This window comes from Parasteatoda tepidariorum, chromosome 5 (assembly GCF_982258835.1).
Source record: "Parasteatoda tepidariorum strain Cologne lab strain chromosome 5, Ptep-v5.0, whole genome shotgun sequence".
Lineage (NCBI taxonomy): Eukaryota > Metazoa > Arthropoda > Arachnida > Araneae > Theridiidae > Parasteatoda > Parasteatoda tepidariorum.
The window spans coordinates 96,826,846-96,971,024 of NC_141759.1; the positions used below are offsets into that span (position 1 = coordinate 96,826,846).

General features: G+C 31.0%; 1 protein-coding gene and 1 long non-coding RNA gene across 3 annotated transcripts; one reads left to right on the forward strand and one right to left on the reverse strand.

The window, feature by feature from the left end:
* Window positions 1–29,605: 29,605 nt before the first annotated feature.
* Window positions 29,606–120,364, reverse strand: LOC107440822 (uncharacterized). 2 transcript variants are annotated; one of them, XM_071185161.2, is made up of 3 exons: window positions 119,148–120,290; window positions 39,216–39,508; window positions 29,606–32,125 (listed from the first exon to the last, which is right to left on the reverse strand). In XM_071185161.2, exons 1-3 carry the CDS (start codon window positions 120,119–120,121, stop codon window positions 32,070–32,072), a joined length of 1,323 nt encoding a protein of 440 aa, XP_071041262.2. In that variant the 5' UTR covers window positions 120,122–120,290; the 3' UTR covers window positions 29,606–32,069. The 2 variants fall into 2 exon arrangements, with proteins under 2 accessions (XP_071041262.2, XP_087020708.1); XM_087164582.1 differs by lacking the exons at window positions 29,606–32,125; window positions 39,216–39,508 and adding an exon at window positions 104,585–105,270 and having other exon boundaries at window positions 119,148–120,364.
* A 19,632-nt stretch (window positions 120,365–139,996) lies between these two features.
* On the forward strand, window positions 139,997–142,624 carry LOC139426406 (uncharacterized). Its single transcript, XR_011637677.2, has 2 exons — window positions 139,997–140,206; window positions 142,344–142,624. It is a non-coding gene; the product is annotated as an uncharacterized LOC139426406 (long non-coding RNA).
* The last annotated feature ends 1,555 nt before the right edge of the window (window positions 142,625–144,179 follow it).

Here is a 144,179-nt window from a genome sequence, read left to right on the forward strand (position 1 = left end):
TTATTTAAGCGCTAACGTTTCCTCTTATTTTTTAAATATTTTTTTTCTAATATGTAACTGATACGTTATTTGTTCTTTCCTTTCTCACCTTTTTTTAATCTTTATTTTTAATGTTTTTTTTTCTTCCTTTTTACTAATAACCACCTTGTTGCCTGCAATGCTGTTGTCTGGGGATGACACTAGAATGTGCAATGGGCGTAGGAGGACGATGATGTCCCACCTCGTCGGAGGTAGGGAGGCCCAGTAACACTTTCTAAGTATCAGGCCGTACAAAACTCTCTTTTGTTATTATTTAAGCGCTAACGTTTCCTCTTATTTTTTAAATATTTTTTTTCTAATATGTAACTGATACATTATTTGTTCTTTCCTTTCTCACCTTTTTTTAATCTTTATTTTTAATGTTTTTTTTTCTTCCTTTTTACTAATAACCACCTTGTTGCCTGCAATGCTGTTGTCTGGGGATGACACTAGAATGTGCAATGGGCGTAGGAGGACGATGATGTCCCACCTCGTTGGAGGTAGGGAGGCCCAGTAACACTTTCTAAGTATCAGGCAGTACAAAACTCTCTTTTGTTATTATTTAAGCGCTAACGTTTCCTCTTTTTTTTTAAATATTTTTTTTCTAATATGTAACTGATACGTTATTTGTTCTTTCCTTTCTCACCTTTTTTTAATCTTTATTTTTAATGTTTTTTTTCTTCCTTTTTACTAATAACCACCTTGTTGCCTGCAATGCTGTTGTCTGGGGATGACACTAGAATGTGCAATGGGCGTAGGAGGACGATGATGTCCCACCTCGTTGGAGGTAGGGAGGCCCAGTAACACTTTCTAAGTATCAGGCAGTACAAAACTCTCTTTTGTTATTATTTAAGCGCTAACGTTTCCTCTTTTTTTTTAAATATTTTTTTTCTAATATGTAACTGATACGTTATTTGTTCTTTCCTTTCTCACCTTTTTTTAATCTTTATTTTTAATGTTTTTTTTCTTCCTTTTTACTAATAACCACCTTGTTGCCTGCTATGCTGTTGTCTGGGGAGGACACTAGAATGTGCAATGGGCGTTGGAGGATGATGATGTCCCACCTCGTTGGAGGTAGGGAGGCCCAGTAACACCTTCTAAGTATCAGGCAGTACAAAACTTTCTTTTGTTATTATTTAAGCGCTAACGTTTCCTCTTATTTTTTAAATATTTTTTTTTTAATATGTAACTGATACGTTATTTGTTCTTTCCTTTCTCACCTTTTTTTAATCTTTATTTTTAATGTTTTTTTTCTTCCTTTTTACTAATAACCACCTTGTTGCCTGCAATGCTGTTGTCTGGGGAGGACACTAGAATGTGCAATGGGCGTTGGAGGATGATGATGTCCCACCTCGTTGGAGGTAGGGAGGCTCAGTAACACTTTCTAAGTATCAGGCAGTACAAAACTCTCTTTTGTTATTATTTAAGCGCTAACGTTTCCTCTTATTTTTTAAATATTTTTTTTCTAATATGTAACTGATACGTTATTTGTTCTTTCCTTTCTCACCTTTTTTTAATCTTTATTTTTAATGTTTTTTTTTTCTTCCTTTTTACTAATAACCACCTTGTTGCCTGCAATGCTGTTGTCTGGGGATGACACTAGAATGTGCAATGGGCGTAGGAGGACGATGATGTCCCACCTCGTTGGAGGTAGGGAGGCCCAGTAACACTTTCTAAGTATCAGGCAGTACAAAACTCTCTTTTGTTATTATTTAAGCGCTAACGTTTCCTCTTATTTTTTAAATATTTTTTTTCTAATATGTAACTGATACGTTATTTGTTCTTTCCTTTCTCACCTTTTTTTAATCTTTATTTTTAATGTTTTTTTTTTCTTCCTTTTTACTAATAACCACCTTGTTGCCTGCAATGCTGTTGTCTGGGGATGACACTAGAATGTGCAATGGGCGTAGGAGGACGATGATGTCCCACCTCGTTGGAGGTAGGGAGGCCCAGTAACACTTTCTAAGTATCAGGCAGTACAAAACTCTCTTTTGTTATTATTTAAGCGCTAACGTTTCCTCTTATTTTTTAAATATTTTTTTTCTAATATGTAACTGATACGTTATTTGTTCTTTCCTTTCTCACCTTTTTTTAATCTTTATTTTTAATGTTTTTTTTTTCTTCCTTTTTACTAATAACCACCTTGTTGCCTGCAATGCTGTTGTCTGGGGATGACACTAGAATGTGCAATGGGCGTAGGAGGACGATGATGTCCCACCTCGTTGGAGGTAGGGAGGCCCAGTAACACTTTCTAAGTATCAGGCAGTACAAAACTCTCTTTTGTTATTATTTAAGCGCTAACGTTTCCTCTTATTTTTTAAATATTTTTTTTCTAATATGTAACTGATACGTTATTTGTTCTTTCCTTTCTCACCTTTTTTTAATCTTTATTTTTAATGTTTTTTTTTCCTTCCTTTTTACTAATAACCACCTTGTTGCCTGCAATGCTGTTGTCTGGGGATGACACTAGAATGTGCAATGGGCGTAGGAGGACGATGATGTCCCACCTCGTTGGAGGTAGGGAGGCCCAGTAACACTTTCTAAGTATCAGGCAGTACAAAACTCTCTTTTGTTATTATTTAAGCGCTAACGTTTCCTCTTATTTTTTAAATATTTTTTTCTAATATGTAACTGATACGTTATTTGTTCTTTCCTTTCTCACCTTTTTTTAATCTTTATTTTTAATGTTTTTTTTTCTTCCTTTTTACTAATAACCACCTTGTTGCCTGCAATGCTGTTGTCTGGGGATGACACTAGAATGTGCAATGGGCGTAGGAGGACGATGATGTCCCACCTCGTCGGAGGTAGGGAGGCCCAGTAACACTTTCTAAGTATCAGGCCGTACAAAACTCTCTTTTGTTATTATTTAAGCGCTAACGTTTCCTCTTATTTTTTAAATATTTTTTTTCTAATATGTAACTGATACATTATTTGTTCTTTCCTTTCTCACCTTTTTTTAATCTTTATTTTTAATGTTTTTTTTTCCTTCCTTTTTACTAATAACCACCTTGTTGCCTGCAATGCTGTTGTCTGGGGATGACACTAGAATGTGCAATGGGCGTAGGAGGACGATGATGTCCCACCTCGTTGGAGGTAGGGAGGCCCAGTAACACTTTCTAAGTATCAGGCAGTACAAAACTCTCTTTTGTTATTATTTAAGCGCTAACGTTTCCTCTTTTTTTTTTAAATATTTTTTTTCTAATATGTAACTGATACGTTATTTGTTCTTTCCTTTCTCACCTTTTTTTAATCTTTATTTTTAATGTTTTTTTTTCTTCCTTTTTACTAATAACCACCTTGTTGCCTGCAATGCTGTTGTCTGGGGATGACACTAGAATGTGCAATGGGCGTAGGAGGACGATGATGTCCCACCTCGTTGGAGGTAGGGAGGCCCAGTAACACTTTCTAAGTATCAGGCAGTACAAAACTCTCTTTTGTTATTATTTAAGCGCTAACGTTTCCTCTTTTTTTTAAAATATTTTTTTTCTAATATGTAACTGATACGTTATTTGTTCTTTCCTTTCTCACCTTTTTTTAATCTTTATTTTTAATGTTTTTTTTTCTTCCTTTTTACTAATAACCACCTTGTTGCCTGCAATGCTGTTGTCTGGGGATGACACTAGAATGTGCAATGGGCGTAGGAGGACGATGATGTCCCACCTCGTCGGAGGTAGGGAGGCCCAGTAACACTTTCTAAGTATCAGGCAGTACAAAACTCTCTTTTGTTATTATTTAAGCGCTAACGTTTCCTCTTAATTTTTAAATATTTTTTTTCTAACATGTAACTGATACGTTATTTGTTCTTTCCTTTCTCACCTTTTTTTAATCTTTATTTTTAATGTTTTTTTTTTCTTCCTTTTTACTAATAACCACCTTGTTGCCTGCAATGCTGTTGTCTGGGGATGACACTAGAATGTGCAATGGGCGTAGGAGGACGATGATGACCCACCTCGTCGGAGGTAGGGAGGCCCAGTAACACTTTCTAAGTATCAGGCAGTACAAAACTCTCTTTTGTTATTATTTAAGCGCTAATGTTTCCTCTTATTTTTTAAATATTTTTTTTCTAATATGTAACTGATACGTTATTTGTTCTTTCCTTTCTCACCTTTTTTTAATCTTTATTTTTAATGTTTTTTTTTTCTTCCTTTTTACTAATAACCACCTTGTTGCCTGCAATGCTGTTGTCTGGGGATGACACTAGAATGTGCAATGGGCGTAGGAGGACGATGATGTCCCACCTCGTTGGAGGTAGGGAGGCCCAGTAACACTTTCTAAGTATCAGGCAGTACAAAACTCTCTTTTGTTATTATTTAAGCGCTAACGTTTCCTCTTATTTTTTAAATAATTTTTTTCTAATATGTAACTGATACGTTATTTGTTCTTTCCTTTCTCACCTTTTTTTAATCTTTATTTTTAATGTTTTTTTTTTCTTCCTTTTTACTAATAACCACCTTGTTGCCTGCAATGCTGTTGTCTGGGGATGACACTAGAATATGCAATGGGCGTAGGAGGACGATGATGTCCCACCTCGTCGGAGGTAGGGAGGCCCAGTAACACTTTCTAAGTATCAGGCAGTACAAAACTCTCTTTTGTTATTATTTAAGCGCTAACGTTTCCTCTTATTTTTTAAATATTTTTTTCTAATATGTAACTGATACGTTATTTGTTCTTTCCTTTCTCACCTTTTTTTAATCTTTATTTTTAATGTTTTTTTTTCTTCCTTTTTACTAATAACCACCTTGTTGCCTGCAATGCTGTTGTCTGGGGATGACACTAGAATGTGCAATGGGCGTAGGAGGACGATGATGTCCCACCTCGTCGGAGGTAGGGAGGCCCAGTAACACTTTCTAAGTATCAGGCCGTACAAAACTCTCTTTTGTTATTATTTAAGCGCTAACGTTTCCTCTTATTTTTTAAATATTTTTTTTCTAATATGTAACTGATACATTATTTGTTCTTTCCTTTCTCACCTTTTTTTAATCTTTATTTTTAATGTTTTTTTTTCCTTCCTTTTTACTAATAACCACCTTGTTGCCTGCAATGCTGTTGTCTGGGGATGACACTAGAATGTGCAATGGGCGTAGGAGGACGATGATGTCCCACCTCGTTGGAGGTAGGGAGGCCCAGTAACACTTTCTAAGTATCAGGCAGTACAAAACTCTCTTTTGTTATTATTTAAGCGCTAACGTTTCCTCTTTTTTTTTTAAATATTTTTTTTCTAATATGTAACTGATACGTTATTTGTTCTTTCCTTTCTCACCTTTTTTTAATCTTTATTTTTAATGTTTTTTTTTCTTCCTTTTTACTAATAACCACCTTGTTGCCTGCAATGCTGTTGTCTGGGGATGACACTAGAATGTGCAATGGGCGTAGGAGGACGATGATGTCCCACCTCGTTGGAGGTAGGGAGGCCCAGTAACACTTTCTAAGTATCAGGCAGTACAAAACTCTCTTTTGTTATTATTTAAGCGCTAACGTTTCCTCTTTTTTTTAAAATATTTTTTTTCTAATATGTAACTGATACGTTATTTGTTCTTTCCTTTCTCACCTTTTTTTAATCTTTATTTTTAATGTTTTTTTTTCTTCCTTTTTACTAATAACCACCTTGTTGCCTGCAATGCTGTTGTCTGGGGATGACACTAGAATGTGCAATGGGCGTAGGAGGACGATGATGTCCCACCTCGTCGGAGGTAGGGAGGCCCAGTAACACTTTCTAAGTATCAGGCAGTACAAAACTCTCTTTTGTTATTATTTAAGCGCTAACGTTTCCTCTTATTTTTTAAATATTTTTTTTCTAACATGTAACTGATACGTTATTTGTTCTTTCCTTTCTCACCTTTTTTTAATCTTTATTTTTAATGTTTTTTTTTTCTTCCTTTTTACTAATAACCACCTTGTTGCCTGCAATGCTGTTGTCTGGGGATGACACTAGAATGTGCAATGGGCGTAGGAGGACGATGATGACCCACCTCGTCGGAGGTAGGGAGGCCCAGTAACACTTTCTAAGTATCAGGCAGTACAAAACTCTCTTTTGTTATTATTTAAGCGCTAATGTTTCCTCTTATTTTTTAAATATTTTTTTTCTAATATGTAACTGATACGTTATTTGTTCTTTCCTTTCTCACCTTTTTTTAATCTTTATTTTTAATGTTTTTTTTTCTTCCTTTTTACTAATAACCACCTTGTTGCCTGCAATGCTGTTGTCTGGGGATGACACTAGAATGTGCAATGGGCGTAGGAGGACGATGATGTCCCACCTCGTTGGAGGTAGGGAGGCCCAGTAACACTTTCTAAGTATCAGGCAGTACAAAACTCTCTTTTGTTATTATTTAAGCGCTAACGTTTCCTCTTATTTTTTAAATATTTTTTTTCTAATATGTAACTGATACGTTATTTGTTCTTTCCTTTCTCACCTTTTTTTAATCTTTATTTTTAATGTTTTTTTTTCTTCCTTTTTACTAATAACCACCTTGTTGCCTGCAATGCTGTTGTCTGGGGATGACACTAGAATATGCAATGGGCGTAGGAGGACGATGATGTCCCACCTCGTCGGAGGTAGGGAGGCCCAGTAACACTTTCTAAGTATCAGGCAGTACAAAACTCTCTTTTGTTATTATTTAAGCGCTAACGTTTCCTCTTATTTTTTAAATATTTTTTTTCTAATATGTAACTGATACATTATTTGTTCTTTCCTTTCTCACCTTTTTTTAATCTTTATTTTTAATGTTTTTTTTTCTTCCTTTTTACTAATAACCACCTTGTTGCCTGCAATGCTGTTGTCTGGGGATGACACTAGAATGTGCAATGGGCGTAGGAGGACGATGATGTCCCACCTCGTTGGAGGTAGGGAGGCCCAGTAACACTTTCTAAGTATCAGGCAGTACAAAACTCTCTTTTGTTATTATTTAAGCGCTAACGTTTCCTCTTATTTTTTAAATATTTTTTTTCTAATATGTAACTGATACATTATTTGTTCTTTCCTTTCTCACCTTTTTTTAATCTTTATTTTTAATGTTTTTTTTTCTTCCTTTTTACTAATAACCACCTTGTTGCCTGCAATGCTGTTGTCTGGGGATGACACTAGAATGTGCAATGGGCGTAGGAGGACGATGATGTCCCACCTCGTTGGAGGTAGGGAGGCCCAGTAACACTTTCTAAGTATCAGGCAGTACAAAACTCTCTTTTGTTATTATTTAAGCGCTAACGTTTCCTCTTTTTTTTTAAATATTTTTTTTCTAATATGTAACTGATACGTTATTTGTTCTTTCCTTTCTCACCTTTTTTTAATCTTTATTTTTAATGTTTTTTTTTCTTCCTTTTTACTAATAACCACCTTGTTGCCTGCAATGCTGTTGTCTGGGGATGACACTAGAATGTGCAATGGGCGTAGGAGGACGATGATGTCCCACCTCGTTGGAGGTAGGGAGGCCCAGTAACACTTTCTAAGTATCAGGCAGTACAAAACTCTCTTTTGTTATTATTTAAGCGCTAACGTTTCCTCTTTTTTTTAAAATATTTTTTTTCTAATATGTAACTGATACGTTATTTGTTCTTTCCTTTCTCACCTTTTTTTAATCTTTATTTTTAATGTTTTTTTTTTCTTCCTTTTTACTAATAACCACCTTGTTGCCTGCAATGCTGTTGTCTGGGGATGACACTAGAATGTGCAATGGGCGTAGGAGGACGATGATGACCCACCTCGTCGGAGGTAGGGAGGCCCAGTAACACTTTCTAAGTATCAGGCAGTACAAAACTCTCTTTTGTTATTATTTAAGCGCTAATGTTTCCTCTTATTTTTTAAATATTTTTTTTCTAATATGTAACTGATACGTTATTTGTTCTTTCCTTTCTCACCTTTTTTTAATCTTTATTTTTAATGTTTTTTTTTCTTCCTTTTTACTAATAACCACCTTGTTGCCTGCAATGCTGTTGTCTGGGGATGACACTAGAATGTGCAATGGGCGTAGGAGGACGATGATGTCCCACCTCGTTGGAGGTAGGGAGGCCCAGTAACACTTTCTAAGTATCAGGCAGTACAAAACTCTCTTTTGTTATTATTTAAGCGCTAACGTTTCCTCTTATTTTTTAAATATTTTTTTTCTAATATGTAACTGATACGTTATTTGTTCTTTCCTTTCTCACCTTTTTTTAATCTTTATTTTTAATGTTTTTTTTTCTTCCTTTTTACTAATAACCACCTTGTTGCCTGCAATGCTGTTGTCTGGGGATGACACTAGAATATGCAATGGGCGTAGGAGGACGATGATGTCCCACCTCGTCGGAGGTAGGGAGGCCCAGTAACACTTTCTAAGTATCAGGCAGTACAAAACTCTCTTTTGTTATTATTTAAGCGCTAACGTTTCCTCTTATTTTTTAAATATTTTTTTTCTAACATGTAACTGATACGTTATTTGTTCTTTCCTTTCTCACCTTTTTTTAATCTTTATTTTTAATGTTTTTTTTTTCCTTCCTTTTTACTAATAACCACCTTGTTGCCTGCAATGCTGTTGTCTGGGGATGACACTAGAATGTGCAATGGGCGTAGGAGGACGATGATGTCCCACCTCGTTGGAGGTAGGGAGGCCCAGTAACACTTTCTAAGTATCAGGCAGTACAAAACTCTCTTTTGTTATTATTTAAGCGCTAACGTTTCCTCTTATTTTTTGAATATTTTTTTTCTAATATGTAACTGATACGTTATTTGTTCTTTCCTTTCTCACCTTTTTTTAATCTTTATTTTTAATGTTTTTTTTTTCTTCCTTTTTACTAATAACCACCTTGTTGCCTGCAATGCTGTTGTCTGGGGATGACACTAGAATGTGCAATGGGCGTAGGAGGACGATGATGTCCCACCTCGTTGGAGGTAGGGAGGCCCAGTAACACTTTCTAAGTATCAGGCAGTACAAAACTCTCTTTTGTTATTATTTAAGCGCTAACGTTTCCTCTTATTTTTTAAATATTTTTTTTCTAATATGTAACTGATACGTTATTTGTTCTTTCCTTTCTCACCTTTTTTTAATCTTTATTTTTAATGTTTTTTTTTCCTTCCTTTTTACTAATAACCACCTTGTTGCCTGCAATGCTGTTGTCTGGGGATGACACTAGAATGTGCAATGGGCGTAGGAGGACGATGATGTCCCACCTCGTTGGAGGTAGGGAGGCCCAGTAACACTTTCTAAGTATCAGGCAGTACAAAACTCTCTTTTGTTATTATTTAAGCGCTAACGTTTCCTCTTATTTTTTAAATATTTTTTTTCTATTATGTAACTGATACGTTATTTGTTCTTTCCTTTCTCACCTTTTTTTAATCTTTATTTTTAATGTTTTTTTTTCCTTCCTTTTTACTAATAACCACCTTGTTGTCTGCAATGCTGTTGTCTGGGGATGACACTAGAATGTGCAATGGGCGTAGGAGGACGATGATGTCCCACCTCGTTGGAGGTAGGGAGGCCCAGTAACACTTTCTAAGTATCAGGCAGTACAAAACTCTCTTTTGTTATTATTTAAGCGCTAACGTTTCCTCTTATTTTTTAAATATTTTTTTTCTAATATGTAACTGATGCGTTATTTGTTCTTTCCTTTTTCACCTTTTTTTAATCTTTATTTTTAATGTTTTTTTTCCCTTCCTTTTTACTAATAACCACCTTCTTGCCTGCAATGCTGTTGTCTGGGGATGACACTAGAATGTGCAATGGGCGTAGGAGGACGATGATGTCCCACCTTGTTGGAGGTAGGGAGGCCCAGTAACACTTTCTAAGTATCAGGCAGTACAAAACTCTCTTTTGTTATTATTTAAGCACTAACGTTTCCTCTTATTTTTTAAATATTTTTTTTCTAATATGTAACTGATACGTTATTTGTTCTTTCCTTTCTCACCTTTTTTTAATCTTTATTTTTAATGTTTTTTTTTCTTCCTTTTTTACTAATAACCACCTTGTTGCCTGCAATGCTGTTGTCTGGGGATGACACTAGAATGTGCAATGGGCGTAGGAGGACGATGATGTCCCACCTCGTTGGAGGTAGGGAGGCCCAGTAACACTTTCTAAGTATCAGGCAGTACAAAACTCTCTTTTGTTATTATTTAAGCGCTAACGTTTCCTCTTTTTTTTTAAATATTTTTTTTCTAACATGTAACTGATACGTTATTTGTTCTTTCCTTACTCACCTTTTTTTAATCTTTATTTATAATGTTTTTTTTTTCTTCCTTTTTACTAATAACCACCTTGTTGCCTGCAATGCTGTTGTCTGGGGATGACACTAGAATGTGCAATGGGCGTAGGAGGACGATGATGTCCCACCTCGTTGGAGGTAGGGAGGCCCAGTAACACTTTCTAAGTATCAGGCAGTACAAAACTCTCTTTTGTTATTATTTAAGCGCTAACGTTTCCTCTTATTTTTTAAATATTTTTTTTCTAATATGTAACTGATACGTTATTTGTTCTTTCCTTTCTCACCTTTTTTTAATCTTTATTTTTAATGTTTTTTTTTCTTCCTTTTTACTAATAACCACCTTGTTGCCTGCAATGCTGTTGTCTGGGGATGACACTAGAATGTGCAATGGGCGTAGGAGGACGATGATGTCCCACCTCGTTGGAGGTAGGGAGGCCCAGTAACACTTTCAAAGTATCAGGCAGTACAAAAGTTTCTTTTGTTATTATTTAAGCGCTAACGTTTCCTCTTATTTTTTAAATATTTTTTTTCTAACATGTAACTGATACGTTATTTGTTCTTTCCTTACTCACCTTTTTTTAATCTTTATTTATAATGTTTTTTTTTTCTTCCTTTTTACTAATAACCACCTTGTTGCCTGCAATGCTGTTGTCTGGGGATGACACTAGAATGTGCAATGGGCGTAGGAGGACGATGATGTCCCACCTCGTTGGAGGTAGGGAGGCCCAGTAACACTTTCTAAGTATCAGGCAGTACAAAACTCTCTTTTGTTATTATTTAAGCGCTAACGTTTCCTCTTATTTTTTAAATATTTTTTTTCTAATATGTAACTGATACGTTATTTGTTCTTTCCTTTCTCACCTTTTTTTAATCTTTATTTTTAATGTTTTTTTTTCTTCCTTTTTACTAATAACCACCTTGTTGCCTGCAATGCTGTTGTCTGGGGATGACACTAGAATGTGCAATGGGCGTAGGAGGACGATGATGTCCCACCTCGTTGGAGGTAGGGAGGCCCAGTAACACTTTCAAAGTATCAGGCAGTACAAAAGTTTCTTTTGTTATTATTTAAGCGCTAACGTTTCCTCTTTTTTTTAAAATATTTTTTTTCTAATATGTAACTGATACGTTATTTGTTCTTTCCTTTCTCACCTTTTTTTAATCTTTATTTTTAATGTTTTTTTTTCTTCCTTTTTACTAATAACCACCTTGTTGCCTGCAATGCTGTTGTGTGGGGATGACACTAGAATGTGCAATGGGCGTAGGAGGACGTAGATGTTCCACCTCGTTGGAGGTAGGGAGGCCCAGTAACACTTTCTAAGTATCAGGCAGTACAAAACTCTCTTTTGTTATTATTTAAGCGCTAACGTTTCCTCTTATTTTTTAAATATTTTTTTTTCTAATATGTAACTGATACGTTATTTGTTCTTTCCTTTCTCACCTTTTTGTAATCTTTATTTTTAATGTTTTTTTTCCCTTCCTTTTTACTAATAACCACCTTCTTGCCTGCAATGCTGTTGTCTGGGGATGACACTAGAATGTGCAATGGGCGTAGGAGGACGATGATGTCCCACCTCGTTGGAGGTAGGGAGGCCCAGTAACACTTTCTAAGTATCAGGCAGTACAAAACTCTCTTTTGTTATTATTTAAGCGCTAACGTTTCCTCTTTTTTTTTAAATATTTTTTTTCTAATATGTAACTGATACGTTATTTGTTCTTTCCTTTCTCACCTTTTTTTAATCTTTATTTTTAATGTTTTTTTTTTCTTCCTTTTTACTATTAACCACCTTGTTGCCTGCAATGCTGTTGTCTGGGGATGACACTATAGTCCATTCCACCTTAAGTTGGCACTGGAGAGAAAGGTAGGAAATGTAATACTCCGCCTTTGAAAAGTAGTTCTTCGCTATTTTGGAATTAATTGCAGTTTAAATGCGTGTACAAATATAAATAAATATTGCATAATAAGAAAAGTATATCTTGAAACATTCATTAGAAGTTTTTCATGTTTAAATGTATTTAACTTATAAATACCTTCTCAGTAAAGCGAATGTACAAAGAAGAAGGAGGTGTTTTAGTTTGGCGCTGAATTAGTTTTCAAGGACAAGGAATTGGCTCATTGGCTATGTTTCTACACTGGTCAGGCAGCTTTTCCATTCGCCTTGGCTTTGCTTAAGTGTCCTATCTCTTGTGCAGTTCTTATTTCGTTTTTTTTTTTTTCTTTTTTTTTGTATTTGATTATTTAATTTTCTAAATATTAACCTCATCTGTACAATATTTAATGAAAAAATTTTTCCCCTCAGAATTAATTAAAAGGAAAAAAAAAATAGACACCCCAATAGACAGGTAAATATTATTAAACTGATGACAGTTGAGCATATTTGCTGTGTAGCTAATTCAACATGTGATTTTATTATTATTTTTTTACAACAAAAGAAAAAATTGCTTTCGCTTTATTCGATCTCTGTAAAGATTCAAATTTTGCGTCTTTTGCGCCATGTTTAGTTCTGAAGTACAATTCGCTTTTTATAGGAACTTAAATAATGTAAAAATTTAAGATTTTTAGTTTGCTCAATTAAAGGGACTTTTAAATGTTATCTAAAATACAATTTCCATAATAGAAGTGTTAATCCGTTAGTTATAAACTAATAAAATGTATAGGAATTGAAATAATTTAAAAAAAGACGCAAAATTTGAATCATTAATTTTTTTTAAACATCGAAAGGTTAATTTAAACCAATCAATATTTTAATAATTATTTTTGAAATAGAAAACCCAAAAAGCTGAGAAATCCTTTCTCTTATGTAGAAAATATTAAGATATTTCAGTATCTGACAAAATATTTCGAGACTAACTAATTCTACTGTACTTAAATAACAAATTATACGGATTTTTCTCTTAAGCCTCCTTTCACCTGCAAAGGTCCTGAAAAGTAAAGGAAAGTTCTGATATTTCAAAATATGTATTTTCTTTTGAAGAAATGCGCCTACCCATCCAAGTATAATTTCGCCTGATGAGAAATTGTGGATTGAATTCAATTCAGGGCTACCCCACAAAGAGTTTGCAGAAGGAACTGTCAACTGTTAAAATATTAAATGAATAACATGATAACCACCAGGATATGTTGTTATCATGTTATTCAAAGAGTTCCTGTTGAGTCTAAGAGGGTGGGATATGGCAGCTGAAAATATGGGGGGGGGCGAACAAACAGTATGCCCCCCATATGGATAATACTAATTATTTTTTTCAGGTAAGTTATTTTGTCTCTTAGAAGCAAATATATTTCAGAAGAAAAAAAAAAATTTATAGTAAAAAAAAACAAACTTTTCTGAAAATTTTTTTAAAATTTTTTATTTATAAAAAAAAGAACAGTAAATATTTAAAAAACATAGGTATGATATTTTTCATGATCAATGATTTCCTGCCTATGTTGACTTTTTCTTCCCCAACAAAACACCAATGAGGGATAAATTAATGTACATTAATCTAAAAAAAATAAGCATATAAAAATAAATATTTAAAACAAAGTATTTATGCGCATCTATGCAATTCGTTTTTTTTTTACTTAGATTTCAGCAAAAAAGAATCTTTTTAAATATATTTTTTTTTATTTAAAATTAGTTTCGTTTAATTAAAAAATAATAATAAGAAAAAAAACAGTAAGTATTATAAAACATAAGTATGATCTTTTTCATTATCAATAATTTCCAGCCTATGCTGACTTTTCCTTCCCCAACAAGTCACCAATGTGGGATAAATTAATGTACATTAATCTACAAAAAATAAAAATGAGAATATAAAAGTAAATATTTAAAACAAAGTATTTTTGCGCATCTATGCATTTCTTTTTTTTCTTTTTTTTTACTTAGATTTCAGCAAAAAAGAATATTTTTAAATATATATATTTTTTTCTGTTTAAAATTAGTTTCGTTTAGTTAAAAAATCATAATAAGAAAATCTACTTTTTAAATACTAATTAAGAAATCAGCTCACAACTAGTAGTATCTTAAAATAATAATTATGGTAAATGCTCTAAAAAATCGTGCTCTTTTTCGTATTCTGTACAAAATTTTAGTACGATTCTTGGTTTAAAAAAAAAAAAAAAATCGGCGTTTTGCTTTCTTAAACGCCAATACTGGCCACTTTCTCTCCCTTTGTTGCTACCTCATCCCCGTTCTGACTTAAAGAGTAACCCAGTTTCCATGTAATCCGGTCTACCTACCTTTCTCTCCAGTGCCAACTTAAGGTGGAATGGACTATAGAATGTGCAATGGGCGTAGGAGGACGATGATGTCCCACCTCGTTGGAGGTAGGGAGGCCCAGTAACACTTTCTAAGTATCAGGCAGTACAAAACTCTCTTTTGTTATTATTTAAGCGCTAACGTTTCCTCTTATTTTTTAAATATTTTTTTTCTAATATGTAACTGATACGTTATTTGTTCTTTCCTTTCTCACCTTTTTTTAATCTTTATTTTTAATGTTTTTTTTTCTTCCTTTTTACTAATAACCACCTTGTCGCCTGCAATGCTGTTGTCTGGGGATGACACTAGAATGTGCAATGGGCGTAGGAGGACGATGATGTCCCACCTCGTTGGAGGTAGGGAGGCCCAGTAACACTTTCTAAGTATCAGGCAGTACAAAACTCTCTTTTGTTATTATTTAAGCGCTAACGTTTCCTCTTTTTTTTTAAATATTTTTTTTCTAATATGTAACTGATACGTTATTTGTTCTTTCCTTTCTCACCTTTTTTTAATCTTTATTTTTAATGTTTTTTTTTCTTCCTTTTTACTAATAACCACCTTGTTGCCTGCAATGCTGTTGTCTGGGGATGACACTAGAATGTGCAATGGGCGTAGGAGGACGATGATGTCCCACCTCGTTGGAGGTAGGGAGGCCCAGTAACACTTTCTAAGTATCAGGCAGTACAAAACTCTCTTTTGTTATTATTTAAGCGCTAACGTTTCCTCTTATTTTTTAAATATTTTTTTTCTAATATGTAACTGATACGTTATTTGTTCTTTCCTTTCTCACCTTTTTTTAATCTTTATTTTTAATGTTTTTTTTCTTCCTTTTTACTAATAACCACCTTGTTGCCTGCAATGCTGTTGTCTGGGGAGGACACTAGAATGTGCAATGGGCGTTGGAGGATGATGATGTCCCACCTCGTTGGAGGTAGGGAGGCCCAGTAACACTTTCTAAGTATCAGGCAGTACAAAACTCTCTTTTGTTATTATTTAAGCGCTAACGTTTCCTCTTATTTTTTAAATATTTTTTTTCTAATATGTAACTGATACGTTATTTGTTCTTTCCTTACTCACCTTTTTTTAATCTTTATTTATAATGTTTTTTTTCCCTTCCTTTTTACTAATAACCACCTTGTTGCCTGCAATGCTGTTGTCTGGGGATGACACTAGAATGTGCAATGGGCGTAGGAGGACGATGATGTCCCACCTCGTTGGAGGTAGGGAGGCCCAGTAACACTTTCTAAGTATCAGGCAGTACAAAACTCTCTTTTGTTATTATTTAAGCGCTAACGTTTCCTCTTATTTTTTAAATATTTTTTTTCTAATATGTAACTGATACGTTATTTGTTCTTTCCTTTCTCACCTTTTTTTAATCTTTATTTTTAATGTTTTTTTTTCTTCCTTTTTACTAATAACCACCTTGTTGCCTGCAATGCTGTTGTCTGGGGATGACACTAGAATGTGCAATGGGCGTAGGAGGACGATGATGTCCCACCTCGTTGGAGGTAGGGAGGCCCAGTAACACTTTCAAAGTATCAGGCAGTACAAAACTCTCTTTTGTTATTATTTAAGCGCTAACGTTTCCTCTTTTTTTTTAAATATTTTTTTTCTAATATGTAACTGATACGTTATTTGTTCTTTCCTTTCTCACCTTTTTTTAATCTTTATTTTTAATGTTTTTTTTTCTTCCTTTTTACTAATAACCACCTTGTTGCCTGCAATGCTGTTGTCTGGGGATGACACTAGAATGTGCAATGGGCGTAGGAGGACGTAGATGTTCCACCTCGTTGGAGGTAGGTAGGCCCAGTAACACTTTCTAAGTATCAGGCAGTACGAAACTCTCTTTTGTTATTATTTAAGCGCTAACGTTTCCTCTTATTTTTTAAATATTTTTTTTTCTAATATGTAACTGATACGTTATTTGTTCTTTCCTTTCTCACCTTTTTTTAATCTTTATTTTTAATGTTTTTTTTTCTTCCTTTTTACTAATAACCACCTTGTTGCCTGCAATGCTGTTGTCTGGGGAGGACACTAGAATGTGCAATGGGCGTTGGAGGATGATGATGTCCCACCTTGTTGGAGGTAGGGAGGCCCAGTAACACTTTCTAAGTATCAGGCAGTACAAAACTCTCTTTTGTTATTATTTAAGCGCTAACGTTTCCTCTTATTTTTTAAATATTTTTTTTCTAATATGTAACTGATACGTTATTTGTTCTTTCCTTTCTCACCTTTTTTTAATCTTTATTTATAATGTTTTTTTTCTTCCTTTTTACTAATAACCACCTTGTTGCCTGCAATGCTGTTGTCTGGGGATGACACTAGAATGTGCAATGGGCGTAGGAGGACGATGATGTCCCACCTCGTTGGAGGTAGGGAGGCCCAGTAACACTTTCTAAGTATCAGGCAGTACAAAACTCTCTTTTGTTATTATTTAAGCGCTAACGTTTCCTCTTATTTTTTAAATATTTTTTTTCTAATATGTAACTGATACGTTATTTGTTCTTTCCTTTCTCACCTTTTTTTAATTTTTATTTTTAATGGTTTTTTTTTCTTCCTTTTTACTAATAACCACCTTGTTGCCTGCAATGCTGTTGTCTGGGGAGGACACTAGAATGTGCAATGGGCGTAGGAGGACGATGATGTCCCACCTCGTTGGAGGTAGGCAGGCCCAGTAGCACTTTCTAAGTATCAGGCAGTACAAAACTCTCTTTTGTTATTATTTAAGCGCTAACGTTTCCTCTTATTTTTTAAATATTTTTTTTCTAATATGTAACTGATACGTTATTTGTTCTTTCCTTTCTCACCTTTTTTTAATCTTTATTATTAATGTTTTTTTTTCTTCCTTTTTACTAATAACCACCTTGTTGCCTGTAATGCTGTTGTCTGGGGAGGACACTAGAATGTGCAATGGGCGTTGGAGGATGATGATGTCCCTCCTCGTTGGAGGTAGGGAGGCCCAGTAACACTTTCTAAGTATGAGGCAGTACAAAACTCTCTTTTGTTATTATTTAAGCGCTAACGTTTCCTCTTATTTTTTAAATATTTTTTTTTCTAATATCAGGGATGAGATTCTTCCGCGGATTCGCGGATTTCCGCTTTTTTTTTCAGATTTTTCCATTTTTCCCGCTAATTTCCGCTGAAATTTTTTTTTGTCCAAGTTAAAATGTTTTATGAGGAATTTAATTTTCCGCGGAGGGAAATTGTTGAAGTCCCTTTTCCTCCCTCTGAAGTTTCTCTAAAAATCATTTCCTTGGGATAAAACTGGTTGACCTTTATACAGGGATGAGATTTTTTTTGTCTCTCGAATTTCAGCCTTTTTATCAAAAACTCCGATTCTCTAAAAGTTTCGTTTTTTTAAATAAATATCCCGTTTTTTTTTTTAAATTCAGTCATTGAAGTAAAATAATTATATTTATTTACGATTTTCAAAGATAAAAACAGAAAATTCAATCTACGCCCTAGGTGCTAACCCTTCCGCATTTTTACTTATTTTAGCTATTTTATCCGTCGGCTGGATAGCTCGTATTTTCGTAATTCAGATCTCGATTTTTATTCACGCGATTTTAATATCAATCTTCGATTTTCGTATTTACCTGATTTAAAAGTTGCACATTGCGATTCTTATTTACGCTATTTAAATATCGTATATTATGATTCCTATTTACGACATTTAAAAATCCAATATCGTGTTTTGTATTTATGCATTTTTAAAATCTCGATTTTCGTATTTACCTGATTTAAAAGTTGAACGTTGCGATTCTTATTCAGGCGATTTAAATATTGTACAGTGCGATTCTTACTTAAGAGATTTAAAAAATCAATATCGCGATTTGTATTCACGAGCTTTTAAAGCCCTGTGTAGCAATTCGTATTCACGTGAGCTTAAAATCCAATATCGTGATTCGTTTTTGTGGTTGTAATATCGCGCGATTTAAAAATTATGCATCGTGATCAAAAAATTAAAAAATCATGATTTCTATTTTCGCATTTTTTAAATTCGATGTAGAGTTTCATATTTACGTGATTTAAAAGTCTCATATCGGGATTTATATTCACATGGTTTACAAGTTTAAAAATCGCACTTTTTTGTCAAATTTTTGTTTATATATATATATATATATATATATATATATATATATATATATATATATATATATATATATATTTGTTTTTTGGATTTCCTCTTTTTTACTTTCTGACTACTCTCATCCCTGAGACTGCAGCCACGGAGGGTTTATTTCGGCCCTCGTTTAGAATGGCAAGCTATGAAATGATTATTTTTGCTCTGATTCAAGATGGGAAATCATATCTAGGGAGACAACAACGAAATGTTTAGTTCTGCCCCTATTCAATACGACAGTAATACGGTGCTAAAAATTATATGTAGTTAAAATTAAGGAAAGGCAGTTTACTTATTATCTAACATATGTTACTTTCAGAAAATGCCAGTTGAAATAGATTTTTGAAAAAAGTTGTAGGCTTTGTTCGCCTATGAAAGAGTGGGAAGCATAATTATAAGCATTAAGTTTTTACCTATTTAGGGGTGATTGTGCTTTGGAAAAAATCCGGATTTGCGGATTTTTCGTTAACTGCGATCCGAAAGTTTCAGGAAATCCAAAGTCCAGAAGTTTCAAGAAATCATCGATCACACTTATGTATGAAAGAAATAAAAGTAAACTTACACATAATTATTCATTTAAATTATGCTGCATATATAATTCATTTAGAATATCGTGTTTTGAAAATTTCAATGATTTAAATTTATAAAGATATTAATTTTTTGAAGGATTTTACTCGAAAAATTTTCAGGATTTTCGAGTTGAAGCCACAATGCCCATAGGTAAAATGGGTCTTGTTTTGGGTTTTATGACGTGCGCACTTCATTTGGACGTCATAACACTTTTCAACTGTGTTCTAGAGTAATTGTAAACAGTGCGCATGCGTTGCTACGGCGACAGCTGCTGCTTTTTTATTTTCACCAGCACTCATTCTTAATGCATTTACATAATAATAATTTTTAAAGTATATTTATATTCTTTTTATTGTTAACTTATAATTACTGTCTTGACGGTGATTTTAATATAAATATGAATATTGAAAAAGGAAAAGTATTTTGTGACGTCTTGAAACACGTACATAGGCAGGATTTGAAAACCAATCCGACGACAAACATCAATTGAGACAGTTTTTGCAACCCATGATTTGAAATGTTGTGTCGTTCATGGGAGTCAAACCAGAAAGCATTTGAAAAAAACAAAAAAAGCAATTGACCAATGGGTAACCAGCATACATGGCAGTACTTTTACTTTCGTTACTTGTACCGCCGGTACAAGTAAAAAGTACGTACTTTTACTTGTACTTCGTTACTTTTTAAATTTAGTACTTTTACTTGTACTTTCGTTACTTTTTTAGGGAAAAAGTAAAAGTATTTGTAACGGAAATATCGAATGAAATCGTTACTTTTTTCTAAAACTCGGTAAGCTTTCTTAAAAAAATAAATAAATAAAAAAAAAAAGCTGTGAATATAATATATATGCATTCACAGCTAACTTCGTTTTTAAATACCTTCTGTTTCAACTTATACTGCACATTCAATTATTTTTTACTAGCTCAAAGATCACAAAGCTATCTGAAACCCCGTGTTTGCTTTGTTTATGTTTGAGTTTTTAAAACGCGTTTCTAAAGAGTAAAACAATTTTAAATCAATGGTAATTTAATTAAACAAAAATAATAAACTAAAAATTACAGTAAATAGATAAAATTTCTTTTTCGTGCAAATCCATAAAAAGTTTGATATTAAAATTATATTTGATTTTAGAATTATATTATACGATTATATTATAAAACTATATTATAATATTCCTCCGAATTTAAAAATAAATTAATATCCATGACTTTCAAAATTAAAAATAATTAAATAAATAACAACAATTTTACAATAAGAATATCATTCAATAAAATTTTAAGTTACTTTGAATTTTCGATTTCCTAAAAATGTACTTTTAAATCGTTAATTTTTTTGTTTAGTACTTGTACTTTTACTTGTACTTTTTACTCGTTACTTTTTAAAATAAGAACTTTTTACTCGTTACTTTTTTTAAAAATACTTGTACTTTTACTCGTTACTTTTTAAAAGTAACGTTGCCATATATGGTAACCAGTGATTTTTTAAATTATTTTTATTACGTTTTCAATTATTTTAATAATTATATCTTTGAAACCTTTTTACACAACTGTATAATTAATTTTTAGCCTAACACCATTCTTAATGTTATTTCTATTGTACGTTAAATTTTAAAGTTGAACACTGTTTTTCTTTTTTTTTTTAAATAATAGCGAGCGAGATGTTTTTTTAGTTTTAAATAAAAGTGAATTTTGCACTTTTACGTTAACTCCTGTACGCTGCCGTACTGAAAATTTGAAGCAACTGCGCATGCACGCGTTTATTTTAGATGAAATTTATCTTTGAGTTAAGTAGGCGAGATTAACACTACAAAGTCAAAGCTACAAGCGATGTTTTTCATAGCAGTTAAATAATGTTTGCTGTTTAAACAGTGTCATGAAGAGCGTTTAATAAAATCTAAGCTATAGGCTATAGTGCACAGTGGGCCAGCATCCAAGGTTTCGTGGCCAAAATTAGTATTTCGATAAAATTTGTTTCAAAACTTGGGGGGGGGGTTTACTTAGGGTTTTCATGTGCAGGTAAAATGAATTCATAGTTGAAATTTTGAAATACACTAAAAATACCGAAAAAAAGCAAGATGGCGGCTGAAATATGGCGAGCAAAAATATATATATATATATATATATATATATATATATATATATATATATATATATATATATATATATATATATATATATATATATATATATATATATATATATATATATATATATATATAGTACTTTTAAATCATTAAATATAGTAATGAAAATATAATAATTTTCGTAATTTTATATTAAAAATGAAAAGCAAATTATATTTCCGAAGTAATATAACGCGAATTAATTACAAAATAACGCGAAAACATGAAAAAAAACATAATTTTTGTTTTTCTGTATATTTAGTCCACCTTTGCAATATGGGCAAAATGGGGCTGGTTTTTTCGAAAGAAGAAACATCAAAGAAGACAACAAAAAAAAGTTTCGCTAATTACCTCGGGGAACTTTTTGGAGATAAGTTTCGAAAGTGATTCAAACATTGTAAAATGTCAAATGATTACATATAAACTATAAGTTTGTCAAGAGTATCCAATAAATTGAAAAATTGTACTATAATTTCAGACTAATTACTCTGATAAAAATGTAATTGTTAAAGATGAAATTTCTATATATATTTCTGAAATATAAATTTAAAAGTTACATTTAAAAAAAAAACGTTTTTAACATATTTTTCACTACGTTGTACTCTCGTCGGTCCAAAAAGTAAATTATAATGTCTGGAATGATTATGAATATTTAATTTGGGCGATATTAAAGCTGCCTAAACATATTTTAGTTGAAATTTAATTTTTGACTTTTAGCCAAAGATCATGGTCTTCTGGCCCACTGTGTAGTGGTTAGAATAAAACACTTCAAATTAAAAAATACAAATATTTTATTTCACATAAAACAGTTTCCTAAATACAACATCGAATATTAATTTTTAAAACATTTATTTTCGAAATGCCATGATTGGAATTCAATACATACTGCAAATAAATTAACATTTTAAGAATACATCAAAGTAGGGTTAACGTCATTGTAAGAAATTAATTGCTTAATGTATAGCATAAATAAATACTGCTGTTTAAGTGCTATAAATATTACGGAAAATTTAAAAAATGATCTACTCGCTACGTGGTGAAAAAATATTTTTAAATTGTTTGCATACTATTCTAACAATTACAGTTATATATAAAGCTTCGTTGGATGGTGATACGTGGATAGATTCATAAGATAGATTAACTGTGATAATTAGAGCCCGGATTTTGATGACCTAAAAAATCTCAATTAATGCCCTTAAAAAGTGCAACAAATGTCCTTAAAAAGGGCAAAAAATGCCCTTAAAAATGCATAAATTGCGCAAAAAATGCCTTTAATAAAGTAAAAATATTGAATTAAAAAACTGTTTTGCTCTTTAAAATTATTATGAGTCATTTAAAAAATATAAAACAATGCAATACTTGTTCTACGCTCATTAAAGTTTGAAAAATATGTTTTATATCCTAAAATAACAAAAAAAGGAAAATATATTGACACCAAAACATTTTTATTTTGTATAGAAACTTTAATGGATATAACAACTTCCATCTCATAATATTACTAAATATCAGAATTACATTGGATTATTAAATGTTTTTCGATAATTTTAAATGTAAACGAGCGTCTCTTGTCTGAAATTAAATTTTCATTCCTGCAGAAGCTTCTTTCAACGTCTACTGATGTTATAGGCGTGTACTTGAAAAAGACGGTCTCACTTACTGACAATTCTTCTTCAATTTGAAAAGATTTTGCTTCACCTGTTAATATCCTATAAATTTTCTTCATTGTTTGGAAGCCAGTGTAATAATGAAAATTGATAAAAAATAATAAAAATTGGAAAAATTAATAAAAAAACTTTAAAAAATGCATTAAAATGCAAAATACGCCCAAATATTTAAAGAAAAATGCCCTATAAATCTAAAAAAATGCTCTAAAAGACAAAAAATGTCCCAAAATGCAAATGTCATCAAAATCCGGGCCTTAGTGATAATTAATATGTAAATAAAACTTGATTAACTGTGAACAATTAAATAAAACTTAAAATTACTATGAAATTAATTTGTTAAATTAATCATGAAATTAAGATTAAATCTGAATACTTAGATGAAGATTAAACTCAAATGAACTAATAGATAAATTACTAATGGATATTTAGAATGAGCGACGTAATGAATTTGTAAATTCAACCATAATTACATAAACTGACTGCGAATACTCAGTTAAATATAAAATAATTAGGTAGATACTAAAAATTAGGACAAGTAAAAAACACCATGAATTCTTAGATTAACTAATAACTAATCTGCAAATAAAATTTTGATTAACTGAGAATACTTAGATAAAACTTAGAATATCAGCATTATATTTGTTAACTTAATCATAAAACTAAATTAACTATAGTTAAAGATCAAACTCAGATGGGCGAACAAATAAATTACTTACGGATATTTAGATTAAAATGAGGGGAATAATTTCCGGATTCAATTTCAAGTCAGATTAATTGTGATAGATTAAAGTTTAATATAAAATCAACTAATTAAGTTATCATGTATTCTTAGATTAAATGGAAAAATTAAATCATGAAAATCAGAGTAATTGTGAATGCTTTGGTAAAAATAATTAGAATAAATTAATGGATATAACTAATCAACGAAATAAATTGCAAAATTCCGAATGTTTGGACAACTATTCCTGTAACTTAATCACTGTAAAATTAAGTCATGTTTTTTACACAATGAAGAAGGTTTTAACTTAATTTGAAATTTTTTTTAAAACTTCAAGTTACATTTAAATAGCAAAGTTTGAAATTAGGAATTGTGAATGTAACTTTCGTTTTTATTTTTCTATTGTAATTGGTACATTAAAATGGAATGAAGCAATAAGTGTTAAATGTGCATTAAAATGAAATTGGAAACAAACTAAATGCAAGAAAAATAGTTCACTTCTGCAATTTATTTTGTTTCAAAAGGCGTTGATAGGGGAATAGTATTAAAGTATCTATTAATATTTCGAATGACATTTACTGATTCGAAATTCATCCAGCAATCTATTTTTTCGAATCCGCCTACGCAAATGGTATTAGCATTATCATAGCAGCCACTTTTTACGCTTATTTAAGAGTATATGTTTTTCAAATGGCAAAGAATAATTTTTTTTTTTTAAATTTAGAACTAAAAAAAAGTTATTCGTTTTGTAGGGTGCCCGAAAATCACGCAAGATTAGTGCTTTGGGCTATAAAATATTGCCCCCCCCCCAAAAAAAAGAGAAAATAAGAGCAGATATTTCCGGGTTATTGATTAAGGAGTACTTCATAAAAAAGCGTATAATCACTGTCAAAAAATATTTTATTCATTATTCTGTCATTTTAAGGTTATGCAATGTCCAATTTTGGTGGTCAAAATTGCTTACTAGATCAGCGGTCCCCAAAACGCGGTATCCGCAGAACCCTAAGGTTCCGTGGAAGGATTATAGAAGTTCCGAAAGTAAGGATTTTTTTTTTAAGTAATTATTTTTATGCGCAATGAATAAAAAGTAACAAAACTTAAAGAATTTTTTTTTCATGAACAATATATTGATTATATTATGAAAAGGATATGCCTTTATAAAAAGAAAATCATCAAGTATTTCTCATCGAGTTTTTCAATTTAAAATAAAATAATTACTTAATTTAGAATAAAGATTTCTAATAACTATTTTTGACCTTTATAAATGTTTTTTTTTAAAAATAATGTTTTAATTATTTTTAATTTAATTTTAAATGTTTTAATTCTTTTTTTGAAATCTATAAATTCAACATATTTTATTTATTTTCAGCACATTCGTATATCAAAAACTAATCTATAACATTAAATATTTCCTTTTTCACGTTAAATTAATTAAAAAAGGAAATCGTACTCTCGTTTTTTTTTCTTCTTTTGTTAGTAAATTTACAAGTGCTATGTTTTTTTTTAAATTTTTTTTTTTATCATGCAACCGGCTTTTCGCCCAAAAATCTCGGATTCCACAGCCGAAAAAATTAAGAACTCCTGTTCTAGAACATTCGACTTATTGGATTTTTTATTTTATTTATTTATTTATTTTTTTTTGGAGGGGGAGAGCTTTTTCAAGTCAAAGGATTAAGCCAACCAGTCAGCCCACGGCCATAACTCGAAAGGCATAATAAATTCAGCCTCATTTATAACTAAACCGAATGTATGTAGTGTAACAAACAAAAAAATACCTATAACTCGATATATTGTTTAACTATAGTATATGTAGTGTATGAACCAAAAAACTAAATCCCCATTTTAAATTATAAATTTGGACACCATATATAAGTAAAGGAAAGGAAAGCCTTTATAATGGCTGTTTTTACAAAATGTAAGAAATTTTATTTAAAAAATGTTAAACGGGGAGTTTATCATGTTTTTGGTTACATATTAGAATAATTAGGCTAATTAATATATTTTGAGATGCCACTTAAGAGTATAGCCAAGTTGATCGTCAAGATAAGTGTTGTTTCATTTACACAAGCCGTTCATTTAACCACTTTACCCAGCGTGCATTTCTAGATTTCATATTTATTATTATAATTCTATTATAATAATAAATGCATTTTTATTCGAATTATAATTTTTTTACGTTTTAATTATTTTATGTGCGGCGACATTTGATTTGGCCAGTTAACACGATTGGCACCAAAATGAATTGCGAATTTTCGCCAAGGGGAGCGCCTAAATATATTTTTAACCGAATTTTACTTTACAAGATTAAAAACTGAATTGCATGTCCAACATAAGTGTAAAAGTTGGCCGCTATACATGATACATTTGGCACATAGAATTACAACATTTTTTTAAAAATATAAACATGAATATTTTTTTTTCAATTCAGGAAATAAAGACATTAAAATTTAATTGATGAGTTGAAAAAATACAATATAATAGCTTCATTTACATTGAATATAGTGACATGAGCCCTCAACAAGCACTTTAAAGTGCTTTATAAAAGTGTTAACTTTTTCATCGAACACTTAGAAATTTCTATTTCATTTTAAAATATTGCTCTGAAAATTTTATGTATTTCTTATTTGTTTCCTTAATATCGCCAAATTCTTTTCGAGTAAATGAAAGACAGAAGGACAATGTGGAAAAATGTCACCTGTCATATGATGGTTACGGTACTATAATGAAGCAACTTATGTGTAGAAACTCAGAATTAAAAAAAAAAAAAAAAAAACTCAGGCAGCAGAAATTATAAATAAATTACAAAACTTGACCACTAGGACTAAATAAATTTTTTAAAATCTATATATTTTTTAATGCATTTTTTGTTTCAATTCCCAGTAAATATGCACTAATTATTAAATTTCTCATTAAATATGCGCTTTGTTTTAATTACCATTGAAAATGGTCACAAAATGGAACGATTTGGTGTCAATTTGGCAAAAAAAATATTTAATCGCCAACTCGACGGTATTCTAGACAAGAACCGTTTTTTTTTTAGATATGCTTTAACACGTTCACGCCCGGCGTGCAATTTTTATATTGAATTGCATCTTCGCCGTGATAAATTTCCTTACAGTGAATTGTTATTGTTGAGAATAGATTAACTCCTCCCGAATATTATCTAATATTGAAATAGTTCTTCTACCAGTATTTTCTCTTTTCCCGTACCAGTATTTTCACTTTTCCCGACGTGAACGTGTTAATGGATAACGAAAATGTTATTTTGAAGTAGGAAGGGAGGGGAGTAGATTCGAAGTTCATTTAATTAAAAATATTGATTTGAGGGGGAAATATAATCTAATTGTGACACTTTTTAAATACTATACTTGAGAAGAAAAATTTTACTTAAAAAAAAAACAAATTTAGATTTATCCCATGTTTTATCCAAATTTTTTGATAGCACCAATATTTATAAAAAGTGTTAAAAATAAAATTTATTCAAAAAGTGTTCTAAAATGTAAGATTTTATATACTTCTGTACTTGAAAAAAAATGAGGGTACTTTTTTTTACCTCTTTAAAGAGTTTACTATATGAAAACAGGGTTCTAAAAGTGCATTTTGTGTTCTACATTTTTTTTTTGTTACTGTTTAAAGAGCAGAAGAATGACATAAACATTAATCTTATTTAAATATCTTTTCACATATTAACGACATAGCTTAAAAAAAGTAAATTATACATTAGATATTGAGATAATATTTTAAGATATGACATTTTGAAGCTACCCATTTTTTTAAAAAATCCTTATGGTTTTGTTAAAATTAACTCCATTTTTCGTGTGACGTAATTTTTCAATAAAAATTAAAATAAAATAATAAATATTGAGTTATGCGAAGAATTTCTCTAACTTCTGAGTCGTGATTTTCAAAACTTAATAGGCCTCGACCGAACTCGCTTGTCGAAGGTATGAAAACGGGAAGGGAAAATTCCAAATATACTTTTAATCCTCTCTATTTAACTTTCACAAATAAACTGATGCGAACCGCGATGGCTCAGGGGATAGAGCACCTTCCAATGTAACGAACCGGGTTCAAATCCCTGCCGATACGAATTCCGCATTCGACTTACATCGACCACAGTGCTGACGTGCAATATCCTCAGTGGTAGACGGATCATGGGTTAGAGTCCCCTTGACGTCAGGCTAACCATGGGAGGTTCTCGTGGTCTTCCTCTTCATGTAACGCAAATTTGGGTTAGTTCCATCAAAAAGTCCTCCACGAAGGAAAAATGTCGCCGAATACTCGATCCAGGAGTTCAAAATTACAAGACTACGGAGTTGAACATTAATAGTCGTAAACCCATAAAATTGGGTCAGCTGTTCAACGACGGTTATGTAAAATAAAATAAACTGATGGAGCCGCGAAGGCTCATGGGATAGAGCTTTCGCCTTCCGATGAAGTGAACCGGGTTCGAATCCCGGCAACGGCTGGTCGATACGAATTCCACATCTGGCCTGCACCGACCATAGTGCTGACATGAAATATCCTCAGTGGTAGACGGGTCCCCTTGCCGTTAGACTAACCGCGGGAGGTTCTCATGGTCTTCCTCTCCATGTAACGCAAATGCGGGTTAGTTCCATCAATAAGTCCACCGCGAAGGCAAGACTTATCCCAATACTTGATCCAGGAGTTCCCTTGTCTTCTGGATTGAGCTCAAAATTATAAGGCTACGGAGGCTAAATTAGGTCGACTGTTCAACGACGGTTATAAAATAAAAATAATTTTTTTTTACGTGTAATAAAGTAGCATTAAGAACGGCTTCAAAGAAGGTTTTTTTTTTTGATGAATTATACCAATACAATTTTTGACAGATAGTTAATTAGTACACCTTTGTCTGTCTTTTAATTTTTGACACATATCTTTGTTTTTATAAAATTAGCATAATAGGAATCATCCAAAATCTGTTTTCATCAGTGTAAACTGTAATAAAATCAAATTTAAATATAAAAAGTTTAATTTCAAATGTGTAGTTTTAAATTAAGGATTCAAAACCACGAATTTTTATTGCTTTAACAATCATTTGGAAAATTTCATCGAAGTTATAAAAAGTATCAAACTCTATTTTTCCTGATCTCATATCGGATTTACTGCTTATTAATTGATTTAATGTAGATTTAATGACACTAAGTCCAAATAAGGACATGCTGCGCCAAACAATACGGTATTTACTGCCTATTAAAGTTTAATTTCACCGTCTTGTAGTTATGATCCGAACCCAAAAGACGGTTGTACTTCTTCATCCAGCAATTTGACTTTCTTGTCTTCGTGGAGGACCTCTTAAGTTAACCAAGTTTAAATCCTTTGTTAACCCCTCTTGTTCGTCTAGACAACAAAGATATTTTAAGCCATAACCTATCCTACCACTGACACAATGTGGTCGGTGTGAGACGGGTGCAATATATGAATAATTTCGGGATTTTAGATTAAATTATCTTTCAAATTTTTGGCCAAACTTAATCTAATAAAGTGACCCGTTTATTTTTCAGACTATTTCAAAAAGATATTGAGCGACCGAATAATACTGTATCATTAAAACTTTAAGTACAAAAATTAAAAAACATCAAGGAAAATAAAAATAAAAAAATTAACCTGAAATCCATGATGGCGCCGGTAGAGGCCTTTTAAGTAGCAATTAAACTTAAATAAAAATCAGTAATAAATGAGTTTTCAATAATTGTTACGAGTTTTGTAAAAATAGCAAAAATTTTCTGAAAACAAAAACTGTATACGTTATAGGAAAACTGGAACCGATTCAATCACATAACGTTTAATTGCACAAAACTCGTTAAAAAGTATTCATATTTTTTCAAAAAATAAAAAGATCAGAATTACGTTTTTTGTTATAATGAGCTCTGATACATTTTTATTAAAATTATGTTGTTTTTTATTGCTGTTATTTGCACTATGGTGTATTAATTTGCACCTCAGTAAATTATGATTATAGAACACTTTTTTTCAATTCAAATTGTTAATTTATTTTCACGCAAATTAGTAAAATAAAATATTCATTAGAGGTAACTAAATAATTAACTGTTTTTGGGAAATTGTTTTGTACACTTACCAAAACAAAATAAATTGGTAAGTAAGAACACAAGAGAATAGAAAATCTAATCATATATTAACTTCACTTTTTATTACTACATATTATGTTCTTTTTATAATGACCATTTTGGAAGATTTAGAAAGTTCCGTTATCACCGCTTTTAATGTATATTTCAAAAATCTGAGTGAAAAATTGTGACAAAAAAGTACATATTTAGGGGTCGCAAATCATTAAATAAGCTAGGAAGAAATAAAAATTCTCTCTAACGAATTGCTTCTGAGGAAGACGGGACTAAAACCATCAAAACCTGTTTGATTGTTGTATACTAAGAAGAAAAAGGCAATTTGAAACAACCAAAGTTCTACTGGTTTTGATGATGATGTCATCATTTTCTGTTTAGTGATTTCTATTTTAAGACCTTTATCGTGTATACTAATTTTTTTCTTCATTCTTGACCTGGATTCTAAAAATATACAGTAAGAGTGGTGATCATAGAACATTCTGTAATATAATAATGAGAGAACCATTTTTTACAAGTACGGAAATTAAATTAAATAGATCTTGATCACCAAAAATGCAATAAAGTGTTGAAAAAATTTCCGTCCCATCTAGTATAATTCCACATAAACAACAATTCATGGGAATTCAATCCCTACAAAACTAAGTATGAAGCTCTCGAAGCACCTTCCTTATAGTATAATTTTAAAATCCTATAATCATTATGAATTAAGTATTACTCTCTAGTATCTATTTCATTAACTTCAAATTGTAAAAATTAGATCAATGAAAAAAAAATTTTAAAGATAATTTTGACTTTTTTTAATTTTTTGAATACATTTAAGTCTTTAATAATTGAAGTTAAAATGTAACATGAACTGCAGTCCGTTGTACCACAATATCGTGTGTAATATGATATTGAGTCGAACCATGACTGAATTACACGATACTATGATGCAATAAGAACGGAAACATGGTTCAATGTACCACCATATTAAGGTTAGAGCACCGTACTACTTTTCGAAGCACCGATATTTCTATAAGTCTAGTCTATTTCTATAATTTGTCTATTTACTTTCTTTTCCTTTATCGTCAATGACATTGAAAACCCAACTCATATCGGATTTACTGCTTATTGATTGATTGAATGTAGGGTTTAATGACACAAAGTCCAAATAAGGACATGCTGCGCCAAACAATACGGTATTTACTGCTTATTAAAGTTTAATTCCACCGTCTTGTAGTGATGATCCGAACCCAAAAGACTGTTGAACTTCTTCATCCAGCAATTTGACATTCCTGTCTTCGTGGACGACCTCTTAAGTTAACCAAGTTTAAACCCTTTGTTAACCCCTCTTGTTCGTCTAGACAACAAAGAGATTTTAACCTACCCTACCACTGACACAATGTGGTCGGTGCGAGACGGGTGCAATATACGAATAATTTCGGGATTTTAGATTAAATTATCGTTCGAATTTTTGGCCAAACTTTCCGACGAAAATTTAATTCAATACGCAGTCATGTGATGAGTGATTACTATAATGTTACGCCTTCTCATCATTTAACTTGTACTATAATGATTAACTTGTTCACCAGGAGTTGGCACTTGGCTCCACTTCCTCGGACGCAGGTTCATTTCAGCTCCGAAGTAAGAAGGGAAGCATCTCCGCACTTGAATTTGAGACAACCGTTAATGCGCGACAAACACTAACAGTGACTTCTTTTTCTGTCACTTACTTCGCTTTATCATCTGCTATAATACCTTTCGTTTCTCTAGCTAATTCAATTTATTTTAAATTTAAAGACCTGTTTTCCCAGCAAAATGTCTCAAAAAAGACTAACTATTCATTTAAAAGAGAAAAATATCATAAAAAAATGTCGCGAAATATCAAATTTGTGAAATATTTAATGTTAAAAAGAATGCAGATAAAGTTTGTTCAGGATTGCTGAATACCTTCTCCCAAAAGTAGCGAAATAGTTTCGTCTCATACCACGTGATGAAGGCGGAGCCAAGTTCCAACTCCTGGTGAACGAGCTACAAAACCACTAAACCACAAAACCACTACAAAACACTACAACGAGTTAACCACTTCGCATTTTCAATAACTATAAGAAAAATGGAAATTTAGTTTGTTATTGTCTCAGAATAAGTCTTTCATTTTTTATTTACTAATAAGGACGGTATTTCGAGAAGATTAGGTGTGTAATGATTTTTTTTTTTGAACACGCGAAGCATATTTATCGAATTTAAGCTGTCGCAATTTTTTTTGAATGAATAATTATAATAAGCTCCTAGAATCAATTCATTAATATACATCAATTATAATTCATCACAGTTCAATAATATATTTAATTTATTATATAATTCAGCCATCAATGTTTTGGTGGATTGTTATGGGGATCCACTGTATTGTTGCAACAGTAGTAACCTGAAAAGAATAAGAGGAAATATTTATATAACATTTTTATTAAAACAGGGTGCGTAGCGTTTTTAAAAAGTGCTTAAAGGTGCTTATTTTTGATTTTCGTTTTTTAAAAGCCCTTAAAGATGCTTTTTATTAGGTATTTTTAAAAAGTGCTTAATTTGCCCTTTTTCAAAATGAGATTTTCCTTTTACCACGTTGATTTTCGCTTCGAATTATGCAAAAAGAGAGTTCACATTGTTCTATTCAAGGTTTTCACAATTTACTCAAGTCCCGCAGTGGACTGATCATTAAGACACGGTTCCCAGTAGATCACCGAAGTCAAGCATCACTGGCTACGGTCAGTGTGCGGGTGGGTGACCACTTGGATCAATCTGCGTAGGGACCGAAGGTGTGCGGTATTGGTCCTCGTTAAACTGTTCTACCGTAAAGTGCTCGACTTCGCGCGCAGGTCGTCGGGCTACCGAAGCGGGGGTGCCATCCCCTCCGCAGAGGATCAAAATTGTGATGGCATGTCTTCGGATCATCCTCCGGAATGATTCCCAGACCGTCGCCAATAGCCCATTGTGCAGCTCTAGTGCGACGTAAATTAACAACAACAACACAGTTTACTCAACCCCAATCTATTTCGGCGTATTGTCAGTCCGTAGCGTATGAAAACAACATTCGTTTTACATTATTCAAAATTTCATGATTTTTGACAATTGTCAAAAACAATGCCATAAGTTTTTTTTTTTGGCATGACGGTTAAAACAAGATAAAACCGTCAATTGTCAAAAACTAATTATGATATTTTTTTAAAGTGCTTAAAAATATTTCTTGAGTGCTTGAAAAGTGCTTAAAAGGTGCTTATTTTTTGTTGAATAATTTGACCACGCACCCTGTAAAAAAAGGGGGGGGGACTTGGGATCGTTTAAATACTGTGTAAATAAAATTTGAATTATAAAGGTATTAGCCCAACTAAGACTGGTTTTACATTCGTGAAAAATTTCGACCATTTTCAAATTGTTAATAACAGATTCAAGATGATTCAGATTCAAGACAGATGTTCAATAACAGATACATATATACATACATATTAATAGTGTGAAGAACTTTTTGGGGACCATAAGACAGTGTTTCCCGAACTTATGACTTGTGTACCCTTTCTAAAATTTTCGTAACGCTGTGTACCACTAATAAAAAAAATGAATGTATTTTTTACTATACAAAAATTGCACAAAAGTTTAAAATCACAACTGGCTGTTGACACCACTAATTATTAAGTGTTAATTCTGCAAAAAATAGCCAATAGAAAATTACGTAATCGTAAATTTTCATGGCTAGCTTCGTTTTTAAATAAAATTTTCGTTTGTTACAGGATATTTCGCATAAGAACGCGTATCCCTTCTAAACTGTTCCCGTACCCCTGGGGGTACAAATACCACACTTTGGGAAACACTGCCATAAGAGAATGTTGGTGCTAAGGCTCTGCTGTCGCATAAAATAATGCTTTTTATTTCTTTCTCCCCCCCCCCCTTTTTTTTTTCTTTGTTGCTGAAAATAATGATATTTTCATAATTGATGTGAGATTATACAACAGTTATTCATGACTGTTGTTTTAAAAAGTGCTTAATTTTCCCTTTCCGAAATGTGATATTTTTCTTTACCATGTTGATTTTTACCACAAATTATGCAAAAAGACATTCAGAGTTTTCACGTCCCGCAGTGGACTGATCGTTAAGACACGGTTCCCAGCAGATCACTGAAGTCGAGCATGACTGGCTGCGGTCAGTGTGAGGGTGGGTGACCACTTGGATCAGTCTGCGTAGGGACCGAGGGTGTGCGGTATTTGTCTTCGTTGAACTGTTCTACCGTAAAGTGCTCGACTTCGCTTGCAGGTCGTCGGACTACCGAAGCGATACTGCCATCCCCTCCGCAGAGGATCAAAATTGTGATGGCATGTCTTCGTATTATCCTCAGGGATGTTTCCCAGACCGTCGCCAATAGCCCATTGTGCAGCTCTAGTGCGACGTAAATTAACAACAACAACATCAAAGTTTTCACAATTTATTCAACCCCAATCTATTTCGGCGTACCGTCGGTCTGTAGTGTATGAAAACACCATGTAGAGTTCGCTAGATCGAAGGGATTACCGAACCTGCAACCTGTCATCGAGCACATCCTGATATTCCTTCTGCTCTCGGAAATTAGCTGTAACCGGCTGCAAGATACAGATGTCATTTTTGTTATCGCGCACTTCTACTACTCAGTGTGTTATACACTTTTTTTGTATTTTAATTTATTTTAAGTTAGTCGACTCAGTTTTGTGACTGTATCTTTTTCCGGAAAATAAAACTTTTATTTTTATCTTCTGTTGTCTTTGGTTCCCGCAAATGTGAGAACGTTATATCAAGTTCCTACAACCATTTGTTTTACATGTTTGATGAAATACTTGCGTATACTGAGCTGGATTCAGTGGTAAGGATTTTTGTCTATCATGTGCAACTCTGCTGCATTTTGCAAGAGATTCTCAAATTCAGACTTCATTTTCCGCCCTCTGTAATAGAATCGAAAAATCTCTAGAATTTTTGCTGATTACGGGGACCAACTAAACATTGTCAATTTTTTTTTCTCTATTAGCGATAGAAAATTTCATTTCTTTTGTTAATTTCATAGTTGGTGACGCGACATTGTCTTCGTCACTGGCAAGCAAATAAAACCATCATTTGTCAAAAACCTGCCAACCCTGTATAATTATGATAATAATGTATGTATAATAATTAGCATACAATAATTAAAAAGTTTAGTCGATTCACATTTACTTCTATGGCGAAAGTTGTAAAAGCTCTTATTCGAAAACTATAAATTCTATGTTATTAAAGCATTCAAATATTCACCTTACGACTGACAGTGTTTTCCCCAATCGTCGATAGATGGCAGCACAACAATTATAGGTATTTAAAACTTCGTCTGGATGATACGATTACATAGATTCACACAAATTTGAGCTGTGAAGTTAATCTTTTTTTTATTTTTTAAACGTGATGCAAATTTGACCACGTAATAAAATTAATCACAGATTAAATACTATATGTATTCATCTATAATTTTATTCTTATAAGGGTATCAATGAACTAAAAGAAAATAGTAATGATCCCGAAGTTCAATATGCAAATAGGTTTTTTTTTTTCTGTCTTATTTACCCTTACAGTGTGATTTGTTAGACTTGGTGTTTTTGCTTTTTCGTCTAAATATTAATTTGCAATCCCATTACCTAAACTTTCTTAAAAATATACGTTAAAGTCGGGAATTATGGTGCCCCTTGTATTTTGTCGAAGTTAAAAATCTTACTTAAAACCAAAACGTGCTGTCAATTTTCTTATTTTGAAATTCCCATAAACTTAATTAAAATTTTAAATCAAAGCAATAAACATAAGTTGATCAATTGAAACATTTATTTCTAGTTAAGAAGTTAAATCTAGAATATTCTTTTTTATATTTTAAATTGCTTATCCATGCAAAATCTTTGATAAATTCAAAATTTTTATCTTCGCACTTTTTATGCGTTACAAGTTCTTTTTTAAACTTGAGGAGGTTTTTTCTTCACACCTTAATGGGTCAAACTCTTCTAATATTTCATTTAATTTAACAATGGATGGTGTATCGAAATTACTGAAAAAATTCGATGACAAAGGCCGTGGAAGATTCTCTCCAATTTCAGTAGTTTCTATTAAAGACCAAACATCAAAATGTCCATGTTTGGTTCGATATGGAATGAGTGAGGTTCTCTGATTTTTCTCACCAAAGGTGTTAAAAACATCCACATCTAGTTCATGCAAGTGTTCTTTCACAGAATTGCTTGGTGTTTTAATGATGACATTAGTTGGATTAAAGTCCAAAGTTATTGCAATCAAATCGTCAAGATACCCTTTATTTAGATTACAGTTCGGTACTTTGGGAGTAATATCTTGACCCGATTGTTCATCAAAATTTATTAGCAATTCGCTTGAATGATTTATTATTTGAACTTCTTTATGTCTTTTAGGTTTCTTGGCGCGTTTTTTAAGTGGTCTTGATATTTTTCCAGTAGACCTGTTAGATGGTAGGTTTGATTGAAACAACGGACAGTAGATCTCTTTCGCATACTTGTTTAAATAGGTGGGCGTGACCTCATTTGGAATAGCTTTTAATGCCATGTCAGCTTTGGCTGTGACAAAAGAACTCATTTTGCTGAATTCTTTCTGGTACGGTACAACTGATTGAGAGAATAGATTGCACCGCGAGTATAAGTATAAATCTATTTTTTGCAGTGTCTTCAGTTTGGAATTATAAAACCGACTCTGCAGCTTTCTTATGTGATCCTGCACCTCTTTGAATTTCGTGGCGTGTTGGCCACCTTCCGGATCTAGTTGGCGCGATTCTTCTTTTAACCACATCAAACCGGATCTGTATGAAGTTCTGGCTCGTTCCATCAGAGAAACCGTTTCAAAAGCATCTGGAGTAGCATTTTGATGGAAACTGCGAACATTTTGTAGCAGTCTTTCTGTCTTGGTGTGCAAATACTTACGTCGGCGAGAAATTTTTCTGAATGTATTGCCGCAAACCGTCATGGTTATACCTGCTCTTGTCGAGTCTTTGTCGCCCAAATCCTCAAGGATATTGCCAAATGTCTTTTCGGATTTGTGTAAATCTTTAAGAGTGTTACTGTATCGTTGCAAGACAATGATGAAGTCATCTAAACAAATATCCGAATATTGCAGTAATTGTATTTTAGAGTCCAGCTGATGATCGTTTGATACGATATAATCATCTTCATCGCCACCAAAGGAGAATCTTTTAAATTCCCAGTAAGCTTGCTTCAGTTTGGACATTGTGTATTTATTTTTCATTTACAAGCCAAATGTTTTTTAAAATATAATATTTAATTACATTTTATAAAAGAAAAATAAGTTCTATTGTTTTCAAAACATGATCAAAATCTGGGTTAGGTGAATAATTTTGATCAATTATTCAAGGAATATGCTAGCTTAGAGATTGCGTTGACTGTTTTTTATTTAAAGATATATTTTTGATAGTGATGATGTTAGAAAGTTAAATGGTTTGTCATTATTATTTTTATAAAAATTAATTAACTTTTTTTAATTAATCTTTTGTGAGCAACTGAAACTTATAACGGAACATTACTGCTCTTACATTTTTAATTGAAGTGATTGCAATATTCTTATTAAGGTTTACTTTTGAACGAGTGGCAATTTTGTCGATTTCCAGGAAAACTAAATATATCGTTTTGTACTATTTCTTAATAATTGCTCGATTATTTTAGTTAAGAATATCTACTTTATTAGGAAGAAGCTGAGATTAAGATAAAGTGAGTAACACTAACAATATTTTGAATTAGATATCGTGCTTTTATTTTATGTGTAAACAACTGTTTGTGATAGTACGTTAAAACTGCAAACAGTTACTTCTACATCACTATTTGTGTAAATTGCAACAAACAAATACATTTTACGGATGCCTTTTAGTATTACTCAAATGAACTGCAAGTTCTACAGATGAATGTACAGATACGAATTAAAACGTGACAAACATTTGTTAATTCTAAACCAACTTAAATGTAGTGATATTTATCAATCCTAATTAAATATCCGACATAAAACATTTCAACAACGTTGCCATAAGCGAAACTAAAGTAAAACAATAAAAATTAAGGGGAAACAGTAGTAGTTACAGTCACATGATATTAACTATGAAAACATCACTAACAATTTGGTTAAATTAGTCTGAATAAATCAGTGTCTAACACATCAGGGTGGGTAGCGTTTTTAAATAGTGCTAAAAGGTGCTTATTTTCGACTTTCGTTTTTCAAAAACCCTTAAAGGTGCTTTTTTTTCATTGGGTGTTTTTAAAAAGTGCTTAATTTTCCTTTTTCCAAAATGAGATTTTTTCTTTACCATATCGATTTTTGCCTCGAATTACGCAAAAAGCTTGTTATCCACATTGTTCTATTCAACGTTTACATTATTCATTCAACCACAATCTATTTCGACATACAATCGGTCTGTAGCGTATGAAAACGCCAATCATTTCATGAAATACTTGTGGGATCGAATACTGAGCAAGATTCGGTGGGAAGGATTCATGCATTCTCATGAGCAACTTTGCGGCATTTTGCAAGAGAAATAATCTTTCTTAACAATTGTTAAATTAATTATTTATAATTTTGAATCATTCACTCGATAATGAATGTATTTAAAATCGTGAAATTGTTTTTATGGTGGCTAATATAATCATGAAAAGAATTCTTTATTTGTCAGAAACTAGTTATTTTATGATCATGTAACTTAGAAAACTATTTTGCATTTTGTTAATATATATAAATATATATATATATATATATATATGAAAGGGTAGCAGTCATGGTGAGTGTTGTTAGGCCACGCAGATAGCAGTTGGAAGGCAAAAAATATTTTATTAGCTTCACATAGTATATTTAAGACATTTTCTAGCAAAGGCGGAGCTCAAATTCGCACTCCAAAACTGTGTGCTGAAGTTTTTATCCTAGGGAAAGTAGCAAAAGAATTTCCCTCTATTTTGTTATATTTGAGGGGAAAAGGGAAGTCCCAAGGATTACTATTGGTTTAAGAACTAGCTCGAGTGATTCCCACGTAGTTTAAAAGGGAAGAATGTTTTTATTTAAATTTATGCATACTTTGGCTAAAAATAGATTTAGAAACAGGATGTGGCTTTTAAAAGTGTGAGAAAGCAGCATATATATATATATATATATATATATATATATATATATATATATATATATATATATATATATATATATATATATATATATATATATATATATATATATATATGAAGAACTTTCAACAATATGAAGGGAAAAAAATTATTAGTGCGCAAAATATTTTTTAAAGTGCTTGAAAATATTTTTGAGGTGCTTAAAAGGTGCTTATTTTTTGTTGCAAAATTTAGCTACGCACTCTGCAACAATAACATGTCAAATCTATCAAAATTTAAACACCAATTTGGCACATTTTGTGTATAAAACAACAATTTTAAAGAAATTCTTTAAAAAAAAAGGAAACCGGTTTTTACCTCTTTCAAAGTCATCAAAATGAGGCGTTAAGTACAGAGTCACTATCACAAGTGACACGGCCAATAGGATGATGGTAGAACTGATGGCAACCACGACGCACGTCGCTTTGCTGCGTTCTTCTACTACCTCTAAGCTTTCGAATCCTTCCTCCAAATCTCTTTTTCGCCGCCTCCTTTTCCTTTTTTCGTGACCCTCTCCGGAAGAGTGGTGCGACGATTTCTGGGATTCTGTATCTTTATGGGAATGGCGTGATTTGGAACTGGGCGAGTTGTTGCCTTGGTTACGCTTTGATCTGGAATAAAAGTGATATGTGTTATAGCAAAGTGTATATAATGCTCTAAATGGAAGACAAATATTAATACTTAGAGGAACGTATTGATCATACTGTTTTGGTGTTGTCCATTTCATAGGGTCTAAAAAAGATTATGCATACAAGGTATTCTGTAATCACTGCCCTTAATATATTTTTAGAATCCAATCCTTGTCTCAAAGTACACACTATTCAGGTCGTATATTACTATTCAAGACAGGTATAACAGGGTGCTTAGCTTTTTTTAAAGGTGCTTATTTTCGTTTTTTAAAAGCCCTTAAAGGTGCTTTTTTCATTGGGTGTTTTTAAAAAGTGCTTGATTTTCCCTTTTTCAAAATGAGATTTTTCCTTCACTATGTTGATTTTCGCTTCGAATTATGCAAAAAGACACAGTTTACATTGTTCTATACAACGTTTTCACTATTCAACCCCAATCTTATTTCTCCGTATTGTTAGTCTGTAGCGTATGAAAGCGCCATTCATTTTACGTGATTCAAAATTTCATGATTTTTGACAATTGTTAAAAACAATGCCAAAAGTTTTTTTTTGACATGACGGTTAAAACATGATAAAACCGTCAATTGTCAAAAACTTTCCAACCCTGCCGAATTAGGATATTTTTTTAAAGTGCTTAAAAATATTTTTTGAGTACTTGAAAAGTGCTTAAAAGGTGCTTATTTTTGTTGAATAATTTGGGCTACGCACCCTGTATAAGCAAAAGCGAAATCTAACGAACCACTTATTGTGGAAGAAGGGTGTGTAAACATCGGAAACCTGTTTGATTGGTAGAGGAGTTTTAAGGTTATTATTAGAAACAAATCCAAGCCTGATAGCTGCAACGTTAATACGCCGTGCACAGCCGTGTGAGAGCTATTCCGGGGTTGCAAATATTCATTAGTAAGTTTTAACTTCATAGGGTTTTTTTTAATTAAAGAAACAGATTTAAAAACAAAACTTTAAATAAATAGCTTAAAACAAAATACTTGACTAAGCATACAACTTCAATGTAAAAGATGGATTTGTTATTTTCTGTTTTCAGCATTTTTGCTGTAACTTCATTTAGATTTTAATTATTATTATCTTTACTTGACAAATTGCTCAGAATGAAACAGTTATTGCTGTACTGAACTAATAACTCAGAATAAGACTTTTTTTTTCTTAAAAAAATCGAAGTAAATAAAAACTTTTTTAGAACCCTTAAGGGCGATGATAACATAGCACCCAGTGTTTCAGCCTTCCGCGTGTTACAGTTATATATATGCTGTGTTAAATTTTTGTTATTCGTTTCGATAAGTACGGGATGCTAAATTGGGGAAACAAGTGTGCTACGCTAAACTTTCAATTCTGAGCATGCCTTCCTACAGCAAGTGGGTTGTTGTCTTTCTTTTGAAAGTTTAGAAAAGTGGTGAACCCGTCATATGCCAACCACTTTTTTTTTTTGAAGTTCTGAACAGTATTCTTGAAACTCGTGTGTTTTTTAGTGTAAGTGTATTGTCCGGTATTTCCTCCGCCGACATTTATGTTATTCTAACTTGTGTGAAATTCATAGTGAATAAAAAATTCTTAACAATTAAATTTTATGCGAAGTTTGGTTTTGCAGAATTGCTTTTCCATGCATTTTGTTATTAGAAAGGTAATATTTCATGTTAGATTTCCGATTCTGATCCCAATTTTTTTTTTCTAGGCTTTGGAACTCTAAACGATGAAACCTTTTTTTAGCGGAACCCCGGCATTTTAATTGAAATTGAATACACTAATCAAAGAAACAATGCTATTATTTTGAAAATATTTAATATGATGAATGAAATATTTTCTTAGTTTCATCAATTATCTTAAAATTAGGATAAGGGCCCCCTTCCTTCTCTTTCCCGTGAAAATGACGGGATGAGGTTTCGCCCTCTATTTCTCGCTCCCGTGAAATAGTAGTAACGCGCCATTAAGAATGAAACTAATTCATTTCTTTTGCCCAGAAAACATTTTATTTCTCATTTTACACACCAGATGGGAGTACCAGGATATTTTTAAGGAAATTGTAGATAGTTAGTTTATTTAAACTAGATGTCAGCACTAATCAAATACGTGTATAATACACGTGTATAAAAAAATAGGCACTCTTATGACTGTTTTCTTGAAAATTAACCGATCGTTAAGGGGTTAAATTCACATTTCTTGAGCGGAATCTGAATTTGTACTTCGTGTACATGTATAAGCTGAAAGAGAATGAAATATGTTGAATTATGATTTTTTAAAAATAGCATTGAAATTATTTCAAATTTAATGAATAATACTTATATATAAATTTTTTAAAATTCGAATCCTTTTTCATAATTTATTCAGTATACTGTTTTTTAATAAGAAAGTATTTATTTTCTATTTTTTTTTCATTAGCATTGTATTGGGACAATTTCATGTAAATAACTGAAAAAAATTAAGCAAAGGGTTATTGATTTGGTAAAAGTATTGTTACCCCTTTAAAAAATTATTACACTGGTACAAAAAATGTCTAACTCTCGGAACTTCTTTGCTCTTTAAACGAAATTCAAGGGTTACACGGAATACCTTTTGGAAAGCGCTGAATTAAGAGTATTGTTTCATTGAGAAGATTTAAGTGATGTAAAATTATCGCAAAAAAAAGAACATTATGAAGTTTCTGATAAAAAAAAAATGGTTGCAGAATTTCGTATTTTCTCAAAATTAAAAATCTATGCGAATAAGTATGAATAAACATATAATAAAATATATATTTTTACTAAATATTAAAAAGTTTTACAAAATTTTCTCAAAAAAAGAATAATAATATGTTTCCGATGAAGAAATAGTTGCAAGATTTCTTATTTTCGCAAAATTTTAAAATATCTGCGAATGTGTATGATTAAACGTTTATTAAAATGTATTTTTTTACAAAGTATTAAAATATATAAGTTATACAAAATTGTCTCAAACAAGAACAATTTAAAGTTTACAATTAAAAAAATAGTTGCAAAATTTTGTATTTTTTCCGAGATTTTAAAACAAACGCTAATTTGTATGATTATACAGATATTGAAATATGTATTTTACATAAGCATATAAATTATAGAAGTAATATTATAAGCATATAAATTATAGTAAGCGTATAAATTATACAAAATTGACGCAAAAAAGAGCAGTATGAAGTTTTCAATAAAAATAAAAAAAATTAGTTGAAAATTTTCGTCTTTTCTCAAAATTTTAAAATGCATGACAAACAGAAAAGAATTTTCCATTTAAATAATTTTTGACCTCTTTTTAAGTCAAAATTTATTAGAATAACTTGACTAATGAACGACAAATTTAAAAAAACAATTAAAAAAGTAAGCACTGAACATACATTTTTACGCTACTCCCAAAAACAATTTATAGCAAAATGTATAAGAAACAAATTCATAAGGAAATAAATCAACTATGACGATATTGGGTTTTACGATAATATACAGAGATGATCTAATAAATAAATAAATCCGCGACAAAATGAATATAATATACACCGCTGAATAATCGATTGAGGTAATGCAAATAATCTTCATTGCGACTGTCATCACTTCCGTTCCAATATCATTTTAATGGAAAATGAATCTCGATTCGTATATGTAATATCCTTCCTCGCATTTACGATGTCCTTTCGTAGATTGCAGTGTCCGATTCAATATTGTCTAAATAAGGATTAAATAGCTGTGTTTTGGAATAGAAATATCTGATTTTGAAATGGGGTAAACAAATCTGTTTTCCAAAGGTAAAACGTTAACATTATCGCAAGAAGAGTACGATTTTCACCACCTAGTTTTAGTCAGGAGTAAATCTATACAAAACCTTAATCAGACCAATTATTCTATATGGTAGCGAGACCTGGACAATTAATAAAACAGAGGAAAATAGACTACTCATTTTTGAAAGAAAGATCCTTCGGTCAATTTTTGGAGCAGTTAAGGAAAATAATGTTTGGAGAAGTTTATATAATCATGAGATATACAATAAGTATAGATTACCTAATATTTTGAGGGTTATTAAAGCCTACAGGATCAGATGGCAGGGGCACGTTTTTCGGTTCCTAGTTAAAAAACTTACTTTTTCGAAAATTGAATGAACTAGAAGAAGAGGGAGACCATATAGACAAGATGGTTGGACAGCGTTGAGAAGGACTTAAAATTGTTGGAAATAAACAGGTGAAAAAATCTGGAAGCACCCAATTAAGAAAGCCTTGGTCTGCACTAGGCTGTAGTGCTGACAAAAAAGAAGTTTAATCAGGAGTTTAACGTTCTAAAGTTTAACCTTCGAATGTAAATTTCCCTTTCTGTTTATTTCGCCATCTCATAAGTCGTATTTTAAACTTTCATTTTTCACAAATAATTTGATCGATTGCTTTCAAAATTGTTTTATCATTTAAAATTCGATAGGTTATATGGATGTGAAAATCGGTCTTCCTTATAATTCAAGAGTTTACAATTGTATGCAAAAGAAAAAAATTTTTAATTGTGTGCAAAGATAATTCGATTCACTTAAAAAATTTCGATGTACCAAAAATACGCGTAAATTGAAATTAAATTTCGAATGCTTTGCTCAACGAATGAGAACGTATTCAGATTGCGGCTGGCAGTCATGTTTTGGAGACCAAGAATCCAAATCCATCAAAGGAAATAAAAAGTGTCTTTATTCAGAGAAAGTACGTTTGTGTTGGTTGGTGAGTGTTAGCGAACAGGGATCAGGAGTCTCCTAGTATCTAATATATATAATTCTCTTACGTGGCTCCCAAATTTTAGCTGTATTTCTTTTCCGCCCGTAGCAACGTTTGCTTTGTTTTGTTTACGTTACTATTTCTCTTACACGGCGAATCGACCAATGATTGCCGCTGAAAATGTCAAATGCCAAATCTAGCTGAGGTGGCTCAACATATAGCTCTTTTAAAAACGGAAACTGAAATAACCGGAGAGCATCAGCTGCAGCAATCTCATACTATTAAGCTAGACAGAAGTGAGTAGTCTTTGTCGATAGATCTCTATTTTAGTATTTTGTCGAAAGCGCTTTTTTTCACGAATTTATTTGACGATTTTTGATCTATATCACGAATTATACTATAGCACATTTCTAATAGGTTTAACGAATTACATGTCATTTATTTGAATTCAAATTTATTTTAATGACTTAAAATTTACTAAAAAGATGTAATTTTTTTTAAAAAAAAGTTTTTATATGGATTTGAATGATTGTTTTGAATTCTTAGAATTTTGTGCATTTGCAATGTACCTAAGTTAGTAGCAAGCAAAGCGAGCTTGGTTTGCGAAGCAAATCATATAGGATTGCGTAGCAATTTTCTGAGGTTGGCGAGCGTTAGCGAGCAGGGGGCGCAGCCCACTAGTATTATATAAAACGCTAATGAGGATACAATATGAATCAAAAATCTTTTCTGGGGTTGGCAATAACATACTGAAGCAAACTGAACTGTAATGTTTCATGCAGAAATAAGTGATTTAAAGTGAACAGTTCACATAAACATTCAAACTGTCGCATATTTTTGTTTTAATTTTGCTGATTACTTAGGTAGCATAATAATTTAGAGCTAATATTAGTTTTAATCTAGGATAATGATGCGTTTTTTTCACGGAGCTCAATTTGAAATACGGTTCTCATTGAATTAACCTAATTATTTTTTAAAATTCTGGTTGACTATCTTAACCTTGGTTGCGCTGCTATTTTCTAAAACTTTTCTTCGGTTCGTATAAATTTTATGTTGAAATTAAATATTTAAAAATAATAAATAAGCAAATGCTGAATTTATCACTATGGGAAGTTATATGAATTATTTGACCCCTCTTTAATTTCTAAGTTGCATTGAAATGTCGTCGTCGTAGTTCATTTACGTCGCATTAGAGCTGCACAATGGGCTATTGGCGACGGTCTGGGAAACATCCCTGAGGATGATCGGAAGACATACCATCACAATTTTGATCCTCTGTAGAGGGGATGGCACCCCCACTAAGGTGCCATCCCCTGCAGAAGGTAAGTAATGGTCAAGCCCTGTATTAAGGTTTCAATACTATTTTGAACAATTTAAGAAATTTTTCTAAATATATTTCTGGCCAATATTTTGACCACCAATGACTATCCCTACAGTTTCTTTTCAGCAGTTACAAATTCAATGTTTAATACAAAAAATAAAGTCAAACCTCGTTATAGTGAACAGTCTGCTGACCCAGCAATAAGTCCACAATAAACGATGGTTCACTATATCTAAATTTTTGGAATTTTATTTTTCAGCGTACTACGAGAAAACATTGTTTTCTTTTTAATACATAAATTATAAATTAAAGAATTAAGTAAGTAATTTTTCATGCTCTGGAAAAATTTGTGATTTATGATTGATTACAATTAAATTTTAAGAAGACTTCGCTAATTTTCGTACCAATGATTAATAAGGAACTCTGTATTTTTTGCATGAATGCTTCACTTCCGAATCAGGGTTGCTAAAATTTCTTCACCCCCCCCCCCAAATCAGGGGTACGGGAGTTAAAAGAAGGGTATGTTGTTTTTTGTTTAAAAGCGAAGAACATTTGAGATTAAGATTTAATACAGAATTAAAATAAGAGAGTCATTTGCAATTGCAACTTCTACTAATTTAAAGTTGGGAAAAGAACTGAAGAGTTAAAATTAAAGTCTACTATACACGACCAACCAATTTTTCAGCAGTCCACTAAAAGTGTATAAAATAAGTAAATTCGAAGTTCTGTCGCCAAGGAAAATAAAAAAAGCCATAGTTTAAGTGCCTTACACTTGAAGCAATGTGATAATTCTAAACTACAAATATAATCTTGCCATTACCCCTGCTTTGGTAGCCCGACGACCTGCGCGCGAAGTCGAGCATTTTACGGTAGAAAAATTTTACGGGGACCCATAACGCACACCCTCGGTCCCTACGCAGAGCATTGAAATGTATACAAATCAAATTGCAATGTATATAAATTGAAAAGAAAACTTTTTGTCACTTAAAGGTTTCACTGCAAGTACATGTTACATACTTTAAGAACATTATTTTACAAAGAGAACCAGCATAACTGCAAAGCTACATAGACTATAACAAATTAAATTATAATAAATAAGTATACAATGCAATAAGCGAGCGAAACAATCGAAAAATAAATAGGTAAGGAGTGCAAGTTGTCGGCGGCTCTTAGTTTTATAAAATGTAGTGTAAGTGATAAATTACTTTCAATTGCCTTTAACTGTAAAAGAAATAGTCTATTATAAAATATCCTAAAATAGTTTTACGGTTTAAAAATGAAAGTAAACTGCTGTCTGAGTTTAAAGTGAATTTGAATGAAAGAGTCTAGGAGAAAATGCCAATCACAATATATATGGAAAGATAGAATGGAAATATATATGTCAACGTCAGACTGGAAAAATGACGGTTTAGAAATGAGTTATTCAAGTATTAAGCACGTACTTGTCAGTTTATTTTTTTAAAAAAATAGATAAATAAGGTAAAAGTTTTTAAAACGGCATTTTTAAAAAGAAGTTTACTTCGAAAATGATGAGCTCATCGTTTTGGGTCTCACAAAATTAACATGTAATAATTTTCGTAATTTTGTTTCGTGTTCGTTAGTTTGTTTACGTAAGAAAATGACATAATTTTTACTTGCCCTATGCACGAAAAAACTATAACTTGTTATGGCTAGAAACACAAAGCTCCAGTTGAAATCTGAGGAATCTGTTAGTCGGAACGAGATTCTGATTGGCTATAAAATATTGATAAATTTTGATTTAACTATTTAAAAGAGAATTATAGCTTGTATTGTTTGGCACACAGCTCTCGTCGAAATTTAAGTTCTCCAGCAAGTTGGAAAAAAGGTGAAATTTCGATTGATAGTACATAATTTGGCCATAAATGCTAATTGTAGCGGTTATAAAGGGGCTGATACTTATATTACAATTCAGCAGAAAGCTGCAGTTATACAGGGTGTTTATAAAGTGCCGGACCCATTTTGATGTTTAATAACTCATAAAATAATAAAATGCTTGCCGCTACCTGGCGTGAAATTGACTATCGACTTGATATTCTCCGCGCGACGAAAGGGGCACACGTGGAAGTTCATTGACAAGGGTCATCAAACTTTTTGAGTCTATCTAACCATTTATGTTATTAATTTTAATCCATCTTTATTATTTTATGAGTTATTAAACATCAAAATGGGTCCGGGACTTTATAAACACCCTGTATATCAAATGCTCTAACTAGTCAAAAAGTACCAAAATTTTAATTGCAAAAGTTTACCTTTACATACTGAAACGCCAGTTAATAAAAACTCAGTAGGTAAAAAAAAATGCTCAGCCAGGCTATGGTTCTCAAACCTAACGATAAAAGAAGGTAACAATAAAAAGTAATGAAGCAATATTTAAATTAAATTGCTGCTCTTTCCATTTATTTTTGTACAATTTAATGTTAAATAGTAGTATTTCATTTTATGCATTTTTTCCGAAATCAAAATGTTTAATTTCTCTTCGCTAAATCCGAATAAAAAAGAACTTTGGTGTATTGTACAATTGCAAAGGGTAATAAACTGATAAACATGTGTTCCCCCTCTTCAATATTCAACTACTTGGCCCTGTTCAATTTATTTTACGAAGCTTTCAAACAGTAAGATAACAATATTACAATAATTTTATAAAAACAGAAATAGATTGAAATATTTTAAATATATTAAATTATTTTACAACATTAAAGCATATATCGAATAAGCCGAAATATTTTAACTAAAAAGACTTAATATCTAAAATAAACTGCTCCTCTTATTTAGTCATGGTTGTCGCAAGGGCCCAATGTTAGAGGAGGGCGAAATTAAATTACAGTCACAATAGTTCTCCAAATTTCACACATTAGAAAAGAAATTTTTCTTAAATGTGCTAAATATCTTTAAAAAGATTGTTTTTAATTTTAAGGAATTATATCGATCATAATTCACGAAAATGTTTTTTACTTCTCTAATGTATTGAGGGGTCTTTTATAGATTTCTAATTGAGGAGTCTTTTAGAGATTTCTAATTATTGAGGAGTCTTTTAGAGATTTCTAATTCTTGAAGAGTCTTTCAGAAATTTCTACTTATTGAGGATATTTTAGAGATTTCTAATCATTGAGGAGTCTTTTAGAGATTTCTAATTATTGAGGGGGACTTTTAGAGATTTCTATTTATTGAGGAGTCTTTTAGAGATTTCAAATTACCGAGGAGCCTTTTAGAGATTTCTAATTATTGAGGAGTCTTTTAGAGATTTCTAATTATTGAGGAGTCTTTTAGAGATTTCTAATTATTGAAGAGTCTTTTGGAGATTTCTATTTATTGAGAAGTCTTTTAGAGATTTCTAATTATTGAAGAGTCTTTTGGAGATTTCTATTTATTGAGGAGTCTTTTAGAGATTTCTATTTATTGAGGAGTCTTTTTAGAGATTTCTATTTATTGAGAAGTCTTTTAGAGATTTCTAATTATTGAGGAGTCTTTTTAGAGATTTCTATTTATTGAGAAGTCTTTTAGAGATTTCTAATTATTGAGGAGTATTTTTAGAGATTTCTAATTATTGTGGAGTTTTTTTTTAGAGATTTCTAATTATTGAGGGGGACTTTTATCCATCTTCCCTCGCCAACGACGCCTGTGTTTGATATTTGAACCAATGAAACATTTACTCCAAAACCATACTAATTTATTGCTATTTACCAGAGCTTTATAAAACAAACAAAAAATGCCCTTGTTATACAAATGGAAATGATATACAACTGATAAGAATGTGTTCTCCCTTCAAAATATTTACTTGGCAGTAGTCAGCTTATTTAATTGCTATTAAAATAACAATATCAAACATACGATAACAATATCAACCATAACTATAGGGGAGAGTGGGGTCAATTGTAACAGTGTACGATTGTAACAGAGCAAAAGTTTCGGGTTCTAGATTTGGTTCCTAGGTGGCGCACAAGGTGTATTTAATGAATCCACATGTATTTAATAAATCTACCTGCTGGCAACCATTTTTATGTACTTTTGAAAGAGTTACATCACAAAAGATAAGATATTTTCACGCTACGTAAATACTTTTTTTGGTATTAGAATATTATATTATAACAAAGTAATTTTGTTTAAACAAATAAAAATTATTAACTGAATATGTAAGTGGACACCTTAATTAGCATCTCAAAAAAAAAGAAGAATAGTTTTGTTAATAAACCAGCATTGTTTTTAACAAATGAAGCTGAAATGGCGTCTTGGGGACGATTGTAACAGCTGAAAATATATAATCTTATGTTTACAAACCATTACTTAACTCTTTAAGAACCACCAATAGTTTCCTATATCATTTATATTATGTTGCATGTGCATTATTTAATTTGTCACCTTTCACAGCATAAATTAAAATTTTTAACCCCTTAAAGTTAAAAGTTTAACCCTTTAGGTCTCTGCTCATTATTATTTTTACTCCTAAAATATCACTACTATTTTGATCAATAAAAAAAATATATCACAACTATGATAATATGTATAATTAACTATGTTTTAGTTGAATTTATGAACTGTTACAACTGACCCCGTAAGTGGGGACAATTGTAACAAGTACACGACTGTCAAAAATTGTTAATAACTAATATAATAACATTTAAAATAAGGTTTTTTTTTCTAGAAGAGAATAGTCTACTTTACTCGTCCATCAATTAATACTAGTAATAAATAATATATTGGATTTTTTGCTAGTTAAAAATAGTTAAGTAAAAAATTTTACAATTGACCCCACTCTCCCTAACCAAAATATCTTGCAAAAAGAAATTTAAATATTTTACAAAATAACCCGACAGCATTAACATATGAATCACCAAAAATACTTTAATGCCCCGTATCTAATATAAACTATTCTCTCCATTAAATCCTGCATTTAATACAGGGTTGGGTTTTTGACGTCAAAAAGTGGTTTTTGACATGACAAGGGTATAATACTGGTTTAAACCGTCAAAAACCCGTCAAAAATGTCAAAAACTAAAGTTTGCCAAAAAAAATATATAAACTTCAAAACTACCAACAGTTGCCATGCATTATATTGAAATTTAATTACACTATAGGTAATCAGCAGGTTTTAAAATATTTTTTAATTAAAATTAAGGTAAAATAACAGATTTAAAATCTCAGAAATTTATATTTAAATGCATGTGCAGAAAAATTTTGCACAAAATTTTTTTAAATATTTATATTTTGAAAAAAAAAATTTTTTTTTGATACTTAAGAAAATTAGAAGTTTATTACTATGCATTTTTGACATATAAGGAGCATATAACTAATATTTATAAGGAACTTACAAGTTATGTTGTATAAATACAAACTTGATACAAGTGTATGAAAAAAATTTTAATGTTATACTGAATATCTTTATTATCCAGTATGTTAATTTGAATTTAAAAGTAGTTATATTTGGGAATAATGATAAATATAATTCATATTGTTTATTATATTTATTTATAATTATTACACTTATCATTTTAAAACAATTTTTACCTCTTAATTTTTTCCCCCACTTGTATTAAGAATACAAATAATGCATATCTTGAAAGCAAGAAGTAATTATTCAACAGCTGAATATTTAGATATTCAACAAAACTACATCGTATTCAGCAAAATGAAATTCACAAGTATTTGGATAAACTAAATTTTCAGCAAAGTAAATGAATAGGCTGAATATACTGTAAATCAACACTAACTACTCTGTGTATTTAACAGAAAGCACTTAAATTTGTATTGTCTTATGTTAAAAAGATTATTAAGTAGATTTAAAAGAATATTAAAAAGATTTTTCTTTAAAAGATGTCTAATGTACAAAACTGCTAATGTTTATCTTTAAAAATGTCTAATTTTTAGTATAATCTATACTATACACTAAATTTGGTTATAAATAAATTTCTTAATAAGAGATTTCAGATTTTCAATAACACATGAAAATGAATACATAATATTACAAAAGATGTGAGCTTTCAAAAGTACAAGATTTTGGTTACTATTCAAAATATAAGTGTTTCTTCAAAATTTTAAATTTATTTTTTCTAGAACATATTTAGAAACACTATCCTTTATAAAAAATATATAAATTTTATGTATTAATTAAATTTCACATATGAATATAGGTTTTTGACATTTTCGACATTTTTGACAGTGAGGTTTTTGACGTGACGGTTTAAACCATGGTTTAAACTGTCAAAAACTGTCACATGTCAAAAACCTGCCAACCCTGATTTAATATTAAGTCAATTAATAATGCATTTTCTCCAAAATCATAACATTTTATTACCATTCACCGAAACGAAGCAGAATCCAACAAAAAAAAAGTTGTGTATTGATTTCTATTAATGACCCTCGACGGTTTTCCAATTTCGCATTGCAAACATTCCCACAACTCGGAGAGCCTGTATGCGATATTCTATTTGAATATCGATTCTGCGTTGAAAATAATAAATTCTTCCCTCCCCCCCATCGCGTTTACAAGGCTTTAAAAGCGTTTATTCTCTTGCTAAACGATCTGTTTTTCTTAGATAATTTAAATACTTCAGCGATTTCTTCCTCCAATTTTAATTATTTATTAAGAAATATAAAAAGATTTTTCTTTGTTTGAAGAATATTAAAGAAATGCAAATGAAGCTTATTCTCCTAATGAAAGAGTTAAGCCACGTAAATTAGCTCGTTCTTGCGATTAAGGGAGAGCTTATGAATATAAATAATAATTTGAGTTCACTGATGGATTAATAAAAATGTGATTTAAGGCTGTTTTTATTATATTCTTTTTTTGAAGTATTTCGCCAAGTAAACATATTGCCAAATAATGACATTGCAAGACGAAAGTGCCTTTGTTTGAGTAAATTCAAAATAAAGCTTTTATTTTGTACTTTGTGTTTAGCTTTTTGCCGGCAGAAACTAGTTTTTGCCATGCCAGTGGCAGAAACTGGTTATAACCGGTAAAAACTGGTAGAAACTAAAAATACGTCTATATTAGTTCCAGTAATTGCTTAATGACATTTTGTTTAAGTAAACTGAAAAAAGTAACTCCATATAACTGTAACAAACTTTTTAATTCATTGTTTGTAAATATATATTATTTTGTTTATATTGGTTATAAATAGTGCAGTATATCAAATATTTATATAAAACAAATCGGACCCATTTTCTGAAACTTATTTTAATGGTCAAGTTTCGACAGCTACCCCAGCTGCTACATGGTGGTCCAGTTTTAAAAAATATGCAATAGATGAAAGTTTCGCAAATCTTGCTTGTTCCTTGATGGCAATGCCTGCTAGTTCAGCTGGACGTGAGAGGATCTTGTCAAATTTCTCGTTTGTGCATAGGCAAATTGAGAAATTGTTTAGGTTTAGAATCTGCATCAAAACTTGTCTTTTGTTATAGATTACTGCAGAGTGCAAATAATGTAATATTTGATTTTGAATGGTGATAATTTTGTAAACAGATTTTACATTGTTTAACATTTAATTGTTTTTTTTTCTATGAATTATCCATTGTATGTCAATCTCAGTACTTATTTTTATGCATACCTGCCAACTCTTCCGGATTTTCCGGAAGATTTTATTTTCATATTTAAAGTGGTAGTAATTATATACTATTTTTTCTTTTATAATCTTAATTTTTAAATGATATTGATCACCACTATTCTTACAAAAATTAAGCACATATATTAATATGCGTTACTATCATGGCTGTGAACTTAAGTTTTCTCAAATACAACGTATTTGTTTGCATAAAATTGAAGTTTTAATTCCATTTTAATACCACTGGGAAAAATGATAATGGAAGGGATGAAAAGTTGGCAGGTATGTTTATGTCATTTGTGGCAGAAAAGGTTTTCTGCCATGCCGGTTTTAACCGGTTTCCAGCAGCGGTTTTAACCACTTCGGCAGAAACTTGCCAACCTTGGTTTAACATCCCCTACTCGCTGTCACTCGACAATTTCTGGAACAGGTTTTCATCGTCTAGCGTTTTAAATTTAACACTACCTTTTTGTACATTTTGCACATTGCAGTATACATTGGAAGTGCGTGTTTAAGATAATGGGCTTTTTCATTGTTCAACCCAAAATTCGCAAACCAAGAATTTCTTACTTTAAACAAAGCTTAATCATTAGTGTTTGGGTTGGCTCAGTATGCTACAGATGTAACTTTTCAGACGCCTCTTCGTATTCAGAATACTGAACGATAATTAAAAAATTTGAATTTGTTCGACGTCAATTTATTATCAACTGTTATTAATCTATAGGAACAGTGACATCATTGAAAGAAGAACTGTTAAGACTTTTATTAATTTTTTAAAAGAAGACTAATTTGAAAAAGAAGTTTTTACTAAATTATTCAGGCAAAGGGGCAACATCACATAACGAATTCATTTGAATCCATTAGTTTATTTTGAAGGAAAAAAGAAAGAATAATTTTTATTATAGAATTTCGAAAAACGGACTAAAATGCTATGTCCATTTTCTTATAAAGCTAAATCCGTTTTGTTTTGATAAAATCCTTTATTGCATTCATATTTTTTTTCTCAATTCATATTTATTTTTAAATTTCTAATTCAATTTAATTTTAATTCTTTAATCTTTTTTGTAAATATTTTTTTTCATTTGACACACGTCATTCTGGTATTAGAAGGGCAGATTAAATGGCCCTCTTTCAGGGACATGCTTCATTCATGCCTTGTCCGGGATTCGGAGCTAGGACCTTTGCGCTGAGAGGTCAACTCCCTGGCCACTACATAATCCAGTCTGCTCTTTTTATATACCTATTTGAATACAAATTTTGGGCTTATGTTGACTTGCGTTTTCCCAGATTTGACTTTGTTTCATTGTTTTTTCTGTTACATCTTCAAACTAATTTTATTACAAGAATTTTTAGTTAGGTATGATAGGACAGAGTGCGTAGCGTTTTTAAAACGTGCTTAAATGTGCTTATTTTCGTTTTTTAAAAGTCCTTAAAGGTGCTTTTTTCATTGGATGTTTTTAAAAATGCTTAAATTTCCCCTTTTCCAAAATGAGATTTTTCCTTTACCATGTTGATTTTCGCTACGAATTATGCACGCTGTAAGACGCTGTTCACATTGTTCTATTTATTCAACGTTTTCACAATTAATTCAACCCCAATCTATTTCGGCGTATTGTCAGTCCGTAGCGTATGAAAATGCCACTCGTTTTACACGATTCAAAATTTCATGATTTTTGACAATTGTCAAAAACAATGCCAAAAGGTTTTTTTTTTTGACATGATGGTTAAAACAAGATAAAACAGTCAATTGTCTAGAACTTTCCAACCCTGCCGAATTAATGATATTTTTTAAAGTACTTGAAAATATTTTTTGAGTGCTTGAAAAGTGCTTAAAAGGTGCTCATTTTTTGTTAAATAATTTGGCTACTAACCATATATGGCAACGTTACTTTTAAAAAGTAACGAGTAAAAGTACAAGTATTTTTAAAAAAAGTAACGAGTAAAAAGTTCTCATTTTAAAAAGTAACGAGTGAAAAGTACAAGTACTAAACAAAAAAAAGTAACGATTTAAAAGTACATTTCTAGAAAATCGAAAAATCAAAGTAACCTAAAATTTTATTGAATAATATTCTTATGTTCTTTAATGTTTTTGCAAAATTGTTGTTATTTATTTAATTATTTTTAATTTTGAAAGTTATGGATATCAATTTATTTTTAAATTCGGAAGAATATTATAATATAATTTTATAATATAATCGTATAATATAATTTTAAAATCAAATATAATTTTAATATCAAACTTTTTATGGATTTGCACGAAAAAGAAATTTTATCTATTGATTTTAATTTTTAGTTCTTTACTTTTATTTATTTAAATTACCATTGATTTAAAATTGTTTTACTCTTTAGAAACGCATTTTAAAAGCACAAACATAAACAAAGCAAACACGGGGTTTCAGATAGCTTTGAGCTAGAAAAAAATAATTGAATGTGCAGTATAAGTTGAAACAGAATGTATTTAAACACGAAGTTAGCTATGAATGCATATATATTGCTCATTAATTTTATAAATTTAAAAAACATAAGCAGTTTTTTTAATTTAATTTTTTTTAGAAAGCTTACCGAGTTTTAGAAAAAAGTAACGATTTCATTCGATATTTCCGTTACAAATACTTGTACTTTTTCTCTAAAAAAGTAATGAAAGTACAAGTAAAAGTACTAATTTAAAAAGTAACGAAGTACAAGTAAAAGTAAGTACTTTCTACTTGTACCGGCGGTACAAGTAGCGAAAGTAAAAGTACTGCCATATATGCTACTAACCCTGTAGGACCTATTTTAAGTTTACTCCTTTTTAATTTGAGTAAAATATCAAAAAATTCTTAAACTCTCAAATCTAGTTCTTTCTTTTCTATACGATAGAAAGTAAAATGTAGAACCAATAAAAAAAAGAAAGAAAATTGCTTAATTGTTAGATAAAAACGATAAACTAGAATTTGGATTCTATTTTCGCAAGACGTTCAACCACGCACTTTGGACAACTACTAGTTAAACATATTATTAAATAAGATCATTAAGAATCATTTTGTCTTACCCTAATTTATACGGTTTCATGCTCGATTAATACCACATAAATTCCATTTATAGATTAAGTAATGACCATTGCAATCCTGTCCATTCTCTAAGGATGTTATTTATAGTTTTTTTCCACTTATCTTTTGCATATACTCAGTATTTTTGTTTGTTCGCGTGTCAGAACGCTATGTCGAATCTCTTATAACCCCAGTAGCATTTGTGCCAGGGACATGAAATTCGAACATCGATTACAAGGAGCAATTATCGCCCCCGATCGTAATAAAACGCTTAAAATATTTAATTGGTCTGTTCCCACGGGTTTAACATTAACCATTGTTAAGAAGACGTTCTTATTTAGGAGTTTATTGGACGTTCTTTAAGTTTAATTATTTTTACAAGCTCGGTGATCAAACTTGTATGGCATGTAGATCGCTGCTACGTTAACGAATTAGCATTCCTAAAGTTATCTGAAATCACGTTATTATTCTGTCCTAAATTATGCTTTTAAAACGTGTTTCTTACAGAAGTAAATAATTTAAAACAGTAACATATTTATTTTTCTTGACAATTTCAAAAATATTACAAGGGAAGGTCAATTTTATTATTGATTTATCGAATAAAATTATGCAGAATTGTTTTGTCACCTAGTATCGTCTGAATTAAATAAAACAATTTCTATGAATATTGAGAGGCCGGAAACATTTATGCCGGATGCATTGCAATATATGAAGCATCAAAACATTTCGTTATGAAGCTGTGACCACCTGCCTGCAGAAACAAGCAGAATTAATTGTTACTTTATCCCAGCATCGAATTTATCGTCTAACAATATTCGAATCTCTTACCACCTAACTAGTAAGTCTGTGTTTGATAAATTTAGAAATTTCAAGAGTTTCTTTTTGCTTACAAGAATGAATTTATGATTAATTAAAATACGACCTTCTTTTAACTAGATTGCTCAATAGGGTTAAGTAGGGTCAAGTAGGAATATATTAAAAACATCTATTTTCTTCTTTTAAATTAAAATAATTATTTCATTATTTGTTAAAAACATACACGGAGAACGTGTCAAGCATTTTAGTTTTAGTAACTGATAAAAAGTATAACCTTTACAAACTATCTGTTTATGATCAACTTAAATAGAATGTTAGTTTAAGTTGCTTATGAACTTTCTCCTAATATCACTGACGAAAAACAAAATTACAAAAACTATAAATTTAATTCAAACTCTTCGAGGGAACACATCTACGTAGAAGTTTAAGAAATTCTATTTAATATGAATTATTTCCTGAGGTGTGGTTAATTAGGTATATGATTAGTAAAGCCCGGAATTTCAGGCAATAAAAAATGCAAAAATAGGCAGGCAAAAAGGCATTTAAAAAGCTTGAAATAGACACTTAAAAAAGGCACTTAAAATTGGAGCAAAATGGTAGTTGGTAATGCCTAAAAGCCCATATAGGTATCCAAGGTATAAAAAAAGTTGCTAGAAGTATCCGGTATACCTACATATTCATTTCACTCGACTGTCGTAGCAATAGTACAAAAGAAGTGGACATAATTGCACAAAAAAAACCCTCAACTGCGTAGGTGCGAAATAAAAATTGAAAACTCGTACTTACAATAATATTGTATGCCGATTTATTCTGATGATTGGTTGTTGTTGCACATCACAACTAGATGCTTTTTAAAATTTTCGAAAGAGAAATTTTGTCTCCTGTCAGTCAATATAGTTTTAAACAAAGAGAAGGATCTTTCTACTTCGACAGAAGTTATGGGCGCGTACCTAAAACAACTTGCCATGGTAGGAGATACGGTAAGTTGAACTGTAGTATCACCAGAAAGTACTTTTGCAATGTCCTTGATGCATTCAAAGTCTGTATTTGCAGAGATGACGCTTTCACATTTCTTCCTTATTATGTCACCAGATGGTCCAGGCACAGACATTAGTTCTTCAATAGTATAGTCGAAAATCTTTAGTGACTCGGACAAAGACATATTTCTTTTTTCCATGTGTTCAATAGCTCCAGGGAGCTTCCCAAAATAAGTTGAAATAAAAGTCAGTTCATTTTTAATTTTAGAACTGCTAAGCAGATTTTTACTTTTTCTTATGGATATTGCCTCTTCATCCGAAAAGCTGGTAAGGACTCGAGTAACTTCCTCAACATTTGTGTAGTAGTATGAGACTGCTGAAATCCATGTTCCCCATCTCGTAAGTTTAGGAGGTAATTGAATGTCTGGTGCAATTTCTTTGAACAATTGAAGGGGCTTTCACAAATACTTTTTTCACACTAGAAACAAGCGAGTCTACCTCAGGATAGAGACCTCTTACTTCCTCTGCTATCCTGTGCAATGCATGAGCAAGGCACGTTAGATGGATCATATTAGGAAATAAAACTTTTAAGGCATTTCCAGCTTTTTTCATGTAGGAGGCTGCATCTGTAAAAAATAATAGCACTCTTTCATGCTCAGTACTATTTGGCCAAAGTAAAGCCAGTGAATTAGTGAACAACTGTGCAATTGTAGTACTGTTAGTCTTTTGCAACTGTTCAGATGTCAACAAAAAGATTTTATGTTTTTCAAATGGGTCCATAACACCAACAATAACATTCGCAACATATCGTCCAGTTACATCTGTCGTTTCATCTATAGATAGCCATATGTTTTTCGTTCCGATTTCATTTTGAATAGTTTTAAGAACTTCGGTGTAACAGTCATCTAAATAAGTTTTCCTTAAAGTTGATTCACAGGGCGCACTTTGATTCGTATATTTTTGCAAAAATGCTCGTATACTTTTATTTTCAAGTTTCCACAGCGGAATGCCGGCATCTACAAATGATTTGCTTAAATCCATTGCAAATTCCGATTTGCGAGAAGATAATTGAAAACAGGTGGGAATCAGAATCGGTGTTTTCCCATCTTTTTTATATTTTGCTGTTTTATGCTTAGATGTCTCCAAGTGCTGAGATATAAAATACTTCTCAAAATTTACTGACTTCTCGCATGCCTTGCAAAACAGAATGCTCCTATCAGAGAAAACACATCCGACCCAAATTCTTTCACAAAACTGTCCAGTTTTTTGCTTGTGCAGGCTTTTACTTGAGGCATTTTAGAAATAACTAGTAGTACTAGAAAACTTTTTCGTGCTCCTGCTACAATGTGCTCAACCAGCTTGGTGAATTCGTTTTGTAGATAAGAGAGCATACGAGTTATTCGATGGTGTAGGCTATATGGGCCGTAAGTAAGAATAAATTCTATTGACTGTAAGTAAAAATAACTCCAATCTTTTCACTCCCTTTCTCTCTCTCCTTGCAAAGCGCATCGGGCGAAGGTGACGCCACGTTTTCTGGTGCCACGACGAAGGTGACGCCACGAAGAGACGGAGAGAAAATATTAATAAGACAAAAGGAATAAGTCCTAATCTCTATAAATGCATTACAATACGTCGGATGACAGTCAACCATTTCTGTACTTCAAAATTTCTTCATTTTGCGTTTATGCTCGGTCAAAAGCACAAAAAGCTTTGCAGAAAAATTTTAAATTAGACAGAAATAGGCATTTATGAACAAAAGGAACGAAAAAGGCATTTTCAGAAGAAAACGTTTAAAAAAGGCAGAAAAGGGCATTTTGCCTGAACTTCCGGGCTCTAATGATTAGGCTCAGCTTAGTATTGCATGATAAGAATATTTTTTACTTCTCTGTTAACTTTAGTAAATAATGCTTTATATTTTGTTACAATGAAATAACTAAAAAAACAGAGTTTAATTATCTGTTAATAACCCCGCTTAGTAATTTTAGCACAGAAACACAATTACTTTTAAATTCTTTGTTCTAAAGAAATATAATATATGCTGAAAATAACAATGTTATAACAGGCATATGATCCAAATAGAACAAAAATACCGCAATTGCATGATATTACGACTTAGTGAGTATTTTTTAAGGCATCGATAAGTTTTCACTCGAGTTTTTGCCTTCCAAAGCAGTTTTTTTTCTTGGAAAGCAAATAGTTGCATTCAATAAAATATATGTTTGTTATAAATAATAAAAACACTTTAAATTACTACTATAGATAGTGATTTTTACACTGTCATTTATATTTCAACTATGCCAAAAACTATTGCATTTCGTATTTATAATAAAATTGTGTAGAGTTCTGCAAACTATTACCTTCTAAGAAACTTTATATTGATAGCCCTGAGCATTAACTCTTTAATAGAATAATGTTTAAAAAAATTTAGCATTTGTATTTAAATATGATCGAAGTACATTTATCTAAGCGCATTTTTATTTCAAAAACAATATTTTCATAAGATTTTAATGAAATATTAGCTAACATTTAAAGTGTCCCCACAGTCGGATAAAATACGTACATCAAAACGTGTTCTTCTAAATACCAGGGCTGAATGTGCTCCGGAAAAAATCCGGATTTTACGCTAACAATGATCCGGAAGTTTCCGGAGATCAAAGGTCCAGACGTTTCAAAAAATCATTGATCACAGAAGTTTCCGGAAATCAAATTTTCAAAGGTGGAACTTAAAAACACAGTTTATTTTATTTTTTTGTAAGGGAGTGCCAGATACTTTATTAGTGTATATTCATGATTAATAATAATTTTTCTATCAGTAAATAGTTATTATAATCATAAACTCAAGAAAGAAAGACATATTTGTAAATTTTAATTACTTCTCCAGGTCATCATAGGTATGTGTAAATTTTAAATATATTTTAAGTAAACTAAGAAATATTTAGAAAAAGGAAAAAAACCTTATTTAAATTTTTTTCAATTTAAACTTTTTTTTTAAACAAGAAATCTTCCGGAATTTTGACTTGGGCTCACTATCACCCCTGAAATATATAATGGTAAAAAGACAATCGAACCAAATAGAAAAGTTCTGCTTCATTTTTTTTTATCTACGCGGATTCAATAATGTATATAATATGCATCCAAGTTTCATTAAAATAAATGTAATAGTTTTTGGCTTCTGAGCCTTCTTTAAAAAAGTCTTGATTTTAGCCACTTTTTCCCCCCACCTGACTCTACTTATCTACAAGTCTTGTATTTAATGAAAAAAAATTTCAAGAGTTTCCTGAAGTCTACTAGAAGAATTTATGATCAATCAAAATTCGACCTCTTTCCGCCTAACTTACTTGCTCAATACTTATCTGCAAGTCTAAGTTTGATGATGTAAAAAATATCATCAATTCCTTGACGTCTGCAAACAGAATTATTCGTCAATCAAAATTTCCACCACTAGATTGCTTAGTAACCATCTGGAGCTCTATATTTAGTGTTATAGTGAGTAGACATGTAATGTTTAATTGAGAAAAATGAACTTCAACTGCCAGTATTTAAAATCTGCAAGTCTGAGTCTGATGATGTAAAAAATATCATCAATTCCTTGACGTCTGCAAACAGAATTATTCGTCAATCAAAATTTCCACCACTAGATTGCTTAGTAACCATATGGAGCTCTATATTTAGTGTTATAGTGAGTAGACATGTAATGTTTAATTGAGAAAAAGGAACTGCAACTGCCAGTATTTAAAATCTGCAAGTCTGAGTCTGATGATGTAAAAAATATCATCAATTCCTTGACGTCTGCAAACAGAATTATTCGTCAATCAAAATTTCCACCACTAGATTGCTTAGTAACCATCTGGAGCTCTATATTTAGTGTTATAGTGAGTAGACAAGTAATGTTTAATTGAGAAAAATGAACTTCAACTGCCAGTATTCAAAATCTGCAAGTCTGAGGCTGATGATACAAAAGAATATCATCAATTCCTTGACGTCTACAAACAGAAATATTCGCCAGTCTAAATTTCCATCCCTAGGTTGCTCAGTAATCATCTCTATAATATTAAGTTTTATAGCGCGTAGACATGTTAACTTTAATTGAGAACAATGATCTTCAATTGCCAGTTTTCAAGAAATTTCTTTTAAATAAAAAGTTTTACTTAATAAGGAAAAAACTAGTGACAGCAATGTAAATCAATAGCCTATTATAATATGACTACATCAAGCAAACAAAACAGATTGATTGCAAAATATTTTGCAATGGGTCTGGAAAATGTTGGTCTTAGGCTCATTGATTGCAAAATATTTTACAATGGGTCTGGAAAATGTTGGTCTTAGGCTCATTGATTGCAAAATATTTTACAATGGATCTGGAAAATGCTGGTCTTAGGCTCATTGATTGCAAAATATTTTACAATGGGTCTGGAAAATGTTGGTCTTAGGCTCATATTTGCCTTGATCGGTGTCTGAATGCCCGGTTTCTTTTAGGCAAGATTTAGGAATTACGGGCACCACTACATATGCCCTTTGGATAATAAATGAAAAAGTTCTTTCCAAGGCGTGTCCTTTGTTTCAACATATTGAAAATAAGGGAGACTGTTTATTCTCGCCGAGTCCTTCGTATTTTCACGTAATTTTCCAATCGTTGTTCCGACAGGTCTCCTTTTTTCTTCTTTTTTTTTTTTTAGTCATTTCTGTTTGGTTTTTAATTCTGATGTTTTTAATACGATTTTATTACAACGCGCGATTTTTAATCAGTGTTATAATTCCTGACGCGCTCTATTTGCGATGATTCCGCCAAAAATCTACGTAATTATTCCGTTTTTTTTTGTTTTTTTATTTATTTATTTATTTATTTTTTTTAAATTTTTTTTTAAAGCTGTTATCTGTCTTTTATTCGACCCTATTAAAATTTTTTTTACGTCCGATATTTTTAAACGATTTCGATTGCTAGATTTAGCACGACTTTTTGATACGACAAAAATTTTTTTTTCAAGAATCCTTTTTTTTTTTAAATTGTTCACCAGTTTAGTGAAAAAAGTTGGCTTCTAGCTGATTTTAAAATATAGTTGCCGCTGTTGCCTTCCCTCAATATAGGTTACAAATGGTATCATTTTAGTCGCCAATAGATATCTTGATGTCAAAAATTAAAATTATTTTCTCCCTTCTAGCCAACTTGAAAACGTAGCTAAATTTTTTATATTGTTATTGAGTTTTATTTTACTAAGTAATAGAATACTGTTGCATTGAACAATGCTTAAAATATCCAATTTATAATGAAACAGCTTAAAAGCATCGCATAAGACTGTTTACTATCACGTAAATTAAATGCATTCCTAGCTTATCTAGATTAAATGTGAAGAATTCTGAACTAAAGCGGAATAAACAAAAGTTAAACCTCATAATTTATTCCGGAATATTTACACAGCAGAAGAGCAAGGCACATCCCAAATGATACGGGATTAACTCAAGGATATGTACTGAGGACTAAAGGCAAACATACTAGGCATAATATATATTATGCAAATACATTCTTATTTAATTTTTAATATGCTTTTATACATGAATGTATAAACTTATTGAAGATTATCCACAAAACTTGCGCTAACAAAGATTTAATTTATGGAGAAATATGGATTGAATGACAATATTCATGGCCGAAAAGATTTGTTACCTTCTTCAGTCATTTTATGGTTATAATGAATCAGTTTTAGGGGTTAAAGATGATTTTATTGATAAGTAGCATCGTTCGCAAAAGCTATAAATGCTGTAATAAACTTTTCTGAATATGAGTTGAACCTTCAGAATACCGTGCGTATCAACTGAATACAATAATATGTATATGAACTTTTAATAACTTGAGAAAATGTAATTTTATTAGTTATATACAACTTATTTTAAGAAGCAAAATCAGTGATTCTTAACCTTTTTCTTGTTGCGACAAACTTTTAACGATTTGACACGCACAATGAAAAAAATTAGATTAAAAGCTGTTTACTTACCTATTATACACTCTATGTTAAATAGTTTGTGATTATAGTTTTGAATGCGAAATAAAATAATGTGTACAACAAAAGCACGTTTATTAAGGGATTAATTATTTCTTTCGACTAATTTTTTATTAGTTAGTAACAATTATTTTTCTTTTGCTAGTTATTAATTGCTAGCTTGTTTTCTATAGTTATTAACTGCTAGTTTTTTTTTACATTAACTGTTATTTTTTGTGATTTCTTGTTAACTAGTTTTTTTGCTAATTATTAATTGCTAGCGTGTTTTTTTGTTATTTTTCCTTTGTTAATTTGTTTTTTATCTATTTGTTTTTTTAGTTAACCTTTGTTAATTTGTTTATTAATTGCATAGCTTACTTTAATGATCAGCTTTTATTTCCGTTTGAAAGTTAATATTTAGCTTGCTTTCCTTTGTTAATTAATTTTAATAGTCATTAAATTTCCTACTTATTTCAACATTTTTTAAAATTGTGTGTCAAAGACAATTTGAACACTTCCATCTTATTTTAACTTATTTTAAGATTGTCAGAGACAAGACAATCGCCAACAAAGATGTTCACGCGGTTAAAGCGTGGCAAAATTATAAAAAATTTATCTAATATATATAATTCTCTTACGTGGCTCCCAAATTTTGGCTGTATTTCTTTTCCGCCGGTGGCAACGTTTGCTTTGTTTTGTTTACGTTACTATTTCTCTTATACGGCGACAAAGAAAAACCTCATTACAACTCCCCGAATGGCAACGCTAGAAAATCGACCAATGATTGCCGCTAAAAATTTCACATGCCAAATCTAGCTGAGGTGGCTCAACATATAGCGCTTTTAAAAATGGAAACTGAAATAACCAGAGAGCATCAGCTGAGGCAATCTCATACTATTAAGCTAGGCAGAAGTGAGTAGTATTTGTCGATAGATCTCTATTTTAGTATTTTGTCGAAAGAGCTTTTTTCACGAATTTATATATTACGAATTTATATGACGATTTTTGATTTATATCACGTATTATACTATAGCACATTTCTAATAAGTTTAACGAATTACATGTCATTTAATTGAAATAAAATTTATTTTAATGACTTAGTATTTACTAAAAAGATGTAATTCTTTTTTTAAAAAAAGTTTTTAAATGGATTTGAATGATTGTTTCGAATTCTTAGAATTTTGTGCATTTTCAATGTACCTAAGTTAGTAGCGAGCGAAGCGAGCTTGGTTTGCGAAGCAAACCCTGTAAGATTGCGCCCACTAGTATATAGTATATATAGCGCAGCCCACTGGTATATATATATATACATACACACTTTTCTTTAATTTAAACTTTAGTCATAATAAAAAAACGCATTATAAATTTTATTGTATCATTTCTAATATTTGGCGGCACACGAAAGTGCCGCGGCACAGTGGTTAAGAATCACTGAGCTAAATTTACACTTTATCTAAAACGTATGCTAAAACTTAAATATATACTTAAAGACAATATTTTTATTAATTATCAACCTGTAAAAGTCCTGCAGGATTGATTATAAGACACGGTAGGTCACTAAAGCCGAGCACCGGTCAGTAGGTGGATGACCACTTTGATCAACCTGCGAAGGGATCGATGATGCGCAGTATGGGATATTGTTTTCCCGTTCTACCGTGAAGTGCTCCCGAGAAGGTTGTCGAGTTGCCAGAGATGAGGAGCCATCCCCTCTGCAGAGGATCAAAATTGTGTTGGAGGATCATCGTCAGGGATATTTCCCAGACCGTCACCAAGAGCATATTGCGAGAACCGGGATAGTCTGGTCGGTAGGGTGCTGGACCCATGTCCAAGAGTTCAAGGATTCGATCCCCGAAGACTGCCTGTTTAGTAAATGGTGACTGATGCACGTTAAATGTGTCGAGTCGCAAAGTCCTCCATGTTCCCATAACAAATCAATACCTCTGGGGGTGCTGATCCAGGAGTTACCTCGTCTTCTGGATTGGATTCAAAATTACAAGGCTACGGAGTTGAACATAAGTAGTCGTAAACCCAAAAATTGGGTCGACTGTTCAACGACCGATATAAGATATAGAATAGCATATTGCGAAGATCTACTGCTACCGTAATAAAATACAGCCACAACTATTTAGAAAGGAAGAATAAGGACTTTTTACTTACGAAATCATGCTACTGGAAACATTGAAATAATTATGTAAAAAATGACTACAATGAGATTTGAGACAAAAATTTATTATTAATTTTAAAGAATAATAATGTTAAGTAATTTTTGCAATATTTAATTCTAGACCGTGTTTTTTAATTAAATTTTTAACCGGAAAAATGTGAGTGCAGTTAGCTTTGAAACAATAAGAATTAACTATTTTTTTACAATTAATCTTTAATGTTAACAATTCATTTTAAGTTAATAACTTTTCAATTGTAAAAAACGTCCTGATTGATATTTTAAGAAAAAAAACAATTTTAGTTAATTTTTGCTGTTTTATTAATTAATACAGTCTTACTATTTTTTTAATTAAGTAAATCTAATAAAGTATTTTTAGGATCATTTTTTAAACGTAGAGAGGAAATACACTGCGATTTAAAAAAACTGAACTTAAATAATTTTTTTGCTTTATGAAAGTTTTTTTTACATCGTGAATCTAGAATGTTAAACTATTATGCATACTTTACATTAGATTACATTCCTGTCTCATTTTTTATTACTTTCCCAGCATAATAAAAATTCTCTAAAATAAAAATGATAAAATGCAATCTTTGTGAAAAATTGAGTTACAGAGTAAGGAAGACTAAACAGCCCTCAAACAAAATCTGACAGTAATTTCATTACAAGATTGAAGTTGGAATTTTATGAATTTCTTCCGTTTAATCTTCTTTTTTTAAAAAAAAAAAATAATTAAACTAAGTTTTGAAAAACTTAAACCAGACGCGATTGCTGCCTTATTATTAGATAGAGGTAATTCTTAAGTGGAAATTAATTATATAAAAATTTATGCTTTTGGTATTCGATAAATAAGGAATTAATTAATTTAAAAATGCTCGTTCGGTGCTATGTTAAGTCATAAATTTATTCAATTTCAGATATTTCAACAGCTTTTAGTAAATAAAGCACATAAATAAAATAAGTTGGAAAAACGTAATTTATTTTGAATATATATCTCGATCTTTAAGTTGTTTTATTATTTACTTTAAATATTTTCTATCCCAATTTTAAAAAAATGAAATTAGACTGAAAAAAAAGTTCTTGTTTATAGAACTGAAAGTATAGTATGTTTTTATGCCATTATTTGCACTTTTGTTAACCCTTTAACGCAGAATTTTTTTATCATATTTTCTATACTTTTTTCATTAGTTTGTATTAATTTCAGTCAAACTAAATGAAGAATAATTATATTTAGCATTTTATTAATTTATGGTTGTGAAATATAGCATGAAACACGGGTGTCTTTTCCTGTCCGAACGAGGCTCGCACTTCTAAACAATAGTTACTTTGTTTTTAATTTGCAGTTATTTAAATCTAAAAGAAACAATTACTCATCATTGAAATTTCTTCAATACACAAAATAAATTATTGATAAATTTTGGAATAAGAATGAAAAAAATATAAGTTTAAACCTTGTTTTTATATTTTAGTACAAATTTAATTACGATGATCTAACAGATTTTTTTTTAGTAATTATTAAGTTGTTTTTTATAATTAAAGAAAAAGAAAATATAATATTTTCTTGTAATAAGAGAGTCAGAAAAAAATATGCATATAGGGGACAATCGTGTCCCGTCTGCGTCAAAGGGTTAAAATTGAATGCTAACTAACATAACGGAATATTAAAAAAACATGACAGAATATTCGTAAAACATGACAGAATATTCATAAATTGAAAATACCATTGAGAAGTAAGTTTTTTACCGATGTCCTATCTTAACTAACGGAGTCAAATTTTCAGAATTGCAGCTATTTCTCATGTTTTTATGGACACATGTCTGATTTCGTTCTGAATTCGATCCGCTTTATGATTAAAATCCTGACTGCTCTGTGACGGGTATAGTTAAAAGAGACCTCTCCTTTCGCGATCTAGTTCAACCGCCAGAGGACAGTGGGTAAAAGAGAAAATGTTTTATATGCTTTATTCATTTTCATTTAATTTTTAAAAATAAACTTATTATAATTTGTTCATACTCATTATCATTCCAGTAGATCACTTCCGCTCAATTAAAGAGATCTTTAATTAAAATGTAAAAATATTACAGAGATTAATGTAACCTTTTGACGCAGGTGCGACACCGGTGTCCTTTTTATATATTTTTTCTGACCCTCTAATTACAAGCAAATGTGTTGTGGTGTTTTTTTAGTTCAAAAAAATAGTCTAATAGTAATTAAAAAATCACTAGATAATCGAAATTACATCAGTCTAAGAGATTTTTTATTAAAACGTAAAATATTACAGAGCTTAGTTTAAACCTTTGACGCAGATGGAGATTTTATTCTGACCGTAATACAATTTCAATTACAAGCATATATATATTTTCGTATTTTTTAATTATAAAAACCAGTCTTAATAGGGACTAAAAAAACTAAATTATCGGAATTACATTTGTACTGAAATATAAAAACTAAAAAAAGTAGTTTAAGAAAAAAAATATTTTTATCTATATTCAAAAATTTATCAATAAATTATTTTGTAAATTTAAGAAATTTCAGTGATGAATAACTGCTCCTCTTAAATCTAAATAACAGGCAAATAAAAATAAATTAAAAAAATTATTGTTTGGAAGTGAGCCTTGTTTGTAAGAGTCTATCTTTAACGCAGAATAAGATACTGGTGTATCATGCTGTCTTTCATAATTGCAATTTATTAAAAATACTAAATATAATTATTTTTCACTTATTTTGACCTAAATCAAATACAAAACAATGAAAAATATGTTTAATAAAAATTCTGCATTAAACGGTTAACAAGGGTGTAAGTTTCATAGAAATCAAGAAATTAAGATGGAAGGCTGCAGGCCCGTTAACATTTAGGGACCGAATTACATGGTTTATTTTGAAAGAATAAAAAATGTATTACTATTCATTAAAAATTGAACCAAGGTTGGTTAATTAACGAAAGAATATTAATTATTTTTAAAATATTTAGAGAATGAGTGAAGAATAAAATGTTTTCTTTGTATAGTTTTATCGATATTAGTCTTCAAAAATCGGTTTTTATGTCAGACAGTTGAAGTCACGTGTTTGGCTGGAGCTGCATTCAAGCCTAGTTCTAAATTCGATTTCAATGCATACATAAACTGAAAATGAATGAACTCAAATGTGGTTTTAATTTACATAAAAAGGAAGAAAATTAACGTTGAGAATGGTTATCAGCAAAGCATACTTTTTTTGTTGAATTCAGATATTTTTATTCGATTTGAAATACTAATGGAATTTTTATTAATGAATATCCTTTTCATAATTCATTTATCATATTGTTATTCGAAAAAATATTCGCTTAAAATTTCGTTCTTCACAACCATTAAATAAATAACAAATTATTAATTGCACATGTAACTTTAATTACGGTTTCTAAAAACATTACTAGCTAATCATTCGTTTAAAATTTCTTTCTTCTCAACCATTTCAATTAAATAATTTGATAAAAATATTGGATATATTAAATAAGTAACGGATTATTAATTGGATATACAAGTTTAATTACAGGTTTCTAAGAATATTCGTTTAAAATTTCTTTCTTCACAAGGCATTTCAATTAAATAATTTGATTAAAATAATGGAAATATTAAATAAATAAGCGATTATTAATTGTATATATAAGTTTAATTACAGGTTTCTAAAAATATTCGTTTAAAATTTCTTTCTTCACAAGCATTTCAATTAAATAATTTGATTAAAATAATGGGAATATTAAATAATTAACGGATTATTAATTGAATATATAAGTTTAATTACAGGTTTCTAAAAATATTCGTTTAAAATTTCTTTCTTCACAAGCATTTCAATTAAATTATTTGATTAAAATAATGGAAATATTAAATAAGTAACGGATTATTAATTGGATATATAAATTTAATTACTGGTTTTTAAAAATATTCGTTTAAAATTTCTTTCTTCTCAAGCATTTCAATTAAATAATTTGAAAAAAATAATGGAAATATTAAATAAATAACGGATTATTAATTGGACATAAGTTGAATTGCAGATTTTGAAAAACATAGCTAGTTATCATAACTAACTCTCGGAAACCCTGTAACCCTTTCTCGGAACCCTAGGGTTCCGCTGAACACCATTTGGAAACCGGTGCTGTAAGGAATTGGCCGTTAACTTGATTTTTTGGGCTTATAAGAAACAAAATTTATAGATTCTGTGTTTCTGACTACAAATAAACTCAATGAGAAATGAACGTACGCATAAAGCACAAGTAAAAAGAAATCCTTGTGTTTACTGATCCCACGCGAACCTTTACTGTTGCATTTATGTAAGCAAAGCTCTTTATTAGAATTTTTTTCTGAATTTATCAGCAGATGACTGCATAAAAGAAATGAAGTTTGTGAGAAGTATACTACCCACGACCTTATAAAAAAAAAATTAAAAAAAAGAATAGAACTTACCGAGTTGGCGACTTTTTGGAGCGATTCGGAGACTTAGACCTATGTCCATGTTTCTTGGATCCAGACGATGAATCAGTGTCTTTGCTTTCAGTAGATGTCCTAGTAACAAGTTCGTTACGCTTTCCACCATGGTGATGGTGGTGGTGATTTGAGATCTTGTTCAAGTGTTGACTTGATCTGTTCAAATTCTGGCACGACCGGTTCAAATTTAAATTTTCCGGTGATAACGACAAGAAGTTTTTGTTAGGTTCGAATCTAATAGATGGCTCATCTAATGAGTGAGGTTTATTATTCTCATCTGTTGATAATTTTGATTTCTTTCTATCTAAAGACATCGTAATAAATAATTTTTTTTTTAGTGAAAATAAATGTTATTTAATTAAAAATTTGTGGATTCGCTTTTTAATGAGTACCTTATTAAATAAATAGTCACTTTTTATCTATTTCTTTTCAGTCATTATCACTTTTCTGTAATTTATTCATCACTATCTGCTCTCATTATTACTTTCTAGCAATTAGTTCATTACTGTTTAACACAAGCTGGCTTACCGAAATTTTCACTCCTTATTGTCACTGTTCCAATTTATCATCAATATATTCCCTATTAATTATTACTATCCAATTTGTGATCAGTTTCTTGCAACTAGTCTCAGTACAAATCACTATCATCAAAATAGTCAATATTAGCTGTTATTAATCCAATTCATTATCATCACTTTAATTCATTATAAGATATTATCCAATTTACAAGCAATTTCTAACAGCTTTTTTCAACATTGTTGGTCTTAATAGAATTCACTGTCATCTATTTTGTTTGATATAAGTTGTTATTTTCTGATATACTATTGGCAATGCCAGATACCTGGTGACTATTATTATTCTATTCCATGCGCCACTACCTTTGTCGCTTAATAATTCGCCGTTGCCATTCACTACCAATAATAATTATCATTATTCCATCAACAAAATAACTAAGCTTAAAGCTTACAAGCAAATGTTTCGTTTTGCTGTTTTAAAAACCTTATTATAGTTTCATCTCGGAAACGCAATATTAAGAATATGTTTTAAACGTTAATTTTTGTTTCAGATATTACAAAATACCTATTTTAGGAGCGATTATGAATGTTGTTGTTTTATTATTATCAACAAATCAAAAAGAATGCTCATAAAAATTCCACCTTTAAGAATTTTTGTTAATTTTGGGTTGATAGTAAGTTTTATGGAATTTCTTTTATCGCATATAAAATTTTTAATACTTTAATCTCACATCTTCAAACATAAAAACGGGCATAAATAAGTTAACTTTAAGTAATAATGTAAGCTATTCTTATATAACAAGCAGAGAAATATCTTTAAAAAAATTATTTCAGCTTATTAATGAAGATAATGAATAACTTATAATTGAAAGAAAAATTATTAACAATTATTAAATCTATCTTATTTTAAAATCTTTATAAGCAGTACTTGTACTTGCTTCATTCTTTTAACTCATTCGAATCCTTAAAATAAATAAACAAGTGCTTAAAATTCATAAAACATTCAAAATTCTACCTAAACATAATAAATTAATAACCTTACCCACTCACAACTATATTTAAATGTAGATTTATCTTTTTATTCATTTAATAATCATGTAAATTATTCAACGATGATTTTGTCCACTTTTAGCTCTTGAGAGCTAATTAGAAAAATAAAAGCAAATTTTGATTTCTTTTTTTTTATTTAACTTTTTAGATTAATTTTATTAGACTTAATCATGTCTAATAAAAGTTCAGTTTATAAAATCATATTTAATTTTGAATCATTATTTTAGAAGATATTTTTAATGATGATTATTAGTAATGGTATCTAAAATACTTTATAGGAATAATTTCCAATACCTGTTTTTGAATAACAAATATCTAAAATGTACTATGACCAACATTTATTAGCCTTATATAAACATTTTATAGGAATTTAATATTTTAGAACAACCTTTAGGCATTGTCATACACAATAAGCACCTTTCTTCATGAGCATTTTCTTCATGAGCATTAGCATTTATAATTATGATTTATACTTTACTTAAAATACCTTTCCCCATAAACAGATTTCATCTTTTTTTATTTAAGATAATAAAATCGTTTGCATTATATCTTTCTTTTTATCGTCTGCGTCATATTTTTATGTACATCGTTTGCAATATATTTTAAAGTATGTCGTTTTCATTATATTTTTATATATATCATTTGAAAAATAACATATCGTTTGCATTTACAGTTTCATAAAATACTTATCTTTACATAACCATGTGTTTAAACTTCTCCAAAATTGAATACATTCATACTATCTATGAAATAACTGAATAATAATGCGATACAATCAGTTATAATATTGTATTTCAGATTTACAGAAGCTAAAACCACATTGATTGATAATAAAATTAATTTGGGAAGCCGCGCTTAACTTTTTTCAGTTATTAAACCACGTGTTACTCCAACACGATCATCACTTCTTGCTTATCGAACGATAATTTTTTCAATTCATTTATGATAAAAGAAATAATCCAACAAGTATTCACACACACAGAAAGGGAAAACAGACGATTTGGAAGAAACAGGAAAGGGAAAATTAATTTTAAGTTTCGTTGGTTTCTAGAAAATAAAATAAATCTAGAAAGAGCGTTTTATCCTTTGGTCCGGTATAACCAGCGTGTGAGGATGAGTCCTGGACGTTGAAGAAAACTCTTCTGCGTGAGGTTTCTCATTGAAAAGCGCGTCGCGCAACTTGCGCGAGCATTGAAGGATGATGGAGCCCTGGATGCTTACCTGTGGGGATTGTTTAGCAATTAAATATTGCTCCATTTAGGTAGATACTTTTCAGATTTTTCTACTTTGAAAATAATATGGCCTTGAATTTTTTTTCAACGCCATATTTTTTTTCTGGGAGAGAAAGTTAGCTGTTCTTGGAGAATTTTTTTTCTCTAAAAGGAAAAAATATTAATTAAAAGGAAGTATGGAACACTATAGGGAAATTTATAAAAACTGCAAAATATTTTTAAAATTACATTCGTTTCTTAACAGAACTAGAAATATATTTTTAAAAAGTATTTTTTAAGGAAAAAGGATTTACTTAAAAATAGAATTTCCAATCATTGTTTTATATTTGTTGTCGATTTTTTGAGCGAAAGAAATTTCTTCTATTTTAAATTTGAGTGTCATAGCTCAGCTTTTCTATTTCCTTCTTTTTTTAGTATCCTTTGGATATATTCTATAATGTAGAGGTTCAATTAAAAGAATTTAATAAATAAAAATGGATTTGTCTATTTTTACAAAAGCTTGAATAGAATTCCTGACTTTTTCTCCAAATAAAATTTCAGAATCCAGAGAGATTTTTTTTTTTTTTAAATTATATTTTTTTATAACCGTCGTTGAACAGCCGAACCAATTTTGAGTTTGCGACTACCAATGTTCAACTTCGTAATGTTGTGATTTTAAACCTAATCCAGAAGACAAAGGAACTTCTGGATCAAGTATTGGGAGAAATTTCCCTTCGTGGGGGCTTTTTGATGGAACTAACCCACATTTCATTTCATGGAGAGGGAAACCACGAAAACCTCCCGCTATTAACCCAACGGTAAAGAGATTCTCACCCATGATACGTCTACAATTGAGGATATTTTTCGTCAACACTATGGTCGGTGCAAACCGGGTGCGGAATTTATATCGACCAGTCATAGCTATTATTCGAATCCGGGTCACCTCATTGGGAGGCGAGAGCTCTATCTTCTGAGCCACTAATGCTTTAAATAAAGCATGAGTTATTTACAAATAAATACTTAATTTTAAATTTTCAAAAAATTAAAAAGCCGCATTGAATTGAAAAGCCGCCATTTCAAAGAAGAATATTAAACGAGCCATCTGAGAAAACCAAACCAAACTGAATGATTTTATATGTAACATTCTAAAGTTTTTATTTTTATTTTTTTTCTCCTTTCTCAAGTATTATCACTAAGATAAGAAATAATTTTTCCTCTGGGAATTCATTAAAATTTTGTAATTATAACATTTCTAGTGCTATTGCACAAAAGTTGCTAAGAAAATAATTATTTTTCTATTATACATTAACAAAAAAGATCTTGGTAAAAAAATATGCAAAAGCTACTAATAAGAAATATTTTTTGTATTACAAAGTTTCTTCAAAGGTACTTTTCAAATTAACAAATTTATACGATCATCTAATTTTCGAAAAAAAAGTGCTATATTTTTTTTTATTTAGTATACATAACATAAAGAGATTTGGGGAATATAGTGCTTCGCCACATTTATTTCATTTAGATATACATAAAACTTTCGTTATAATATTTCAAGATAGGTATTTACATACCTCCAGAATTTCAACTAGTTGTCAGCAAAATGCTCAAAAATATTGTCGCCAACATTTAAATCGTATTCCTAACGAAAAACGCTCTTCAAATCAACTTCACAATGTAGCATATCGTTATGTTACTCCAAACTGTTCTTGTAAGAAAAAACATACATTTATAACAGTATTACAATCGTGGTGTATTATAAAGTATACTTAAGTGAACTACGCACTATTATATTAACTACGTTATGTCCATAACAATTATCCATAACGATTAACAATATAAAAGTCCGTTATAACGACAATTCTCAATAATAGACGGAATAGTCGTGATAAAAATCGTGTCGTTATAAAAATATTATTAACATTAAAGCATATATAAAGTACAGCCTATTTAATGTTAAAGCTGTATTATAAAATTCTAAAATATGAAATGATATTTGTCACTTAAACAGTAAAAAATATATATTCCCCCCCCCCCAAAAAAAAAGAAATATATATATGTGTGTAATGTTTGAAATACTTTTCTTTTTCTTCAAGAATATAAATTCGTTAAATCATTTGACAATCTTCCTTCAAATTCCTTCTTTCTCAGATTTATTGATGATCTTTAATTTATTAACACTGATGATTATGAAATTTTAGCTAAGCAAATTTATCCAAGTGAATTAATTCTCAACAAAACTAATATTTGATTTCTTTTAGCAAATTTTCTAGATTTATCCCTTAAAATTTATGAAGATAGGAATATTACATTTAAACTTTTTGACAACAAAAAAAAATGATTTTAATTTTCCAATTAAAAAGAGTATCGATTTTAATTCCAACTTCGCCAATAAGGTTTTTACCAATATTATTACCAATGAGATTCTTAGGTTTTACAGGAATTACTCCAATTATGAAGAATTTTTAAAAAAGACTGATAAATTTAAAATAGATCTGATTAATAACCATTTTCCTTATTCATTCCTTGAATTTTATTTTAGTAAAATTTTAAACCGCTTAGAACATTATAAGATTAATACGTGTAGACTATTATGAAACAATGTATGAAATATTAATTTACTCACAAATATTACCAATTTGAATGTTTTTTTCTTCCTAATGATTTTACAAATACTTTTTTAATTGTTTTTGTTAACTCCTTTATCCATTATGGGTTTTGTTGCTTAAATTTTCCAAATATTATTGCCATGAAATAGTTTTTTCATAGATGGCAGCACTGAAATGCATTTTACTTTATATATTTTTTACCAATTATTTTTGACGATTAAGCTGAAAGCACATTCAATATATTTTTTTTCCTTAACAATTCTTGTTAGCTGTTAGATAAGTATAACTAACTTTAATCGCGTTTATTTTATTTCAGTTCATATCGGTAAGTTTGTCTCTGCTTTTCTTCTTTTACCTTAAACTCAATTAAAATTAAATTTTTTAAACATTTTTAGAGGCATGCACGCATTACAAAGAGTGATTTTTATCTTAGGGTAATTATTTTTTATTTTGAAATATCTCTTTTGCTTGCTTTCGCAAGGAAATGCCTCCTGATGAGAACTTTTACGTTTCTCCATTAATTTTTTATTATTTCTCTAATTGCATTATGTTTCTACATATATATATCAGGGGTTTCCAACTTACATGGGGCTGGAGGCCGCAATTAAAAACACCAGTCAAATGGCGGGCAGCAACTTTACCAAAATTTTATCTTTGAAGGTACATTAAATATTACGGTCAGATCTTTATCAAGTTGTGCAAAACAAACGTATTGAATTACAAATTAGAATTAGAAGTAGATTTTTAAGCAACATAGACGATTATTTTTTAATTTGAATAAATATTTTCTTGAATGCAAAACCTGAGAAATAATTTTTTTTTTGCGTCGTTGGGATGTTAAATTTCTCAGAAATGAAGAAATTAAGGTTTTGTTTTTTTAACGAAAGAAAAGTATTTTAAACCCATATAGATTTTTTACGAAAATAGTCCGCAAAAAATGACAAATAATATATTTTAGTTAGCGGGCCACAAAAAAGGCTTCGTGGGCCGCCAGTTGGTAACCACTGATATATATATATATAATACAATAAATATTGATGAAATAAACGTAAAGGTTATCTTCAGGACGCATTCCTTGACTAGAGACATTTCAAAATAAAGAATTATTATCCTAAGACAAAAATTGCTCTTTATAATGCGTTTGAACCCCCCAAAAAAATATAATTCTAAACGAATCGAAAATGAAAGAAGAAAAACAGAAAACCAACTTACCGAAATGAAATAAAGTTAAATAAAAAATGCGTTAAAATTAGATTGACTAATCTAACAGTTAACAAAATATGCTAAATTACTAAGAAGAAGAAGGAAAAAAACATACGAATTTGCCCTAAGCTTTATGGTATAAAATAATTGGTAAATATATATATATAGTATATATATATATATTAGTTGTAGTTTTCAATTTGTCATAAACATAGTTTTTGTATCTTTAATATTTGCATTTAGACGGTGAAATCGAACTTTAACTATCGAAACTTTAGATATCGGAAATAACATATCTCATAAATGTCAACCTTTATTTAAATTTATATAGTTATTAGGTAATACTTAACGAATTATTATACGTCATTATTGTATTGATCCCTACACCAAGATTAAGGCTTACTTACTAGTATTGTGAGAACAGGGTTGACGGAATGTCTGTGAATAGCTAAGGGTATTTGAACTCAAATCTAAATTAAAGCGAAGGAATATATGGGCTACGGTTAAATGTAATGCTAGCTAATGAGCAAAGTTGCAATTGCATATATTTCATGTTGCTGTTTCTCTTATTGAAATTATATCCTGAATCTAGTTAAGCCGTAACAAAAGAAAAATATTAAATTATGTTTTAAGGAGAAAAGTTCTTAATTATTCTGAAACGTATTTTGTTGTGAGAAAATCATGCAGGTTGTTGCTCGCCCTAATTCAATCTATATATATATTTCTCTTACACGGCGACAAAAAAAAAGCCTCATTACAACTCCCCGAATAGCAAAGCTAGAAAATCGACCAATGATTGCCGCTGAAAATGTCACATGCTAAATATAGCTGAGGTGGCTCAACATAGAGCACTTTTAAAAACGGAAACTGAAATAACCAGAGAGAGCATAAGCTAGGCAGAAGTGAGTAGTCTTTGTCGATGGATCTCTATTTTAGTATTTTGTCGAAAGCGCTTTCTTTCACGAATTTATATATTACGAATTTATTTGACGATTTTTGATTTATATCGCGAATTTATTTGTTTTACTAGAATTTATTTGTTTATGCGAGTTTTTCCATTGCAATTCACTTATTTCAATTTTTAAAAGACTTAATTATGGCCAAAATTTTAACCTTTTTAAAGAGATATCAGTTTTGGAAATTTTATCTTAAGATTTTATACTATAGCACATTTCTAATAGATTTAACGAATTACCTGTCATTTATTTGAATTCAAATTTGTTTTAATGACTTAGTATTTACTAAGAAATGTAATTTTTTAAAAAAAAAAAAAAAGTTGTTATATGGATTTGAATGATTGTTTTGAATTCTTAGAATTTTGTGCATTTGCGATGTACAGACAGAATGCGATGTACAGTTGCGAAGCAAACCATATAAGATTGCGTAGCAATTTTCGGGGGTTGGCTAGCGTTAGCGAGCAGGGGGCGCAGCCCACTAGTACATATTTATTTCTTGTCAAATATGAATTTTAAATGAAATGTTCATAATAGGGATTGCGAATCAATACTTTTGTGAGGAAAAAGCGAAAACGCTTTCGAAATTTAAACCGGATTTAGCCGAAGTAAAAGAAAAACAGATTTTATCTCCTTTGAGGATAAAGCATCAAAACCTGTTTAATTGCTAGCGGAAACAGAAAAGTTGGAAGGTATTAGTAACAGTTCCAAGTTTTATCAAGTATCTAAGCAGATTTAAATGTTTTTCCTTCGCTTTTCTCACTAGTTATATAACAGATTTAAAAAGCGTTCGTTTCTGTTTTTTATTTATCTATTTAAATATTAATTGACGATATAAAAGGGTTGTTTTTTTTTCCAGATTCTGAAAATTTTCATTAACTGCAGTGGGTACTGAAAACCATATGTGGCACCTTCAACTGGGGCTTAAATTTAAAGATTCTAAATAAGCATACAATTAATCGCATTAAAAATCTTGTAATTAAGGTAGTTACTTTATTTACGTCGCAAGTGGAGGTGCACAATGGGCTATTGGCGACGGTCTGGGAAAAATCCCTCAGGATGATTCGAAGACATGCCATCGCAATTTTGATCCTCTGCAAAGGGGATGGCTCCCCTGCTTTGGTAATCCGACGACCAGCGCGCGAAGCCGAGCACTTTACGGCAGAACAGTTTAACGAGGACCGATACTACGCACCCTCGGTTCCTTCACAGACTTATCAAAAGTGGTCACCCACCCGCTTACTGATCGCAGCCAGTGATAGGTACTTGACTTCGGTGTTCTACTGGGAACCGTGTCTTTCTTGTAATTAAGCGTGATTATTAGCACAATTTCGTAAGTACATTATTTTAGTGAGTTAAAAATTTTAAAAGTACGCAATCTCACACAGTCAAAATCGGAATCATTTCATACAGACAAAATCTCACGAACAAACAATCTATATCGCCAAAATCTCGCCAGCACACTATTTCAAAGAGTCGAAATCTTTACAAGTTTATTATTATTTTCGCGTGACGTCAATGACAAATATGCTATTTTTGTAATAGTTAATAGTCTTATAAATTAATTTAATCATATATAAATTATGAAAGAGGGTCATAGCAATAATGTAAGTAGAAGTAATGTTAGTACTGTAAAATTAAAACAATATTTTTAATCAATGAGCCAAGTTCTTCAAGAAGCAGTTAGTTGTAGAAGTAGCTGGGTAGAAGTTTTTTTATTTAAAACTTTTTATAGAATTTCTTTAAAAACACAATTGTTAATCTGGGCATTTGGCGATACAACACTTATAGAATTGAAGGATTTGTTACGTCAAGCGCTCAGTATCATAATTTTGATCTAGTTGCGCTTCTATGTCATTTTGATTTATGTTGCTACGTTAAAATTCAAAAAATTCTATGGCTGGCAACAGCATTTATATTTTTTAAGTTGTTTATTTTTATTTCTTTTAGAATTCGTTCTTTTTTTAGCGAAATATTTTTTAACCTAACATAATTCTTTGCCGACTGTTCTCTGTATATATGAATAAAATAAAGTAAATATTTAAGTGTTGTGAAAAGAATCTTATTTAGTTGTACAAAGTACTTCTTTAAAAATGAAAACTGTTGCCACGAGCGGAAAAGAAATACAGCCAAAATTTGGGAGCCACGTAAGAGAATTATATATTTTAGATTAATTATAATAATTATTATTATATACAAATTATAAATTTTTAATTATATATAAATTAATGTAAATAAATTATTATTAATAAACTTTATTATTAAATTTTATTAGTTCTTTTTACACCAAACTTTTTAGATCACATTAAAATTTTTATGCCATTTTTGATTGTCAGTCATTTATTTTACCGAAGTATAGCAGCTTCAATTAAACTTTTTTTTTTAAATAATTGTTCAAACTTATTATATTTTTTAAAGAAGTTAAGTTTAATTTGATATTTAAATTACACTTATTTTTAGTTATAGGATGTTCGTTTCATAACATACAACAATACTTTAAATCCCAAAATAAATCTCCAAACTTTAGTTATTACAGAAATATCTCTTAGTAGAAATTTAGAACTTATTTGAAAAATATTAAAAATAAATTTTACTGATTATTGTGTATTCTTTAAAAAAATCTAGAAAGAATTCAATTTTTTTAAATATTTCTTTTTTAATTAAAATTTTTAATTTTTGCATGACCACTTAAATTTATTGCTTATAATTAAGTCTTATTAAATTATTCAAAATAGTTAGGATTTCTTTTTATTGAGGAAAAAACAACTTTTATTTAAAAAATAATAATTATGCTCTAGCTTTATAATTTTAACTAATTTCACGAATAAATTTTACTTTCCATTTTTCTTTTATCTTCTTTGGATTTAAAGCAGACGTTAAAGTTATTTTCTGTCCAAAAGTGTGTGTGGCGCTGTATTTCGAATTTCAATAGAACTTTTTTTTTCCTACAAGTTGACGCGAGCTTCTATGGCGGCTTGGGCAAACCGTCAAATTTACTCCCCCTCCAAAATTAGTAAGCATTATCCGTAGTTGAATATAAAAGGCACAAAGGTTTAAAAATATGAATTAAAAAATTTATTCTCATCATTTTACCACGTATTTTTAGCAGCTGGCACAGAGTTTTATAAAAAAAATGGAGAGATCTTATTTTAAAGAAGATCTAGATTTTAAAAGACACTATCTATCATTTTCTTCAAGAGGCAAATATCTCTTACAACAACTTAATTAAACTTCAAAAAATATCTATTTTTAAGCGCGTTATTCTAAATTAGTCTTAAGTTCTAAATGAAGAAAAAAATTTGAATTATAAAATAATAATTTCACTCGCTCCAAAACAGTTTTAAAAAATTGCTTTTTTTTTCTCCTAAAAATATTCATTTTTCATATTTTTGGCAACGTCGCTTACCCATAGTTTTAAAGTAAAATGTTTTCCAGAATTTGACAAAGAGGGGAATAAATATCTTTATATATCTAATGATGTTTATTTAATTTTCTCAAAATGATTGTTAATCGCTATTAAAAGTGTGTTTCGAAACATATACCCACATGTACAGTAAAATTAGGCAAATTTTTCGCAACCAGCTAGTGGCCAGTTATAGCATTTTTAAAAGTCTCCACTTTTGAAAACATGTGCACACTATTTCAAAAATTCTAAACTGATAATAATAATAAAAAGTGTTGGTATTGTGTTGGCAAAATGTGATGAACATTACAGGGTTTATTTCTCTTTGTGAAGGTTTATGTCAAATTTAAGTAACGCATGTTCATATGACGTTTTTAAGTAATAAGTAGGGGTATTGGGTTGTTGTTGCCGTGGTGCGATTGTTCTTGTTTGCCAGTGGTGCCATTTACAGCCAAGAAGACTTCTGCCACACCCACACGTCACACCCTTGTATAGGGAGGACACATTCATACATCAATTCATTCATCCATCCGCAGATTGCAATTTTGAATTGAATCGGAAAGCGATGAATCTCCAATCCAGTACCCCCAGAAGTTTAATTTCTTATGGGAACATGGAAGACTTTGTGACCCAACAGATTTGACGTGCGCCAGTGACAATTTACTACAAGGAAATCTTCGGCCGACCTGATTCGTACTCCCGTTCTCACGAACGTGAATCCAGCGGCCGACTAACCATTGTTTGGTTAGTCGGACCATTGATAAGTTGGACCATTGTTTAAGATAGGTTTTTTCTCGGGTCGGCGAGAGAAAGGGAATCGGGGGAGAAAATATCTTCCTCTTCGAAGTGCGCTGTTCCTTATTTCCATAACATCAGGTGGCTTCAGACTTCTTAGTGAGGGAAGTTATGTCAATAGACAAACTATAAACGGATTATGGATCTGAATTTCTTTGTTGTTAGGTTATCCGTGGGGTTTTACGTCTCAATGTAACACAAATTCGGGTTAGTTCCATCAAAAAATCCTAGACAGAGGCAAACTTCTCCAATTACTTCAAGGGTCGACGAAGTTGCCCTCAGTCGGTGTCGGGATTTTCTAGAAGCTTTGTAAAAGCTATTTTACTGAAGAAAATTGTTTTAAGTATCGCGTACACTTTAGAATAAATATTTTATTTTGCATTGAGATAAATATTTAACAAATTATTTTATATTATTTTATATTTTAACAAACCATTTTATATTTTAACAAACCATTTTATATTTTAACAAATAATTTTATATTTTAACAAATCATCTTATATTTTAACAAAATATTTTATATATTAACAAAATATTTTGTATATTAAAAAAATATTTTATATTTCTATAAATTATCGTATATTTGAACAAATTACTTAAAGGTTTTTTTTTTTTCGTTTTTTTTTTTTTTTTTTTTTTTTTTGTTTACCATGAACAAACATAATGTAACAATAATTTGAGATTTATTAAAAAAAAATTTAACAGTTATTCCAGACTCTATTAAAAGTTCGCATGGTGAATAAAGAAATTTCATAAAAACAAATTACTAAAAAAAATTTTAAAATATAAAATCATTGATCAGTAATAATTTTCATCAAATCAGCAATATAATTAAAAGTTTACCATGTCAAAAACGGCGAAAGTAAAAATTCTTTTTGAATTGATTGTATGTTTATAAAAAAAGTTTTTAAGTGGCGTAGAAAAAAATTTGTCTTGTTAGTAAAGTGGGCGGTGAGTCTAAAAGTTTGGGAGCCTATACATCATTTGATCCAGGAGTTCTCTTGTCTTCTGGATGGGGTTCAAAAATACAAGGCTACGGAGTGGAACATTAGTAGTCATGAGCACAAAAATTGAGTCGACTGTTTAACATTGTATTCTAAAACAAAATAAATTACTTTCAAATAGTTTCGGCCATAAATTTAAAAAAAAAAAAAACATGAAAAAATTTGTTTGAACCCGAATAAAAGCTTTGATTAGCAAGTTCAGACCCCCTGGAGTTTTCAACCAGCGTAATATAACTTGCATGTTCTTTGGAAGATTACAGCTTTCTTAATATGCGAAGGTGGCCGATGGCGATCGTAAATTTTGCTCAAAACTCCCACGTTCGAGTAAATATTTTTAATGGGGATGTTATTTCTAATTTAAAATAATAAGTTTAAATAAAAAAGTAACGTGAAGTAATTAAACTCACTCTTTGCTATTTTTTTTCCTCCATTAAAAACTGTTAGGTATACTATCCATAACGTTAATGATATGCAATATATGCGAACAGTAAATAAAAATAATGAAATGCGCTCGTTTAAAAAATAATGTTTATGAGATCTTATTTGAAATAACATGCAAAACCATTTCAGGACGAAATTACGTACTCAAATGACTATTTCAATAAAAAATAAAGTTTAGTAAAAAAAAAGAATAATAATAATAATAAAAAATCATATTTCAGTACGAAAATAAAACGATATAAAAAATCTGAAAAAAGGCATAAAAAAATAATTATAGTCTTTTTTGTAGAGATGCATTCATTAATCTTTTTAAGGAGACGAAGTTGACAAAAATCGTTATAAATTTGCTTTTAACGATTATTACCTAGATTATTTACAACCGTAAATGTAAATAAGGTTTGAGTAATTTAAATCGAAATTGCTATTCCCTAAACTTTAAAAATTGTCACCTTTCTTTTTTTTCTAAAAAGAATTGCAATTAAACAAGAAATTAACAGTATAGTGATTGATTCAGAAATGATAATTATAAAATAAAATGTTGGCTCAACTTAAATATTCATGATTAAAATAATTTTTAAGACCGTTTCTTTCAATTGGACAGTTCTCAAAAAGTGGGGGCGTAACACAGATCTAAATTTTAAATTCTGACCACAATTAAATTTAATTTGAAATGAAAGTTTTAAAGCAAATATATAATTCTGTGTAGTGACAGAAATGAAGATTAACTAGTGGGCTGCGCCCCCTGCTCGTTAACGCTCGCCAACACCCGAAAATTGCTACGCAATCTTATATGGTTTGCTTCGCAAACCTAGCTCGCTACTTACTTAGGTACATTGCAAATGCAACAAATTCTAAGAATTCAAAACAATCATTCAAATCCATATAAAAACTTTTTTTTAAAAAAAAGATTTCATCTTTTTAGTAAATACTAAGTCATTAAAATAAGCTATGATCCGGCAAACACTGAGGCTATTTTTATGTCAGTAATATCATCGGTGCAAGACGGGAGCAGAATTCGTATACACCGAACGCCGCTGTGATTCGAATCTGGGTTAACTCTTTAAAAGGCAAGCGCTTTATTCCCTGAACCACCACGTTCAGCAAAACAATTATACAAAATTCTAATAATTCAAAACAATTATTCAAATCCATATAAAAACTTTTTTTTAAAAAAAAGATTTCATCTTTTTAGTAAATACTAAGTCATTAAAATAAGCTATGATCCGGCAAACACTGAGGCTATTTTTATGTCAGTAATATCATCGGTGCAAGACGGGAGCAGAATTCGAATACACCGAACGCCGCTGTGATTCGAATCTGGGTTAACTCCTTAAAAGGCAAGCGCTTTATTCCCTGAACCACCACGTTCAGCAAAACAGTTATACAAAATTCTAATAATTCAAAACAATTATTCAAATCCATATAAAAACTTTTTTTAAAAAAAAAGATTTCATCTTTTTAGTAAATACTAAGTCATTAAAATAAGCTATGATCCGGCAAACACTGAGGCTATTTTTATGTCAGTAATATCATCGGTGCAAGACGGGAGCAGAATTCGTATACACCGAACGGCGCTGTGATTCGAACCTGAGTTAACTCCTTAAAAGGCAAGCGCTTTATTACCTGAACCACCACGTTCAGCAAAACAATTATACAAAATTCTAATAATTCAAAACAATTATTCAAATCCATATAAAAACTTTTTTTTAAAAAAAACTTTCATCTTTTTAGTAAATACTAAGTCATTAAAATAAGCTATGATCCGGCAAACACTGAGGCTATTTTTATGTCAGTAATATCAACGGTGCAAGACGGGAGCAGAATTCGAATACACCGAACGCCGCTGTGATTCGAATCTGGGTTAACTCCTTAAAAGGCAAGCGCTTTATTCCCTGAACCACCACGTTCAGCAAAACAATTATACAAAATTCTAAGAATTCAAAACAATTATTCAAATCCATATAAAAACTTTTTTTTAAAAAAAAGATTTCATCTTTTTAGTAAATACTAAGTCATTAAAATAAGCTATGATCCGGCAAACACTGAGGCTATTTTTATGTCAGTAATATCATCGGTGCAAGACGGGAGCAGAATTCGTATACACCGAACGCCGCTGTGATTCGAATCTGGGTTAACTCCTTAAAAGGCAAGCGCTTTATTCCCTGAACCACCACGTTCAGCAAAACAATTATACAAAATTCTAATAATTCAAAACAATTATTCAAATCCATATAAAAACTTTTTTTTAAAAAAAAGATCTCATCTTTTTAGTAAATACTAAGTCATTAAAATAAGCTATGATCCGGCAAACACTGAGGCTATTTTTATGTCAGTAATATCATCGGTGCAAGACGGGAGCAGAATTCGAATACACCGAACGCCGCTGTGATTCGAATCTGGGTTAACTCCTTAAAAGGCAAGCGCTTTATTCCCTGAACCACCACGTTCAGCAAAACAGTTATACAAAATTCTAATAATTCAAAACAATTATTCAAATCCATATAAAAACTTTTTTTAAAAAAAAAGATTTCATCTTTTTAGTAAATACTAAGTCATTAAAATAAGCTATGATCCGGCAAACACTGAGGCTATTTTTATGTCAGTAATATCATCGGTGCAAGACGGGAGCAGAATTCGTATACACCGAACGGCGCTGTGATTCGAACCTGAGTTAACTCCTTAAAAGGCAAGCGCTTTATTACCTGAACCACCACGTTCAGCAAAACAATTATACAAAATTCTAATAATTCAAAACAATTATTCAAATCCATATAAAAACTTTTTTTTAAAAAAAACTTTCATCTTTTTAGTAAATACTAAGTCATTAAAATAAGCTATGATCCGGCAAACACTGAGGCTATTTTTATGTCAGTAATATCAACGGTGCAAGACGGGAGCAGAATTCGAATACACCGAACGCCGCTGTGATTCGAATCTGGGTTAACTCCTTAAAAGGCAAGCGCTTTATTCCCTGAACCACCACGTTCAGCAAAACAATTATACAAAATTCTAATAATTCAAAACAATTATTCAAATCCATATAAAAACTTTTTTTTAAAAAAAAGATTTCATCTTTTTAGTAAATACTAAGTCATCAAAATAAGCTATGATCCGGCAAACACTGAGGCTATTTTTATGTCAGTAATATCATCGGTGCAAGACGGGAGCAGAATTCGTATACACCGAACGCCGCTGTGATTCGAATCTGGGTTAACTCCTTAAAAGGCAACCGCTTTATTCCCTGAACCACCACGTTCAGCAAAACAATTATACAAAATTCTAATAATTCAAAACAATTATTCAAATCCATATAAAAACTTTTTTTTAAAAAAAAAGCTTTCATCTTTTTAGTAAATACTAAGTCATTAAAATAAGCTATGATCCAGCAAACACTGAGGCTATTTTTATGTCAGTAATATCATCGGTGCAAGACGGGAGCAGAATTCGTATACACCGAACGCCGCTGTGATTCGAATCTGGGTTAACTCCTTAAAAGGCAAGCGCTTTATTCCCTGAACCACCACGTTCAGCAAAACAATTATACAAAATTCTAATAATTCAAAACAATTATTCCAATCCATATAAAAACTTTTTTAAAAAAAAAAGATTTCATCTTTTTAGTAAATACTAAGTCATTAAAATAAGCTATGATCCAGCAAACACTGAGGCTATTTTTATGTCAGTAATATCATCGGTGCAAGACGGGAGCAGAATTCGTATACACCGAACGCCGCTGTGATTCGAATCTGGGTTAATTCCTTAAAAGGCAAGCGCTTTATTCCCTGAACCACCACGTTCAGCAAAACAATTATACAAAATTCTAAGAATTCAAAACAATTATTCAAATCCATATAAAAACTTTTTTTTAAAAGATTTCATCTTTTTAGTAAATACTAAGTCATTAAAATAAGCTATGATCCGGCAAACACTGAGGCTATTTTTATGTCAGTAATATCATCGGTGCAAGACGGGAGCAGAATTCGTATACACCGAACGCCGCTGTGATTCGAATCTGGGTTAACTCCTTAAAAGGCAAGCGCTTTATTCCCTGAACCACCACGTTCAGCAAAACAATTATACAAAATTCTAATAATTCAAAACAATTATTCAAATCCATATAAAAACTTTTTTTTAAAAAAAAGATTTCATCTTTTTAGTAAATACTAAGTCATCAAAATAAGCTATGATCCGGCAAACACTGAGGCTATTTTTATGTCAGTAATATCATCGGTGCAAGACGGGAGCAGAATTCGTATACACCGAACGCCGCTGTGATTCGAATCTGGGTTAATTCCTTAAAAGGCAAGCGCTTTATTCCTTGAACCACCACGTTCAGCAAAACAATTATACAAAATTCTAATAATTCAAAACAATTATTCAAATCCATATAAAAACTTTTTTTTTAAAAAAAGCTTTCATCTTTTTAGTAAATACTAAGTCATTAAAATAAGCTATGATCCAGCAAACACTGAGGCTATTTTTATGTCAGTAATATCATCGGTGCAAGACGGGAGCAGAATTCGTATACGACGAACGCCGCTGTGATTCGAATCTGGGTTAACTCCTTAAAAGGCAAGCGCTTTATTCCCTGAACCACCACGTTCAGCAAAACAATTATACAAAATTCTAATAATTCAAAACAATTATTCAAATCCATATAAAAACTTTTTTTAAAAAAAAGATTTCATCTTTTTAGTAAATACTAAGTCATCAAAATAAGCTATGATCCGGCAAACACTGAGGCTATTTTTATGTCAGTAATATCATCGGTGCAAGACGGGAGCAGAATTCGTATACACCGAACGCCGCTGTGATTCGAATCTGGGTTAACTCCTTAAAAGGCAACCGCTTTATTCCCTGAACCACCACGTTCAGCAAAACAATTATACAAAATTCTAATAATTCAAAACAATTATTCCAATCCATATAAAAACTTTTTTTTAAAAAAAAGATTTCATCTTTTTAGTAAATACTAAGTCATTAAAATAAGCTATGATCCGGCAAACACTGAGGCTATTTTTATGTCAGTAATATCATCGGTGCAAGACGGGAGCAGAATTCGAATACACCGAACGCCACTGTGATTCGAATCTGGGTTAACTCCTTAAAAGGCAAGCGCTTTATTCCCTGAACCACCACGTTCAGCAAAACAATTATACAAAATTCTAATAATTCAAAACAATTATTCCAATCCATATAAAAACTTTTTTTTAAAAAAAAGATTTCATCTTTTTAGTAAATACTAAGTCATTAAAATAAGCTATGATCCGGCAAACACTGAGGCTATTTTTATGTCAGTAATATCATCGGTGCAAGACGGGAGCAGAATTCGAATACACCGAACGCCACTGTGATTCGAATCTGGGTTAACTCCTTAAAAGGCAAGCGCTTTATTCCCTGAACCACCACGTTCAGCAAAACAATTATACAAAATTCTAATAATTCAAAACAATTATTCAAATCCATATAAAAACTTTTTTTTAAAAGAAAGATTTCATCTTTTTAGTAAATACTAAGTCATTAAAATAAGCTATGATCCGGCAAACACTGAGGCAATTTTTATGTCAGTAATATCATCGGTGCAAGACGGGAGCAGAATTCGTATACACCGAACGCCGCTGTGACTCGAACATGGGTTAACTCCTTAAAAGGCAAGCGGTTTATTCCCTGAACCACCACGTTCAGCAAAACAATTATACAAAATTCTAATAATTCAAAACAATTATTCAAATCCATATAAAAAATTTTTTTTAAAAAAAAGATTTCATCTTTTTAGTAAATACTAAGTCATTAAAATAAGCTATGATCCGGCAAACACTGAGGCTATTTTTATGTCAGTAATATCATCGGTGCAAGACGGGAGCAGAATTCGAATACACCGAACGCCGCTGTGATTCGAATCTGGGTTAACTCCTTAAAAGGCAAGCGCTTTATTCCCTGAACCACCACGTTCAGCAAAACAATTATACAAAATTCTAAGAATTCAAAAAAATTATTCAAATCCATATAAAAACTTTTTTTTAAAAAAAATTACATCTTTTTAGTAAATACTAATGCCCTATTAAGGTTGGGTATAGAAAAGAATGAAAAAGTTGCAAAAAAAATAACAATTTAGAAAAGAGAAAAAAAAACTAAAAAAATAATGGCCGGGTGAAACATAGTTAGTTGTACATTTTACGAAGTTTGGCTAACCCAGAAGAATAGCAATTCTTCTTCTTCAAAAACAGTTCTAGAATATACCAAGTATATTTAAAGCACGTACCTTTTTTTATCCATAAAAAGATATCCAGTCCTGGATCGGAGATGAGTTTAGGGTGAGACAAACAAAAAGTTTTTGGCTAGTGAAAAAGGACTCAGTCCAGTTCTTTTTTGGAAAAAGCACTATTGTTTTATTGGAGAAAAAAACAAACTAGACAAATCATTAGGTTGAGGCACTACATCATTTTAGGAATGGCTCATGCCAAGGATGTGGAATTAGTGATGACTGGAAAACAGGAGTTCAAACGGACTGTGGGGGATTTCCATCCCGGACGGTAGTTGGTCAGCGGATCATCCTTCAAAAAAACTGGAGATTTTATCTGGAGAGTTCTTTAGTAAGCATTTAAAAACCGATTTATCAGGAAAATTCTTTATGAAGCATTAATCCAATTTGTCAGGAAAATTCTTTATGGAACATTAATCCAATTTGTCAGGAAAAGGAAAATTCTTTATGAAACATTAATCCAATTTGTCAGGAAAAGGAAAATTCTTTATGAAACATTAATCCAATTTGTCAGGAAAAGGAAAATTCTTTAGTAAGCAATTCGTCAGAGGCAATGAAAAAGGACATCATGGCGATCGGGGAGTTATTTTCAGTGAACAAAGCCCCACAAAAGAAGATGGCGCAGAGAGGCCATCCTTCGAAAAAAACGCTTCTCCACCTTAGGGGGGTGGGAGCAAAAATGTTAAAAACTCCGTTAAGCGGAGGGCAGCAAATTGTATGACATCAAATTATCGAAAGCTCATCGTCTTTCGCGCTCATCCTTTTTATAAGATACAAAAACTTAAAATTGAAGTTGTAGTGCATGTTGTAAAAGTTAAAGTTAAATTACCTAAAAATCACGAGTTGAGATGAAAAAATGATTATGCGTTAAAAGTTACGGTTGAGAAACACAACAAACACGCGGAGATGAAAGGTGCCGACGACCAGAGGAATTCTCAGAAAAAAAAGGGTGGAAACTTTTCGAAGGAAAGGGGCTCTTTTAAGGAGCTGTAAGGAATTTTAGGGGGAGAATGTCCAAAATGCGCTACCGCTTAAGGGGCTAAAGAAAGATGATGAAATAAAACGAATGTATTACAAAATTAAAAGAATTAGTATTATTGATTAAAAAAAGGATATTTATAAATTAGGCTGTGACCTAATGTCACATTATACCCCCCACTGCAGAAAAAAATTTTTGAAGAAAATTTTTTTTTTTTTTTTTTTGTTTTTGCCAAAAAATATTAATCCAAAAAAATTTATAAATGAAATTAAGTTCTAACAGCCTGCAACTCCAGTTCACCACTACTCCACTTACAAATAGTCAGATGTTTACATAACAATCTATATCAAAACTTTTGATAGTAAGAGTCTGAAATGAGAAAAGCTGTGCCTCAAACATAAGACATACAAAGAATTAGTAACACATAACAACACATACATATAAGCAGCTTTACATGGCTGCATCTTGATTAGTGAAAAGGCAAACAATCTTAATTGTTTGATAAATGGACGAAAAAAAACACAAAACAATCTTAATTGTTTGCTAAATGAAAACAAACATTTTGACACAGAATCGTCAACACATGTACTATAAATTAAACTTAAACAACATATGCCTTGATGCATGTGAATGCCTATACGTGCAATAACACCCGTATAAAAAAATTCAGGCTACATTAAGTAGACTGAGAAAATCTTCCTCAAATAAAATAACATTAAGGAGGTAAAATGGATAATTGATTATTCAAAAAAAGAAAATCTCACTTAGTAATAGTGGAAAAGCAAATGTTTTGAGGTAAAGGACATTAACTCAAATTATTCCTTGTAAGAAGGAATTGAAAAGAAATTGATTTGTTTGCTGGAAATTAGTATGAACAAAAAAATTGAGAAATTGCAAACAAACGAAAAAAATCAGGCTACCATTGTAGACTGACAATATTCCGAGCTTAAACGAAAAAAAACTTTGTACAGCATTTTGTACATCAATCCATTAAGTGAATTTTGAGAAAAAAATTGAAACCAATCAAACAAGATTGATAAGTAGTAATCCGAGTTAAAACGACAAAAAATTAGTACACATCAAAATGTATACCTGAAACAAATCAAAGTCATTAGTGAGAGCAATAAGTGCATTAAAAATTATTCATTTTAGACTTGAAAAAAAATTTTAAAAAAATTGCAATTAAATTTACTAGTTGTAACAGGAAAAGCCTAGGCAAAACATTAAACTTAACAAAAACTGCAAGGAATTTTAACACTTAAAAACAACAAATTGACTCACAGAACTTTGACCAAAAAAAACTGCTAAAAACAAAACAAACACAAAACAAGGCCTTGACACATTGCTTACAAAAAGCATTACCTAACAAAAATTGCTGAACAATATACAATGAACAAACTCAGCATCAACAATTTTGTATAAAACAACATAACACAAAACAATAAAAAATCATAACAACCGTTGTGACACCTTGAGATGTACAATGAGGTGTACTTGTATACATTACTAATGCAAAGAGAACTCACACTCTGCAAAATCCAAAAAAATTTTGTATGTAATAATAGTGACTTATGACATACTAGAAAAGGAAAAAAAAATATACTGTACAGAACTACAGGGTCGAAAAACAAAAAAATTGGCATTCGATAATCAGACGTCATTAATTAATTACAATTATGTGTTTACGTAATTTAAAAAATACAAATATTACCATGAAATATTTGTTAAAAAAAATTGCAATCAGTTAGACATGAACAACCACAAACACGAACCCATACTTATAAAGTTTGTAGAGTCGCAAAAAGGAGGGCACTGCTCATCATCCACCATACAAACCATATCACAATTTGAATACCTCATTCAATTAAAAGATGTTAGAACTATTGACAAAATTAGTTACAAGAACTGTATATCAAAAAAAATTTAACCAAAAAAAATCACTGGTATTGCCTGACAAGTACTACAGGATCCCGATGTTCCGCGGATATGACGGCCAGCATCATATACACCGATACCCAAATAACACCCATCACACATATCAATGTTACATTCAAACAAATTTATTTAGAAAAATTATTTACTTCTTAAATTGTAAGGACAAGCCTTAGGGAGAGTCATATCACTATCAATTACACTAGGGGAGGTATCCAAAGAGGGATGAAAAAGCAAATTTTGCCTCCTATGAGGACATAGACGTAAACGGTCTATATGAACAGTTAGTTTAGGTGCCTTCGTATTGTCCAAAAGTTGGATTACATAATCCACATCATTAAATTTTGACAAAATAGTAAACGGACCATCAAATTTAGGTTTAAACACATTAGTATGTTTTAAATAGACAATATCACCAATATTTAGTGATCTTAATTTTGCTTTCGCACCTTGTCTCGAATTTTGTTTGACTTGTGCTCGTTCAGAATTATGGTAAGCATTTTCATATGCAATATTGAGCTCATTTAAGGTCTCCAATAAATAGTGAGATTTATCCAAATGTATTGGTTCAACACTAGTTTCAAAGCAATCAAAAATTAAGGCCAAATTACGACCAAAATGAAGTAAGTTAGGGGTGAATTTAGTTGAAGAGTGAATTGAACCATTGTATATATTTTGGTGAATTAATAAGCTGGTTGCAAATGAAACACCTTTCTCATGTAAAGTTAAAACAGAAGACTTAATAGCTTGATTAATGCGTTCACTCATTCCATTACTTTGAGGATGAGCAGCACTGCTATGGGCTAATTTTATGCCTAACTTTTTATTGATTAATTCAAAAACCTCAGCTTTAAACTGAGTGCCTAGATCTGTTAATAGGTATAACATTCTACCATAATGAGTAATATAATTCATTAAATGTTTAGAAACAGTCTCAGTGGTTAAATTGACTAGTTGGTTTAAAATTAAATGTCTAGAGAAATGATCTATGAAAGTTAAAATATATCCACAATTCTTAATGGGTCCTACAATGTCCATTGAGACAAATTGTCCAGGCCTCTGAGGTAGCCACATTGATTTTAAAGGAGCAGGCTTGCTCGCAGACTGTTTATGTTTAATACATAATTCACAAGACTTAACATAATTACAGGTATCACTGTAACAACTTTTCCAAAAATATCTTTTAGACACAAGCTCATACGTCTTTTGAATACCAGAATGGGAAACATGACAAATATTTAACACTTTAGATTTTAATGAATTTGGAACTACAATTCTGTGTTTATGAGGAAAAACCTCAGTAGCATACATTAATATACCATCATTTAAAAAGAAATGTTCAGTCTTAGATTGATTAATTAACGTGGGATTGTTTAAAAGAGAAATAACTTCCTGAATATTTTGATCTTTATATTGTTCCGATTTAAATGTGTCTAAAGAAATTTGAAGAGGGGAGTCATTATTAGTTAAAGCATGAATTACATGGTCTTCATTTATATCAATGAAAGGTAAAATTAGTTCAGATTCATTACTATTTAACGCAGGTTGACAAAAATTAGGATCAGGAGAACGACTAAACCAGTCGGCTAACACATTCTCATGACCAGGTATATGTATAAACTCAAAAGTATATTCACTTAAAGCAAGCAACCAACGTGTGATAATATCAGCAGGTGATGTAACCTTGCGATAATGTTTTAGGGGTTTACTATCACTCAGAATTGTAAAATTTCTATTATAGAGGTAAGATTTAAATGCTGTAACACCCTTAAAGATTGCATAAAGCTCCAATTTGATGGCGGGATAGTTTTTCTCAGACTTGGACAAAGCCTTACTAAAAAAAGAGACAGGGCGAAGAGATCCTTCATGCTCCTGCATCAAAACTGCTGAAATGCCTAATTTGCTCGCATCAGTATTTAGGAAAAACGGTTTACTGAAATCTGGTAATTGAACAAAAGGTTTCGAAAAAAATGCATTCTGTAATGCATCAAATGCCCGCTGTTGTTCGTCACTCCATTTAAATTTAGATTGCTTTGTAGCAACTTTAGTCAACACAGCAATTAATTGGGCGAAATTTGGAATTAAATGGCGATAAAAGCCACACACACCTATAAACTTCTTAACCTGTTTGGCATTACGAGGGGTAGCAAATGAAGTAATTTTGGCTATATTGGATGAAGTAGGGGTTATACACTTATGGGAAATTACAAAACCGAGATATTCAACAGAATCTTTAAAGAAAGAACATTTATTAGGAGCTAAAGTTAAGTTGTATTTAGTTAAAATTTTAAGTAACGCTGATATTCTATTAGTCATTTCGTCAAAGGAATTTGCTCCGATTAGGAAATCGTCTTGATAAGCATGTATACCTTTAATACCGTCAGTATTTAATTCCTCAATAATTAGGTCTACTAAAGCCTGGAAAGTACTCGCTGCCGTTTTGAGGCCAAAAACGAGTCGTCTATTAGCGAAGGATCCAAAAGGAGTAGTGAAAGTTAGTATGTCCTGTAGGTGTTCAGGAAGCATAACCTGCCTATAGGCTTCTCGAATATCACACTTTGTGAAAAATTTATATGAAGAAATTTCATTAATTATCGTGCTTATTTTAGGCAAAGGGTAAGTGGAGCTTTCTACCACTGCATTAAGTAGTCTTAAGTCCAAAGCTAACCGATACTTAGGTTTTCCTTGACTATTCTCTGAGTTTTTTTTTTTTGACTAAAACTAGTGGAGCAGCCCAATGGCTAACATGCCTATGAATAATCCCGGCTTCCACTAATTCATCTAATTCTTGTTTAATGTCATCCCTTAAAGCATATGGAATTTCAAATGGTAAGGTTTTTATTGCATTGTCATTTTTCAATGTTAAAGAGGGAACTACACGATCAGTACATCTTAAGTTTTTATGGTTTTAGAAAATGCAGCAAAATTTTCCAATAAAATGTTTTGAAGAATTAATTTTTGATCAGTGTCTAAATGTTCTAAATCAAAATCAGTAGATTTTAGTTCATCTTTTCTTAAATTTAAAATATCCTGAGAAGCAGTAATTAAATTACACTGTTCTAGATTAGTACAATCATTTAAATCTACATTATTACCATTATTACTATTTTGGACAACAAAATTACAAATAATATAACCTATATTCAAGCCTTTATTTAAATGAACAGTGTTATCAGAATTATTTTGGATTATTGTATTAAACATATTATTGTCAACAACATTAAGAGAAGGATGAATATTAATTTTTGAATTATAAGTAGGTGTGAAATACACTTCTTTATTTGTTTGATTAGCAAAAGAATTAATTCTTAAATGGGCAATGGCAGTCTCGCCTGGCTCAATTGTGAGTTTATTTTTTAAAACTACATCAATCTGTTCATTATTGGTATGATTAGAAGCTAACTTATCAAAATTATTTAAAGGAATACAAAAATTACTAAATTGCACCAACTCGTCTTGGAATTTAATAAGAACATTATGTGTTCTTAGAAAATCAAAACCTAGAATTCCCTGAAAAGTATCACTCTTAATATCTGCAATAAAAAATTGATGTCGAAAAAAATTATTATGGATTTTAAAGGAAATTTCAGCACACGCCGAAAATTGAAGCTGAGAATTAACTGTTCTTATTTGGACTTTTCTTGATAAGAATTTTACTTTATTATGAGCCCTAATTGCATTGAAAGTATCTAATGTCAATAATGAGACTGACGACCCACTATCGAGTAGAAAATTTACATTAACATTTTTAAAGTTAGAAGCAATTGTAGGAAGATTAATTTCATGTGAAACAATATTTATGTGTTCAATGTTTTCTTTATATTTACAGTTAGTCAAAAACTCCCTAATAGTAACATTTGAATTATACATAGATTTTGACATAAACTCATTTATATCAAAGATTTTGGATGGTTTGGTGGATGAGAAGACAGGGCCATCCCCTACTGCCTCCTGCGAGAGTTTAAAAGGATTGTTACCTCTATAATTAGTATTATTATTAACCCTCGGTCTAAATTGTTCATTTTGATTAGGAATCGGTGGTGGTGGATACTGCGGTGCAGTGAACCTGGGAGAAACCATGGGGAACTGTGGCGGAAAAGAATGCATCGCCAATGGCCCGAATGAATTTTGTCTTAAATGTCTGAGATACGTTCGACACACACTCATGATATGCCCAGACCTATTACAGAAAACACAGTGAAGGTTTGGAGTTGGGCGAGGTTGTTCATGTCCAACCCGATCCTGGTTCTGTACAGGGTGAATTAAAAGGGGACATAATTTAGTGCTGTGGGGTTTCGAACATATATTACAATTAGACTGCATAGTCTCAATTTTTGTTGTCAACATTTCGAGTTGTTTAGAAATTAAGGTGAGCTGATCAGGTGCAGCAGAAGCACACTGAGTCACCGCATGAGCTGCGACTAAAGGAGTAGCCGATCCAGCTAATGATTGTTGAATTGTCACAATATGATTGGCCCTTTTGACCATCTCGCGGTAATCTTGTATTCCCTCAATGAGAATAGTCTCCTTAAGGTGCAAAGGGATTGCAGATAAGAACTGCATGGCTTTTATCCGAGACAAAGCAGTTTGGTCATTTATAAAGTTATATGCCTTATGGGCAAGAGAATCTATCCTATATTCTAAATTTTTGATAGTTTCAGAGGGCAAAAGGCTGATTGCCTGAAATTTTGCCAAGTCAGCCGAGGAAGAATCTTCTTGTTTGAAAAAATTTTGAAGCAGCTGACATGCATCCTCGAACTTTGTGACCACCCTACATTCAGGTGAATTCTGAAAAAAAGTGAGAGCAGCCCCAGACAATTTTGATTTTAATAAGTATAAAGCAGCCGAATTATCAAATTGATTTAATTTTACTAGATCTTTAATTTGGTTCAGGAACCACTCTACATTCTGAGAATTTCCAGAAAATTCTGGACTATTGAAATTGAATTTAGGGGTTTGCCTATTGGCCTCTATGTTATTTACGTTGTCAGGCATAATTATTGGATTAGAATAAGTTCTATTACGGGTTTGAATTGGGGTCATCTAATGAAAAATATTAAGTAATGATAGTATCAATTAAACAAGTATTATTACTAATTGTAACCATTTGGTAACCTCATGAAAATAAAGTACACATTAAAATATAATAAATTTAAATATCAAGAAAAACACAATTAAAAAAATTAGGTAACCCTTCAAATTACAGTTAATCAAAAACGATATGCTTGCATAAACAAGAAATATCAACCATTAGAACAAAAACAATATTGTCATTAATTATTTCAAAGTGCAAATAAATACCCAAACATTTTCAAAAACCAATCAATTGTAGTATAATATATTAGAACACTAATAATTTAGCAATATAGGAGAGTAAGACATTGGCAATACCTATTAAAAATCAATTCAATAACCTTTCAACAAAATAATCACTTAAATTATTAAACATGACCTATTTCAAAAGCATACGAAGCAAAATTTTTAGTACACATAGAATTTACCAAATATTAAGTAATGATTATTATTTTAACCAATTGCTGTGAAAAAATTTTATTTTTCAAATAATTTATGTAAACATCAATTTTATAGAATAAAAGGAATCTTCTTTTTAAATTGTTATATGAAAAATTATTTACCAAACCTTATCCAATTACTACTTATTATTTAATTAAAAATATTTATATTAATCATCCTAATCAAAATCGTTATTTTTAATCACTATTATAAAACAATTGTAATATTCAATTACAGAAATTATGACAAATAATTATTATTTACTCAACTTAAAAAATTATCTATTTGGTTATTGTATGAAACAAATTAGTAAATAACCAAAACAAGATATTAATTAACTAATCAAAACATAAAGTCTATTAAAAAAATTTGATTACATTGCATAATTTATTATTGTTTATTTGGCTAATATCAAAAACTATTGAAATAAACAATTCATTTCCTACTCCAAACTTAAAGAAATTTATTGAAATTAACTGTATTAAACATTGAATAATAATATCTTACTTTACTCATAGTAAAAAAATTTAATTTGAAATAATACACATTCCCTGGTCAAAATAAATATAATTAAAAACTATATACACCAACCGAAAAGCGGAACGGCACCAGATGCCCTATTAAGGTTGGGTATAGAAAAGAATGAAAAAGTTGCAAAAAAAATAACAATTTAGAAAAGAGAAAAAAAAACTAAAAAAATAATGGCCGGGTGAAACATAGTTAGTTGTACATTTTACGAAGTTTGGCTAACCCAGAAGAATAGCAATTCTTCTTCTTCAAAAACAGTTCTAGAATATACCAAGTATATTTAAAGCACGTACCTTTTTTTATCCATAAAAAGATATCCAGTCCTGGATCGGAGATGAGTTTAGGGTGAGACAAACAAAAAGTTTTTGGCTAGTGAAAAAGGACTCAGTCCAGTTCTTTTTTGGAAAAAGCACTATTGTTTTATTGGAGAAAAAAACAAACTAGACAAATCATTAGGTTGAGGCACTACATCATTTTAGGAATGGCTCATGCCAAGGATGTGGAATTAGTGATGACTGGAAAACAGGAGTTCAAACGGACTGTGGGGGATTTCCATCCCGGACGGTAGTTGGTCAGCGGATCATCCTTCAAAAAAACTGGAGATTTTATCTGGAGAGTTCTTTAGTAAGCATTTAAAAACCGATTTATCAGGAAAATTCTTTATGAAGCATTAATCCAATTTGTCAGGAAAATTCTTTATGGAACATTAATCCAATTTGTCAGGAAAAGGAAAATTCTTTATGAAACATTAATCCAATTTGTCAGGAAAAGGAAAATTCTTTATGAAACATTAATCCAATTTGTCAGGAAAAGGAAAATTCTTTAGTAAGCAATTCGTCAGAGGCAATGAAAAAGGACATCATGGCGATCGGGGAGTTATTTTCAGTGAACAAAGCCCCACAAAAGAAGATGGCGCAGAGAGGCCATCCTTCGAAAAAAACGCTTCTCCACCTTAGGGGGGTGGGAGCAAAAATGTTAAAAACTCCGTTAAGCGGAGGGCAGCAAATTGTATGACATCAAATTATCGAAAGCTCATCGTCTTTCGCGCTCATCCTTTTTATAAGATACAAAAACTTAAAATTGAAGTTGTAGTGCATGTTGTAAAAGTTAAAGTTAAATTACCTAAAAATCACGAGTTGAGATGAAAAAATGATTATGCGTTAAAAGTTACGGTTGAGAAACACAACAAACACGCGGAGATGAAAGGTGCCGACGACCAGAGGAATTCTCAGAAAAAAAAGGGTGGAAACTTTTCGAAGGAAAGGGGCTCTTTTAAGGAGCTGTAAGGAATTTTAGGGGGAGAATGTCCAAAATGCGCTACCGCTTAAGGGGCTAAAGAAAGATGATGAAATAAAACGAATGTATTACAAAATTAAAAGAATTAGTATTATTGATTAAAAAAAGGATATTTATAAATTAGGCTGTGACCTAATGTCACAACTAAGTCATTAAAATAAATTTGAATTCAAATAAATGACATGTAATTCGTTAAACCTATTAGAAATGTACTATAGTATAATTCGTGATATAAATCAAAAATCGTTAAATAAATTCGTAATATATAAATTCGTGAAAAAAAATCGCTTTCGACAAAATACTAACATAGAGATCTATCGACAAAGACTACTCACTTCTGCCCAGCTTAATAGTATGAGATTGCCATAGCTGATGCTCTCTGGTTATTTCAGTTTCCGTTTTTAAAAGCGCTATATGTTGAGCCACCTCAGCTAGATTTGTCAAGTGACATTTTTAGCGGCAATCATCGATCGATTCACCAGGTAAGAGAAATAGTAACGTAAACAAAACAAAGCAAACGTTGCGACCGGCGGAAAAGAAATACAGCCAAAATTTGGAAGCCACGTAAGAGAATTATATATATTAGATTGGGTTCTTGCAATTCGAGACGATGTGAAGTGATTACGCCTAACCTTGGAATTTAAATCACATTTAATTGTACCTGTAAGTGACGTCACACGTGTATCTAGAACCTGATCGATTTCTGAATCGACAAATGCCACGATTTTTCTATGATGGTTTCGCTTGCAAATAACGAATTATAGTAAAAATTTTCTATTAAAACCTTAATTTTTGGTCCAAAAGCGCCCATTTTGGACGTTTAAAGTGTTTAAAATTGAACCGTGATGGCTCAGGAGATAGAGCGTTCGCCTTTCAATGAGATGAACCGGGTTCGAACCCCAACGATGACTGGTTGATACAAATTTCGCATCCTGCTTGCACTGACCACAGTTCTGACGTAAAATATCCTCAGTGGTAGATGGATCATGGGTTAGAGTCCCCTTACTGTCAAGCTGACCGTATAAGGTTTTCGTGGTTTTCCTCCCCATGTAATGCAAATGCGGGTTAGTTCCATCAAAAAGTTTTCCACGAAGGCAAATTCCTCCCTATACTTGATCCAGGAGTTCCCTTGTCTTCTGGATTGGGTTCAAAATTACAAGGCTACGGAGGTGAACATTAGTAGTCGAGAACCCAAAAAAATTGGGTCGTCGGTTATAAAATGCTTAAAATAAGAAAAAAGATATAAATTTTAAATAGGACGGTTACTTGATATTAAATTACTGTGAATTTTTTTTTAGATAAGCAAATGAGTGTTTTGATGCATTCCAAAAACGTTTTGAAAGATACCCTCGAGTAGAGTAAATACAGCATCGGTTTATTTGAAGAAATTGAATTAAGATGATTTAAAAGCATGTTTAGAATCCATACTTCCCTTTGTCTGTTGACTCAACGTCTTCTAGAAGAGAGAAGGCGTTGACACGGACGGACCACTTTTGTAGTTCGACGTAACAAAAATAAACTGCGCAGAGGGGGATAATAAAATTTTCACAACGTTTGGACTACTAAACTACGCAGTGGGGGAAATTAAGAAAGATGTCACCTCATTTGGATCACTAAACTAAGCAATGGGTGAAAAATAAGACAGATGTCACTTAGTTTGGATACTAACCTTTGCAGTAGGGCGAATATGAAATACAGTCAAACCCCGCTATGGTGAACCTTCGAGGAACCGAAATTTTGGTTCACTATATCCGTTCCGCAAACAATTTTAACTGGTTGTTCCAAACTCCCCCCCCCCTTTTATTACACGACATTATTTAAATAAATGACGAATTGAATGAAATACAAAAATTACAGAAAAATAATACTGAGTAACAAAAATATTTATAACTTTTATATTTTCTCTCCGATCATTTTTCCTCAATTTATGTTATTTCAAACCTGTTCAATAATGAAGCAAACAAGAAAAAATGCTTATTGCTACAATCCACGCTATAGATGGTTTTAAAAATTGGTATGGTATGTATTTGTTTTGACGTAGAAATCTCAAAATTATCAGTCTTCAATCAGTCGAAGACAGAAAAAAGTTCATAATATCCAACTTCCTCTCTTTTTTTGGTTCACTATATCCACAAAAAATAACATTATACGTGAGTAGCAAGGCATGGGAGCGAACATTTCGTTCACTATAGAGGGGTTTCACTGTATATCACATCACTTGGATACTAAAATACGCGATCAGGACGCATAAATACTGAACTACGCAGTGTAGGGTTAAAGAACGATGTCAATCCATAATAAATATAAAGCAGGCTATAAAGTTAGAAGAAATTTTAAACAATCAGAACTACTCAAAATAAATCTTAAATAATTTACATGGACTTTTTATTTCAAGTTTCAATCAATATGCACGCCCAAGTATTTATTTTATAGTGGTTACGGATTCTAATTTTTACCCCTGTAGCTTAATACTTTTACGCAAGTGAGAAGCCGTGCGAAGATTAGAAAAGATTAGATTAGAAAGATTAGTGGATTAGAAAATTTTAAGATTAGTTTTGTCGATATTTAAGTTCTAGGGATTATTAATAAACCAATTTTGGTTTTTGTAAAGATCGTCGTTAATTTCGCTTCCTAGATCTTTTTTAAATTATTTGATGAGAGTGTCGTGTCATCTGCTAAAATTATGACTTAACCTTTTAATTTTAAGTTACATGCGTCCTAAATAAAAATAAGAACAAAAGGAGGACATTAAAAATTTAAGAGATTTTTATGTTCTTAATGATTAAATTATTCATTATTACTAATATTCCTATCCATGAAAGGTGTATAGTTCGTTCATCAGGAGTTGGCCCCACCTCCTGGGGCGAAGAGTTCATTTCGGCGTGGGAGTAAGAGGAGAAAAGTCTACACGCTTGAAATTGAGACAACCCTTAATGCGCTTCAAACTTAAACAGTCGATTCTTTTTCAGTCACTTACTTCGCTTTATCATCTGCTATTATACTTTAGCTAATTATAGCTAATTAAATAGCTTATAATTTTGCAGCAAAACGTCTCAAAAAGGACAAACTATTCACTCAAAAGAGAGAAATATCAAATTTATGAAATATTTAATGTGAAAAAATGTACATAAAGATTTCGAAATAATTATTTTTGTCATACTATCGTTAAATAGCAACCTTGTTCAGAATTGTTCACATCTTTCTCCCAAAAATAGCGAAATAGTATAATCGGATACCACGTGATGAAGGCAGAGCCAAGTGCCAACTCCTGGTTAACGAACTATATTTGTTTGCTTCCTCTTTTAACAAAATGGTATGCAATATTAACGCGAACTATTCTATAGTGGAGGAACGTTACAATTTCATATTCTTAATGATTAAATTTTTCATAGTTACTAATATTCTTCGCTATGCAAGGAGAAGGTACATTTGTTTGTTTTGTTCTCTTTTAACAAGATTGTCCACAATATTAAAACGCGAATTATTCTATAAAATCTGAATGTTACAATTTCATATACTTAATGATTAAGTTCTTCATAATTACTACTATTCTTACCTATAGATGCTGTATTTGTTTGTCTTCTCTCTTAACAAAATTGTAAACAATATTAACGCAAACTGTTCTATAATGGCAGAACGTTACAATTTCATGTTTTTAATGAGTAGGTTCTTTATAATTACTGATATTCTTATTTATGGAAGGTGTATATTTGTTTTCTCCTCTTAAACAAAATTGTAAACAGCATTACTACGAACTATTCTATAATGGCGGAATATTTACATATCTCAATCATGTTTGCAGTGAGCATAGGTGGAAAATCTCGCCATTTTGGCGATTTTTAAAAATGGTAAATTACTTTTTAAAAAATATAAGCTGTTTTTTTACTTCTAAAGCCCGGATAATTTCATACGGTAAAATTATAAGATTAAGAATTAAAGCTGTGCATCGAGAGTAACGCACTTAATCGTCCTAGTATGTGATTCATTTTACGGGTCTATAGATGGCGCCAATAAGATTGTTATTTTTATACGTTTTTTTTTTCCTGCCATTTTATCACTGGCTCAGAATAAAATCAAGTAAATTTAATATTGCTGAACTTGGTGGTGATCGTATAACAAAAAAAATAGTACTTTTTTAACTATGTGGTGTGACATTCGAGAATAAATGCCTAAATCATTGATAAAATAAAAATAATTGTTTATATTTTATTTTATTAAATTTATTGTTTTTTAATGTAAATTACATTTTCAATATTTAATAATTGTTTACATTTACTTTTTACTAAATTGATTATTTTATTTAATACAAATAATGTTATTTTAAAACTTTTTATAAAGTATTAGTGGCGCCACCTATTGATCCGTTGAGTAACTACAACAAACATAACAAAACACGTCACATTTATTCACTACATTGACATTTATACAAGTGTTACATATAAAGCGAATGAATGCTAACTGTACAAATCGATGAGTTTTTCCTTCAAATGATCTTCGTCTTCGAAAGGATTCAGACCGCATTCCTTCAACAACAGATAACCCTTCAATTTGATATCAAGATTGAGTGATCGTACACCATTAGGCAGCTGAAAATTCATGCCAAGTCTATGGCGAACGGCACACCTGGACAAGTGTCGTAAACTCCTTGGCGAGTCCAAATGGCTGCCATCTTTTAAAACAACAGCTTTGTACCACTGCCAGGTTTGCTTAGTTATCTCAGGATTCTCATAGAATGATTTTAAAATATATACTTTATATCGTTGGGTAGCTTGGATAAAATTCACCAAACCGTGAGTTAAGTTACCACACTCAGCAGCACTTGGAGGTAACCTGCCAACTAAGGGTTTAGATTCGTTTAATAAGTTCATAAACTTATTCAAACAGGCGGCCATTTTTTCTTGCGTTTGCAAGGGATCCGGGATGGACGCCCATAAAACCTTCAGTGTATATTCTACTTCCTTTCGGAAATTTTCTTTGATTCTCGATCTTAGGAACAGACAGAATGTTTCGGTACTTCGTAACATACTCAGAGGGTCGATCTGCTGTTCACATCCTTGTTCTACCGATTGTCTGAAAATATTGAAAACAATAAATATTAAGGTGTAATGAGTATTAGTTTATAATTAAGAAGTTAACTTAATTCTAACTTAGCATGTAACAAGTAACGTAAAAAATTTATTTAAAGTCAATTCTTATTTAGTTTAACAAAGAAAAATGTTATTTAAGTTACTTTTTATTAAATAATTAAAAAAAAATTTCGCCCACCCTTGTTCTACTGATTGTCAGAAAATATTAACAACAATAATGTGTGAATAAAACTAACTATGATAAATATAACGAATTTGTACAATCAATTGTCTGTAAATATTGAAGACAATAAATATTAAGGTCTAATGAGTATTAGTTTATAATTAGGAAGGTAACTTAATTCTGACTTAGCAAGAAACAAGTAGTATTAAAAAAATTTTAAGTCAATTCCTATTTAGGTTAACAAAAAAAAATTTTATTTTAGTTACTTTTTATTAAATAATTACAATTTTTTTCGCCCACCCTTGTTCTACTGATTGTCTGAAAATATTAACAACAATAATGTGTGAATAAATCTTACTATGATATATATATAACGAATTTGTTCAACCGATTGTCTGAAAATATTGAGGACAATAAATATCAAGGTCTAATGAGTATTAGTTTATAATTAGGAAGGTAACTTAATTCTGACTTAGCAAGAAACAAGTAGTATTAAAAAAATTTTAAGTCAATTCCTATTTAGGTTAACAAAAAAATTTTTTATTTTAGTTACTTTTTATTAAATAATTACAATTTTTTTCGCCCACCCTTGTTCTACTGATTGTCTGAAAATATTAACAACAATAATGTGTGAATAAATCTTACTATGATAAATATACAAACGAATTTGTTCAACCGATTGTCTGAAAATATTGAAGACAATAAATATCAAGGTCTAATGAGTATTAGTTTATAATTAAGAAGGTAACTTAATTCTAACTTAGCAAGAAACAAGTAGTATTAAAAAAATTTGAAGTCAATTCCTATTTAGGTTAACAAAAAAAATTTTTATTTTAGTTACTTTTTATTAAATAATTACAATTTTTTTCGCCCACCCTTGTTCTACTGATTGTCTGAAAATATTAACAACAATAATGTGTGAATAAATCTTACTATGATAAATATACAAACGAATTTGTTCAACCGATTGTCTGAAAATATTGAAGACAATAAATATCAAGGTCTAATGAGTATTAGTTTATAATTAGGAAGGTAACTTAATTCTGACTTAGCAAGAAACAAGTAGTATTAAAAAAATTTGAAGTCAATTCCTATTTAGGTTAACAAAAAAAAATTTTATTTTAGTTACTTTTTATTAAATAATTACAATTTTTTTCGCCCACCCTTGTTCTACTGATTGTCTGAAAATATTAACAACAATAATGTGTGAATAAATCTTACTATGATAAATATACAAACGAATTTGTTCAACCGATTGTCTGAAAATATTGAAGACAATAAATATCAAGGTCTAATGAGTATTAGTTTATAATTAAGAAGGTAACTTAATTCTAACTTAGCAAGAAACAAGTAGTATTAAAAAAATTTTAAGTCAATTCCTATTTAGGTTAACAAAGAAAAATCTTATTTAAGTTAATTTTTATTAAATAATTAAAAAAATTTCTCCCATATAAATCTAATATAAAACTAATTAATTAATAAAATTTAATTAAGGAATTAATATTTAAAAAAAAGCTAAATTAACATCAAGTACCATCCACTACAAGTTTTAAAAAAAATTTATTTGAACAAGATATGTTGTTGTTGTTTCTAATGCCACTTGCCACACGGGCAAGCCTGCTTGGCGAAACCGAACAAATTTAAAGCAGAGTGTGCGTTCAGAGGCGCCATCTATAGCCACGAATTCGACTTCTGCCACACCATACGTCGCACCCGTTTATAGGGCGGACCCATTCATACATCCATTCATTCATCCACAGATCGTAATTTTGACCTGAATCAGAGAATGATCGATCTCCAATCCAGTAACCCCAGAGGTTTTAATTTGTTATGGGAACGTGGAGGACTTTTACGACTCGACAGATTTAACGTGCATCAGTCACTTCGCTACACGGGGAGTCTTCGGCTGGCGGGGTGTGAACTCTCGGACATGGGCCCAACGCCCTACCGCCCAGGCTATCCCGGCACTGAACAAGATATAAAAATACGTATAGGGAGAGTGTAAACTAATAGTAAGAATTGAAAAGGGAAAAAAATACGCTTGGTATCAGGCAACTGTAGAAGTTAAAATGTGGTGACGTGGTGGCCCAAACGTGGTTTCTTAAGAATTTTCCATTGCGCAAGCATTAATTGAAATTATAATGAAAGTATGGAAAAAAGTTCTATACTTTAACAAAATTAATCTAATTTAGTTATGATTTATTCAAAGAATTGATTTTCCGCGAATAGTTCAGACGGTGCCGATTTTTTGAAATCTCGCCAAACTAGGTTTCTGGGAGATAAGTTGTGCAACCTTACAGAGCGTCTATTTTGATTATTTTTCATTTTATTAAAAATATTTTAATACATATGTAATAATTTGAATTGTTTTTTTTTAATAATAAAAAAAAAACAATGTTGATTCAAGTAATAATCACCAACTTGGCGAGATTTCAAAAAAGTTGCCAAGAGGTGAACCATTTTAGGATTTTACCGCAATCCAGTAATATATAGAGATTAGGAAATAGCACGCATAATTTCTCATTTAGACAATTAAAGTTCTTATTAAGGAGAACCACTAATATTAGTTATCTGAATTACTCCTTCAATGCTTTGAGCTTAAATCAGTAATTTCGATTGAAATTACTGATTTAAGCTCAAAGGAGAACAGGTTAACCAGAATCAGACAGAGAGAAGAACAGGTTAACCAGAATCGGACAGAGAGAAGAACAGGTTAACCAGAATTTTAACCCTATCACTTATCCAAACAGGAGGGTAAGTCACCATACAGGGACTTTATATCTATGTCACCATAGTTTGAACTCGAGAAATATGGACACTCGGTCGCCATTGGCGACCAATAAATATTGAGTGGGCGACTATATTTTTAGCTCTTTAATTACGATCTAACATTTTTTTAAATTTTATTTATATGAAAAAAATTGGTCTGGGAGTACAACGAGAGCGATATTTAATATTTCCACCTGTCTTTTAAACAATCGGCAGCAAAAAATCCTATTTTTCTCGATTTCGCATTCCACGAAGTCGTATTCCACAAATTTCTGACTCGGGAGTTTTGTAAAAGTATGTTAAAGAAAATTTGGGAATTTAAACAATTATGTAGAAATTCATGATAATAATTGCGGAATTGCGATCGAAAACCACGTAGACTTGCGATGAAATCCGTTGCAAAATCGAACTAACGTGGTAGGAAATCGATAGTCATATGTGAGGTTTGAGAATCATGTGTCGTAATAGTTTCGTGGTAAAAATATAGAGATTTTAAACTTAAACAAACATGGGTATAGCCCGAAATAAAAGTGGTTCGGAAAACAATGCGAGTTTACGACGAAATCGAAGATACAACTTCGCTCTAAGACTTATTGAATGGGGTTGGTAGAGTCATCAAAGAACGGAGCAATCAATGAATATGAAAAATCAATAAATTTGCGAATCAATGAAAAGCGAAACCGCAAGTTACAACATCGAATGAGAGAATGAATAAATCAACGAATGAGTGAGGGAACCATGAAATGAGCATGTCAACGAATTACTGAATCAATGAAAGGGTGATTTAATGGATCAATAAATCATTGAACCACTGAAACGGCTAATCAATAAATAAGTTATTTTCAGACCTGTTGATTCCCTTATTTATATTAATTCGCTGTTATGTTGATGTTTCTTATTCACTGATTCAATTTTATTTATCGATTACTTGTTAATTTGTTTAATCGCTTAATCATTGATTCACTAAATAATCAATTATTTGAACACACTGATTAATTGATCCACTTATAACTAATCGTTAGTAATCTAAATGAAGCAAAATAAAACCTCTAATTTTCAACTTATCGTTTTTAAAACAGAAGTTGAGCCTTAGAGTCCGTTTTAGCAAACTTTTTATTAAATCTTCTAATTGCTAATTTATTAATTATTTTAATTGTTCATTTGTTGTTTTCCTGATTTATTGATTTGTGTATTCACCAATTAACTTATTTATTAGCTCATTGATCCTTATTCCTTTATTGTAGCGTTCCAATTAAGGAATTAGCGATATATTAGTTTTTAATAGCGTCCCAATTATAATTTAATAATTATGATTTTATAATAGTGCCCCAATTTAAGAATTAAAGTTATCTTAGCTTTTATTCCTTAATTCGGAATCTATAGATTTATTGATTAAGGTAATATCGATTTACTCATTCAGCGATTTCTTGATTCGTTCCAATCTGAGTTACTGAATCATTGATTCGCTACCTTATTCTTCGATTCTTATTTATTTTATTCTTCACCTCAATAGGCGATTTAGGTGTAGTGAGTACGCATTTTCTCTAAAAAATAATAATAAAAAATGCAGAAATAAATATTTATTTTGAGTCTTTCTTAACCACGGTATAAAAAAAAAAATCGACAATATAGTTAAGAATGTGAAACTAAGGATGCTCGCAGAAACTAAGGATTTTTAAAAGCACTCGCAGAAACTAAGGATTTGGATAAATCATTTACAGGGATATCTCAATTTAGGCAGTTGAGGAGGTAGACAAAAATTATTTTATTTCAGGCTGTGGCGAAGAAAGAATTTGTTTGGAATACCCATTTCAGCCGGTGATTTCATACTTGCTGATGCAAACTTGTTTGATTTTTAAATAAATTTCGAAACATAATTAAAATAAACTCAAGTGTAATACACCTTAATATTTTATATTTAAATATTCTTTTAATATTTTATTAGCTGGAATACGTTTTCCTTTGTTTTAAAAAAATAGTTACTTTCTTCTTTACTATAAATTAAGTATAAATTAGGGAAAACATCATCACTGTATGGAATATGGATTAGTAATAACAGGGTTATTATCATGCATTATGCACCGTTTATTGTTAATAATAATAATAATGCCATTAACCGTGATAACAAAACGCAAAGCGTTCGTCATGTCACTGTCCATGTCCAGTATTTCCTACACTGATGTTTTTTTTTTTTTTTTTTCAAAGTTTAAGTACCCTTGCCTAGCATACGCTTACCCGCGGTATTCCCTTTAAGTTTATACTCCCTATACTAAGCACCATTGCTCGGTACTCTTTATAGTGATGTTTTTTCAGGTAAAGTATCATTTCTTGGCATACACTTCCCCACGTTATAGTAAAGTTTATTTAAGATAAATAACCATTACTTAATATTATTTACACTGATGTTTTTTATGGTTAAGTACCATTTCCTGACACACACCTGGCCGTGGTATTCGCTAAACGGATGTTTTTTTTAAAAGGTAAACCTGTTATTCCATACACTGATGTCTTACGTAATGCAACACAGTCAAGCACTGTTATAATAATAACCATCGATTAGTAATAATTACCAAGTTAGCTCATGAAAGCTAAATTTGTGTTTCTAGAAAAAAAATATGATATATTGAATAGAGATGTTTTTTATTGTTCGGTCGTTAATTTAAAAAAAAAAATTTAAAAAAAAAAATTCGCGTTTACCGTCTAAGCTATGGTTTTCTCGAAATGCAGTGCCTGAAACGAGACAATCAAAAAGAATTCGCGTTTACAATCTAATCTATGGTTATCTCGAAACCTAACGCCTAAAACGAGACAATCTTAAAATCCTATCCGCCAACACCGTCTCAAATAGGACATCTTCCTGTACGTAAAAAAAAAAAAAAAAAAAAAAGAATTAGCGTTTACAGTCTAAGCTATGGTTTTCTCGAAATGTAGTGCCTGAAACGAGACAATCAAAAAGAATTCGCGTTTACAATCTAATCTATGGTATCTCGAAACCTAACGCTTAAAACGAGACAATCTTAAAATCCTATCCGCCAACACCGTCTCAAATAGGACATCTTCCTGTACGTAAAAAAAAAAAAAAAAAAAAAAAAATTCGCGTTTACAGTCTAAGCTATGGTTTTCTCGAAATGTAGTGCCTGAAACGAGACAATCAAAAAGAATTCGCGTTTACAATCTAATCTATGGTATCTCGAAACCTAACGCTTAAAACGAGACAATCTTAAAATCCTATCCGTCAACACCGTCTCAAATAGGATATCTTCCTGTACGTAAAAAAAAAAAAGAAGAAGAATTCGCGTTTACAGTCTAAGCTATGGTTTTCTCGAAATGTAGTGCCTGAAACGAGACAATCAAAAAGAATTCGCGTTTACAATCTAATCTATGGTATCTCGAAACCTAACGCTTAAAACGAGACAATCTTAAAATCCTATCCGCCAACACCGTCTCAAATAGGACATCTTCCTGTACGTAAAAAAAAAAAAAAAAAAAAAAAAAAAAAAAAAAAAAAAAAAAAAAAAAAAAAAATTCGCATTTACAGTCTAAGCTATGGTTTTCTCGAAATGTAGTGCCTGAAACGAGACAATCAAAAAGAATTCGCGTTTACAATCTAATCTATGGTATCTCGAAACCTAACGCTTAAAACGAGACAATCTTAAAATCCTATCCGCCAACACCGTCTCAAATAGGACATCTTCCTGTACGTAAAAAAAAAAAAAAAAAAAAAAAAAAAAAAAAAATTCGCGTTTACAGTCTAAGCTATGGTTTTCTCGAAATGTAGTGCCTGAAACGAGACAATCAAAAAGAATTCGCGTTTACAATCTAATCTATGGTATCTCGAAACCTAACGCTTAAAACGAGACAATCTTAAAATCCTATCCGTCAACACCGTCTCAAATAGGATATCTTCCTGTACGTAAAAAAAAAAAAGAAGAAGAATTCGCGTTTACAGTCTAAGCTATGGTTTTCTCGAAATGTAGTGCCTGAAACGAGACAATCAAAAAGAATTCGCGTTTACAATCTAATCTATGGTATCTCGAAACCTAACGCTTAAAACGAGACAATCTTAAAATCCTATCCGCCAACACCGTCTCAAATAGGACATCTTCCTGTACGTAAAAAAAAAAAAAAAAAAAAAAAAAAAAAAAAAAAAAAAATTCGCGTTTACAGTCTAAGCTATGGTTTTCTCGAAATGTAGTGCCTGAAACGAGACAATCAAAAAGAATTCGCGTTTACAATCTAATCTATGGTATCTCGAAACCTAACGCTTAAAACGAGACAATCTTAAAATCCTATCCGTCAACACCGTCTCAAATAGGATATCTTCCTGTACGTAAAAAAAAAAAGAAGAAGAATTCGCGTTTACAGTCTAAGCTATGGTTTTCTCGAAATGTAGTGCCTGAAACGAGACAATCAAAAAGAATTCGCGTTTACAATCTAATCTATGGTATCTCGAAACCTAACGCTTAAAACGAGACAATCTTAAAATCCTATCCGTCAACACCGTCTCAAATAGGATATCTTCCTGTACGTAAAAAAAAAAAGAAGAAGAATTCGCGTTTACAGTCTAAGCTATGGTTTTCTCGAAATGTAGTGCCTGAAACGAGACAATCAAAAAGAATTCGCGTTTACAATCTAATCTATGGTATCTCGAAACCTAACGCTTAAAACGAGACAATCTTAAAATCCTATCCGTCAACACCGTCTCAAATAGGATATCTTCCTGTACGTAAAAAAAAAAAGAAGAAGAATTCGCGTTTACAGTCTAAGCTATGGTTTTCTCGAAATGTAGTGCCTGAAACGAGACAATCAAAAAGAATTCGCGTTTACAATCTAATCTATGGTATCTCGAAACCTAACGCTTAAAACGAGACAATCTTAAAATCCTATCCGTCAACACCGTCTCAAATAGGATATCTTCCTGTACGTAAAAAAAAAAAAGAAGAAGAATTCGCGTTTACAGTCTAAGCTATGGTTTTCTCGAAATGTAGTGCCTGAAACGAGACAATCAAAAAGAATTCGCGTTTACAATCTAATCTATGGTATCTCGAAACCTAACGCTTAAAACGAGACAATCTTAAAATCCTATCCGTCAACACCGTCTCAAATAGGATATCTTCCTGTACGTAAAAAAAAAAGAAGAAGAATTCGCGTTTACAGTCTAAGCTATGGTTTTCTCGAAATGTAGTGCCTGAAACGAGACAATCAAAAAGAATTCGCGTTTACAATCTAATCTATGGTATCTCGAAACCTAACGCTTAAAACGAGACAATCTTAAAATCCTATCCGTCAACACCGTCTCAAATAGGATATCTTCCTGTACGTAAAAAAAAAAAAGAAGAAGAATTCGCGTTTACAGTCTAAGCTATGGTTTTCTCGAAATGTAGTGCCTGAAACGAGACAATCAAAAAGAATTCGCGTTTACAATCTAATCTATGGTATCTCGAAACCTAACGCTTAAAACGAGACAATCTTAAAATCCTATCCGTCAACACCGTCTCAAATAGGATATCTTCCTGTACGTAAAAAAAAAAGAAGAAGAATTCGCGTTTACAGTCTAAGCTATGGTTTTCTCGAAATGTAGTGCCTGAAACGAGACAATCAAAAAGAATTCGCGTTTACAATCTAATCTATGGTATCTCGAAACCTAACGCTTAAAACGAGACAATCTTAAAATCCTATCCGTCAACACCGTCTCAAATAGGATATCTTCCTGTACGTAAAAAAAAAAAGAAGAAGAATTCGCGTTTACAGTCTAAGCTATGGTTTTCTCGAAATGTAGTGCCTGAAACGAGACAATCAAAAAGAATTCGCGTTTACAATCTAATCTATGGTATCTCGAAACCTAACGCTTAAAACGAGACAATCTTAAAATCCTATCCGTCAACACCGTCTCAAATAGGATATCTTCCTGTACGTAAAAAAAAAAAAGAAGAAGAATTCGCGTTTACAGTCTAAGCTATGGTTTTCTCGAAATGTAGTGCCTGAAACGAGACAATCAAAAAGAATTCGCGTTTACAATCTAATCTATGGTATCTCGAAACCTAACGCTTAAAACGAGACAATCTTAAAATCCTATCCGTCAACACCGTCTCAAATAGGATATCTTCCTGTACGTAAAAAAAAAAAGAAGAAGAATTCGCGTTTACAGTCTAAGCTATGGTTTTCTCGAAATGTAGTGCCTGAAACGAGACAATCAAAAAGAATTCGCGTTTACAATCTAATCTATGGTATCTCGAAACCTAACGCTTAAAACGAGACAATCTTAAAATCCTATCCGTCAACACCGTCTCAAATAGGATATCTTCCTGTACGTAAAAAAAAAAGAAGAAGAATTCGCGTTTACAGTCTAAGCTATGGTTTTCTCGAAATGTAGTGCCTGAAACGAGACAATCAAAAAGAATTCGCGTTTACAATCTAATCTATGGTATCTCGAAACCTAACGCTTAAAACGAGACAATCTTAAAATCCTATCCGTCAACACCGTCTCAAATAGGATATCTTCCTGTACGTAAAAAAAAAAGAAGAAGAATTCGCGTTTACAGTCTAAGCTATGGTTTTCTCGAAATGTAGTGCCTGAAACGAGACAATCAAAAAGAATTCGCGTTTACAATCTAATCTATGGTATCTCGAAACCTAACGCTTAAAACGAGACAATCTTAAAATCCTATCCGTCAACACCGTCTCAAATAGGATATCTTCCTGTACGTAAAAAAAAAAAGAAGAAGAATTCGCGTTTACAGTCTAAGCTATGGTTTTCTCGAAATGTAGTGCCTGAAACGAGACAATCAAAAAGAATTCGCGTTTACAATCTAATCTATGGTATCTCGAAACCTAACGCTTAAAACGAGACAATCTTAAAATCCTATCCGTCAACACCGTCTCAAATAGGATATCTTCCTGTACGTAAAAAAAAAAGAAGAAGAATTCGCGTTTACAGTCTAAGCTATGGTTTTCTCGAAATGTAGTGCCTGAAACGAGACAATCAAAAAGAATTCGCGTTTACAATCTAATCTATGGTATCTCGAAACCTAACGCTTAAAACGAGACAATCTTAAAATCCTATCCGTCAACACCGTCTCAAATAGGATATCTTCCTGTACGTAAAAAAAAAAAGAAGAAGAATTCGCGTTTACAGTCTAAGCTATGGTTTTCTCGAAATGTAGTGCCTGAAACGAGACAATCAAAAAGAATTCGCGTTTACAATCTAATCTATGGTATCTCGAAACCTAACGCTTAAAACGAGACAATCTTAAAATCCTATCCGTCAACACCGTCTCAAATAGGATATCTTCCTGTACGTAAAAAAAAAAAAGAAGAAGAATTCGCGTTTACAGTCTAAGCTATGGTTTTCTCGAAATGTAGTGCCTGAAACGAGACAATCAAAAGAATTCGCGTTTACAATCTAAGCTATGGTTATCTCGAAGCCTAACGCCTAAAACGAGACAATCTAATAATCCTATCCGCCATCATCGCCTCAAATGGGACATTTTCCTGTACGTACCACATTAAATAGGAACGCCTCGAACGGTACTAAACATAAGGATTTTAGCAATATAAATTGAAAAACCTAACAATACATGAACAGAACAATACGAATATAATAATTATAAGAATGTAAAAATATGGCGAACAGAATAATAATAAACAGGAAACCGATTTTTTTTTCTCTTCATTTTACAAATGATTCAATAAAATTAAAGTAATTAGCATATGAATATAAAATAAAGCATCTAACTTCAACAAAAAAAGTTAACTTTTAAAAAAATTTCAAAGGAAAAAAAAAACAGTATATCTGCGACAAGCAATCTTTTATCCTATATTTCAACACACGTTTTACTAACAAACACTCGACTTCTAAAAAAAAAAAAAAAAAAAAAGGCACATCATTAGTACATTTTTCTAGCCAAATTCTCTGGAGCACTCGTTTTTGGCGATCGAAACTTTAACTTCAGTTATATATGCAGGGTTATCTATTGAGATTCTTTCGAAAAATGACAGTTTACAGTGTTGGTATTTTTTCTATTCAAAAATATATTTTTAAGTTTGTGCAAAAGAGACTTGCTTGCCTTTAGTGAAAAAAAAAAAACTTGTTAAAAGATTATGATATCAATTGTATGGTTATATTTCTACCTTTAAAACAGAAAAAAATCTCTTTCTATTATAAATCAAAAGATTTTTTTTTCTGAGGAAGCACATTTTCATTTCTTCATCTGCTTTTCAAGAAAACAGATAAATAAAAAAAAAAATTGGAGTACTTAATTAAATTGGGGGGAAAAAAAGAACGTTTAATTCAGTTTAATTTTCAAAAAGAAAAGAAAATATTTTTTTTTTCTCTTGTATAAATAGATCTCTTGTTTAAAGAAAAAATTTCTTAAATAAATAAAAGATTCATACTGTAATGTAATCTTCTTCCGCCTTCTCTGATTTTTGGTTAAATTTTTGATATTAGTTTTCTTAATTTTTTTTTAAAGTTTGCTGATAGTTTCACTCTAAGGTAAAATACTTTTGAAAAATATGTGCTATAAATGCTGCGATGTCTAAGATTGGGAGAAATAAGACCTATTATTTGTTATAACGTAATCACTCTCCTTCGTATGTATTTTTTGAACTCTTGTAAAAAAAAGTAAAAATAAAAAAAGATTTAAAGACGAATACACATTAGAGGTCGAAGCTTGAAAACTAAAATATCATCAAAATCTGAATAGATGTCAAGGAAAGGAAAATTAAAAACATCAAAACCTGTTTGATTGCAGGGGGGGAAATCAAGTAAGGCGAAAGCCACTGAGGATAACCGCACTACACACTAACATGTTAGTGCCTACAAGAAAATTAAAATACTGTGACCCCCCCAAAAAAAAATTAAATATGGACCACCCTGAATAACTTTTAATCTAATGACTGGATCTTCACGTTCTAGGATTCAGTATATTTGAGGAGATGACCTCAAATATGCTAAAAATAAGTGCAGACAATATTTTAAATTGCCAAGTAGGACACAAAAACGTACTTTCCCTGAATAAGCATACCTTCTTTTTTTTTAAAAACGTATTTAGATTTGTGACCCTCAAAATTTTAATCCTTTTAAGCACTTTTTTTTTTCTTTTTTTGCGCTCTAACTACAAGCGAAAATATATTTTGGTGTTTTTTTAATTAAAAAAAAAAGTATAATAGTTATTTAAAAAAAAATCTGTTTGATAATCGAAATTATGTTTGTACCTAAATATATATATATAAAAAAAAGTAGTTACATTTTATTTCATTCATATTCAAAAATTACATTTATCAATAATTGATTTTGTGAATTAAAGACATCTCATTGGTGAATAACTATGCAAATTTTTGAAATGAGCCGAGTTTTACTTTCAACGCAGAAAAAGACGCCGATGTTTCATGCTGTATTTCATAACCATGAAATTGCTAAATATATAATATTTTTCACTTGTTTTGGCCTAAATTAATAAAAAAAAAAAAAGTATGAAAAATGCGTTTAAGAAAAATTTGAGTTAAATGACAAAATCTGAAGAATGGGTCGAAAATATAAAATGCTGAATTTTTCAAGGCGACGAAGTACAATGATTGGGAAATTAACATTAAAAGCTCCAAGTTTTCAAATAAATTGTAAAATTTAACACCCATATTTTCAAGATTGTGGTTTTCCCTATATTTTATGAAAAGGGTAAAAGAACAGTCCGGAAACTATAAGCACTGAAAAAAAAAAGTCGCCCCCTATATTATATGAATTTAATGCTGTATTCGATTCAGGCTTTGAGTTCAAAAATGTGCTAATTAACAAAATTTAGATTTTTTTTTTGAAGATCAATTAGTGTACAAAGATCGATTTAAAATCGACTCTAAATTTTTCTCAACTTCATTAATCACAGTTCAGTTATTGAATTATCATATAATAGCATACAAATATTACTTTTTAATTGACACAATTTTTTTTAAACAAATCGTATTAAAATGAAATACTTTATAATTTTTAAAAAGATTTTTCACGAGATTATGCCCCGGATTAGTTATTTTTAAATGATACATTATATATAATACAGTCAGAATCAAATCAGTCATTAAAATTATGTAATTGTTAAAACAGTTCTTTTTCTTTTAAGGAGATTTTTTTTTCTAATTATGAAACGTAAAATCTCGTCTACAGTAATTGCCTAGCATATTAAAGGCTTGACTTTAAACCATTAAAACTAAGTCCTAGAACGTGAAAATCCGATCATTAAATAAAAAGTTTTTATGGTGATGATTTTTTTTCTTCTTATAATCCCACTGTATGAGTTGCAAATTAATATCTTACTGAGAAAAAAAAGCAAAAATGATTCCTATCTTACACAAATCATTGAGGTTAACAAAAGCAAAGGTGGGATTAAAATCATATGAAAAGTGAGGTTTTTGGTTAAGCCTTCTTTAGGATACAGCTTAACACATTCCTCTCAGAAGTATCAAAAATGTACCTTTTTTGTATTGATGTGAAATGTATACCGTTATGAAAAAAGTGGCAGAATACTTGCACTTAACTTAAGTGGATAATTTACAGTGTTAGCACTTAATTGCTTAAAATTTTGAAATTAATCATTTCAGATTATAAATATTAAAAAAATATTTAACTTATTATATAACTTCTGTCTATATGAAATATTTTTTAGGAATTAAAATATTGAAAAAAAAAAAAAAAATACTGTCCTAAAACGGACAAAATCGCTTAAGGTGGTTCCTACGGTAAGGAAACGGTATTCCAGTTAAACTTGATAAATAAACTCTTTTTTAAGGATATTATATCCACCTAGGCTTCTTCTAGCCTCAATAATTTTAATTTAAATATTAATTTACTGTACTCAATTTGCATCCCCCCCCCATCAAACTCAAAAATGTACTATAAGGGTAGTATTTACGGAACACCCTCTATAAATGTCACTTACCTGTCTAATGGGCATAATTCTCCTCTCTTCGGTGCATTTAATTCTTCTGTCCAACGGCAGTCCTTTTCTGAATAGTGACTGATAGCGCCAAATTCAACCAACTGCACATACTTCTCGTCAAGAAAGAACAAACACCTGTCAGCAGTTCTTAGTACTCCAAGTTTAACCTCATTCAATAAATTCGTTTTCAACCCAGACTTCTGCAATGCTCTTAAAACGTACTTTAAGCTCAGCACCTCTTTCAGGAAGACAAAATTTACTTTCGTTTTTACGTGAAAAACTCTGAAAGCGATGGCCACGAGTTCATCATCCAACCTGTACCTGTGAATCAATTTGCAGTAGTACCGAAGGTTATGTGCAACCGCGTACGGTCTCCTTTTTAAGCTATAAAGAGACAACTGCAGGGCTTTCAAGCACAGTTTAATTGCGACTGACATGCAAGCTTTGCATTCGCCGCCATAATGGTAATTTACCAACAAACTCACAATGTATGGTAGTCTCAAATGTGGATACATTTTCCTTATTGTCACGGCTAGATGACAAGGCATCATCTCCAGAAAATCATACAGACATACAAATCGAGCCAAGAGCATGCGTGGATGGGAACATGGCGGATCATCGCCGAATGATAACCAATATCGTCTCCAGGGCAATTCAGTTTCTTCATCGCTATCATCCGAATAGCGCCGTCTTTCTTCGCCTCGACAGTAATCCAAATCATCTTTTAAATTAGAATACTCTGAGCGGTGCAGAGATGAGCAGTCTTGTCGATCTAGGACATCCGGGAGGTAATGGCGGCTTTGGGCGATGAAGCTGTCTGTTATTCTGTCTGTTGGCGCGAGTATGTCTGCGTCAGTACACAGAGGACCGTATTGGTCTATGTGTTGGTTGTATTGATCTATTCTATGTTGAAATGCTTGTTCGATAATCTTCATATCCTGTTTTGTAATGTAATTAGATTTCGGTCCTGCCATTATGACTGTTGCTTACGGATCAACTGATTCAACTATCTCAAACGCAATCGTGTATTTTTCACTATCACACCATTACAAACGAACCTAAATCCGCGGATTCGTTGTTTTACTATTATCCCAAAGTTACAAACAAAATTGAATCATCACCGATAAAAAATTCACTTTCCCTGGATAGATTTAGGCGCAGAGAACTTGAATAGAATGACCCTAAACAAAGAAGGTGACATTGAAACCAGTTCTTGTACCTACAACTAGTAGATAAAAGTGGGGGGACTAATGACGTTGAAGCTCTTTCGTGTTTGGGGGATATTCGGAAAAGGCACATTCCCAGAAATACCCCCACCCCCTGGTACTGATCCCTTGTGTCCGAAATAGGGGATTCTACACATGCCCTTTCTTCATGGACTGCAAAAACGAAAAAGTGCACGGAGAAAAAAGCTCTTAGAAAAGAGTACTGAAAAAGAAATAACTCTTTAACAATTTCATGAATGAAACGATAGACTCTATTTGAGCTTGAATTTAATTTATATAATTAAACATTTGTTCGAATAAAATTAAGCAATTCTGTTAAAAATGAATAAGATAATAGGATTTATTTACTGTTTACGGTTAGGAACTTTTCACATTTAATACTTTTTAACAAAATGATAAGAACTTTTAAGGAAATTTAATATTTTATTGAATTCTAATGATTATACTTATTGTAGAGTAATTTAAAAACTTAATTTTTTTGTTTTTTAAAATACGGGGACCGTCCAATGTTACGTAAGCACCTTAAAAAGGAAAGGGAGTTTGTGATTTGCTTATTTTCGCTGAAAAGGTGGGAGATTGGGTAAGAGCAATGCTAAGTAGGACCCTAAAATCTCCTTCTTTTACTTTTATGTTTTTTTTCCTTTAAAAAAATTAATGATAGTCAAATTTAGGAAATTATGAACACTTTTTCAAAATTTTACAAACTGAACTTAAACGTAAATTTTGTTTTATGCTTAAACGTAACGCAGGGGTCTGTTTAGAAGAAATTTGGATCCGCTAACGGACTCTTCACGAAATATCTTTTCATAAAAACGGACCCTTCACAAAATATTTTAACTTAAAAACGGACCCTTCACAAAATAATTTATCTTTTAATCGGTAAACACTTCTTCCTTTATTTGTCCGAAATGTATATCCTGCGTTCAGCAGTATAGGCTAAATACCAAATATTTGTATGTTGTATCTCTAATTTTGTAGCAGCAATTTCTATTTATTTTTTAAAATTTAATTTTTTAAATTATAATTTTAGAGTGTTGAGTGTAATCTTTTATGTTTTTACAATTTAAAAACTCCTTGAAAAAGTTTTTTTGCGATGACAGGACCCTATTTGCACAAATTCACAAAAGCAGGACCCTGGTTAAAAGAATGTAACTTAACGTTTGTTTTATATTCGCAAATTACGAGTAATTTTTTCACAATTTTACGGAAGCGGACCTTTCACAGAATGTCTGGACAGACCTCTGCTTAACGTTAGATTTTCTTAAATTTAAGACTAAAATTTTTAGAAATAGATTACTACAAAAAAGTCGGAGTTTAAAAACTCTTTATTCGTATTCCATTGGAAGTAAGTTAATAACCAAACTACAAATATAGTTGCATGGTGCAATTTCATAGCTTTGAAATTAAAGTAGCCTTTAAAGATTATTTTTTTAGAAAGAAACATTTCAAGAGGTCACGCTGAAAATATGAAAATAATATACCGTACTTAAACTGGCGATCGAAGAAGAAGGTTCATTTTCGATCTATAGCCTGCGTTTTGTTTTTGAATTGCAAGCATATGTTTTTAATAGTATAACGTGATATATGTTTTTATAATCGCTAGCATATATTGTTATAATATTGCATAACATTTTTAAAATAGTTATAATATTTTTTATAATATAGCGTAACACATGTTTTTATTATAGCTAGCGTATGTCTTTAAAATATTGCATCACTTATGTTTTTAAAATAGCTAGCGTATTTTTTATAGTTGTACTAGTGGCCTGCGCCCCCTGCTCGCCAACCCCCGAAAATTGCTACGCAATCTTATATGGTTTGCTTCGCTCGCTACTAACTTAGGTACATTGCAAATGCACAAAATTCTAAGAATTCAAAACAATCATTCAAATCCATATAACAACTTTTTTTTAAAAAAAAATTACATCTTTTTAGTAAATACTAAGTCATTAAAATAAATTTGAATTCAAATAAATGACATGTAATTCGTTAAACCTATAGGATAAAATCTTAAGATAAAATTTCTAAAACTGATATCTCTTTAAAAAGGTTAAAATTTTGTCTATAATGAAGTCTATTAAAAATTGAAATAAGTGAATTGCAATGGAAAAATATATCAGTGGTTACCAACCAGTGGCTATAGATCAGTGGTTACCAACTGGCTGCCCCCGAAGCCTTATTTTGTGGCCCGTGAACTAAAATATATTAATTTGCAATTTTTTGCTGACAATTTTCGTAAAAACTCTATCTGGGTTTAAAATAATTTTCCTTCGTTAAAAAAAAAAACCTAATTTCTTCGTTTCTGTGAAATTTAACATAGCAGCGGTGCAAAAAAAATATTTCATAGGTTTTGCAGCCAAGAAAATATTTATTCAAATACAAAAATAATCGTGTATGTTGCTCTTTTTTATTTCTTTTTTTTTTGTATTTTATGAATATAATTTAACATGTGCGTATCAGAAATTTTCTCGAAGAAAATCACCGATTTAACATTTTGAAACCACTTATTTTGGACAAAATTATTTACATTTGTAAATTTTGAGGCCAGATTTTTTTAATATGCAATAAAATATTTTTAAAAATCCACTTCCTATTTTAATTTGTAATTCAATACTTTTGTTTAGTACAATTTGATAAAAATGTGACTAATACTTAATGTTCCTTTAAACATAAAAGAGTCATATATAAAATTTTGATTAAGTTGCGGCCCGCCATTTGACTGGCGTTTTTAATTGTGGCCCCCTGCCTCATGTACTAAGTTGGAAACCCCTGGATTAAGGTATTAGGATTAGAGGAGGGTATGAAGAATTAGTGTATTTAAATACAGTTTTGCAGCATTCGGGTTGGTTACCGTTAAAGTTTTTATGTTGTACAAGATAATTTTGAAAGGTGACTAAGCTGGTCGCCACCGACGGCTACTTCTCAATAATAAAAGTACTCATTTTCACTATCTTTTTTACTATAGATCATGCTAAGGGCCACCTAAGATGAGAATAGTTGGCACCTCTCTTTCTGTCACATCAAAGGAAATGGTTTTTGAATTATTTTCTGAGGACATTTTCTGACCATTGATTTATTGTCAATGGAAAAGTGTTTATTTAGAAAGCTCGAAAATGTTTTACACCAGTTTTTGAAATTATTTTCTTGGAATTAAAAAAAAAAATTAAGTCTTATTGGAATGAACGGTTAAGTGTGGTCATTTTGCTTTGTGTACTATTTTAATTTTTCTTTTTTCTCATCCTTTTTGTATATGTTTTTATTTTTTATTATTATTTTTCTTTTCTAAATTTTATATGCCCTTTTAGTATGCATTTCTGTTTAAGAATCCTGCATTGTTTGATACCATACTTACGTCTGTAAGCCTCGTGTTGAACTTTTTCAGTGGTGCATGAGGAATCATTTTGTTCTTGAAATTAAAAAAGAAAAAAAAAGCGTGGTCATGCCAATTGGCGTTAAAATAACAATGTGCCTTCTGTCTATGGAATTCCAAACGAGATTTTATGTATCGATCATTTTACTGAAAGCATTATAATAATATTCGTTCATACTTAAGATTATAAACTGTAGAACCGTGGTGGCTCAGGGGATAGAGCGCTCGCCTCCCAATGAGGTGACCCGGCTTCTATCCCAGCGAAATCTGGTCGATTTGAATTCCGCACCCAGCTCGCACCGACCACAGTGCTGACGTAAAATAACCTCAGTAGTAGACGGGTCGTGGGTTAGACTCCCCTTGCCTCAGGCAAACCTTGAAAGTTTTTTCCTCTCCATATTACGCTAATGCGGGTTAATTCCATGAAAAACTCCTTCACGAAAGCAAATTTCTCCCAATAGTTGATCCAATAGTTTCCTTGTCTTCTGGATTGGGTTCAAAATGACAAGGCTACGGAGTTGAACATTAATAGTCGTAAACCCATAAAATTGGGTCGGCTGTTCAACGACGGTTATGAAATAAAATAATAAATATTAGCATATCGCAGGGGTGGGGTAGCCTGGTTGGTAGGGCGTTGGACTCGTATTTGTGAGAACGGAGTTCGAAACCCGCCGGCAGAAGAATCCCTGTATATTAAATGGTGACTGGTCTACGTTAAATCTGTCGGGGTCATGATGTCCTCCAAGTTCCCATAACAAATCAATTACCTCTGGGGGTACTGATACGGGGCCTCCCTTGTCTTCTGGATTGGGATCAAAATTACAAGGATAAGGAATTGAACATAGGTAACAGTAAACCCCGAATTAGGTCGGCTGTTCGACGACGGTTATAAAAGAAAAGATTAACTTTTTTTAATGGCATATCGAGCTGCAGTGGAATATCTTCATTAGTAAATCGTTACCTAAATACGGATGAAGGAGTTTAGTTAAGCATTTAGGATGAAATTCTTATAATATCACTCGTGATTAATTTAACTCCTCGTGATTTGCAACTTAAGCTTTCTTTAAATTTGCCTTTTTTTTTTTCTTAACTTGGGCAAAAAAATTCTATATGTATAATAATCAGATCTAAATAATTACCGATCTCCGTAGTTACTCACTGGACAATCGCATATTATAAACCAGCTTTTTTACTTGAAGATTTTTTACTTATTTTTTGATCATCATTATAAATAACAGTCATGAAAGATATTGTTTACCAGCAAAAATGCAATATTTCAGGCGAAAGAAGAAAGTTTTCATGATTTTATCGATTTAAACTCATGAAGCGTAAAAAAAATCAAGAAAGGAGCCGTTCAAATGTAAGGCAAGCACCTAACGGAGGGGTGAATGATTTTCCTATTTGTGCTGATGAGGGGGGAGGGGTAAGGCAACGCTTATGTTTTAAAATTCCCATATTTTCAAAATTTCTCTAAAAATCAATATAAGAAAATGTAATAAAAAAAGTTGTATAGGTTAAGAGCATATATGGCAACGTTACTTTTAAAAAGTAACGAGTAAAAGTACAAGTATTTTTAAAAAAAGTAACGAGCAAAAAGTTCTTATTTTAAAAAGTAACGAGTAAAAAGTACAAGTATTTTTAAAAAAAGTAACGAGTAAAAAGTTCTTATTTTAAAAAGTAACGAGTAAAAAGTACAAGTAAAAGTACAAGTACTAAACAAAAAAAGTAACGAACATTTCTAGGAAATCGAAAATTCAAAGTAACCTAAAATTTTATTGAAAATATTCTTATGTTCTTTAATGTTTTTGCAAAATTGTTGTTATTTATTTAATTATTTTTAATTTTGAAAGTTATGGACATTAATTTATTTTTAAATTCAGAAGAATATTACAATATAATATTATAATATAATCGTATAATATAATTTTAAAATCAAATATAATTTTAATATCAAACTTTTTATGGATTTGCACGAAAAAGAGATTTTATCTATTGATTTTAATTTTTAGTTTATTATTTTTATTTATTTAAATTACCATTGATTTAAAATAGTTTTACTCTTTAGAAACGCGTTTTAAAAACATAAACAAAGCAAACACGGGGTTTCAGATAGCTTTGTGATCTTTGAGCTAGTAAAAAATAATTGAATGTGCAGTATAAGTTGAAACAGAAGGTATTCACAGCTTTTTTCTTTTTTTTTTCTTTTAAGAAAGCTTACCGAGTTTTAGAAAAAAGAAAAAAGTAACGATTTCATTCGATATTTCCGTTACAAATACTTTTAATTTTTTCCCTAAAAAAGTAACGAAAGTACAAGTAAAAGTACTAAATTAAAAAAGTAACGAAGTACAAGTAAAAGTACGTACTTTTTACTTGTACCGGCGGTACAAGTAACGAAAGTAAAAGTACTGCCATATATAGTTAAGAGTGTTGAACACAAATGTAAAAAATTTCCTGAAGAATTTTCAACACAAAATTTTATAAAATGAATTTTAAAAAAATATGTTTAATGCAAAGTTGCATCTTTATATATGACTTTAATTCTGTAACTCGATAACTATTTAAAAAGTCAAAGTTGAAGCAAAAACTAAGGAGGGGAGAGTTGTGACTTTTTTTTTTTTTGTGAATTGCTTATTTTTACTGACAAAAGGTTAAAAAAAAAATACTTTAAATGCTCGTATTTGGCGCAGTTTTTAACGAACTTTTTTCAAATTTTAAAACGATAATTTTGAAATTAATTTTAAATTTCTCTAAAAAATTTGCTCATTTTTGTTGAATTTTTTGTAGTAAAACATAAACGTAAGATTAATAACGTAAACATTATAATATACGATAGAACATAAACATTATATACGATACAACATAAACATTATAACATAAGATAGAACGTAAACATTATAACACAAGATAGAACATGTTGTTATTGTTGCTAATATCGGAATCGTCTAGCAGCGATAGAAAGATCGAACATAAACATTAAAGTAGAACATAAACATACGAAACATAAGACAAAAAAAAAAAAAAAAATTCGTTCTTCTTTTTTATAAAAATGTCCATATCGCCATAAATATATAAACTAGATTTACGAAATTTTATGCACATTTTTCACATAACTACCTAAGTATTCGATACAAGTTACAGCTTATTGCTCGGTTTTCTAACATGTTATATGTTAAAATGATATGTTATATGTTAAAAAAATGCTTGTTTTATTTCGTTATTTACAGCCAGTCCTTCAAGCCTCGGTTTTAAACCTTATTGTTAAATATAAAAATTCGCAGAAACTAAACATCTCTAAAATTACAAAATAATCCACCAAGTTTTTTTTTTTTTTTTTTTTTTTTTGAGAAGTTTAAAAGAATTTTAAAAACTGAAAATGTTTTCTTCGATTATTGTGCGATAGTGTATGCATATATACATACGAATGCTATATAGAATAATAATATATTACTAGGAGGCTTCGCCCCCTGCTCGCTGGCGCTCACCAACCCCCGGTACTGCTTTCGCAGTTCATTTCGGATTGCTTCGCAATCCGATGCTCGCTTTGCTCGCTCATTGGATACGCTCTTAACGTCTAGCTTTCGTATACTTTTTTGAACACTGAAGTTCCAAAAACTTTTCACTGTAGAAAATTCTAAACCTGTGCATTTCAATATTAATTTGAAATTGCAAACAGTTCACATATTTTTCTTAATCACACTATTCTAAATTTCAGTTGTTGAGAAAAGTAACTGTTGTAAGTTTTGTTTTAAAGTCTTTCTCACCAGAGGACTAAAACCATGTGTTGTAAAACAATATGAAATAGTACTGAACGCCTGATGTAAAGCATCGGCTTCGATGAAGATAATTTTGTGAGAATTTTTTTGATAATTGGGTATACTATAGCCTACGTCACAGATTGTGTTATTCCTACTAAATTTAACTAGTAAACAGCATTTTCTGCGAACCTGATTTCTAGCAACAAGTAAAAGCATCAAACGAAGTGTCTTGTTATAAGTCGCTACTCGCCAGGTTGGAATTGTATTAGTCTAGTTCCTTTGGAAATAATTTATATTGTTGTTTTACCGAAGTTTACGAATTTAGTAAGCATATTTAAAACTCAGTTTATTAATTAAACTAAAAGGTAAATGTTATTCCTAGTAAGTGGAAGTAGTTGTGCTTTTTTCATATTATACCCAATTCGGTGAGAATTCACCCGATTAGACATATGATGCTCACTACGTGCTCTTGCGCGCCGAAGCCTATCAATTAAAACGTATTAGCGTTTTATATAATATAGATTAGCCATATGATGCTCACTACGTGCTCTTGCGCGCCGAAGCCAATCAATTAAAAATGAAAACTGTTGCCAACGCGAGAAAAGAAATATCATCGGTTTTATTGATACATACGTACGTATTAGCGTTTTATATAATAAGAAGATAGGTTAAAAAACGTTTGAAAATTGAATTTCCAGTAACTACGATAAATAATAGAGGCCTTAGATTTTAACAGCAAAATCTAAACAAAATACAGCATATTAGACAGGAATATCATATCAGAGGTCTGTTTAGAAGAAATTTAGGTCCGTTAACGAACCCTTCACAAAATATCTTTTCATGAAAACGGACCCTTCGCAAAATATTTTAATTTAAAAACGGATCCTTCACAAAATAATTTATCTTTTAATCGAACCCTTCACAAAGTTGTTTATCTTTATTATTGTTTTGTAAATGGAAAAAACCCTTCCCAAGCGGGCGATAAAAAAGAAAGATGGATGTAAACGAATTAAGTTTTGTCTTCGGCAGACGATTCTTCCATTATTCGTCCGAAATGAATATTCTGCGTTCAGCAGTATAGGCTAAATACCAAATATTTATATGTTGCATCGCTAATTTAGTAGCAGCAATTGCTATTTATTTTTGAAAATTTAAATTTTTTTTATTATAATTTTACAGTGTTGAGCATAATCTTGTATGTCTTTACAATTTAAAAACTCCTTGAAAAAAATTTTTTTTTGCAATAACGACAATATTTGCACAAATTGACAAAAGCAGAATCCTGGTTGAAAGAATGTGACTTAACGTTTATTTTATATTCACAAATTACGAGTCATTTTTTCACAATTTTACAAAAACAGGACCTTTCACAAAATGTCTGGACAGACCCCTGATAATATTATCAATAACACTATCAAAATCATTATTATCAATATCAAAATCAATTATATTATCAATTATAGGTTAAAAAACGTTAGAAGATAGAATTTTGAGCAACTACAATAAAGTACTACAGCAATAGAGGCCTTGGATTTCAACAGCAAAACCTAAACAAAATACCTCAGATTAGACTGGAATATCATATGATTAACTCGAAAATAACTAATACTACGGTACTAACTTTTCACAAAAAGAGTGAATGAAACTTTCAAATAATAAAAGTATGATTGATTCGAACCCTTTGGATAGAAATTTTCAAGGATATAGAATACTAATTTTTAATGCTATGAATGAATACAGACGGGACACGTCACGCCGATTTCTGCAAGAAGTCTGTCTGTCAATGTCAAGACGCCCATATTTCTACCATACATCACTACCACCTGTCATAACCTAGGTGGCCCTGTTAAGGGAATTTTCACTTCTTATCTGTGGTAACATCAAAAGAACTGTATGTATTTCTTTAAAAAATTTTACTAAATCAAACGATTTAATACGAATCGAAGCATTTTGTTTTTAAAAGCACGAAAATGTTATACAGTTATTTTTATGAGAATAAGAAAAAATTAATCAAAATCTTGGCCATTATGTTTGGAATGAACAGGTGAGCGTGGAAGGGATTTAAAACAACAATAGATTTACAGTGCTCTGGCCACCCTGAATAACTTTTGATCTAATGATCGGATCTTCACGTTTTAGAACTCAATCTAAATGGTTCAAGGGGATGACTTCAAATATGCTCATTAACCCTCTGACTGCTCATCCCGCGATTTCGGCAGGCATGTGTTTTTCTTCCTTTATTGATGAGCCCATCCCGTTTATTCCACGTTTAGCAGTATTAGACGTTTAATTTACATTTTGAGCAACAGATGCCGATAGTTGTCCACTAAATTGCCGCATTTGAAGGCACCTAGTGTAAGGCGATTTCGGTAACGCGTAGTGTTAAGCGATTTCGGTAACGCATAGTGTAAAGCGATTTTTAAAGCGTTTTCGGTCAAAAAAATTGAGCAGTCAGACACAAAAACGCGTTTTCTCTTAATAAACAAAAGCCTTTTTTTTAACGGATTTCTGGCCCTCAAAATACAGAAGGTAGCCATAAACTGTGAAATATGTCCCCAATAGTTTAATAAGGAAAGCGGGCCAAAGTTTGAACCCCTTAATGCTAATCTTACTTTTTGCGTATTTCGCAATGTATCGAGAACTTTTTAAGCCGATTAAATAAAATTTTGCACATAATTATAAAAAATTTTTATCGATCCAAAGATATTTCCATGCAAAAAAATAACTTTTATTAAATATTTATTATTTTTAAATATAATCGAGAAAAATCAAGGTCATGGTCATGGAATTATCTTTGGATAAACAAATTTTGTAATTGCTTGCAAAAATTTTCGAGATATGGTGAAATACGCAAAAAGTGAAATTAGCTTTAAGGGGTTCTAACTCTGGACCGCTTTCCTGATCAAACTATGTGGACCGTGTTTCCCAGATTCCGGCTACCCCCTATATTTTAAGAATCAGAAATCTGAATCCGTTGGAAAAAAAAGTATGTTTAGTTTTGTGTCTGATTTCGTAATTTAAAACATCGTCTTCGCTAATTAATTGACATATTTGAGATTAAATGCTCAAATCATATAGATTGAGTCCTTGAACTATCTGATTATTAGATTAAAAGTTGCTTAGGGTGGTCCGTTTATTATCTTGTTGAAGGAAACATCCAATCGAAGATAAAAAATGAAATTTATTACTATTTTCATTCCGAAAGGTAAATTTGCAAAAAATGGAAGCATTTTTGTAGGAGTTTTTTAAAACCCTCCCCTCAAAAATAAGCGAATCACAAATCCTCACCCATGAGCTCCCCTATTGGTTTTTGCATGAATTTCGACTTTTACTGTCGAAATCTGATTTTAGGATTTAATTCAAATTTTAGATGTAACCTAAAATAGAACAAAATTTACGTTTTAATTTATTCTGTAAAATTTGAGTAGAAAATTTTTGAGGAACATTTTGTGTTAAAAATTCCTGACCTTTGAAACTTTTCAAAGTAAATTTTTTTCTCCACCGAATTAAACTTTCGAAAATTTTCCACTAGCTAAATTTTTTTAAAAACAAAGTATGAAATTAAGGGGAATTAAATGCCTTACGTAAGCATTGCTCATACCTATCCTTTTAACCAAATTAAGCAAATAACCAGTCCCTCCTATGCTCACACAATAATTAAACAGCTATAAATAAGCAAATATGTGGCTCAAGCAAAATATTTTTTGAGGAATAAAATAGGATTTTTAGATATGATGATAAATTTAAGTTTTATATCCTAATTACTATTTGAACAATTTTTGCGTTTAAGAAAAAATATTTAGATTATTTTCTTGGAAACAATAATTTTTTCGTTTTTTAACCATAGAGTAACCAACGTAAATTTAGACTTTAAAATTAGATTACAATAAATTTAGGGTAAATTTAAAGTAAACATAATTCGTAAATGAATTCGTGAATGAATGAAAAAATAATTCGTTTCGTAAATTTAGTGTAAACATAAATTTAGACTTATCTTTCCAACGTTTTTTTTAATATTTTTTATCTTTTAATAAAAAAAAATTTCCCTTCAGTCATGGCACTCCTTTTTTCAGGGACATTTAACCTAATCTAATCGAGGAGTTTCCTCTAGCCATCTTAAAACCTCAACATGCTAATGATGAATCCATAAACCTATAGGCTATGGCTAATTATAAAATCTACCTATATTTGCTCAAAAACTTTGGTTTCATGCCGTCATTATTACAATAAGCCTTAGAAAATATAGCCTAATGTCCCGCTCCCCAAGCAGTTTAATTTTCAATTCTAAATTATAAGACTCGTAGCCGCGTTTATGAACAATTTTTGCTTTTCATATTTCCTTTTAATTCCATTAAAAATTCACAAACCAAAAAATTTGAATAATTTGAACTAAAATAAAAATCCTTCAAAGCAATTCTTTATCGTCTGCTGTTTTAAATTTTAATAATTTTAAAATTTAATTATAGGAACACTTTTCAGAAAACATAGAATTTATACTTAATAATAATAAAAGTTTAAAATATACCTGAAACAAAAAAATGTCTTTTTGCGTTGAGTAAGATTTCCTACATCCTGGGAAATCCAAAAAAGATAAATGTTCTAACATTTTGTTTGACGAAATGTCGTAAATGTTTTGGACATATGTTGTTCGAAGTCCGGTTTCAATTCCAGGAATAGTTTTTCGTTTCATCAATTCAGAAAAGAACACCAGATCGTGTTGAAAACTTTAGTAATAACACGTGTTGTAGATAGCAAACGATTTTTCAGCAAGACAATAGAACTTTTTATAAATACTTCTGTCAAGAGTAAAATAAATTCTCGTTTGGAATATTTTTAGAAGATACTTTTATTGCCAGATTCACTAAAATGGAAAGAACAGTTGCAGTCAACGATATTTCTTTTGTCCCTAGCGCAAAACTATTTCTTGTTTTCTACTTTTTTCTGGCAACGCCATTAGTGAAGTTTTCAGTTTTGTTTGTACCTCAAGACGAAAATTTCGGTTTTAAATCTTGATTTGGGAAATATTTTACTTTTCTTGTATGGAGAGCAGCTTCTGTTGTACGTAATTAGGGAGTTTTCCTATGTGGAATCGTCGTCAAATTTCTAAAATGTAGATGGCTCTCGATTTTATTTAATAATAAATTTAAATGTTAAAAAATTAATTAGAGATTATACCACCGAGTAATACTGAAGTTAAAATTTTGTGATTGGATAGGATTTTGTGTGAAGTGCGGAAAACAATTTTGTGATAGGATTATAATATTACGCTTTGTTACATTTAAACTGAAAACGATAAATTTTTATCAAGAATTCAAACGATAACATTCCTGATTTTATATAAGCTTACGGCTCTGTGTGCACAAAAATGAGTTCCACACAGGGAGTTATTCCATGATTCAGCAGTCAAGCACGTTGAATACCCACGCGTGGCCTTTTTTTTAGGTTTAAATTTAATCCGGAAATTAATTCAGCGTGATAATGAGCTAAGCCTAATAGCTGTAACGTTAACACGTCATGCACAACCATGTGATTTATGTGGTCTTTTTCTCTATTTTCCGGCATCCACTTTCATGTTCTTAATATAAATTTATATATTTAATTCTTTATCCCTGGCAAGTACAAGTAAAATCTTATATTAAGCCGATAGCTTACAGAACATATGTGGTGACATAGCATAAGGTCAACAAAATATTATTATTTATAATTATTTATTTATTTATTTTTAATAAGATGTGAAACGACTGTTTTGATAACAATACTTTTGAAACTCAATTTTTGTCACCGGTAGAAGGAACCAAATAATAATAATGAAATGCAATTATTATAATTTTTTTTTCTAAGCTGTATCAGTATATATTTTTCTGTTTTGTGCATGATTGCGTAGCGTTAATTGATGAACAATACTTATTTTTTATTTTATTTATCTAGTATGAAGAAAGGATATTCAACTAGTAAATTTATTAAACTACCTTATACTCAGCTAGTAAGTCTATACCTATTTTCATAATTATTGCCAGAAATAAAGTGCTACAGCATTTGGAATCGCAAATCAATATTTAAGCGTGGAAAAAAAACAAAAATGCTACTGAAATCTAAGGAATTACAACTGAGGAAGGCAGAATTCAAAACACCAAAATCATTCGATTTCTTGAAGAAACTTGCAGTTCATTCTAATAATCGCCTTGCAATTCTCTGATTTCTCCTCCATTTTGACCTAAGCAATACCGATTTTATCAGTAGTGATTTATTAAATTTTATGAATCATTTGATTTTTTCCTTATTCAAATATTATTTCACGAATCCCGATGTTTATATATTTTATTTTTGACCAAAATTCTAAAAATATACATTAAGGGCATTCATTACGTAATACCATGCATATTTTAATGTTTCTCTTGCTCTCGGTCTTATTTCAATTATATTATGCCCACGCGAGACTGCTTTAGAATTTGGTGATATAATTTTAACTGAATATTACAATACACGCATCTTTATATTACCATTAAGTCATTTAATCTGATAAATATTTAATTTTAAAACTTCATCTTAAAGACCCAGATTCGAATCCCAGTGATGGCAAATAGATTCGTATACTGCAACCCGGAACCACAGTACCGATGTCAAATATACCTAATTAAAAACCCTTAAAAAAATAAGTCTTTACGGTACTATTCAACTTTTAGAGTAAATAATAGTCCAGATTAGTGTCTAGAAGGAACAAATAGTAGTTCTTACACCTTCCTCATGACGTCACAACTGCTTTTCATAAGTAATTTTATCCGATTTCAAAATCATCAACGACGGGATGAGGCAGGAGTAAGTGCATTGGCTTCTTAAACAGGTTGGAATTGTGACGGCGACAGTGGGGTTCTTCACTGATGTTTTTTCTGAGATATTTTTACAGTGAGTACTAAATTATGATAGAAAGTATCGGGATCCTTAGTGTCTGTGCTTTTAACACGGTAAATATTTTTTCCTTCTTTTTTAAAGGTGATAGATAGTTTTTTTTTACGTAAGTTAGACAGTGCTAATTAACCAGTTTCGGTCTCCGAAAAATTTAAAATCCAGTATCTGAGAATAGCTAGACTAGCACACCCTTGACGTTGGGCAAGCAGTGAGAGGGTTTCCTGGCTTTTCTCAGCATATAGCAAAAACGTGGAATGGTTTAACTCACAAAGTTCCCTACAAATGATAGTTTAATTATCTCTTGCTTTAAAGGTTTGATTCTTGAGATTGGGTTTCAAAATTACTAGAATACGGATCGGAATCCACAGTGCTGGAGTAAAATATCCTCAGTCGTAGAAGGGTCATGGGTCAGAATCTCCCTGCCATCTGACTAACCATGGGAGGTTTTTGTAGTTTTTCTCTCTGTAACCCAAATGCGGGTTAGTTAATTATTATTTAGTTATTAGTTAATTATTAGTTAGTTATAGTTAATTCTTAGTTATTTATTAGCCACCAAAAGGTCCTCCACGAAGGCTAGTTTCCCAACCCTTGCTCTAGGAGTTACTTTGTCTTCTGGGTTGGATTCAAAATTACAAGGCTACAGAGTTGTTAAAAAAGAAATGGGTTGGTTATTCGGCACCGGTTATATAATAAAATATATATCGGCTGTAACGCCGGTTGCAAAATAAAATATATATCGGCTATAATGCCGGTTGTAAAGTAAAATATATATCGGCTATAACGCCGGTTATAAAGTAAAATATATATCGGCTTTAACGCCGGTTGTAAAATAAAATATATATCGGCTATAACGCCGGTTATAAAGTAAAATATATATCGGCTATAACGCCGGTTATAAAGTAAAATATATATCGGCTTTAACGCCGGTTATAAAGTAAAATATATATCGGCTTTAACGCCGGTTGTAAAATAAAATATATATCGGCTATAACGCCGGTTGTAAAATAAAATATATATCGGCTATAACGCCGGTTATAAAGTAAAATATATATCGGCTATAACGCCGGTTATAAAGTAAAATATATATCGGCTTTAACGCCGGTTGTAAAATAAAATATATATCGGCTATAACGCCGGTTATAAAGTAAAATATATATCGGCTATAACGCCGGTTATAAAGTAAAATATATATCGGCTTTAACGCCGGTTGTAAAATAAAATATATATCGGCTATAACGCCGGTTATAAAGTAAAATATATATCGGCTATAACGCCGGTTGTAAAATAAAATATATATCGGCTATAACGCCGGTTGTAAAATAAAATATATATCGGCTATAACGCCAGTTATGAAATAAAATATATATCGGCTATAACGCCGGTTGTAAAATAAAATATATATCGGTTTAACGCCGGTTGTAAAATAAAATCTATATCGTCTAGGAGCGGCGGTTATAAGATAAAAATGTAAATCTACTCCCACGCAATAGCGAAACGATCCCTCCCCAATATTTTCTTCGCCGCAAATCGATAGTTTCTACCTGCAAGGTGCACTCGGCGCGAAAATTGCTGACTGTTCCAGACAAAAGGGATGAAATTTGTAAGTCTTATGTTCTTTCCATAAAATTGCTTCAAGCCTAGCTCTCTTACAAATCATATAGCACCGTCTACAACACGCTCATTTTAAACTATTAGGCCCAGCATTCACTTAGAATGTTAATTGCGCCTCTCTGACGTCAGTTGCTTGGCGGGGCGCAAAGTAGCCAAATTGCTGCTGTTTAAAAGGCAACTTGTTGCGTGTTCTCTTGGCGCCAAGAGAACGGCCAAAGGAGGCCGTTTCATCCTTGTTAATTGCGCACAAGTATTAAATTTAATGATTTCTGAATAGATAAGACCGTTAGCAGATTATTTTCTTTCTGTGCTTCATTATATGTTTATTTTGACGAGTTTTAAATTTGTTTTCAAGAATATCGATGAATCGGGAAATTGGAAGTTAGAGTTAAATTTCTTCAGTTTGTAATGGAAAATGTTAAAAAGATATATATATTTTTTTTAATTCGTTCGTTTCGCTTTTGTATTATTTTTTGAAAGAAAACGTTGCTCGATTTAATGAAAGAAAGCATTTTTAATATCGAAATATTATTTTTTTTAGTGTCGCATTAATAAACGAAACGTTCAAATCACTATTTTATTTATTAAATTATATTAAGATACGGAGTATGGTGGGGGGGGGGGGGGGGAATGTAGTCATTAAACCTGATTTCAAAGCCTGAGTAATAGCGAGAATCGGGCGAAACAGATAGGGGTAATTCGAATCAATGTAATCAGTTCACGTAGACTGTTCGAATAATAGAATCAAGTTACTTAGTCAATTCGAATCAATAGCACTTAGGTAACTGTTCCCTTAGGTACTTCGTCGATTAATCGAAAGAATTCTTTTTCTTTAAGATCCGTTTTCTTTCTTTTCTTTAATCCTTTTTTTTTTATCCTTTTTCTTTTTAAAATCAGCATTAATCAATTTCCCAAGGAAATTCGTAGCAATGCAATCAGTTCAACTAGATCAGTGGTCGGCAAACTTTTTAGCCAAAGAGCCAAACATGAACATTACAACAATTTTTAAAACAAATTGGGAGCCAAATCTGCTTGTTTAGTAAACTTTTATTACACTAAATAAGTAGTACACTAAATAAAACTAAATTTCATACTTAATAAATATTTATTAATGCGAACAATGTGCTTGCATCTCCTTGGAAAGTTTGAGTAAGTCAGATTTGTATGCTGTTGTTTTTAATTTTAGGCATGATTCCAAGTTCTCATCAATAAGAGGACTTCTTAGTTTACTCTTGATAATGTTCATGCTTGAAAAAGATTGTTCTCATATATATGTAGAACCGAAAAGGGAAAGAACAGCAAAAGCGAGCTTTTTCAGCTGATCGTAAGAGTCAGGAATACTATTCCAAGCGTTGAATATGATCATGTCTTCCTTCTCCAGGTCATTCAAAGCAGACCACTTGTGTTGTGATGCCAATTTGTACCCCCACTCATTTAGAAAAAGTATGCGCGCATGCTTGTGGTACCTTTGTATCACACCGGAGTACGCCGAAAACATACGAACAATTTCAGCCTGTACCTTGTACATGGTTTGTGTTTACGTTTACGAAAACTAATAAACTTTGACACGATGTTCGCTACGTATTTTTACAACAATATAAAATTTTAATTACCTATCTGTCTTTTAACTTAAACAAAAAATTATACATGCTCTCGATTTACAGAGGAATTTTAATTTATCAAAATAAGATGTAATTTTTTTTCTTACCAAGTTTTTTTTTAAATAAAAATATTATTGCGCCTTCCGTGGATATTTGTGCCAGAGCCGCACTTAAGGAGCCAAAGAGCCACATGCGGCTCCGGAGCCGAACTTTGCCGACCACTGAACTAGATGAATCAAATCAATAGAACTAGAGGTTATTTGTTTAATTCGCTCCAAATTTGAATTTTGAGAGAAAGTGTTACGCGGTTTAACTTTAATATAAGAATTTTATAAAAGAATATTACTTTTCTGGAGTTATATTAATAAGCAAATCGCTAAAATTAGCATTTTGTTTACGTTGCTCAACTTAGTCGAAGTATGTTAGTCGGACAAAACAAATAAAGGTGATTTGAAACAAAAGAATCAGCTAACTTTACAGATTCCTATCTTGAAGAACATCGTGCCTTTTTTAACCATTGAATTTTGTATGTTCAAATTACTTACTCATGGGCAAAAATTTTTGCAGAAGGTAAGTAATGCTCAAGCCCTGTATAAAGGTTTCTAAACTATTTTGAACATTTTAAAAAATTTTTCTAAATGTATTTCTGGCCAATATTTTGACCACCAATGACTATCCCTACAGTTTCTTTTGAGCAGTTACAAATTCAATGTTTAGTACAAAAAATAAAGTCAAACCTCGTTATAGTGAACTGTCTGCTGACCCTGCAATAAGTCCATAATAAACGATAGTTCACTATATCGAAATTTTTGGAAATTTATTTTTTAGCGTACAACGAGAAAACATTGTTTACTTTTTAATATATAAATTATTAATTAAGGAATTAGGTAAGTGATTTTTATATGCTCTGGAAAAATTAGTGATTTATGATTGTTTACAATTCAATTTTAAGAAGACTTCTCTAATTTTCATACCGATGATTAATAAAGAACTCTATTTTCTATTACCCCTTTCTTGCAGGAATGTTTCACTTCCCAGTCAGGTTGCTAACATTTCTCCCCGCCCCCTAAATCAAGGGTGGGGGTGTTAGAAGACGGGTATGTTGCTTTTTGTTTAAAAGCGAAGATCATTTGAGATTAAGATTTAATACAGTATAAAAAAAAGAGAGTCATTTGCAAACGCAACTCCTGCTAATTTAAAGTTGGGGAAAAGAAAAAAAACTGAAGAATTGAAATTAAAGTCCACTATACACGACCGACTAATTTTTCAACTGGTCACTAAAAGCGTATAATATAAGGTTAGTTAGCGCTGTTTTTCGAACCTCTGTCCCCAAGGAAAATAAAAAAAAGCCATAGTTTAAGCGCCTTACACTTAAAGCAATGTGATGATTTTAAACTATATATATATAATCTTTCCATGATGTTGTTGTTGTAGTTCATTTACGTCGCACTAGAGATGCACAATGGGCTATTGGCGACGGTCTGGGAAACATCCCTGAGTTTGATCCAAAGACATGCCATCACAATTTTGATCCTTTGCAGAGAGGATGGCACCCACGCTTCGGTAGCCCGACGATCTGCACGCGAAGTCGAGCACTTTATGTTAGAACATTTTAACGAGGACCAATACCGCACACTGTCGGACCCTACGCAGACTGATCCAAGTAGTCACCCACCCGCACACTGACCGTAGCCAGTGATGCGTGACTTCGATGATCTGCTGGGATATCTTGCCATGAAGAATTACTTGGGCTTTAGAACAGACAAATGACTTAAGTATTTTAAAAGTTATTAAACTTTTTAAAAAATCGCCAATTTGGCGACATTTTTCCACCTTGATGGAAATTATCAAAATCACTGCCTTATACTCAGTTTTTGCAAATTTTTACCAGCCCGGGTAATGCATCACTGGAGTAAGTTTTTAAATATAAGAAAAAATTATACCACGAACGCTTTTCATTTTCACAAAACTGTGGCCTTTCTCCATATTAACGTTTTGCGCTATTTTCAATATAAACGTAGATAGTGCTGGCTTTAGATAGGCTAAACTTGACCTTACAGTCATGAGTAACAGTTGCACAAACTCACAACAATTTAAAAAAATGGCATACTATTCGCAAAAAAAGCATCATTTCGTATTACGACGGAGCTTTCGAAAAACTGTCTTAAATGGGAATTCAGATGGGTCCACTGTAAGTGAGTGTTCATCATAGCGTAGTTCGACAGTAGTTGAAAAAGACAACAACGCATTTTTACTTTAATTTTTATAAGTATTAAGAATTTTTAAACAAAGTCGAAGAATTTCTCTTGTGGTCCAACACTGAAATACAGTTGTTAAAAACAGAATACCATTTTTCTTTGTTATTCTGTTTTTAACACCACTAGATGGCGCCACGAGATTTAGAACTCTCTAAGAACAACAATTTTTTAGTTAGTTTGATTATGTTACTGTCATAGGAGAGATCATGTTTTTGTAGTGTTTAGTGCTGTTAATATACACATGTTAACCATTTCGATGGAGTATATTTATTGAGTTTGTGGTCACTGTTTTGATTTATTTAGATACGTACCGACCCGGGTAGAAGAACAAGGTAAGAAACTTTTTATTTGATACCTGTTCTATTGAAGTAGATAAAGAAATAAGTTATCTTTTTTAACAACAGTCTTCGAATTTCATTGATCCACAAAATTTGATTTTTGTGTAGTTTAATGATTAATGCGGGGGGAGGATATAAAAATTGAAAACAGTGTTCTTACACAATATTTAAACAGCTATTTACTTCATTATTTCATATGCGATCATTAATGAACACCGTGTACTTATTTGGGACCTCCTTGCCGAGTGGTTTCGCCGTTCCGCTAAACGCTCGGGAGCGTGGGTAGCAGGTTAATACCCCGAATTAAATCTGAGTGTACCTTTGTGGTATTCTGCTCTAACTCTTCTGTTCTTCAACTTGACATGGGCTTATAAAGGCGTACTTTGTAATGAGCTCACATGTCTGCATATGCACAGTCCCTGGCCAAATTATTAGACGCACTATAAGATTCTATGTAAAATCTTAATTATGAGGTGATACTATACAGCTTTATTGTTTTTAGGCTGCAGAAACCAGTTTGCACTTGCTTATTCTCGTGTATCAATTGGTTATCATTGTAATGCAATACGTTAAAAATAAATACAAATAGGAAGTATATCAAAAATCTGAATAAAAACCCATTACATGCATGCTTAAATATAAAAGTATTGCATATAAACTCGAGCAAAACATGTAATTATTAAAAAAGCTACAATGCGTCGAATAATTTGGTCTAACTATAATAATATAGGGGAGAGTCGGGTAGCCCCGCCCACTTAAGGAGTATTGCTTATATTTATGTATAATATTGAGTAATAATCAATATTTTTGTATGTTTCTATTGTTTTATCATCTAATTAAATAATACAAAAAGAATAAACCAAAAAAAAGAACAGTTGAACTTAAAAAAATAGAAATTTAAAAAAACATGTTTTTCAGCTCTTTTCAAAATGTGTCGGGTAGCCCCGCCCAGTTACAAAAATTATGTTTTTTGACTGTTTTTTCAGGTGTAAATGAAAATGACGTATGTATTGACAATAGATAAACCTCATTTATCATTTTTATCACAAAATTATTTTATTCATTACATATTTATATACTTTTTAGTGAATTCTATCGTTTAATAACAATAATTTAATTACAACAATATTTGTTGTTAAAAAAGCATATAACATTCAAATTTGAAGCAATAAAATAATAATCTTTGCAACCGTACATTTATCGACGAAATAAAATTGTGTCATTCATGTGAGCGGGGCTACCCGAAATCCAATTTTTTTTTGTAAATTTGTAATTACTCGAACAATTTTTCACATATAAAATTCTTTCTTTGTGCAAATTAAACTTAAGACGACATAGTTTAACGCTGTTTGTATAGAAAAAATAATTCTTTTAGTATTAAAATAAAGTTTAATCGAAACATTCAACCTATTTTTCTTAATTTCATAACTACTGTAATCAACATATTTTCAAAACTATTGTTTACCATGATAACAGCTGCATAAATATGTGAAACTTTGAAAATAATCTTTTTTTAATACAACAATTAATGTCCGATGGCCCATTGACTTGAAAAAATATTCTATACATATGAAATTGACAGTGGGCGGGGGTAACCGCTGGGTGGGGCTACCCGACTCTCCTCTAATACTGTAATAACTGATATAATAAATATTCTGTATTTAAATAATATATCGTCTACTTTATCCAATCGCCTATCACAAATTCAAACCGGTTTCAGTCGCATAACAGCAATAAAGCTGTATAGTATCAACTGATAATTAAGATTTTACATAGAATCTTATAGTGCGACTAATAATTTGGCCAGAAATTGAAAGTGTAATAATAAATGAAAATATACATATTGTTTCTAAGTAGATTTGAATTCGAACTATTCAGTTTTTTGTAAAATTCTTCAGTGAATGCTTGTTTGACTTCTTAAGAATAGAATATAGAATTTGTATCGGTCCAAACGGCTGTATGAATTATATTTGCATGCGCATTTTTCTCAAAAGTATTCACCCAAGAATTTCTCTTCGTGATTCTGAAAAAAAAAAAAAGATTCTGTGGAAAATATTTTATTCCTTTTTTTTAGATTCTAGTCTCTTTTTTTTTTATAATCCTATTGACTAAACCCTTTCTCCCTTTTCAGAATGTCGCGATTTTTGAAATACTGTAAAATGTCGAGAGGAAACAAGAAATATTTCAGATCATATCGTCCAATATCCAAGCCGAATATATTGTGAAACTTATTCGAACATAGTTGAACTATTCGTCTGGAAACTACACCACTGTAGTCGAAATAGAATAGGCAGTTTTACAGGTTAAATTGTTTCGAAATGTTTCTCCAAATTGTTGATTTAGACATTGTAGAATTGAAAAGCTCATTGTGAGAAACTGCTTTTTCCTTCTTTGCAAATGAATTATTTTATACGGGGTCAGGTAATTTTATAACAAGTTACTAGTCTGATTTTTTATTCTGATTTTAATTATAAAATGGCCGCAGCAAGTGGCTGATTAACAACTATTCCAACTGATGTTAGTTGTTTAAGTTTTATCAGGGTAATTTTCTCTACTTTTTTTTTATTGTTATTTAAAAACAGTGTACCGCATTTTTACTTTTTTTTAAATTGTATTACATCACCGATATCTTTTGTAACTCATCACTAGTTTAAAATAAATCGCTTTATACGTTTTGAATGCTATAGGTATCACATTTATCTGCTTTTTTTATTGTGTTACATCCCAATATCTTTTTGTTGCTTATTACTTATTCAAATTAAAGCAAATTTTTTACATAAATTTTAATAGCTGTGTGCCGCATTTCGCCATTTTTTATTGAGTAACATCATCGATATTTTTTGTAGACTAGTTTAAAATAAAGCGCTGTAACTAAGTTTTAGAAGCTTTTACCACATTTCTCTCCTTTTTTGTGGCTTTACAGTAATTTAACACAATATTTACACTTTGCACAATATTTTTTGTGGCTTTACAGTAATTTAAATTAAAGCACCTTAATTATAAGTTTTAGAAGCTGTCCTACCACATTTCTCTGATTTTTTTTATCACCTATATCACTGTAGTTCATTGTAGCCTTATTAAAATTAAGTTCTTTAAGTTATAGAAATTTTAGTCGTTGGTAACTCATCAGTAGACTTTTGTAGCATTAGTTTTAAATATAACTTTTTAACCATATGTTTTAGAAGTTTTTACATTTTGTAGCACTAGTTTAGTTTTGTAGCTCATTGTACTCTAGCTTTATAGCTTTGTAGAGTTAAAAATGAAGCTTTTTAACCATACGTTTTAGAACTCTTTTGTAGCTCATCACTAATCAAAAATAAAGGTCTTTAACCATAAGTTTTAGAAGTTGTGTACCATATTTTTCTGTTTTTTTATTGTGTTATATCACAATATCTTTTTGTAGCTCATAATTAATTCAAATTAAAGCACCTAAATAATAAGTTTTAGAGGCTGATTACCACGTTTCTTTAAAATTCTAAATGATAAGAATGGTAAACGGTAATACATTTTTCCAACGTAATACAAAGTGATCTGAAAATTCGTTCATTTGACTGTAATAACTTAATATTTACTTGACTGTAAAACTTAATATTAATTACTACTATAATTAATTATAGTATTGCCAATGACATATTGTCGCAGGTAAATAAACGTTATTAATAAGTAATTTTTTTTATTTAATAGAAATTTGAAAAAAAAATAATTCCGAAAACCATCTGGCATAATTATATTCTTTTTAAAGGGGAAATTAATTCCGAGAATGAACTTCAGTGCTTAGAAAGAATAATTAAATAGTCACTTTTAGGAACGGATCTGATATTCCCAAAACAAGTTTCTCCAATTATTTAAAATTCTTTCATTGTTCTCTGACAGTATTTTCTGAAATTAATGAATGCATTTAAGATGAAGTGAGCGGTTGAATTGATGTAAGCATGTAAATTAACACTTCCAGACGAACTAATTAAAT

Bases quoted from the DNA above. Each gene is read 5' to 3' on its own strand.
- LOC107440822 (XM_087164582.1), bottom strand. From the start codon at position 120,121: ATGGCAGGACCGAAATCTAATTACATTACAAAACAGGATATGAAGATT. The intron at 105,271-119,147 runs GTAAGTGACATT...CAATATTTTCAG, and splicing joins GAATTATGCCCATTAGACAG to ACAATCGGTAGAACAAGGAT.